General features: G+C 37.6%; 7 protein-coding genes and 3 long non-coding RNA genes across 11 annotated transcripts; 6 read left to right on the top strand and 4 right to left on the bottom strand.

Annotated features, from left to right (window-relative positions):
• Positions 1-13150: 13150 nt before the first annotated feature.
• Positions 13151-17085, bottom strand: LOC140948494 (kelch-like protein 7). The gene has a single exon (XM_073397736.1). It carries the CDS (start codon positions 16698-16700, stop codon positions 14895-14897), a length of 1806 nt encoding a protein of 601 aa, XP_073253837.1. The 5' UTR covers positions 16701-17085; the 3' UTR covers positions 13151-14894.
• A 3037-nt stretch (positions 17086-20122) lies between these two features.
• LOC140948182 (uncharacterized) lies at positions 20123-33867 on the bottom strand. Its single transcript, XM_073397405.1, has 15 exons — positions 33687-33867; positions 33348-33485; positions 32476-32598; positions 31897-32046; positions 29425-29619; positions 28308-28502; positions 27317-27565; positions 25996-26232; positions 24774-24956; positions 24330-24419; positions 23453-23605; positions 22917-23096; positions 22311-22442; positions 21257-21442; positions 20123-20282 (listed from the first exon to the last, which is right to left on the bottom strand). The coding sequence occupies exons 1-15, from the start codon at positions 33865-33867 to the stop codon at positions 20242-20244; spliced, it is 2433 nt and encodes an 810-aa protein (XP_073253506.1). The 3' UTR covers positions 20123-20241.
• An 8239-nt stretch (positions 33868-42106) lies between these two features.
• Positions 42107-49019, top strand: LOC140948202 (beta-2 adrenergic receptor-like). 2 transcript variants are annotated; one of them, XR_012167019.1, is made up of 2 exons: positions 42107-42188; positions 43699-44383. XR_012167019.1 is itself a non-coding variant. In XM_073397421.1 (2 exons), the coding sequence occupies exon 2, from the start codon at positions 46459-46461 to the stop codon at positions 47554-47556; it is 1098 nt and encodes a 365-aa protein (XP_073253522.1). In that variant the 5' UTR covers positions 42107-42188; positions 46130-46458; the 3' UTR covers positions 47557-49019. The 2 variants fall into 2 exon arrangements, 1 of the variants encoding a protein (XP_073253522.1); XM_073397421.1 differs by lacking the exon at positions 43699-44383 and adding an exon at positions 46130-49019.
• A 3862-nt stretch (positions 49020-52881) lies between these two features.
• LOC140947962 (uncharacterized) lies at positions 52882-59844 on the bottom strand. The gene is made up of 3 exons (XM_073397188.1): positions 59267-59844; positions 55844-55906; positions 52882-53285 (listed from the first exon to the last, which is right to left on the bottom strand). The coding sequence occupies exons 1-3, from the start codon at positions 59828-59830 to the stop codon at positions 53067-53069; spliced, it is 846 nt and encodes a 281-aa protein (XP_073253289.1). The 5' UTR covers positions 59831-59844; the 3' UTR covers positions 52882-53066.
• Positions 59845-62495: 2651 nt separating this feature from the next.
• Positions 62496-70896, top strand: LOC140948598 (uncharacterized). The gene is made up of 3 exons (XR_012167059.1): positions 62496-62639; positions 69732-70190; positions 70770-70896. It is a non-coding gene; the product is annotated as an uncharacterized lncRNA (long non-coding RNA).
• A 5916-nt stretch (positions 70897-76812) lies between these two features.
• Positions 76813-84245, top strand: LOC140947811 (LIM domain only protein 3-like). The gene is made up of 2 exons (XM_073397011.1): positions 76813-77331; positions 82874-84245. The coding sequence occupies exons 1-2, from the start codon at positions 77072-77074 to the stop codon at positions 83103-83105; spliced, it is 492 nt and encodes a 163-aa protein (XP_073253112.1). The 5' UTR covers positions 76813-77071; the 3' UTR covers positions 83106-84245.
• Positions 84246-85657: 1412 nt separating this feature from the next.
• Positions 85658-90263, top strand: LOC140948269 (LIM domain only protein 3-like). The gene is made up of 3 exons (XM_073397500.1): positions 85658-85857; positions 87544-87769; positions 89093-90263. The coding sequence occupies exons 1-3, from the start codon at positions 85851-85853 to the stop codon at positions 89322-89324; spliced, it is 465 nt and encodes a 154-aa protein (XP_073253601.1). The 5' UTR covers positions 85658-85850; the 3' UTR covers positions 89325-90263.
• A 3453-nt stretch (positions 90264-93716) lies between these two features.
• Positions 93717-97902, top strand: LOC140948535 (uncharacterized). The gene is made up of 3 exons (XR_012167052.1): positions 93717-93835; positions 96398-96624; positions 97268-97902. It is a non-coding gene; the product is annotated as an uncharacterized lncRNA (long non-coding RNA).
• An 8666-nt stretch (positions 97903-106568) lies between these two features.
• LOC140947557 (uncharacterized) lies at positions 106569-110157 on the top strand. Its single transcript, XR_012166984.1, has 3 exons — positions 106569-106727; positions 108664-109263; positions 109843-110157. It is a non-coding gene; the product is annotated as an uncharacterized lncRNA (long non-coding RNA).
• Positions 110158-120445: 10288 nt separating this feature from the next.
• On the bottom strand, positions 120446-131032 carry LOC140947324 (E3 ubiquitin-protein ligase MARCHF8-like). The gene is made up of 3 exons (XM_073396389.1): positions 130746-131032; positions 126335-126646; positions 120446-125464 (listed from the first exon to the last, which is right to left on the bottom strand). Exons 1-3 carry the CDS (start codon positions 130836-130838, stop codon positions 125144-125146), a joined length of 726 nt encoding a protein of 241 aa, XP_073252490.1. The 5' UTR covers positions 130839-131032; the 3' UTR covers positions 120446-125143.
• Between the last annotated feature and the right edge of the window lie 230 nt (positions 131033-131262).

Raw genomic sequence — 131262 nt, 5'->3', positions numbered from 1 at the left:
CAAGTTTTCGACTTTTTGGACTTCTCTTTTTTATAGCTTAGTAAGGCGTTTTATCGTTCTAGAATATCATAAAAAACATTTTCCTGGCCTCTATTGCCTAAAAAAAAAAAAATTGGAAAAATGGCCATTTTTGGACCAAAACCATGGGTTAACCCCTTTGGAAAAATGTTAATTTCTCGACTTTTTAAACTTCTTGTTTTTATAGCCTAGAAAGACGTTTCTTTGTTCTAGAATATTGAAAAAAAAATTTTTTCCTGGCCTATATTGCCTAAATAAAAAAGTTGGAAAAATGGCCATTTTTGGATCAAAACCATGGGTTAACCCCTTTGGAAAAATGTCAATTTTTCGACTTTTTGAACTTCTTGTTTTTATAGCCTAGAAAGGCGTTTTATTATTATAGTATATCATAAAAGACATTTTCCTGGCCTATATTGCCTAACAAAAAAAAGTTAGAAAAATGGCCATTTTTGGACCAAAACCATTTGTTAACCTTCTTGAAAAAATGTTAAATATTCGACTTTTTGAGCTTCTTGTTTTTATAGGTTAGAAAGGTGTTTTTTCGTTCTAGAATATCGTTAAAGACATTTTCTGGCCTATATTACCTAAAAAGAAAAGTTCAAAAAATCGCCATTTTCGGACCAAAACCATGGGTTATCCCCTTTGGAAAAATGGCGATTTTTTGACTGTTTAAAGTTCTTCTTTTTTTGGCTTAAACAGGCGTTTTATCGTTCTAGAATATCATAAAAGACATTTTTCTGGCCTATATAGCCTAAAAAAAAAAAAGGAAAAATGGCCATTTTTGGACCAAAACCATGGGTTAACCCCTTTGGAAAAATGTCAATTTTTTCGAATTTTTTAAGTTCTGGTTTTTATAGCCTAGAAAGGTGTTTTTTTTGTTCTAGAATATTGTAAAAGACTTTTTCCTGGCCTATATTGCCTAAAAATATAAAAACTTAAAAAAATGGTGATTCTTGGACCAGAACCATGGGTTAACCCCTTTGGGAAAATGTCAATTTTTCCACTTTTTGAACTTCTTGTTTTTATAGCTTAGAAAAGCGTTTTTCCGTTTTAGAATATCATAAAAGACATTTTCCTGGCCTGTATTGCCTAAAAAAAAAAAGTTGGAAAAATGGCCATTTTTGGACCAAAACCATGGGTTAACCCCTTTGGAAAAATGTCAATTTTTTCGAATTTTTGAACTTCTATTTTTTATAGCCTAGAAAGGCGTTTTTTTTTCTAAAATATTGTAAAAGACTTTTTCCTGTCCTATATTGCCTAAAAAGAAAACTTGGAAAAATGGCGATTTTTGGACCAAAACCATGGGTTAACCCCGTTGGAAAAAATTCAATTTTTCGACTTTTTGGACTTTTTGTTTTTATGGCTTAGGAAGGCGTTTTATCATTTTAGAATATCATAAAAGATATTTTGCTGGCCTATATGGCTTAAAAAAAAAATTTGGAAAAATGGCCATTTTTAGACCAAAACAATGGGTTAACCCCTTTGGAAAAATGTCAATTATTTGACTTTTTGACCTTCTTGTTTTTATAGCTTAGAAAGGTGTTTCTTCGTTCTAGAACATCATAAAAGACATTTTCCTGGCCTATATTGCCTAAATAAAAAAGGTGGATAAATGGCCATTTTTAGACCAAAACAATGGGTTAACCCCTTTGGAAAAAATGTCAATTATTTGACTTTTTGACCTTCTTGTTTTTATAGCTTAGAAAGGTGTTTCTTCGTTCTAGAACATCATAAAAGACATTTTCCTGGCCTATATTGCCTAAATAAAAAAGGTGGATAAATGGCCATTTTTAGACCAAAACAATGGGTTAACCCCTTTGGAAAAAATGTCAATTATTTGACTTTTTGACCTTCTTGTTTTTATAGCTTAGAAGGGTGTTTCTTCGTTCTAGAACATCATAAAAGACATTTTCCTGGCCTATATTGCCTAAATAAAAAAGGTGGATAAATGGCCATTTTTAGACCAAAACAATGGGTTAACCCCTTTGGAAAAATGTCAATTATTTGACTTTTTGACCTTCTTGTTTTTATAGCTTAGAAAGGTGTTTCTTCGTTCTAGAACATCATAAAAGACATTTTCCTGGCCTATATTGCCTAAATAAAAAAGGTGGATAAATGGCCATTTTTGGATCAAAACCATGGGTTAACCCCTTTGGAAAAATGTCAATTTTTTGACTTTTTGACCTTCTTGTTTTTATAGCCTAGATAGGCGTTTTTTTGTTCAAGAATATCGCAAAAGACATTTTCCTAGACTATAGTGCCTAAAAAAAAAAACTTGGAAAAATGGCGATTTTAGGACCAAAACCATGGGTTAACCCCTTTGGAAAAATGTCAATCATTCGACTTTTTGAACTTCTTTTTTTTATAGAATATCATAAAAGACATTTCCCTGGCCTATATTGCCTAAAAAAGAAAAGTTGAAAAAATGGCCATTTTTGGACCATGGGTTAACCTTCTTGAAAAAATTTTAATTATTTGACTTTTTGAGCTTTATGTTTTTATAGCTTAGAAAGGTGTCAATTTTTTCTAATTATTGGACTTCTCTTTTTTATAGCTTAGAAAGGCGTTTTATCGTTCTAGAATATCATAAAAAACATTTTTCTGGCCTATATTGCCTAAAAAAAAAAGTTGGAAAAATGGTCATTTTTGGACCAAAACCATGGGTTAACCCCTTTGGAAAAATGTCAATTTTTTCGAATTTTTGAACTTCTTGTTTTTATAGCCTAGAAAGGCGTTTTACCTAAAAATAAAACTTGCGAAAAATGGCGATTTTGGAGCAAAACTATGAGTTAACCCCTTTGGAAAAATGTCAATTTTTACGAATTTATAAACTTCTTGTTTTTTATAGCCTACAAAGGCGTTTTGTTTGAACTTCTTGTTTTTAAAGCTTAGAAAGGCGTTTTTTCGTTCTAGATTATCATAAAACACATTTCCTGGCCTATAGTGCCTAAAAAAAATAACTTAGAAAAATGGCCATTTTTGGACCAAAACCATGGGTTAACCCGTTTGGAAAAATGTCGATTTTTTCGAATTTTTGAACTTGTTGTTTTTATAGCCTAGAAAGGCGTTTTTTTTGTTTTAAAATATTGTAAAAGACTTTTTCCTGAGGGTCTCAATGGGGTTAACCGATAGGCGTAAAACGGCCAAAAATTTAGTCGATAGCCGTAAAAATTGAAACATTTTAACCGTTAGCCGTAAATAGGGTAAAAAAGGACCAACCGTAAAAGAAATTGTTCCCTAGTTTTGCTACTTTTAATGAAGGTACTAAACTCACTTATGGCTGCGTTTTTTATTTCCCGGCTAAAGTCACTCCGTACGCACGTTCGGTAACGCGCCTTTTAGGTGTTGGCTAGGCTCCATTTCCGCCGCTGTCTCGGGGAACTAATTTTTTTCCAGAGCGAGAGTGTGGCTTCTTGCTGGGGATTAATATTTGCGATTTTCAGGAGGTCATGCCCTCGAAAAAATAGTGAAATAACACGCAGAGATGTCACTGTTTGTAAAACACGATGCCGATAAACAACATTTCCCTGTTTTTCTCTGACGCTACGGTAGACGTTGCCATGCCTAGTCCCTGTACGGCGTCCTCCCACGCAATCTCTGTCAAGGAGTTTCTGTGGCGAACTCGCACGGACCACGTGACCCGAAACGTATTAGCCGCGCGATGATGAGGACTACGGACAATGCAACGGCTGACAGTCGTTCCGTACATTCCTTCGCTATCATTAAAAACACTGGACACGGGAATTTTGTTATCGGCCGTTTTCACACTAGAGCTAGAAATGGATTATCCGTCTGAGACTAGCCTGTGTACAATCGCCCCCTTCCCGACAGACACCCCTTCTCCGATTTTTTCTGAGGGGAGGGGGCGGCTGTACACAGGCTATCTGGAACGGATAATCCCGTCTTCAAACTGTCCGTCGAAATTGACGCGTCACGGATAAAGTCAGGCGGATTGTTCATTCAAAATTAAAACTATTCCATTTTCAAATTAAGACATTACCTATCTGACGCGAATCATCAAACGGATAACCCATCTCACACGAATAACCCGTCTCTAATGTGAAAACGGCCATTTCTGTTGTAATGAATGTCGGGCCCAGGCCTTGAGTTGGGCGTGCGCGTGTGTGCTTTGCTTTTTCACAAAGATTATTTTTAAATTGACTATTGACATTTATATGTGTAAAATAATATAAGAAGTGGAATACTTTATAAAAAGTATGATCCATCAAATGTTAAAATTTTTCAAAAGAATAGCTTATTTCAGCCCGAGATGATCCTAAGACCTCTTTATTTTGCTTTAAAGATACAAAAAATACAGGTTAATTAATATTTAACTTTTTGAAACAAAAGAAGTTAATTTTTTACTTTTTTGTTAACCGTAACTGAAAAAAATTAACCGATAGCCGTAAAAAAGCCAAAATTTTAGTCGATAACCGTAAAAGCCACCACCCCATTGAGACCCTCTTTCCTGTCCTATATTGCCTAAAAAAAAAACTTGGAAAAATGGCGATTTTTGGACCAAAACCATGGGTTAACACCGTTGGAAAAAATTCAATTTTTCGACTTTTTGACCTTCTTGTTTTTATTACTAGATAGGCGTTTTTTACTTCTAGAATATCGCAAAACACATTTTCCTAGCCTATATTGCTTAAAAAAAAAGCTGGAAAAATGGCCATTTATGGACCAAAAAAATGGGTTACCCCTTTGGAAAAATGTCAATTATTCGACATTTTGAACTTCTTGTTTTTATAGCTTAAAAAGGCGTTTTATCGTTCTAGAATATCATAAAAGATATTTTTCTGGCCTGTATTGCCTAAAAAAAAAAAGTTAGAAAAATGGCCATTTTTGGACTAAAACCATGGGTTAACCCCTTTGGAAAATATCAATTTTTTCAATGTTTGAACTTCTTGTTTTTATAGCCTAGAAAGGCGCTTTTTTTGTTCTAGAATATTGTAAAAGATTTTTTCTGGCCTATAATGCCTAAATAAAAAAGGTGGAAAAATGGCCATTTTTGGATCAAAACCATGGGTTAACCCCTTTGGAAAAATGTCAATTTTTCGACTTTTTGACCTTCTTGTTTTTATAGCCTAGATAGGCGTTTTTTTGTTCAAGAATAAAGCAAAAGATATTTTCCTAGACTATAGTGCCTAAAAAAAAAAAGTTGGAAAAATGGCGATTTTAGGACCAAAACCATGGGTTAACCGCTTTGGAAAAATGTCAATTATTCGACTTTTTGAACTTCTCGTTCTTACACCTTAGAAAGGCGTTTTTCCGTTTTACAATATCATAAAAGACATTTTCCTGGCCTATATTGCCTAAAAAAAAAAAGTTGGAAAAATGGCCATTTTTGGACGAAAACCATGGGTTAACCCCTTTGGAAAAAATGTGAGTATTTCGACTTTTTGAACTTCTTGTTTTTATAGCCTAGAAAGGCGTTTCTTTGTTCTAGAATACTGTAAAAGAATTTTTCCTTGCCTATATTGCCTAAATAAAAAAGTTGGAAAAATGGCCATTTTTGGATCAAAACCATGGGTTAACTCCTTTGGAAAAATGTCAAGTTTTCGACTTTTTGACCTTCTTGTCTTTATAGCCTAGAAAGGCGTTTTTTTTGTTATAGAATATTGTAAAAGACTTTTCCTGGCCTATAATGCCTAAAAATAAAACTTGGAAAAATGGATATTTTTGGACCAAAACCATGGGTTAACCCCTTTGGAAAAATGTCAATTATTCGACTTTTTGAACATCTTGTTTTTATAGCCTAGAAAGGCGTTTCTTTGTTCTAGAATATTGTAAAAGAATTTTTCCTTGCCTATATTGCCTAAATAAAAAAGTTGGAAAAATGGCCATTTTTGGATCAAAACCATGGGTTAACTCCTTTGGAAAAATGTCAAGTTTTCGACTTTTTGACCTTCTTGTCTTTATAGCCTAGAAAGGCGTTTTTTTGTTCAAGAATGTCGCAAAAGACATGTTGATAGCCTTTATTACCTAAAAAGAAAAAGTTGGAAAAATGGCCATTTTTGGACCAAAACCATGGGTTAACCCTTTTGGAAAAATGTCAATTTTTCGGCCTTTTGGACTTCTCTTTTTTATAGGTTAGAAAGGTGTTTTATCGTTCTAGAATATCATAAAAAAATATTTTCCTGGCCTCTATTGCCTAAAAAAAAAGTTTGAAAAATGGCTATTTTTTGGACCAAAACCATGGGTTAACCCCTTTGGAAAATTGTCAATTTTTTCGAATTTTTGAACTTTTTTTTTTATAGCCTAGAAAGGCGTTTTTTTGTTCTAGAATATTGTAAAAGACTTTTTCCTGGCCTATATTGCCTAAAAATAAAACTTGGAAAAATGGGGATTTTTGGACCAAAACAATGGGTTAACCCCTTTGGGAAAATGTCAATTTTTCGACTTTTTAAACTTCTTGTTTTTATAGTTTAGAAAGGCGTTTTATCATTCTAGGATATCATAAAAGACATTTTCCTGGCCATGATATTGCCTAACAAAAAAAAGTTGAAAAAATGGCCATTTTTGGACCAAAACCATGGGTTAACCTTCTTGAAAAAATTTTAATTATTCGACTTTTTGAGCTTCATGTTTTTATAGCTTAGAAAGGTGTTTTTTCGTTCTAGAATATCGTTAAAGACATTTTCTGGCCTATATTGCTTAAAAAAAAAAGTTCGAAAAATCGCCATTTTTGGACCAAAACCATGGGTTAACCTCTATAAAAAATTTCAATTATTCGACTTTCTGAGCTTTTTGTTTTTATAGCGTAGAAAGGCGTTTTTTCGTTCTACAATATCATAAAATATATTTTCCTGGCCTTAAAAAAAAAAACTTGGAAAAAAGGCCGTTTTTGGACCTACACAATGGGTTAACCCCTTTGGAAAAATGTCAATTATTCGACTTTTTGAACTTCTTGTTTTTATAGCTTAGAAAGGCGTTTTTTCGCCCCAGAATATCGTTAAAGATCTTTTCATGGCCTATATTTCCTAAAAAAAAAAAGTTGGAATAATGGCCATTTTCGGACCAAAACCATGGGTTAACCCCTTTGGAAAAATGTCAATTATTCGACTTTTTGAACTTCTTGTTTTTATAGCTTAGAAAGGCGTTCTTCCATTTTAGAATATCATAAAAGACATTTTCTTGGCCTATGTGGCCAAAAAAAAAAAGTTGGAAAAATGGCCATTTTGGGACCCAAACCATGGGTTAACCCCTTTGGAAAAATGTCAATTTTTTCTATTTTTTGGACTTCTCTTTTTTATAGCTTAGAAAGGCGTTTTATCGTTCTAGAATATCATAAAAAACATTTTCCTGCCCTCCATTGCTTAAAAAAAAAAGTTGGAAAAATGGCCATTTTTGGACCCAAACCATGGGTTAACCCCTTTGAAAAAATGTCAATTTTTCGAATTTTTGGACTTAGAAAGGTGTTTCTTCGTTCTAGAATATCATTAAAGACATTTTCCTTGCCTATATTGCCTAAAGAAAAAGCTTGGAAAAATGGCCATTTTTGGACCAAAACCATGGGTTAACCTTCTTGAAAAAATTTTAATTATTCGACTTTTTGAGCTTCATGTTTTTATAGCTTAGAAAGGTGTTTTTTCGTTCTAGAATATCGTTGAAGACATTTTCTGGCCTATATTGCTTAAAAAAAAAAAAGTTCGAAAAATCGCTATTTTTGGACCAAAACCATTGGTTAACCTCTATAAAAAATTTCAATTATTCGACTTTCTGAGCTTGTTGTTTTTATAGCTTAGAAAGGCGTTTTTTCGTTCTACAATATCATAAGATATATTTTCCTGGCCTATATTGCCTAAAAAAAAAAAGTTGGAAAAATGGCCATTTTCGGACCAAAACCATGGGTTAACCCCTTTAGAAAAATGTCAATTATTCGACTTTTTGAACTTCTAGTTTTTATAGCTTACAAAGACGTTTTTTCGTTCTAGAATATCGTTAAAAACCTTTTCCTGGCCTATATTGCCTAAAAAAAAAAAAATTGGAAAAATGGCCATTTTGGGACCCAAACCATGGGTTAACTCCTTTGGAAAAATGTCAGTTTTTCGAATTTTTGGACTTCTCTTTTTTATAGCTTAGAAAGGCGTTTTATCGTTCTAGAATATCATAAAAAACATTTTCCTGGCCTATATTGGGTAACAAAAAAAGTTGGAAAAATGGCCATTTTTGGACCAAAACCATGGGTTAACCTTCTTGAAAAAATGTTAATTATTCGACTTTTTGAACTTCTTGTTTTTATAGCTAAGAAAGGTGATTTTCGTTCTAGAATATCGTTAAAGACATATTCTGGCCTATATTGACTAGAAAAAAAAGTTGGAAAAATGGCCATTTTTGGACCAAAACCATGGGTTAACCCCTTGGGAAAAATGTCATTTTTTTTAAATTTTTGAACTTCTTGTGTTTATAGCCTAGAAAGGCGTTTTTTTGTTCTAGAATATTGTAAAAGACTTTTTCCTGGCCTATATTACCTAAAAAAAAAACTTGGAAAAATGGCGATTTTTGGACCAAAACTATGGGTTAACCCCTTTGGAAACATGTTAATTTTTTCGAATTTTTGAACTTCTTGTTTTTATAGCCTAGAAAGGCGTTTTTTTTGTTCTAGAATATTGTAAAAGACTTTTTCCTGGCCTATATTGCCTAAAAGTAAAACTTGGAAAAATGGGGATTTTGGACCAAAACCATGGGTTAACCCCTTTGGAAAAATGTCAATTTTTCGACTTTTTGAACTTCCCTTTTTTTATAGCCTAGAAAGGCGTTTCTTTGTTCTAGAATAATGTGAAAGATTTTTTTCCTGGCCTATATTGCGTAAATAAAAAAGTTGGAAAAAAGGCCATTTTTAGATGAAAACCATGGGTTAACCCCTTTGGAAAAATACCAAGTTTTCGACTTTTGGAACTTCTTGTTTTTATAGCTTAGAAAGGCGTTCTTCCGTTTTAGAATATCATAAAAGACACTTTCCTGGCCTATATTGCCTAAAAAAAAAAAGTTGGAAAAATGGCCCTTTTTTGGACCAAAACCATGGGTTAACCCCTTTAGAAAAATGTCAATTATTCGACTTTTTGAACTTCTTGTTTTTATAGCTTAGAAAGGCGTTTTTTCGTTCTAGAATATCGTTAAAGACATTTTCGTGGCCTATATTGTCTAAAAAAAAAAATTGTAAAAAATGGCCATTTTCTTACCAAAACCATGGGTTAACCCCTTTGAAAAAAATGTCAGTTATTCGACTTTTTGACCTTCTTGTTTTTATAGCATAGATAGCCGTTTTTTTTGTTCAAGAATATGGCAAAAGACATTTTCCTAGCCAATATTGCTTAAAAAAAAGTTGGAAAAATGGCTATTTTTTAATTTTAACCATGGGTTACCCCTTTAGAACAATGTCAATTATTCGACTTTTTGAACTTCTTGTTTTTAAAGCTTTGAAAGGCGTTTTTTCGTTCCAGAATATCATAAAACACATTTTCCTGGCCTATAGTGCCTAAAAAAAAAAACTTAGAAAAATGGCCATTTTTGGACCAAAACCATGGGTTAACCCCTTTGGAAAAATGTCAATTTTTTCGAATTTTTGAACTTGTTGTTTTTATAGCCTAGAAAGGCGTTTTTTTTGTTCTAGAATATTGTAAAAGACTTTTTCCTGTCCTATATTGCCTAAAAAAAAAACTTGGAAAAATGGCGATTTTTGGACCAAAACCATGGGTTAACCCCGTTGGAAAAAATTCAATTTTTCGACTTTTTGACCTTCTTGATTTTATAGCCTAGATAGGCGTTTGTTTTTTTGCTAGAATATCGCAAAAGACATTTTCCTAGCCTATATTGCCAGAAAAAAAAAAGTTGGAAAAATGGCCAGTTTTGGACCAAAACAATGGGTTACCCCTTTGGAAAAATGTCAATTATTCGACTTTTTGAGCTTCTTGTTTTTATAGCTTAGAAAGGTGTTTCTTCGTTCTAGAACATCATTAAAGACATTTTCCTGGTCTATATTGCCTAAAAAAAAATATTGGAAAAATGGCGATTTTTGGACCAAAACCATGGGTTAACTCCTTTGGAAAACTGGCGATTTTTCGACTTTTTGAAGTTCATGTTTTTTTAGCTTAAAAAGGCGTTTTGTCGTTCTAGAATATCATAAAAGACATTTTTCTGGCCTATATTGCCTAAAAGAAAAAGTTGGAAAAATGGCCATTTTTGGACCAAAACCATGGGTTAACCCCTTTGGAAAAATGGCAATTATTTGATATTTTGAAGTTCTTGTTTTTATAGCTTAGAAAGGCGTTTTTTCGTTCTAGAATGTCGTTAAAGACATTTTCGTGGCCTATATTGCCTAAAAAAAAAAGTTGAAAAAATGGCCATTTTTGGACCAAAACCATGGGTTAACCCCTTTGGAAAAAGTTCAATTATTCGACTTTTTGAACTTCTTGTTTTTATAGCTTAGAAAGGCGTTTTTTCGTTCTAGAATATCATAAAAGACATTTTCCTGGCCTATATTGCCTAAAAAAAAAACTTGGAAAAATGACCATTTTTGGATCAAAACTATGGGTTAACCCTTTTGGAAAAATGTCAATTTTTCGACTTTTGACCTTCTTGTTTTTATAGGCTAGATAGGCGTTTTTTTGTTCTAGAATATCTGAAGAGACATTTTCTTAGCCTATATTACCTAAAAAAAAAAGTTGGAAAAATGTCCATTTTTAGACCAAAACAAGACCAAAACCATGGGTTAACCCCTTTGCGAAAATGTCAATTTTTCGACTCTTTGAATTTCTTGTTTTTATGGCCTAGAAAGGCGTTTTTTCGTTCTAGAATCTCGGAAAAGACATTTTCCTGGGCTATATTGCCTTTAAAAAGAATGTTGGAAAAATGGCCAATTTCGGACCAAAACCATGGGTTAACCCCTTTGAAAAAATTGTCAGGTTTTCGACTTTTTGACCTTCTTTTTTTTATAGCCTAGAAAGTCGTTTTTGTTTTCTGGAATATCGTAAAAGACATTTTCGTGGCCTATATTGCCTAAAAAATAAATTTGGAAAAATGGGCATTTTTGGACCAAAACCATTGCAATTTTTTGATTTAGTAAAAATGTCATTTCTCTGGTCTATATAGGGTTGCATTCTATCTAAAACATTAGCACACTATTTTTCTTTCTCTTTTGAACAATAATAATAATAATAATAATAATAATAATAATAATAATAGTAAAAATTTTGAATTTTCAACCAAAAGTATGGACTAACCTCTTTAGACGATCGCGAATCCCATTTTTTTTTGATTTGTTGAAAAGGTCATTTTTCTGGTCTATATAGGGTGTCTTTCTATTCAGAATATTACCAAACTATTTTTTATTTTATTTTAAGCAGAGGCTGATTAGTAATCGGCTCCTGTTTTAAGCGAAAAAAAAAAAGAAAACCTTTTGAGTTTCCGACCAAATCCATGGACTAACTCCATCTAGAAGAGTGCCAATTTTTCGATTTAGTTAGAAGGTCATTTTTCTGGTCTATATAGGATTGCTCTCGATCTAGAACATTACCATCTATTTCTGTTTCTATTTTGAGCAAAAATAAAAACGAGAAAAAAATGTCGACTTTTCGACCATAAGCATGGACTCACCGCTTTAGAAGAATGCCAATTTTTTGATGTACTGAAAAGCTTATTTTTCTGGTCTATATAGAGTTGCTTTCTATCTAAAGCATTACCAAACTAGTTTTGTTTCTATTTTGATCGAAAATAAAAAAAAAAGACTTCAAGTTTTCGACCAAAACCATGAACTAACCTCGTTAGAAGAATGCCAATTTCTAGATTTAGTAAAAGAGAAAAACGTTTAAATTTTTTACCAAAACCATGGACTAATGGCTTCAGAAGAATGCCAATTTTTTGATCTAGTAAAAAGGTCATTTTCTGGTCTATATTGCGTTACTTTCTACGCATACATTACCACAGTATTTTTGTTTTTATTTTTAACAAAAATAAAAAAAAAGAAAAAATAACAAATTTTCGACCAAAACCATGGACTAACCCCTCTAGAAGAATGCAATTTTTTTCCATTTCTTATAAATATCATTTTTCTGGTCTATATAGGATTTCTTTCTATCTAGAACATCACTAAACTGTTGTTTTTTTCCTATTTTGAACAAAAATAAAAAAACTAAAAGAGTTTGACTTGTTCACTAAAACCATGGACTAATCCTTTTAGAAAAATACAAATTTTTCGACTTTCTAAAATTTCTTTTTTTTTATGGCCTATTATGGTCTATGGTTTTGGTCGGAAATTTGAATTTTTTTAATATTTTCTTTTCGTTCAAAATAGGAAGGAAAAATTTCTTTAAAGATGTTCTTGACAGGAAACTCGAAAAATTTGCATTTTTCTAAAGGTGTTGGTGGACGGTTTTAGTGGAAATTTGAAAGTTCTTTATTCTTTCGTTTTGTTCTAAAGAGGAGGAAAAAAAAGTTTTGTGATAGGTGGGGTTAGTTGAAATTTCTTCCAGTTCTTTCTTTTTGTTCAAAAGGGGAGGAGAAATAGTTTGGGGGTGTTGATTACAGAAAGTCGTAAAGTTTGCATTTTTCCAAGGGGTCAGTTCATGATTTTGGTCGAGAGTTTGAAATGTCTTTATTCTTTCTTTTTGCGCAAAATACGAAGATGAAAATAGTTCGGGGATGTTCTAGATAGATTACAACCCTTTGTAGACTGTAAAATCAACAGGTCGACAATTTTTACATTTCTTCATTCTTTCTGTTTGAGGATAATACGAAGAAAAAATACTTTGGTCATGTTTTAGATAGAAATCAATCGATTGATCGATCGATTTTAGGACGTCTCAGAATTTGCGTTTTTCCAACGGGGTTAATCCGTGATTTTTGTTTGAAAATTTGAAATTTCTTTTTTCCCCCTTTTTGGGCGAAATGGGAAGAAGAAAATTGTTCAGTGATGTTCTAGATAGAAGACAACCCTCTGTGGACTATAAAAAACAGCCGCTTTTCAAAATTAATATAGTTGCCAAATTTGTATTTTATCAAAGGGGTTTGTCCATGATTTTTGTTAGGACTTGCAATTTTTCCTTCTTATAATTGTTTTTTTTTTTGCAAATTGTGTTTTTGGGCTACCCTTTGAGTGAAAAGGGCGAAAAAAATTTGTCTGTAAATGATTATGTGTAAATCTATCTAAATTATATTTACTGGATCTTAAATTCTTCCTAGTGTACAAATGGTATCAATTGAAAATTAAAATCCACTAAAAAAAGACATCAAATGTTCTTGGGAGAAGTTCTCTTCGAACTCCTAGATAAATAAGTTAGCGTATTTGTAGTCTGTAAATGAAAAATCAATAAATCTCTCTAATTTTTATATACTTGGTTCTTATTCCTTTTTAGTTGATAGATGCCATCAATTAAATATTAAAATTATTACAAACGCTATCAAATGACCCTGGCTTGCCCCATGTTAATTAATACTATGGTCATGTGACCATTTAAATAAAACCTCTGGTTATGGAGACGTCTCCATGACAGCTCTCCAGTCCTTGTAAAAGAGATGTCAAACTGCATACAATCCCCTTCTCTATAACTTCATTTAGATTGCATCTTATTTGAGTGATTACTTAATTTTCATGGGATTTGCATATGTAATTGGACTACATGCTATCCAATTTGGAAATAATTGGATGAAAAAAATTCCGAGGACAGCCAAAATACGGCCTCGTCCAATTTGGCTGTCAGAGGAATTTTTTGAAACAAAACAAAACAAAAAAACAAAACAACATTCACAGCAACAAGAAGCCAAAAGTGTTCGTCGATGAACCGCCATCAGCCAACAAGACTTTTTTTTTAGTGCGTTGTCACAAGGACTTTGCACTGATTGGCTAGTTTGCACTGCCTATTGTATTTTCTAGCATTTGACTGGCTCAGACCAGCTGATAAAAGATGAGCAACGCTAAAAACGCCTGTGTGTGAGGCCAAAAAAACTAGTAGCCCAATTCATTTTCATGTTTGACTCTCTCTCAAAAACTGAAATAAAATAACTAAATCATGCTTAAGACCAAATTTAAAAGAAACAGCTCTCTAGCGTAACAATACATGATCTAAAATAGAAACATAAAAAATGCTAGCATGACCACCAAACGAGCGAGAAGAGGTATTTCGTATCTTCAAGCGGTTATTTAATACTCTTTTTGTTACATAAACACCAATGAAATACCAAACCATTTCATTTCGATTTTTTGCTGCAACAGTCAAAATCTATTATGCAACCATAGCAACGGTGATCTTTTAACTTGTGAATGTAATGTTTTTGTTACGTATAAAGATATGTTTTGTCACGAAAGCTCACCTGACTTCATTTACTATTTTCGAAACCCTCATAATAAACTCTGTTCTCCCCCCCCCCTCAAATTTTGCACAAGCTTTGCATATTCCCCAAAGTATTTGAAAAAAAACAACTTATGCAAACTTGAGGTGGTTGGGGAAGGGCAAACAGACAGTATTATGTAAAATATCAAGCATGAGAAGCAGTCTCATCACCAGATAAAACAATGAGAAGAGAGTTGAAATTACGACACTCAGCGAAGTACTTTTGATGAACTTCGAGATCTTTCATCTGGTAATGAAACACTGTGTCGAATGCTTGATATTACTTCTCAAACAAAATGATTTTAGAAGGAGAAATAAAGGATGCAAAAATTAGCAGTTTTTCATCTGATTTCCAAACACTCATTAAACATCAATTTCCTTTGCATTTTCTTTATGAATTATTAATGAGTTTGAGAAGAGGAATTCGAAAATAGAGAATTGTTGTTTATATATAATAAAAGGAGATCTGGCACAGAACTAAACTACGTAAATGTGCACTCTGAACCTATGTATTTGGTGTGAATGGGGATACACAGCATCCATTGATTACTGCCTAAAAACAGTGTTCTTGGGAAGACGAAGAAGCTCAGCTTGGATGTGAAAAGCGTTGAAAGGCATATGAGTTACTATGGACCACTGACGCTCTTGAACATCCAAGCACTCCACACTATCGAGTGCATCATCCTCACTTTCGCCACCGAACACAAACACTTTGTTGCCAACACCACAGATTCCTGCAGAGCAGCGAGCAGTGCAGAGACCATAGGGCTCAAGGCTCCATTGACCAGTTGCAGTATTAAATGTTTCACAGCAGTTGAGAATTCCAGAGTCTTGTGCATTCTCTCGACCTCCGATTACCAACACTTTACCGTTAATGACTGTTGCAGAGGCAAAAGCACGCCTTTTGACCATAGATCCTATCGACGCCCATTGATCCTGCTGTGGCTCGTATCTCTCCACGGTGGATAGGAAATTATCATCAATATCCCTTCCCCCTATGGCAAAGATGCTCCCTTCAAATACGACTGCGCACAAACCTTGACGAGCACAGTTCATTCCAGTAACAGCGTACCACCTTTCGACTGCTGGATTGTACCGACTTACTGCCGTGGAAACCGACTTGCGGTTGTCTTTGTGGAGGACTCCACCCAGGACGTACAATTGACCTTGGAGAGTGACCGCAGCTGCAAAGGAACGTCCAACAGGCATGGAGGCACAGGTTACCCATTTTCTATCTCCCGAAACGTAGCACTGTACGAGCCGGCTAGTTTCCTGGTTGAAAATGGAATGATGACCAGTGCTGTACAGTAGACCGTTGCACACCGCTGTTGCGTGACCAGTTTGTCCACAAAGCATATTTGGCAGTTCAAGCCATTTGTTACTCGAAGGAACAAAACAGGCGGTATGTTGAAAGTTTTGCGTTACATACTTACTACTGGTCCCTCCACACAAGACCACAGCATCAACACTCTCCAGATTTGATCTGATGTTCGTACTTGCGTGACTTACATCACCCACGTTCATCACCTCCAGTACGTGAGCCATGCACGTGTCGTTCTCTTGAACCAACGCTTCATGGACGACAGTAGATGAGAGAAACTCTTTTGGTATGTCTTGCAATCGAATACAAGAAAAAAGATCTTCAAAATGAGAGGCTCGGTTCTCGAAGCTATGATTGACCCAACGTACAACTGCGCAAAAGATGTCCTTTTCGCTCGCAAGCACCAGATCATTTCTTGAGATGAGCTCTTTCAGGAGTTTCATTGGTAAACAAAAAAACGCTTGCGATTTTGTGGCCTCAGCAAAGTTATTGCTGATGAAACGACTGCACGAAGATTTTAAAACGTGCAAGGAATAGTCATCAGCCAGAGATAAAACTGAACAGCAACTGAGAACATTCAAGTGTTCTTGTAGGAAGTCGACAACAACGTCTTGTAAACCTTCAACGACGAAATAATCTGAAGCGGTTAATATGACCTCGGCATTGTCTTCTGTTAAGTTTATTTTCCCGGTGTAAATGTAATCCAAAATGACTTCCATAACTTCAGAATACACCCAGAGTACCTGAACTTGAAAACGTGTCTCTGTATTGGAATTAAAAGCAAATAACTTTCGGAAATATTGGCTTGAAGCAGCGAGTACAGTAGAATGTGCTATATACTTGCGGCCCCCGCGGACAGTGATAATTACATCACACAGAATTCCTTGCCTCCTAAACTCGTTCATAGTGCGAAGAATCGTCCTCGAGTAGGAAATATCGCTGCTTGCAAATGGCTTGTCAAGATTACTCGCCATTTGGTCTTCAAAATCCAGCAGAGCAAAGGATCTTGCAAGGAAAAGGATTGATCGCATAATGATCAAAAGGTATATTCAAATTCCATGGTTCACTTATTAAAACATAATACATGAGCTATTGAAAATTACTAATTATTTTTATACTCACCATTCAGATTAAATGCATTGACCAAGTCGGTACATTGCACGCGACGGATTGCAAATCATGAAATGAACTTCACTTCAAGTGGTGTTTGTTTTCTGATGGATTATCAGATGACATTCAACTGACAGTTGGACAGTCTAACTCACGCAACGCTCCCCGTACACGGGTGGGAACGAGGAGCGTTGTGTGACTCTGGGCTAAGCGGCTGCTACGGAAACTACTGACAAGACATAATTTCATTCATTTTGCTTTCAAAAACCTACAATCATTGTACGTTACGGGCCTTACTTTGGTAATCCTGGGTAGCAAGCGTTTTCCGCGCGAGTTTGTCTAAACAGTATGACAGCCTCGCGGCTTGTCAGCTGACTGTCACTGGGGTGTCACTTCTTGGTTTTGTTTTTTCTTTGCCCGAACCGATTGGTTCCTTGCTTGGACTAATGTTTATATATATTCTATATACCCGCAAGAATGGAGAGCTTTATACTCCCAGGATAGGTTCAAATTAAAAAGTTAGGGACTTGTGTTTACCATTGAACACCTGTCTAATTTACCGAAAAAAAAAACGTTAAAACCTGCAGCTGCTGTTTAAAGAGGTGAGTTTGACTCTCCGTTACCCTTGGAAATTTTCCACTGGAAAGACCCAAAAATTCGTGTTATGTTCTACCTACTTCTAACCGAATTTTCTGGAAACTTTTTGTAAATGAAAAAACTAGCCAAATTGGAGTCTAATTGTATAAGCTGGCGCGGGATGACTCATCTTGTATAGTCATTTGGGTAGTTAAACTTAGAGTGAGGCGAAGGACCCCGGTCCCCAGCCAATCAATTAGAGGCTACTAGCCAATACAAATCTACTAAAAAATACGTTTCGGGTAACGAAAGCGTGTTCCAGTGACGAACCCTGACAAAACCACTTCGTTTGCCAGAAATGTTAAGTTTAGCCTCACGTCGTGACCGACACCTGACTGTTGGGCCCGGTTCAGACGCTGAACTTTCATGAGCCGAACCTAATTCGAATTAAGGTGACTCGACCCAGTTTTTTTGGGGGGGTACCATCCTACTTTGAAGCTCTCTGGTTTCCCCACCTTTACTTTTATCGTAAGTCTAACACATAGAATGGATAACATATAGATCAATCTACAATATAACATAAAATTTTTGGCGATCGGAGTAAATGTCACGTGGTTATAATGCCACGCCCCTTTAAGGTCTGAGTCGAAAATCTGCTGTTGCCAGCATTTTTTCGTGAAAATCTCTCGGCTACACATAGTGCGCATTAGTGCCTTGCGCTGAACAGAGTTTCACCAAGTTTTTTCACTCAAGTTTGGGCTTATAGAAGGTAATGTCACTGTTTTTCAATGACCATGAAATTCAGAGTCCGGGTAGTTAGTTAATCAATTGTGGCCCTGAAAAAATTTGAAGGAAAAAAAACTACGAATTTTTAAGAAAATGCTTTTTTCGTGAGATTGACTCTTAAACGCCGACAAACGTCAACAAATGGCGAAAACTATAATTTCTAAATGTTTGCTTTGCTCGAAATCGCGCGCATTTACAAGGCCCTAAATTGTTCTGCTGACTTGCAAGGACCCATCTGTTATAAGGATGCCCAAAATACAGAGATGAATCTCATAGTTTATTAGATATAATCCGTGTAAAGTTTGCTTGTCATTTTCCCATAAATTATGACCTAAATTTGGAAACCGCTGAATTTCTCGAATTGGGTCTTTGCGATTTTGGTGAAACTCTGTTCAGCGCAAGGCACTAATGCGCACTATGTGTAGCCTAGAGATTTTCAGGAAAAAATGCTGGCAACAGCAGATTTTCGACTCAGACCTTAAAGGGGCGTGGCATTATAACCACGTGACATTTACTCAGATCGCCAAAAATTTTATGTTATATTGTAGATTGAGCTATGTGTTATCTATTCTATGTGTTATACTTACGATAAAAGTAAAGGTGGGGATACCAGAGAGCTTCAAAGTAGGATGGTACCCCCTAAAAAAAACTGGGTCGAGTCACCTTGAGGCCTACCCAAATTATTTAGACCGGCTGAATTGCTTCAGACGCCGACCTTAATTGCAGATGAACTAAGACGAAATTCCCGGCCGGCCTAGGCGAAAAGAACGGCTAAGCCGTTCCAAATTGAAACAGGCGTTTCTTATTGTTTCAGACGCCGAATTTTTCATGCACTTAATTCAATGTAATAGGTTCGGCTCATGAAACGTTCGGGCCTTAGTAGCTAACCTGCGATCGCCCTCCCAAAATCTGTGGCGAAAGACAGTTAGTAACAGTGATCTCAAATACGTTCTTGTACGAGATCGAGTCTCGTGACTAAGTATAAGTCTTGACTTAAATTTACAAACCATTTATCCTTGGGCAATATCTTAAGGGTATAAGCTGGGAAGGGGATAGGGTGGGGATTTGACATTTTTCAAAAATTTGCCGTCAAATTCCCTGCCCATGGGCAAATCATTCCAGTCAATTGTAACCAAATTTCCCCACCCCGGGCTGCACATTGCTGTCCATCCCAAGGCTGGACCCAAGAAAGGCTCAATAAAAAAATCTCCAAATAAAACTCTACAATCTCTAGTTATAAACGTTACTGCATCACCAAAGATACATGTTCCTGTTAAAGCTGCAATTATACGTTTTAACCATTTAATCCGTGTTTTAATACACTGGATAGACTGCAGAAACATTTAGTAGAAACTCCACATTTTTTAAGTTTGAATATACCGTTCTCAGTAAAGGGTACAAAGAAAGTCAGTTTTATAAGATTTATACGGTGATTGTAGCGAATGTCAGCCATACGCTGATCAATTGCATCGACTTGGTTTCTCTTTACTTCCGTTTACTTTGATACCACAGTATCTTAAAAGGTTCAGTTGATTAATACAGTAAAATCCACTCACCTTTGGATAGTTCTCGTTGGCTTCCATGATCTCCAGATCTTTCCAGACCGTATGTCGCGTGCGTTAAGCGTGGAAGTGGGGAAACATATGTTCGGTCTCAGTCTCTTTCGTCCGAGTCGGCAGTCAAATCCATCCCCACGTCGGGCCCACGTCGGGCGAAGAGAGATTCAAATATCCTCTCCCCGGGAGAACAAGATTGGTCTAATGCCTTACCCCAGGGCCAACAAAGACAATCAAATCCCCACCCCATGCCCTGCCTCCCCCTCCGCCGGCTTTACATTGATAGGTGCATAAGAAGCTCTATCGATCTCGGGACGTGGAGAAGATTCGAAACTGGACAGTCACATGACCCGTTATAAGACGGCGTGAGGAACGAGACTCAAAGCGTATGCGCAGTAAAAAGGAGGCACCTTCGCAAGTGACATTTTTAAAATTTTTATTTCGGTTTCAAGGATAGGTTACATAATGTTACATGTTCTATAATACTTCATCTTTAAGTGTCCTTCCGCGATAAGTCATTTGAACTCCTCACTTAAACAAAGGTCTATGGCGATTGCGAACTTTGGCGGCGACGTCGACGCTTTCCTTATAAAATAAAAACATTTATAAAATAACTAAGATAGTACGCGCATTCTGCATTCTGATTGGTTAAAAACCTATGGGTTATTGTGCCGGTAAAGTCATAGAAAACATAAAAGTTATTTTATAAAAGCAATAGACCGCAATTTCTATGGATTTACTGGCGTGATAACCCTCTTGCGATGTTGGGAGAACACTCGAAAAGCTTGTAGATCACTCGCCTTAAGCCCGTTTCAAACGTCGTGCTACTGCCGTGCCGAACTAAATTGATCGAATTCGATGATGATGAATTCGACTTTAGCAGCTGTTCCATTCGACTGAATTACATTCGACGTCTGAAACCAAGTCGTGCTAGTGTCGTGCTGCAGTCGAGCTACAGTCGAGCCAGCTTAGCACGGCAGTTACTGTAGCACGACGTTTGAAACGGGCCTTAGGCTCGTGATTGACAAGCTTTTCTTGTGTTCTCCCAACATCCCGCGTGGGTTATCACGCCGGTAAACCCATAGAAAGTGTGGTCTATTGCTTAAATATTCATACGTCAGATGCAATTGGAAGATAGTTCCACGCTTCAAAGGTTATACATTGTTTTATTGCTACAGCTGTGTTTCGTATAGCCTAAGGGGGACCACACTCATCGGGCAATTTTAGCGAGTGACCGTTAATTTTGGGTGCTGACAATATAATTCTGCGTTCATGCCAAATTACCGGTGACTACCATATGTATACATCGCCAATTCAAAGTCAACGGTAATTTAGCAACGAAGTATATATTGTCAGCATGTAAAATTAACGGTCACTCGCTAAGATTGCCTGATGAGTGTAGTCAACTTTAGGCCATACGAGTTCTAGGAACTCAGAAATGGCCAATTCAAATTTCGCACTAACCCTGCGTTGTCTCAACCCAGCTTTGAGAAACCCCACCCTGTCTTAAGTTTTATTTATTTCGTTCGTTCATCTTTAAATAATCTTAACACACTAACCGTTGTTAAAGTCCAAAGCTACGTTGACATGAAGGTACTTGCGGTCAGTGCCAAAGTTATTCTCTACTTTGCATTCGTACGCACCCTTGTCGTACTGTGTGACTCTGGTGATGATAAAGCGGAGACCGATTCGTTTGCCTTCTGGTCCACTAATGTACTCTTGTTTTACAGGGCCGCCGAAACCCTCTGAAAACGAACACACAGTCAAAATAATTTCTACGAGGTCGGTGATTTTGTTACAAATAGTTATGGTGAGTCTTGTATTACAGGGCCGCCGAAACCCTCTAAAAAACGAACACACAGTCAAATTTATTTCTACAAGGTCGGTGATTTTGTTACAAATAGTTATGGTGAATCCTGGAACTCATCTTTTGAAAAATTATGAGTTCCAGTCTAGAACCGTTAAGTCCCAGTTCAAAAAACAGTGAGTTCCTGGGTCTTTTGTAACCACACAGTTAATGTGAAGACAGACACCAAAACTCTGTATTGCAGTTTACTGAAATAAAAATGTACTCCTCCTATTGTAAAGCACAACAAAGACTAAAAGAAATAAGCGTGTTTTTAACAACAGCCACAAGAACAGCCACAGAAATCACACAAACAGGATATTCTACAAAAAACAATCGATCTTTGCGTCCTACGGGACCCATGCCACAAATTATTTTGCGTCTTTTGGGATTTTTATGCGTCGGGTACGCAGGACGCAGAGGTAACAAAATCACTGCTAGGTAAGACCTAAATGGACTCAAGCAAATAATAGATAAACAGTAAGACACCGCTAGGTTAAACTGGATTGTATGGCAGTTGCCTGCGAAAACAGCCGTTCCTCCTCGCGAAACGTCCCCAGAGGCGAGGAGCGAGGAGAAACGGCTGTTTTCGCAGGCCAGTATAGCGGTTGCACCACAGAATTCTCCACTGCTGAGCCTCCATTCAGCCCAGAAGTCTCGCAACCTGAAACCACCGACCTTAACAACGACTACTAGCGACGGCAAAACAGTTCTAGGATCATTTGTGGTTGAAAAACCTAAAATACGGCTGTTTTGATCACACTAACCTTGCGCTGGCATCACCTTCCTGATGGTGAAAGTTGGAGGAGGCAAGCCATGACCGTAGCATTCAAACTGGGTGGCTTGATTTTCAGTGGCATTGCTTGGATTAGGTTCAAATCGAGAGACAACTGGTACTCCTAATTGTCCACAGAAATCGAAATATATTAGATTAAGTCAAGAGACTTTGAAAACAAGCAATGTTCTTCTGAAGAGCATGAATTATTCATGCTGACTTTGCTTTATCTTCTACACGACTAGGTATGTGATTCTCCATAAATATTCTTTGGGATCACATGAGGCAGTAAGAAACTGTAATTCTTCGCTAAAAGAGCTCTACCATCCTAATCTCTCGTCGACGAAGTGTGTCAAACTGGTAACACTCACTTCCACACAATCTAGGCAGTTGAAGTCTAAGTGGCTGATTTAAAATTAAATTTTCTTACTTGACCAGATCTCGCCTTGGCTTCGTTAACAAGAGATCTAGGTACGAGATTACTACCGTCCTCTACCCGTCGGCGCATAGTTAAGGACTTTTCCCTATCAGGAAGACCGGACAACCCGTCTTGGAGAGTCACTCCACCCCCTTCTACTTGATTGGACTCAATGCTTACCTCCACAGTCGACCAATGATGTCGATCCAGTCAAAGTTGTAGTGGTTCCATAAGGACATTTCTCACAACTCGTTTGGCCAACTTTATTTTGGAAAGTATTCTTCGGACATAGCTCACAGGGGTCAAGATTTGAGGGCAGATCAAACCCAGAGTTCGACAAGTGACCGGCCAAGCACTGAGCTATATTCATGGGACAAAGTCAAAGAGTTAATCCTACCAGACGCCGGACTCAAATACCAAATTATTCTGTAGCTGAAGATTTGCGTAAAAAAGATTAAACTGAGTCAACATAGTGTATCCCCAACCACTTTCATCCTTTATCCGACTAAAACGGTTACTTCCCCACACATTAGTGACTGTAAAAAGGAAAAATATTTGCCGGCCTGGCTTCATGAACGATAGCCTTTGTAATGATGGCACCACTGGCTGGAAGTACACTTTCGATGTTTAAAGGAGAGGAAGGTCTGCAGCTTAGATTGATAGAGACAAAATTGTAGGTTGAGGCTCTGACACCAAACACTTGGAGATAAACTTACCAGTGCACTTTTTAGATCCCTCCACCAGTGTCGAGCTGATTTCAGGGCATGCTTCACATTCCAGTGAACCCTCTTGTGAGCTTATGTATCCAGTCGCACAATTCTTACAAGTCTTTGTCGTAATGTTATAATACATCCCCTTGGGACACTTAACTGTAAATACATTCAAATAATTCACCTTGTAGGTTTTTTTTCCCCTGAACCTTTCATAATGGATAGGTAGATGGGTGGATGGAGGGATGGAGGGACCGAGGGACGGAGGCAGGGAGGGGGAAGGGAGGGAGAGCGTGAACGACGGAGGGAAGAAGGGATGGAAGAATGGAAGGAAAGAGGGAAGGACGGAAGAAAGGAGGGAAAGAAGGAAGGGTGAAAGGAAGGAAGGAAGGAAGGAAGGAAGGAAGGAAGGAAGGAAGGAAGGAAGGAAGGAAGGAAGGAAGGAAAGAAGGGAGGAAGGAAGGGAGGAGGGAAGGAGGGAGGAAATAGGAGGGAGGGAGGGAGGAAAGGAGGGAGGGTAGAAGGGAGAGATGGAGAGAAGGAGGAAATGAAGGAGAGAGGGAAGGAAGAAGGGAGTGAAGAAAAGAATGAAGGGAGGGAGGGAGGGAGGGATGGACAGAAGGACTGATGGATTGATGGAAAGCCCGATGGATATAGAGCGTTTTCACTTACTTGGGCAGCTTCTAAGTAAATTTTTTGGAAAAAAGAAAGCGTTTACATAAGAAAAGGATTCAACTCCCATAGGACTGGTTTGGATGGCTGACGTAATGTCATATGAAAACGCTCTATTGGTGGATAGAGAGTTATTGAATGGAATGATGGACGAATAAATTCCACCAAAATAACACGAGACAAGCAAATAAATAAACAAAATAACACTGACCACAAATGTCTTCCGCAAACGCCCCATTTAAGCTTCCTTGTTTCACATAACTGATTTCACAAGAACCATCAGCCTCTGGATTTAAATAATCTGCATTTGAAATGAAACAAACTATAAAAACGGGATTACAACATCACAACACAGTCAAGCTTGAAAGGTCGGCCCGTTGTTTTCAAGCTAGAATCTGCAGTAAAAGATACTTACGATACAAGTATAGCAACTTTTGTAAGATCTGGCAACTACTAGCAAATTACTTATCATTAATATAAACACTTCCTTTGGAGTTTCTTGTAGTAATTACACAAACCACCCGAGTGGAAATCTTGTGCACAAACATGAAACAATATAATTTGACGAGGTGGGAGAACGAAGCTGGACAGACAACAAGGACAGCATCAACTACAGCTGCAACTACATAAGGTTCGTTGCTGAAACGTTACTTACCAACACAATCAGGTATTTCGCTCCATTTTGGACTTGATCCTTTTTCGCAATGTATATAATAAACGTTCTTGAAGAGCTTTTTGTTCGCGTTACAGGAGAGTGTACAAAATGATGATCCACCATAATTGCTGCAGGTCAAAGCACCATTTTCTGGTGGCGAAGGAGAAAGGTCGCATCCTAATTCTGGTAAAATCAGAGGAAACAAATACAAAATAATTTTCAAAGAGGCATCCGTGGTTGGTTATCAACATTACCCCATGTACGGGAAATTTATGCTTGTGGAATCCGGAATCCGAGAAATTTTTTCTTGTGAAATCCGGAATTGCAGCTCAAGGAATCTGGAATCCCGCTAACGATTGGAACCCGGAATCCAAGTTCGGCTAACAAGGGATCTGGATTCCTGTACCTGAATCCACAGCGTGGAATCCAGAATTCACGACTGCCTTGAATTACCTTGCATGAAGACCGGTTTTGAAAAATATTGGCGAGTTTTGAAAATATGAGCAACGAGAACGCTGAAGCCCTGGAGGCCATGAATAGCAACCGGAAGATTGATATCTCGCTCGATGGAACACTTCTGTTTTACACAACGAATCTGAATGCCTTTGTTTTAACTCCCGCTGTACGAACTTGGCGAGTCAGAGCACTGAAAGAGATAAAATAACAACTTCCGGTTGCCATTAGTGACATCCGGGACATCAACATTCTTGTTACTTAAGGTCCCTATTACGTCTTAGGTTAACAGCAGACTCGTACCCAGTCGCTATTTAAGTGTTTTTTGGGATGAAAGAAGATTGGGGATTAGGTTGAGGCGCGCGCGGGGTCTCATTGGAAGGGAAGAAGGAAGCTTTTTTTTTCCTTCTTCCCTTCCCATGATACCCCGCACGCGCCTCAACCTAATCCCCAATCTTCTCTCATCCCAAAAAACACTTAAATAGCGACTGGGTATGAGTCTGGGTTAACAGTGAGATGAATTTGTTGTGACAAATACTTTAATTTGGGATACAATTTTTAACTTTGCAAGCTAATATGTTTCAGCAAAGGAAAACAATAAGAGAGGAACAAGAAGACGAAAGCAAGTCTAAGATTAGACATTGGTTTTTTAATAGATTACAGAGTGTAGAGGTACATGTACAAGCTTAAAGCGAAGTTAACATAAAATTGTACTATGACTTTTAACTAGAAAATGCTCTACAAAATGAAAAGAATCACACAAACTTAGTCTTGACATTAACGGTGAATGAACACGTTTCTGTATTTTTCGCCTGATCGTAGGCAGTGTAACTCACAATAGTTGAGAAAAGGTGGAATACATCGCCTGGATTTTTCCTGGACGTCACCCTAATCACTCTGACGTTATCAGTAAACGTGGGGGGTGTCCAGTGTACAACTTTGAAGTTCTCTGTAGTTGTTACGTAGATGTTTCTTGGGCAGGTAGAAAACGCTGGTTTCTCTTTGTCTGTTGCAAGTAAGAAAGGAAAAGGCATAAGTCAAAAAGAAATCTATAAATTGGAAGCGGCAGGATTAGCTCAGTCATTAGAGCGCTTGACTGCAGAGCGGGAGGTCGTGGATTCGATCGCTGGGCTCGGACAAATACTCGAAGGTACTGAGAGACCCTTTGCACTTCAATCGGCTAGACCTTCCCGTGGCTCGGATGACCACTTAAAATGGCAGTTACGTCTCCAGTAGGAGACGTAAAAGTAGTGTACCCAATTAGACCTTTCGTGCTAAATACAGTGACACTCATACAAACAAAGTGCATTTTTTAAACTCTGTCAATCCCTCTAGTTTGGAATTGAAAAAAAAGAATGAAACTAATATAAGAAATAAGGCAATAGTCCAACCAATGGGTCAAATCTCTTTGCAATTATATTAGGTGTTAAGTTCTATATCAACTCATTGGTGTAAGGTCAGAAAGTCCGAAACGGCAGGTGCATTTGAGGCTGGGAAAGCAAAGGCCCACCACCATAAACAAGTAGAGGTACGTTTTTACGGTTGGCAAATTGCTCTTAGAAATTTTCAAAACTGGAAACGTTTCCCCAATTGTTTTCAATTTCCTCGATTAAAGGAAAAACGAATCATTGAATATGTTCTATTCAACGCTCTGTAGAAAATGACGCTATAATTCAGTCAGTGACACAGGCGGAAAAAATCCGCGGTCTTCCAACAAAGTTGAACCTTAGACGTTCTGTTTACAAGTTCATCCTCTCTACCCCTGGGCTCTTGAATTAGTAGCAACTAGGGCCGTTATACTTTATGTAACAAACATTCTCTATACTGCTTAGACTGAAACGGCTTTTTTTTACTGAAACGATTGTCACTAAAAATTGACCATACTTTCAGTGCGATTTCATTTTACTCAAAAACACCACAATTCTCCAGGGAGGATTAAAGAAAAACAGCTCTCATTTGTGGAAATTCTTGTAACCTCGACCTAGGGGTTTTCCATCTACCCACCCCTCCCACGCATTTTCTAAAGGGTAGGTTGAAATTCTGACTGTCGTACAGTGATGCATGACAACAAGGATATGGTCATTGGATACCTTGAACGATAACAGCGACCTTGCATTTTGCTCTCTTTCCATTTTGGTTTTTAGCAGTGTAGGTCAAAGTCGTTGAACCCGCTGGGAAGATTTTACTATTTCTGTATTGCAATGGTTTGACTGTTATCCTCTCCGCTGGCTGATTGGATAGTGGGCTCTCTAATAAGGCGGAGACATCGGAGGTGTTTGCGCCGGGAGAGAGAGTCACCACCACGTTATCTGGGCACGTGATCCAAGGATCCAGGAAGACTGTACGCGAAAGAAATGCGTTAACCTCACAATATACTTTCTAGCGTGGATTTCCACCGTTACGTAGTCTTTACTTGCGTAAATAAAATAGAGGCAATGAATGTAAGGTCCCGCGTGCCTTCCATACATTTCGTTTATTTTCAATTACGCAGGTAAAAAAAGTACGCGAGAGTGGAAACCACGGTAAAGTGATTGTCGCACAGTATTATTATCATTACCAAGGTAAATTCATCCAAAAGGATCTTACTGATAAAAATGTGTGTTTATCAGCGCTTTCTCTTTTTTATATGGAAAAAGAAAAGAAATGGAAAAAAAAAACAACAACAACAACCACCCATGGTGAAAAATATGCCTCAATGGGGAAGATTAACTTCTTGCCAAAGAATTTATTTGGATAAAAGTATACTAGAAGTAACTTAATTGCCGTCTAATATAGAAATCACCCCCCACCTTTTTAAAATATATATAGATTTTGCTATGCTGTATGTACATGTATGGTCACCTGTATGGCCATGCCAATAGAGCTTGTTGTAGTTGGTGGTGGTGGTGGTGGTTCTTAGAATTCCGTTTTAACAAAATCTGTATCTAAAGGTAACCAGGGAGTCACCTATGTAAATGGGTAATTTTTGTTATGGCTTTTGTATTTATAGCCTGGTAGGAAATAGGGATAGAGAATAGACTCATGAAGCAACATTGGCAAGCTAAGATTCCCCCAATATACATCGATTCTGGCTTTTATTACCTTTCTGGCACGTAGGTCCCTCTTCTTCGTCCCATTGCCCGTCACTTTGGCACGTTGTCTTCGTTACCCCTGACAACTGATAGCCAGATGAACATGTGTAATGGCATGTCTCGTTGTAAATGTGCCCATCTGCCTTGCAAGTTTCTGGAACAACATCGCCATTAGAAGGGGGAGCCAGCCTCGGACAACTAATTCCTGGTTAAAGAAATCATAAAGCAAAACTTTTACAACGCTCTCATTAAAAGGTAAGTCACAAAACAGCTGCAAAAACAATCTTCACTACTACTTTGGCTACTTAACAATGTCATCAACAGCAATATCTAGCGAGCACTGACCAAAATCGAAAGACGTTGTGATATCAATAATACAGGATATCACCAAGAAAAGGGAGGGCAGCATACACGCCCTGGAGACGTGACGTTACGTTCGCTGAGCCATTTTGTAGAGCTGGGGAAAATGGCGGAAAACTATGTGCGTTTTGCTTGCGAAAAAGAAATAGTCGAAATACAGCCTACAAACATAGCAAAAACAGAAAAAATACAACTCGACGGATAACAACTGCTATTTGAAGAATATCTGCTAAACCACACATTCCTTTATGTCTTTTTCGAGGAAAAGACAAATGATCATCGAGGTAAAAAGTATGAAATTTTTAGAATGAATAATAACCTAATTATTAGATTCGGCTTTCGTACTATATGAAGAATTATGCAGATCTCGAAGGATGTTGGCCTTGGAGGATAACACTAGCCCCGATCTGCATAATTCTTCAAATCATACTCAGCCTCAACCAATAACTTTTTCAGGTCCTCGCGATCGAAACCGCAGTCGAGTCACAATGGAATCCGTAACCACCCAAAGAATTTCATAAATTGTTTCAACACCAGCTCGTTAAGGTCACCTGTCGTCAGACCTGCATCATAGGCTTCTAAGTTGTATTTGTTGTGGAGGAAAGTTTCTTGGTTTATGCTTCTAAAGCCAGCACAACACAGATGCATTTTTGGACGTGATGGTACTAAACTGAAAACTAGAACATTGCCATCCTTATTTCATAATTCATTTACAAAGTTCAATAGCTCATTGTGACTTTAATTTGCTTAGTTCAGGGGTTACTTACTTCTGCAGTTGACTACGGAGCCATTCCAACTTCCGGTCGAAAGGCAACTCAGAGTGTTCAGGCGACTGGGTAGTTCATAACCAGGTTTACAACTGAATGTGCACACATCACCAAAAAAGCTGCCTTCATCTTGCAAGCATGAGCTGGGAGAAACGCTGGTTCCTGGAACTTCAATCAGGGCTGGACAGGTCTTAGCTACAGTCAGATAACAATGACACTATATTAGATTCAGCCGTAAAGTTTATACAACAATTAGTTTCGCAAATCAATCAATCAGTCAATTAATAGACTTTATTTTAAGAGGGGAGCAAGTGACAGTAGTTAAACTGATTACCCTGTCACGGGACTTATCTCCTCGATTTATCAAAAAAATTATAAGCTAATGGAAGTCCTATATATCTTCCCAATGGTCTTTAAAGGGAAACCGATTTTTCACCCGATTTAGCCAAATGTATCCCTTACGGAATAAGTCAAACATAATACTAATAAACAACATTTAAAATATAAAAAAGTGAAGCATGAAAAGTGATCTTGATTGATTGCTGACAAATTTTATTTGATCAAGTTGAAATGAATATTGACATATATCGTTGTAGGAAGCTTTTTAGATTCCGGAACATTTTCACTGTTCATTAATAAGTATGAAATAAGATAAAAAGCAAATTTGCTAATAAACTCTTTATTTAGAAGAACAAATGTTAAAAAGTGTGCTTCCCTGCATCTCGCACGGAATCAGAACATGTGCGTCATTCTTTAGTTAGTTACTAACCAAGGGTAACTCCCATCTATACCCGCATGTACCTTAAAATCGCTCTTTCTGCATTCCATGACTTTAGGATTGTAACTAAGGCCCGTTTCAAACGTCGTGTTACCGCCGTGCCAAACTCAATTCATAAATTATACATACATTAGAATACATTTAAAAGTTTGCTAAACCGTTTCTACTTTTTTGTGTTTTGTTTTCGGCAACAGCCGTTCTATTCGACTGAATTAATCTGAAACCAAGTCGTACTAGTGTCGTGCTACAGTCGAGCCAGCTTGGTACGGCTGTAGCACGATGTTTGAAATGAGCTTAAGTTAAGACTTTCTCATTTCGTGTGTTCGTGAGTAAATAAGGTTTTTGAGAATGGGACATCATGTCTCCTGACTTGATGTCCCTCGGAAAATACTTATCTTTTAATGGACACTTTAAGTAATTTACGAAGAAACTTGAGTTTTAAGGCTAGTGTTTGTTGACAAAATCTTCCGTTTTTAGGTATTCATTAATTAAAGGTAGGAAGTTTTGTCCCATCTATTTATCTTGTTTCCACATTTATGAATATGGGAGTCGTCCTTTGTTTACCATTAACGAAGCTTGTATCTTTGAGTTTTACCTTTAAAAGGTCCAAACAACTTTAAAGTAACTGTGCAAAAGTGTGTTTCTTTTACTGAACTTTACTTAGTTAGTTTTCCTTAGTAGTTATCCTGCTCCAGAACTGAAGAAAAGCTTTTCAAAGAAATTTTAGGTTACGAATTAATCGTATGCTAATTAGAACGTAATTGTATCCTACGCATTATTATTAAACCGTATGGACAACCAAACAAATAAATAGAGAGCTGTTGAAAAGTAAGCTTTTAGAAGAAGGAGTAAGCAGTTATAGAAAAAGAGGAAGAAAGAGAACTACCAAGAAGAAGGTTAACTTGAGGAAGGACTTTGCTAAGTAAATGAAGAATTCTGAAGTGAAAGAGTAAGTCACTCAGAAATAAAGTATATTAACATAGTACTTATTTGGTTGTGAGAGTCACTGCCGCGCCTCTGGAATAACCCCCGTATCAACCCTGTGGCAAAGACAATCTTACCAAAACAAAGTGAAGCTTTTGCTCCCGTTTTGCTTAAGTAGCTTCATCCGCTGATAGTCTCATGGTATTTGTTTGGAAAGCGGAATGGATAACAGCGTTCCTACCGCTAAATATAAAACGCCCTCACTTTCACAATCGGATTTAGAAAGGGTATATTTGGTGGCTAGTTAACCCCTATTTTAGACCGCAGTAAGTAAACATCGCATTTGTTTTGCTGTGCTTTCCGGCTTCATCTTGGACATGGTATATAACTTCGTGCCAAGGACTCTTTCAAATGGTGGAGAATACATGGCAAATCGGGAAATAATTGAGTTGTTTATAAACTCCCAATTTTCCTCTTTCTTTTAAGGGATCTGTCTCTCGAAAAGCGTCACTGGAAAGCAAATTGCAATATTCCTTAGATAGAGAACATTTCAGTGGATAACACTATACACTTTCGAACAAGGCCTAAAAAACTTGGAAGTCAAATAGTCAAGGAGTATCTTTTTATGAAGATAAACCGCCATGTTGGATTATGCGGACGTTTCTGGGCAAGTGAAGTAAAAATAGACGGAACGACCAACGAGCAATGGAACGTCCAGTGTGATGGGATCTTGCCAACTGACAGAAAAAAGGTATTTTTTACCCCAGTACCTTTGCAGTTGTAGGCATCAGGAGTTGAGTCACTGTAGTACATCGTGGTATATCCGATCTTGCAAATACACTTATATGAGGGAACAAGGTTTACACAAATAGTGCTCTCTGGGTCACACATGGCTGAACCATCCTTGCATTCATCAATATCTTCAAATGGAAAAAAATATTTTTAATTTACTTTAAACCTGCAAATTCATATTCCACCATGATTTGAATGTCATAAATCGTACCTTAGCAACCACAAATCACTAAATTTCACCAATACGTATCTATTGATTAGCAAAAATTAATCTTTTCATACAAAGGGCGGGCCACTCGGTTAACCAACATCTCGTTTCAATGAACACTTTCTCTTAAAACACATTCAAGAAATAAAACAAAGTATGATTCAAAAACATAAACACGATAAAATGTGTATGGTTGTGAATAAAATAACTAAAACTGAATAGATAAAAAAGTCAAAGAAAAACTGACAAAGCCCCGAAAGCTTTAATTTAACAGAAGAATAGCACTGGTCTCATACTGAGATTCAAACTTTAAAACAGATTATGACGAGGGTGCGAGATTTCTGTTCACCTTCACAGGTTAAACCGTTAGCGTTCAGCTTAAATCCACTATTACACGAACAAGTGTAGCTTCCATCAGCATTTGAACAACTGTGTTCGCATCCTCCATTGGCGAGTGCGCACTCATCTCTGTCTGTTAAAATTAAATGGAAAAAAATCATTTTTCACTTCGCGTATTAGTCAGCGGTAAGGTTGGAAAAATAAAATCCTGCAGTTACCAAGTTTCCGTTTTTCTCTTTTTATGAAATAAGTTACGCAACCCATTCTTTCCTAGTCTCGGTTATTTTAGGAAGATCGAAGGAACCTTTAATCGCTAGATAAACCACTTGGTCCACAACAAAAGTCTCCGGCTGACAATTAAACAGTGCTCTAATTTGTTTAGAGCTTCCAATTTCATTCAAACAGCGTAGCAGAAGTTGAAACAAACAAGCGAACAAGAGATATTTAAGTTCTTATGACCTGTGATTAAAATGCAGCACTCTGCGGGCAGAGCCTTCTAGACTGGCATGAGGAATCGCGTCAAGCCTTTGAAGTCACCGCAGCCCAATTTCTGGACAAGTCAATCTTGTTTTCTCTCGTCAAACTGGTTTTCCGAGTGCAAGCATCCGTTTAATGGTAAACCGATGGTCATAACTGAGCCCGCTGTACCACGTGCACGGCTATATGAGGCCCGGGTTCGAGACTGTTTCCGAGCAAAATGCAGCGAATGTTCAACAAAGATCTTACTCGATTCATGCAAAACAATTCTCGGGTAAGCCAAAATCGAGCTAGAGGAAGAACAATCTGCTGGCAGGGTGGAAATACAGCAACTAGAACTGAAGAAGTAAACAAAGCGCGACCCAAAAATTGAAAATGAATTATTGAAACTTGTCATTTTGTTACCAATGCAATTCTTATCTGAAGAATCCACTTCATAACCAGCGGGGCAGGTACAGACATAGATAGAACCCCATTTCTTGCAGTAATGACTACATCCACCGTTATTGACCAGGCACTTGTTAATATCTGTTCCAAGATAAATGGAGTGCGCACGATAGGTTAGCGGCGTTTTGTTTAAAGTAACCGTAATTTTTTAACCTATAGTACATAATAAATATGTTATTTATAATGTAATCAAAACCTTTAATAATAATAATAATAATAATAATAATAATAATAATAATAATAATAATAATAATAATAACAATTATAATAACAATAAAGAACGTTGGTGCTGCAAACACAGTAAGAGTTCTAAGTTAAGTGATATAAAGTCAAATTCCATTGATCCTCTGCTGTTTGGTGAGCCTTTTCTTTCAAGTTTCGACAAAGTCCATCCTGACGGCATTATGCTTTCCAGACTGTTCTCAAGGTCTTGTATGGAAGTTCGTCCCTTTGTCTTCTTCATTCCTTTCATCCGCATATCGCAATTACCCATCACTTATGTTATGCCACTTGGGGTACCCAAAGTCCACTGCGCCAAACTGTTTTCTAAAATCTCTGCAGGTCGCAGTTGGTTCCTCCATGCAGCCACGTGAGTAGATCGTTTCTCCTTTTTAATTTTTTAATTTGTGCTATGTAGGTTGCAAAGACCATATCATGTCGGTGGGATGTCGTGTAATTCTGCGGGATTCCACTTCCGTCCGAACCTGCAAGAGTTGAACCAGTGCCAATTAATTCCCCTGGCTACGGATCGGGTCAATTCGGTTCAATATGAACAACGCAGATTATGCGCGTCTGGGCCGATGGAACGTATTCAAGGAGGATAGAACTTTGAAAAGATGCCTCAATTTGTAAACTCTGACCAATCCTGTTAGAGTTATACACAAAAACCCAGTAAAATGACTAAAATTTAGGGACAAAGTCCACTACCAATTTCGGTGATCACCTTCTAGTCTTTCCAAAAAATATTTTCCCCTATCCTAGAAGGTTAGCCAGTCACAATTCCATGGTAAAGAAAGACGATAAAATGGGCAACAAATCTAGAAATAGGGAAGGTAAGGAAAGGAAAGATAGAGACCAAGAAAGAAGGATCGAAATAGATTCGCAAAAAATTCCAAATTTTGCTTTATGCACAAGCGCCAAAAACAAAAGTGAAGCTTTATTACATCCATAGGCAACAAGAGTGGCAAATCTGATCTTTAGCTATTTAAATGATAATTGGCAAAAAACGGTTCCAGAAAGGAGGGATTGGTGAAAATGCGCTTTTTTTCTCAGAGATGGTTAATCAAATTCCTAGTTTTATTGATTTCTATTGGCTCACAGTAGCTTGCTTATTTCATTGGTTTATAAGTTGAAACAACTCATAAAGCTCTTTCATTCTTACCAAAGGCTAAACTTAATTAACTCCCAAAGGTACAGATAACGATCATGTCCACAGAAATACAAAAAATCCTCAAGCATGAAATATTAGATTCCATGAGAAATATGTCACCTTTGCCTGATCATTCATTCTTGGAATTATAGGTGAACTCATTTTCTATCTACCGAGAAGGTAGAACTTTTGGATTGTTTCCGAATGATTTCGATAACTGAATACGTACCCTATAAGTCGCCAATGCACCGGGCACCAGAGATGCTCCGCGTTATGTTCTTGATATCGAGTAAGAAGAGTCTTTTCTCGTTGGTGATCCCCTTCTTTCATCTTTGTCACTGAACTTTTTCACGACCAGAACTTTACTCGATCCAACTCGAGAACAATTACGTACAGTATAATGTATAGAGATGATGAAAATAAACAATCAGAGCATCGCTGACAAAATGTATGATTTTTTCAGCTGCTCGGGACTAACCAAGGATAAGAAATCAAAGGTGTTAAAAAATCTCCTAAGTATAGATTTTTAACTATACCAGAGAAATATTTACGAAGTTCAACTTACTAAGTGCGAAACTTTCACAGCCTTAAATAAACTGTTGATCTGAAAGAAAATAGCTTGTTTGTAGAACTGGGCAGCTAAACAAATTGGAGTTACTCCTAGTTAAATAGCCCAAACATCAGAAAGACAAAAACGTAAAGGGTAGTTAATACCTTCTATTAAAAAAATAAAATATAAAAAATAAAAAAGCTTCTTCAATGTGATTATTACGTTTGCAATACATTGAAAATATAAGGTTTGAAATATAGTTACGTTTTATTTGATTTAAACACAGAATCTTTTACTTCTCACGGAGTTTATTTGCTGAACACCAAACTTTACGTTTCTGGTGTCGGATTTTCAGTAGTAGGTCTAGATCTAGTTTTTTGTTAATTGCTGTCATGGTGATATCGATTTTACCTAGAAGCTCAATCCAAAATCAGTCAGTGGAGAAAATTTTATAGCGACCGGACAAGGATAAAAGCACCTCAAAAGCGTTTGAGGAAAATCGGTATGGTCTCCGAAAACTGTATCGAAACACCTTAACTAAAACGGCCATTAAACACGTTTAAGTTTTGGTGATCATGTCCGTAATTCTCATGACCACTCTGTTTTACAAAGCATTGATATTACAAGGAGAAACTTGATGTTGATCACTCTTAGGGATAAAGGGTTAAACAGATCAGTTTCGATGTATTTAAATTCATACTTGGCTCCGAGGCTTGGGGCAACAAAACAAAAGAAATGTATTATTCATTGCTAAGTCTCCAGACGATTTCTTTTGTTTTATTCCCGCAAGCCTTGCAGCCAAGTATGAATTTTATCATATCAAAACTGGTCTTTTACAGTGGAACCTCGATATAACGAAGGGCCAAGGAAGTGGCAAAATTTGTTCGCTTTACCGAGGTTTCGTTATACAGTGGAACCTCGATATAACGAACCTCTATATAACCAAGTCCTTGGTATAAGGAACGATTTTCTTTACCCCAGTAATAGTGAAATGTGTCAAAAAGAACCTAGATATAACCACGAAACCTCGGTATAGCGAACAAATTTTGCCAGTCCCTTAGCCCTTCGTTATATCGAGGTTCCGAGGTTCCACTGTATGTCCATGTGTCAAACATCATGCATACTTCTAAGAGGGGGATGGGGATGGCTAGGTGGCATATGCGAAACGGCACAAGCGATGCTGGATTTTAACCCAAAGAAGATATGGGAATGATGTTTATTCAGGCAGTGACACAGGCGACAAAAAGTATATCTCAGTTCGCCCAACATTTTGTGACCTAATCAATATGCCTTAGTTTGCTGAAAAATAATATTCCGCACTGATAACCACTTCTACTACCAATTATCGAGGGGGGCGTTGGGGTGTATAGAAAACCGAAAAACCGCTCTAAAAATTACTAGATGCCAAACGTTTTAGTTATATCTGGAACATAGGGACAAAACGGTAAATTTGAAGAACAGTTCCCCAAAAAGACTGTCGGCCGTCTGTCGGTAGACTCGGGGAGCTGTTCTTCAATTTTGCCGACTAAAAAATATCACATCATCATTCTAGATATTAATATCATCACAGTATTAGCACTATCTATGAATGTTATGGTAGTAAAACCGGCATATCTGCCCTACGATCGTCTAGGCGAATTTACAAAGATCTTCGATTGAATAGCAATAGAGGACAATGGGCGAAATTTTGCGTTTGTAAAAAGCTCTCCTATAGCTGTAAACCTCAATCAAAAATACAGAATCCCACATTGCAGTTTAACCTGGATTGACTGTAAAATAGAAACATATAAAATAGCCTAACATCTGACTGCATAGAGACCCACAGAGGAATCTAACCTGCTGTACTTTTGCCAAAAAAAACCGGAATCATTACGGACAACAAAAAGGTTTTCAGTGCAAAAACCGAAAAACCGACCTAAAAAATGGCCAAAACCGAAAATCCCAAGCCCCCCTTTCGTTATCTCTACCACTGTTATAGAAGACCGATCGCGACATAAGCAATGATAGCATAACTGAAATACTCAATACAAAATGCAAACTAAAAATACAGTTTCACAGTCGCCATGGTTCGAAAAACTTAGGGCGCTTATCACAGTGGGAATTGGCCGGCTAGACAAGCACATTTAATTCCAAAAGAGAATTCCACTATTAATCAGAACTATCCAGCAGAGTTGCTCTTTTTTTTAACCCTATGCACGGTGGTGCTGGGTCTTTTGCGAAAACTCTCCTAAAAGGATTTTATTTTCAAGATGATCGGTCTGGCCTGCTAGTTCTCGTCACGCAACGCTCCTCTTTGGGAAGAGCGTTGCGTGGCGAGACAAAAACGGTTGCGTGGGAAACTAGGCCAGTTCTGACCAGGGTGGACTATTAGTAAGCGTCCTTAAATATTGTTTAGCAATTACAGGCCGCTCTTAAGAGAATTTCTATTGATAAAAAGCACACTTCCGCTGGATTTTTAACAACCTCTAACGATCTCCATCTGAATGGAAAAAACAAACAAAACCGCTAACCCTTATGTGATTAATTTGACTTATTTTAATAGAATGTTCCGTGTTGCGGGTTATGAACACCAATTTAAGCGGCACGACCACTTCGTTTACGACTATGGAATCAGATTATTATTCTTGCTGAAAGCATCCTTTATACACGCATTGCGTGCCGTTAATGTACTTATCACTGGGCGTTTCACCACGCAAACAGACATCTCTCTATTCAATATAACAAAAAATTACGTTTAATTCACATCCGCTGAAATCTTAACTAAGCATTTTGTTCACATTTATAACTGAGTACAAATGGCTATATCTTATCAGAGATAAATTCAAAATAAAAGCGACAAGATTGAAATCTAAAAAGTTGCATGTAGTTGTCATTTACTATTTTATTGTCATTTTCATTAACATAATTAAAAATTATGATTACGATTCTAATTATGATGATGATAAGGAGGATAATCATTATTTCCTGATATGATGTAGCTTAAAATTAGGGTAATAAATTGTAATAAAAAGCAATTTGTCGCAATTGTTAGATTCTATAACATTCAGAATCGAAATGCCGTCATGGCTGATGCTGATGTTTATAATCTTTATGATAAAGCTACATTTAGGTTAATAAATGATGCATCTCATTGTTTACAATATGTTTACTTTTACTGCTAGATTGTGCTTTGAAATATTTTTATTAGAAGCTGCTTGCTGTGTCTTGTGCAAAAAAATACTGAACACTGGTTCAGTAGGCGGAGATAAAAATATGACGTACAAAAAACGAAATTATGCCTTTTTTTACAAAATTTGTTTATGGGAAGAATTATGCCTTAACCGCTTGATGTCACTCATTTTGAATTTATACTGAATGGCTTTGAAAGTCATTAAAATAAAATTTTCCTGGAAATCTGCACGGCGAAGCATATTTCCCACGCGCATTTAGATAAAGATATAAAATTGACCTCGTATGCTGTATTCGTGATTTTCTTCACAACTTTAGCTCTACGCACCCCGAACGCCTTTAAAGACGTCGTATAATTTCTGGCCTTTCACGTACATCTTATTCACCACTTTTGTATCAGCCCTATTCTGTGCAAATCTAGTTCCAGCGTAAAGGTTAGTGGCAGGTGGCCATTAAACATGATGTCAAAAATAAGACAAAATAATTTTAATGTGTTTTGCGTAACAATTGAGTCAATTAGACCCACAGGATTATTTCAGAAATGAGTGCGTCGTTAGTGGGCAAATACATTGTTAGCTTGTAAAGGTTTTTATGACATAGCAAAATAAAATCAAACAAGATTTGCTTTATTCTCAAGCTTTTTGACATGCATGCTCAGAGATTTAATTTACCACACGCATGGACGGGCAGAAGCCGATGAAAGCGACGCACTTGTATTGCTGTCTCAAATGGTCTTATGGTAACGTGAAAGTAAGACAGTGAAACTAGCCATCCTAACTCTTATTTAGGCCACTGATCCACGACTGCAGGTTTGAATATTATAGTGGAACTTATCAAAGCATGTTTAATCTTCTTTTAAAAGGAGGTTGCTCTTAAAATTTATTACATGTCGGAAAAAATCGGCGAGTCTTTTTCATAGTAAAATCAAGAGAACATTTTGTGTTATCACGGGATTAACAGAATCACCTAAGAAGAATAGAGCAGTTACACCGAAAGGATATATTTTTCCTTAATAAGTTTGGCACAAATTCAAAACATATAAAATGCATCTTACTTCCTTTCGTGCAGAGATATTCTTTTCTTCATTCTGGTAAAATCATTTGTCAATATATAGCTTAATGGCATTCAAGGGGCGACTTGAATATAATTTAGTTATGGCAAGCTAATGGTAGTTTTTATCTTCTCTATTAGACGTCACTGGTAATGTATTCTAACATTTATTACACCTTAAGGCAGGGCTTAAAAATTGTTGTATTTAAGATTGAAATCACAGCCCCGATTCACATCGACGCTTCGAGACGTCTTCCAGCCAACGGTTACTAGAAAGGTAAGGTCATGATCAGATGCTTGTGATTCTATTGCAATTTAAACTGTATTCAGGGGAACTCCTTCAAACACACATCAATTCCAAGGAAAACGATTTCCTTTGAATAGGAACATACAGTTTCTTTTGGCGAAAAGGTGCATTATAATATTTTTTCTGGGCTATCGAATAATTCACTGTTTATAAGTCGACTGAACTAAAACTTTTCCTTTCATTAGCCCACTTGTTTGAGGGACAACACATTTTCGTGTCATTTTAAAAACACCACTAGTAAAGGAAAAATGGTGGATACCGTGAATATATACAAACATGCAGGCTTCTAAACAAATTTGTAATATTTTCTATATTTGTTATTGAAAGTATTTCTTTTAAATTTCCTGAACGTTTCACGTTTATACTCTCAAAACTCCTCTGCTTACTAATATATTAAAGTGAGTTGATTCAAAGCACAAATTTCAAAACAACGACTATAACCACCTGAAAGGAAAATCGAAATTAAAAAGCAAGTAACGGATATTAAAAAAAGAGCGAGAAAAAAAAATTGTTTCGTGTTCAACCAACGAAAAATGCTCCAGGGAAAGCTTGATTCTGTGTTTGTTTACGATCAAAATAAACGATGTACTCAATTCTCGAAATTGTCGTGGTCCACGGTTATCAATAGAAACACTGATAACTATGATTAGACCTAATCTGCGCTTATGAATCGTAAAATAAAGATCCTACGCAAAGGAAAATTTGGGAAGAACTTTTTAAAATCGTAAATCTTTTCCTTAATTTTTCAAAACACTTGACAAAGCACTAGTTTTTCCGAGCCTTGCTGCTAATTCCAAATTATAGATTCACTAACAGAAAAGTCCTAATTTATTCATGAAATTCATTGACCCACACTTTTTTGTCAAGTTAGCGTTGTCCTATTGTTCATTTAAAGTAAAGAAAACACTTCAAATATTGTTCGAAGAGGAAAAATGGAAAAGGCTGCTATAATCTTTTTGTGCATATCGTCAACATACTGAAAAGTATAATGTTTACTTTTAACAAAGTGCAAATTGCCGACTTAAATTACTTTGATTTCGTTTTCCACGGTCATAAGCGTTGTCCTTTGACACCTCGTTGGGAATATCCCTGATAAATAGGGAAATGTCGAACTCTTTCATGGGTGAAAATACGAGCAAAGCTGTGCACAATACATATGGCAATATTCAATACAACTTAAAACAAGGTTATTGTAACTTGTGTAAGGTCACGGCCTCGAACTCCCTCTGAAGACTCAGATTTAGATCTTGATTCAATACGACACTTATATTTGGAAACACAGTTTTCATAACTTAAACAAATACAATCAAAACTTTACATTAACCAGCTTCTATTCAGAATGTCCTGTTCACAGCCTGGTTTTCTTCATAATAACATTTATTCCAAGGGTGACTGACTGCAAGTAGATACTTCTCCAGCGAAGATCTAAACGTGTTATGTCCATTCTTCAACTGATGTCTTTACCATGAAGCGTGTGTCAATTTCAGTCTGTTTCCAAGTTTGAGAAAGTGCAGATCGCAGTCTGCACCTTTTTATAGCTCATTTGTTATTCCGATTTTGAATACAAACAGAAAAATACATCGACGGTGAAATTTTGAGAAAAACAATGTACAGGTAAGTACGCCAAAAAAAAAAAAAAACCTCCGTGCGTAGACCGCAAAGTTTATGGAGTGCAATATTCATGAATGTTATGAATATATTTCATGAAGACAAAACTCAGTTTGTTGCCTTAACGCGATTGACGACATTCCGACGAGCCCCTGGTTGGTTTCTCAGGAAAATATTTGCTTTGTTTCAAGTAAAAAGGATTGCCTTTATCTTATTTTATTTTTTGCACGTTTGATGTGTCCAAACCTGTGCCGGCCACATTCGTAACTCCGGTTACTTTAACGGTGCCATTGTTCTCAGACTGGTAAACATCTTTTATGTGAACGTAATTTGCATTTGATGTTTGCCAAAAAGCTTCACTTACTCAAAGGAGATAAATTTCTGCCTTCAATAGACACCATTTGTTAGAAAAAAAACCGTAATACCATTCACTTGCAAATTCGTAAGCCGTATGAATAAAGCGACTTGGATGATGATCCGTTCTTTAATCTTTCTTTTTCCCCGTAGGATTAAAAACACTCGGCTGTAAACTGAAAAAGCTGAACATCAAATGAAAATATAATTTAAAATTTTTTTTTTAAGAAGTAGACAAATAAATCAAAAGATGCAGTAATTAATCATTTTGTTTTACTCTTTTTCACTGAGTTTTGTCTCTTATTTTGTACAGAGTGCATCAAACATGTCAGATATATTTTTGATAACGTCGAACAAAGAAGATGCTAGGATCAATAAACGAGGAATAATTATGTAAGTGCTTGGACCGGACGGTGTATAATTTTCCATATCCATTACTTATATAATCTTGCCACCTCATTTCTAGACAAAAGCTATTGCGAGTGACTGTAAATTTTCTAATAATTTTGCTGACAGCATTTTCAACAAGTAAATTCTTGCTAGCAATATCCTCTTTATATTTACCTCAAAGAAAAACGGAAAGAATTAAAAAAAAAAAAAACATTATGGCGAAGACGTTCATTAAAGGGTCAAGCCACAAGATTTATATCTATGAAATTAAACTTAGAACCGCCATCAATGCGTTTAATCACAGTTGACTACGTGAGTGAGCTGTTTAATTACCACCGAAGCAGCAACGAGGGATGGGCGCCTATCGAAAGAGTACAGTTTTTTCTTTGTGAAAGGACTGTGAAAGGTTTGAACCCAGGAGTTTTTTCTTTGTTTTTATGTTGATTTGTTTTGGTTTGTGTTTCCGAGAAGTAACATTGCTAGTATCATTCCGAGACTTTGAAATTCCTTCTCGTAGATTTAAAGAAATTGTCGGTGGAGAGTTGGTAAAAATTACTTCCTCCTTTGGTTTTAAAAACAACTAAAATGGTACGAATAGAAAAGCATTATATTAAAAAAGGTCCATTAGAGCTATTATTTATATGTAAGACCATTTTTTGACCCAGTCGACGCTGCTGTTTATTCCATAATACAAAGGAATTACACTCCTTCTCGTTCGTTCAATCATGAATCAATTTTCTGGCCTTCTTAAGTTATCGCATGGAGGTAGTTTCAGAAAAAAATCAAAACAAAACCAACCAACTCAAGGAGTTAATCACATCATATCAGCCTACAGAACATGTCAAATGTTGGTTTTCCACGTGACTGCAGACATGATTTCTATTGGTAAACATATGCGAGAGTTCTGAAAGACCGTCTGGACAAACATTTCGCCAAACAGAGTTGGCCTAAGCGGGAATCTTCGAAGAAAGCTTATTGACTTTGCACTACAAACCTCCTCTTAATTAAAACTAATTATACCAATTCGGCAACATTCTGGACTTCTTACACTGTGCTTTTACATTACCTAATCCCTTGTCCTTTGCGATTTAAGTCATAAATGTTGCCGGTCCATTTTTGCATCTCTTCTTTTTATTATAGGATCGGAGGCTAAGGAACAATATTTAGACAAATGTGTGAAACTCAGCAAACAATATGAATAAATGAAATGGTGTAACTGTCACTAGGGACAAAACAATCTCCAACGCAAACTAAAACCATCCGAATCGGGCATTGGTCAAATCCTTGCCTCGCGTTCCACCTGTGTTTGCCTTTCCTGTCTCTGTCTGGGAAAATAATATTTCTTGGCATACTCGGAATATAACAAGAAAATTCTGTCTACGGATTCCGGATACAGTAAACAAAAAAAAAGGCCCGTCTAAGAATTTTCTCCTCAACGAATCACTCTAGCACTAGCAAAACTCACTTTCACGATCACAGCGGTCGTCGAGAAATGAATTTCTTCTTTTAATAGTTGTTTCCAGTTGAAACGTTTATTCTTTACATCGGAGAAGGACAAATTCCTTGTGTGGTTAACAGTGATTCAATCGCGACGGACTACTGAAGCACCGGTTCGATTGAAGTAAGTATTAGTTTGCTACCAGAGCATAAGCATCTACATACATTTAGTATAAAAAGAAACACACCATACATAAATTATTCACAAGCTGACATTTAATTTATCACTGAAAATTATGTCATCAAAAAGAGTTAGACCCTTCGTTTTCGTACATGCGTGCATCTGTAAAACTATATCAGGTATATTCACACATTCCCTGAAAGCATTTGATGACAAAAGGCAACACCGTCTCAGAGAAAATCAGAAAAAAAGACTAAAATACATTGCTATTGGGTCAAGGGACAAAAAGGGACATGCCTGCATCTAATACATGTTCACGTATCGAAGCTCTCCTTTAGAACCGTCACGGGGGTGTGGAAGCCCCTGGCTATGAAAATTACATACCCACCAGTGACCCAAAGATAACCTTGGCAGACGGGCTTTGCGAGTGTCTTGGTACTCTGTTGCACTTTTCCAAAACCGCCAGACTTTTGTTTCCCCGCGTTTTTCCTTTGCACTCATCCACAGTCTCAAATATTACAAGTTTAAGGTACGTCACCATTATTGACGACTGGCGTCGAAGGGGTTAATATATTAGCCGGCATACAGATAGATTCCAGGGTTATAAAGAAACATGTCAGATAGCTGGACCTAGTTCAATGGCCTTACCCTTCATGTGTCTCTTGTAGCTCAGTGGTAGAGCATCTGGACTATAGTAACCACAGCTGAGTTGTTTAAAAATGGGTGTTAGTGCGAGATTTGCATTCAGATTTGAAAGCTTAAAAAGCATTTCAGTTTTAATTCTACAAGTTGATGATTGGAGGCTCTAAAAATAACAGAGAAAATTATCCGAGAAAAAGCTTTTGAACACAAGAAAAAGAAACCCGGGTTAAATTTAACCTTCGAACAACTGGGCCCAGAAGTTCATAGGGTCATTTCCCATTGGGAGTAATCGGATTTCTTCCCAGCCACGTGTGTCACCGATTGAAAAATCATCGTTCTCAGGAAACATGCAGTTCACAGTTAGCGGTCGAGATGCTCCACTAGTTCTTATTCTTTCGCAACCCGTTACTATTCCTTTTTATGTATAGATCGTAGATAACATATTCTTGGCAACGTTTGGTGTGGTCTGGTGCGAAGAGCATAACACCAATCTAAAAAGGGACATGAAACCATGAATGGTTAAATTCAAAACAGCCACAGGGCGCTAATGTTCTTTTTGAAATAGCTTTAATATGATTCCTGTGTTCACTTGTCAGCTGACTTGTGTTTAATGATATCGGCACAAGTGCACTTTTGTAATCAACGTCTTCATTCTCTTATAGAAACAGGATAAAATGATCAAAATAGCTTTTTTCAAGTCGTTTGTTTACTTCGTTTTTAGTAGTCTACGGCTTATCTTTTAGCGGTCTAATCGTTTAGTCTTCTGTGTCGACTAAACTACTGTAACCTGGATGAACTTGAGGTAAAACCGGTAAAGGGGATGCCTTGGTCCTTTTGAAACACCGACCTTTGGCGCGTTATGTTTTCTCAATTGTGCAGCAAGAATATTTTAGCGGAAGCCACTGTGTTTAAAATGAGAATTCTGGCGGTATAGATTAACAGGGAAAACCAAATATAAACATTAATAATAAAGATGAAAAAGACTTTGCACGAAATATGAGCATTGACTCCAATCGCTATTCTCTGTACATAAGTTCTTTCATGGAAACAGACATTTCGTACGATCTTCTGTAACCCGAGTTTCAGTATCCCTGAATCGTTTTTAAAGCCTTTTTTTCGTTTCAGCAGGTGTGTCTCGCAGTTATAATAACAATGGACAGGGCACCTAATGGCTTCTTGATAATACACGAAAAGCATAACAAAATAGGAGAAATCACTTTCGCCTGGAGGTCAACAATTTTCCCTGGCAGCAGGCAAAATTGGAGAATATTTAAAAACGGCAGCACTACATTTTTTGTTTATTCTTAATACAATTTTGCGACTATCATTTATTTTGTTAGCTTCATGTTAAACGATAGGGCGGCCGCTTGCTGTTTACGCACAAAGCCGCGAACTAAGAGATAATATTTCTTTAGGAAGTAATTTTCAAAAGCCGCAACAATACTTTAATTTCGAATGCAAATTTAATAAACATCAAATCCTTAAAAAACCCCATGGTTACCGGAAATGTGCGTAGCGCGATTGCGTTTGGGCCATCTAGTAATAGAAAAACGCCTATATAAATTGCGTATATAGTGCTATGCTAAGCATTTCAAAACTTCCTCAAAGAGAACTGATAGAGAATCGCCTTACAGAAAAAAACACCGACATTAATAACATTGTCCACATTCTTATTATTTTGCAGGCCCTTCTAAAGATAGCCATTCAAACAATCGTAAAAGTGACATCGATGCAATAGGCCTTTGAAGTCGACGAGAGCGTATTATCGCGAGGATTGTAGAGTCTAGGATCCACACTGCACCATCATCTGCAAGATTCATCGGTAAACCTGCACGAACACTACAGGATAGGCCGAGTGGTTTTCAAAATTTATTAAGCTCACTGGAACAACGGGTCAACGGTGGAACTGATATCGTTCCCAGTTTGTATCAGAATTCTCATTTGCGCATCGGTGTGATAGCAACACAGTCAGAGTCTCGAGTCTGTAGTCAACAAAAGGTGCGTTTGAAGACCATGGACTATTATAACGTAAGCGACAGATCAGCCGATGATGTTTACGGGCCAGAGTCAAACGACAGGATTCTCTTCTTAATTTTTGTCTCGTTGCTCATTGTCGCAACAATTGCTGGCAATAGCTTCGTGGTCGTGGCAGTCTGCACATTCCGCGAGTTGAGGACGGTGACAAACTACTTTGTCGTTTCATTGGCTTCAGCAGATTTAGCCGTTGCTCTACTGGCGATGCCCGCGTGGCTCATAATCGAGGTTGTGCCCATCGAGAATGTACTGCTGCTAGATTTAACGACCAAATGGATTGATCCATTCTGCTGTTCCGCTTCCATCGTTAACGCCACTTTGGTTTCCATTGACCGTTACTACGCCATCACCAGGCCGTTACGCTATAAAACGGTGGTGACACCGCGTCTGGCCAAGCGTTCCATAGCAGCTGTCTGGGGATTTTCTGTGTTCATAGCTGGGATTTCCTTTCTGATATTTCATGAGAACATAAAGGTTACACATGGTTACGTGATCTTTCTGTTCATATCACTATTCTGTTTCCCTCTGGGCATCATGTCGTTCGCTTACATGACCATCTGCAGGGCGGCCATCAACCAGCTTTCCAAGATGCAGTCCACGAGACCCGGCACAGCTTCAAACGACCAAGGGAAGAGGAGTTCCTATACGTTCGAGCGACGGAAACGCTTCTTCAGAGAACTGAAGATCACTAAAATGCTTGCAATTATTGTAAGTCTTTTCGTCATCTGCTGGAGTCCATTTCTAGTGGTGACCCTCATTGAGGCGTTCACCGACCATGAAATTCCAATGGAGGCTGCAGGGGTAATTGTGTTCCTTCCCTACGTTCTCTCTTGTGCGAACCCATGGATATACACTGGCATGAACAGGGACTTTCGCCTAGCTTTCAAGAAGCTCTTCTGTAGCTCAAAGATTTTATGCCGCAACATCTCTCGGGAGAGGGACATAAATGAGCGAAGATTACGACAAATACCCTCAATAACAGTTGATGACACTTTAATTTCAAACTGGTCGCGACATTCTCAGAGAAGGGTTTCTTCCGGTGGAGTAGAAATGAGCTTTAATACCACCAATGTTTAGTTGCGGTCATCTGGATTGTTTCAGTAAAAGGCGCACACGAGCCAAAGGCCCAAACGGTTGGAGCTTATCCCAGTTTCCTTAGCATGGAGAACGCCTAGGAGTATTGCTACTCCCCCCTTGGACGGAATGCTAGTCCATTGCAGGGTTAACCCCAGCAGTGTGTTGCCGTTACCCATTTATACACCTGGGTGAAGGGAGACAAAGTGGAGTAAAGTTCCTTGTCTAATGAAACAACGCGACGGGCGAGGCGAGATCCCCAGACCTTCAGATCCGGAGTTGGAGATGTTACCCTCCCGGCCACACACGCCTCCACAAAACTTGGCAAAAAGTAATAAAAACAACGTCTCTTTATCGACTTCCAAGGCGCTCAAATGGCTCCAAGAACAGGTCAAAAATAACACTGGAAAAATGGAGTGACCCAACGTCCAGACAAAACAACCTCAAAATAGGAAAGGGGCAGTCTTGAGTGGCTTTTAGACAAATGTGGACGGGCAACTTAGTTATTACCTGCTAATGGAAGTACTCGGAAAGAGACGACTTCAAGGTCGAAACATTAGATAAACTTATCTCCTTGACAAGCTTCTCAACCAGATGTAGAATGCCAAACAGGCAAGAAATAGGCTTGAAAAGTGTCCGTTTGTATCGATACCATGAAGATAACAGACTGTAGAACAACAGATTATGGGCTTAATATGGGAGCCACCACGTAAGGGAAACATAAAGAACTCTGAATTAGGAGTTAGACAGTGGGTCGGCATAAGTGCTATTGAATTTAAGTGCTATTGCGTCGGCGTAGACAAACTCAAAAACCCAATACATCTACTGTACAGATATTAAGAATATTTCCACGCAAAAAGTTGACGGTTAATTGTTTCGCACTGAGCAAAAGTTTAAAGGGGGCCTTTGTGTTTGTGGTATAAGCTGACTACAAGCGGACACTGTTATCTTTTCATTGAGGCAATTCCAACAGAGTTTCAATTCACGATTAGTTTCCGTTACCGACACAAGGAAAAACTAAATGAAAAAAAAAATTCAGCTCAGGAAATGTCGCATCTTCATTTAATTTCATATCCGAAATTCATACATAAATGATTTATTTCATATACATCATGGAAATGGGGAAACTACCTCAGTTAGGCAACAAATTATGATTTCCTCTCTTCACTGCAATAGATGCTTACAAGATGACTTGGACAGATATGTGAATAAACTTGACGAAAAATCTAGGTCTTGGTTCGCATTAAGAGTATTCCGTTGATATGTAATAGATAAAAGGTTATCTGTCGTTCATGCGTTGTAGAAGTTGATACATTTGAATGATAATATGGAAAATTGTTTGGGGAGAATAGAAAAAAAGATTTCGTTGACAAGGTCTAACTACTTTGTATCTCTTTCTTTTTGCGCGTAGAAAAATTGGAAAGTAAAAACAAATAAGTAAACAGCAAATAAAATAGAACGTATAAGTCGTAGCCACTGTAATTCTTTTTTGGAATCCTATTGCCTAAGGCAAGATACTACAGTTTTTGTTACAAGTGTAAATTCAGAAGTGTATCATTTATGTACTGAAACATACCTTAATCTACCCATGATCGTAGATGTTACAGGTCAAAATTGAATTCAGGCGAAAAATTTTTAATCCAGTTTGATTCTCAATTTTTTTTCCCTGCTAACCTTTATTCATGAAAAAATTAGGGCTAGGAGGCAAAGAAAATTGAGAACCAAACTAGGTCACAAAATTTTAACCTGAAATTAATCTTGACCTGTAACACAGACACTAATTCTTCGAGGAAAAAAAAAACTTTAACACATTACCCTTATTTTATTGTATTTACTTCCCATCATTTCTTTTTTTTCGTGATTTTTATTTCAAAATTTTAGAAATCACACAGTTATACTTGATCTGGCAACGAAGACAAAGTTTAATATCGTTATGAAAACATTTGTCGGCATCCATTTGAAAGAGCTTGTTTTCACAATTCGGCAACAGCTGAAAACAACTGGATACTCTTTCAATTGTTGTTTGTAAGCGAGAGGCCTTTGAGATTATCAAAAAGTTAAACCCCGGCGAGCCGATCATAACTCCGGTCTTTGTTTACCATCTCCAAATGTAAACTATTTCGCGCTTCAATAAGTCTGATCAGATTTAATAAAAATTGAGACCACAACGTACACGATACATGCTGAGCAATTATAATAGGTGTATAAAATGCATTGGCTTATACGAAGCGTCGTGATCTTCTGCGCAATTAAAAGGATAACTTTCTTTTAGGGGAAAAAATCGATCTCCAAACTCAACAAGGGCCGTTTCCAAGACTGGAGATATCGTAGTAAACTCGACTTTCAAGCTTAAGAGTCTAAAACTTATTCTCGTTTATTCACTTAAAATCAACCTTGGCTAAAATGACAGATTAACCTTTAACTTTAAAATCCTGTTTTATCATGTAAACATATTTTACGTTCTGAAATGAAGATGATTTTAGTTCGTCTGCCTCCCCTACATCAACCTGTCTTAGTTGTTAATACGCCGCCTTAACGGTACATGAATGCTTGAACAGTCCACCGGCTCATTTATATCATTCTGTATTTATACGACCACATCCTCTATAATTAAAATGACATCCATCACCCATACCGTTGATTTTTAACTCCATGTAATTTCTGCTAGTTCAAGCGAAACAGAGTTAACCTTTGGACAAACTCACGCCATGACTTATTCTGAATCTTATTCTGTAAAATTATGAAAACTTAATTGAAATCTTGGATGCATTCAAAAAGCCTGAAGGATGTTTCAAGTCAAGGCACTCTTACATTTTTTCACGTATCGCAATTTATCAAATACCGACTCTGTAGCAGACGGTTTTATCCAAAAACACGATGCTTCTGAAACAAAACATTTATTTGGATTTATTTACAAACAAAGCAACTAATATCAGTGAAAAAAACCCATTATGTTTCGTGTATAAAGGAGGCCCGCTTACAGGCAAATAAGTGAAACGTTTTTTTGAAAACTCTATAAGAGACGATTTTATGTCTAAACATAGCGTTCGAAAAAAATTATTTCTGAACTACCACTTTGAATTCTTCTATCAACTCGTGGCTTCTGGAAGGAAGACATTTATTTCCATTTATTATACTTCACAACCCAAGATATATTCAATATCATTAAAAGGACATGTACTCCGCAATGCATTTATGAGGCCTATTCATTTAAAAAAAGGCAAAAACCTCCAAGAAGGACTGCAAAAGCACAAAAACAAAATTGCCGAAATTCTTACCTCAATCATTCAGAATCTGACTCAAAGCATACCATGGGAAACTCGTCGATAAAAAAAATTCCAGCTACCTTAATGAGGCTCGCACTCATTTTTCAAGGTCTCACTCCTACGTGTTTGATGATTCATAAGTTTGGCTGTAATGCATGTACAAAAAAGACTTAAAGTGAAACAACATATCTAACATTGAACTTAATTTTAGCGTAAATTTTGTTCATTATTTTATGACACCGCCGCTTCCGTAGCGATAGAATAACGAACACATGAAATCTACATTTTGGGAACTTTCTCGAAGTCTAGCGGCAACAATCTGTTAAAATCATTTAGCGCGCTAATAGTCTAGACCGTTGTCTTACCTTGACTAAATTTGGAAAAAAAGCTAAGAGCGTTTTTGAAATATAATGTTATACAAATCTTGCATCCTAGAAAGTGTCTTTTGCACTTTTTGTTTTTTAAATCATTTAATGATGATTTACAGAGCCGCTAAATCTAAATGTATATACCTGGCTTAAACTGCGGTTCAGTTCTTTCAACAGTAAAGATTGGCAAGCAATCGCTCTTGCGAGCGCGAGCCTCCTTAAATTGAACTTTAATGCTTATTAACAATACCTGTCAAAGGAAGGAACAAAGCGAAACACTATTCGCGTATCCTCAAAAGAGTAAAAGGTATTTGCGTTCATGACATGACTTTGCTAATATTATGTTGCTGAAGACGTGACAGTTCTCAAACAAGTTTAAGTAGATTAATTTCTTTGCTATAACCAAGCGTTCATGCTTGTTCTGCGTGTCGAGTTCTGTTTGTAAGTATAGTTAGTAATGAATATTTTTTTGGAACCGTTGGTAGTTTAAATATTTGAATCAACTCTGTTGCAAAGGTAAGAAAATGCAAACACGAAATTATCATGAACGACAAGTTCATTGAACGGCTTTAATACCTAGATCCTTCCTCTAGATCTGTTTATTCTACCAATCATCTTGGAGCTTTTTGTTATTTTTCCCAAGAAAATCGAATTCAAAAACTCATCCCTGTTCACCAGGTTAAAAATGAAACACTCATTTATTGTTATTATTTTTAATTTATTCTGCATTTTCTTCCCAGCGATTTAGTTCACAGCTCTTTGTTGAGTACCAAGCAAATCGACTAGTACAGTGCCAAAAAATTACAATGCATTCTATGGATGCCTTGCAATGCGTGGTTTCGAAAGAATTAGGGTTTAATGTGTTTGTTAATTTAATTCTTATAGGGTTATCACTCTCACTAGTACCCAGTAGTTTGCATTGTCGCCCAAAAATACGGGCATAAACAAAAAATTGAAATAAAGATAACGAGTAAGAATCTCAGCTGACCGGAGGCAAACCGGATCGCTATTTACAAGCATGGCCAAGAAACTGAACGCGAGAAAACTATCAAAAACAAATCCAGTTAGCGTTGGGGGCGTAGCTTGAACTCTGGGCCTCTGGACTGCAAGGCCAGAGCCCTTGTATCACAGTTTAATTTTTAAGTGCCTATATGTACGTAGTCTCCTTAGCAACCGGACGGGTCGGCCGGGTCACGCAATGCGCTCCCCGCATCTACGGAGTGCATTGAGTGACTCTGTCCCGAGGGGCTGCGAAGGAGACTAACATGTACGTACCATGATTGCGCCTACTTGACGATAAAACTTTTAACCAAATACATATGGCTACAATGATCGGTTTCACTTTAAGTACTGTTTAAATGCATGTTGAAAATGATTATCTGTATGAACGTAATCCTTAACAAGACTTGAGTGACAGTTAATGACTTTATCGGCAAACTGTATGAAAGTCATAAATAGAGTGAAAATAACTTGTGTAATGATGTACAAAAAGTGCATTACGACAGTTTTTGTCACAGATAACTCTGATGCGAAGATAACGACTCGCTATCTAAAGCAGGAGAATTTACCATTTTTAAGGCCTGAGAGAAAGTACCAACTTAAAGGTTTTTGTCCGGTGCTTGTTGCTCTTTAAACAAGTCAACTGTCCCATAACTGGACACGTCTGTCAGACGGACCACTCCCTAATAAGGGACTCTGCAGTAAGTGACTACTACCGCTGTTCAGTCAGGCATTTTCCATGGCCATGTAAGGCGGACGCCTCCCGGAAATGGAAGTTTGTTTCGGCCCAATGGTGCTGTATGCAGTGCTGCATGTAGTAGCATTCTGCACTCAACACAGACAAAAGGATACAATTATACTTCCTGTACATGCCTCAGTATTACTCAAAGCTGTCCAAAGCTTGCCTCAGGAGTCCACTACTGACACCATATTCAACAACATGATGAAAGACAACACTTGAAAAGAGAAACACTACAAAGTCCTTGAGGGCAGCCAGAAGCGCTGTGAGAACAAAGTTGATCCTGTGTGTGACTTGCATAGGAATACCACATAGCTGTAGGGCTACTGTCAGCATAGAGATAAATGGAGAATGGTACGTCTGCAGAGAAAACAGAAAAACAAGAAAGTTGCACGAAGGACCGTGGCGCTATTTCTTTCCATTTATTTTTCATTCTGATTAATGACAAATTGAAATGTGAGTTTAAAATGACCTTAACTACCTCAAAGAGTAAGACGACCCTTTACTTCAATCACATTGGTTACACAGTCTGGGATAGTTATATATCGTTTATCCTCTATTAGGCCCCCGAGGACATTTCTTTATTTCAAGAACGTTGGTAGGGAGGGGGGAAGGGGGCTTAAGAGACAAGGGTGGGGGCTTATTAAATACAGCGAAGAAGCAAGATGGTATCAGTTCTAGATAAAAAAAACTAGAATGCAAACACTGGAAAAGCTCAGGTACATGAAGGTGGAGGCCACGCATCCGAAAATCAACAACAAATCCCGACTTCTAGGACTTGAATAAACTATATCGGATCGTTCCACCTGAAGTGATGGATGCAGTCTATCATATTTTAAGAATAAGTGGGAGGGGTTTGGGGGGCTCAATAACTTTCTTCAACTGAAAAGAGGGGCCTTACTAGAAGGGGCGGGGGGCTTAATAGAGGATTTATGATAAACCAATTCAATTTTCCACCACACTCAGTGTTTCATGCTATAGGTCTTCTTAAGCTGCAGTGTAAACTGTATTAAAGAGACCCCAAAACAGGTGGGCACCCTGTATTAAGTATACAAATGAGAGAGTCCCACGCACATGGGTTTCAATAATAATTGAAGTAGCCAGCAGGTTTGAATAGAGTAACCGACTGTATCAACAAGGGGCCGTTAGCCCCCTTCTTCTGGGGGAGTCTGGGGGCGTGCTCCCCAGAAAATTTTTGGAAAGTTTCAGAGCCCTAAAAAGCGATTTCCAGTGTTCCGGGGACTAAATTGAGAACAAAAGACTGTGTTTCTCATTCAAGAAAATATAACTTTCATTCACGTTTCAAAGCCACACAATCAATTCTTACAAGCAATGAACAAATGTCACTATTCTAAATTAAGTACATTTCCTCTTAAAAAAATTCTGCGTAGACAAAAAAGAAACGTGGAAAAATTGACCGAAATACAGCTTTTGTGTAACCAGAAGCGCTTCTGGTGTAAATAAAGCATAACATCAGGGGTTTCAATAACATTAGTTATAAGCGGCCACTGAGGGTTTAATAGGCGGCTGTGACCACTAAAGGGGCCGTAAGTTTTTTTTAAAAAAATCCTGCTTTGTGGTCAATAAAAATACGCATCAACAACACGCTTTTTGATGCCCAAAACGCTGGAAATCGCATTTCCGAGCTTCTAGATTTCAAATTTTTCTGGGGCATGCTCCCCCAGAAAAATTTGAAATCTAGAAGCTCGGAAATGCGATTTCCAGCGTTTTGGGCATCAAAAAGCGTGTTGTTGATGCGTATTTTTATTGACCACAAAGCAGGATTTTTTTAAAAAAAACTATTAAATTTTTGATACAAAAAGGTACATTTTGAATACCTTTCTAGGCAGATAGCAGATATCTCTTAGTGAGACTTGATATCCTCTTAGGCAGTAATTTCTTTGAAGTCCTTTCTTAAAACAAGTACAACTTTTCTGCTACTCATTCAAATGTACCAACATGCATGCAACAAACTGATTTTTAACTCTTCAGAATAAAATAAAATGATATAAACTTTACAACAAAATTCTTTCTACTAATATTCTTACACAATCAAACCTCATTTTCAAATTTTCATTCAAAATTTCAGTGGTCGTCGTTGTTGTTGTATTTGTTATTTTTAAATCACTTTTTATTTTCATTAATGAAATCCAAACAGACGGCGGTAAGAGGTCCTACAGGCGGCGGTAGACCGCCGGTAACCGGCTTTTATTGAAACCCCTGAACATATCAGTGGACCTTGAAAGCACATCATAATTAGGTTACGTTTTAATTCAAATTTAAAGATCTATTTTGTTTACGACATTTTTAAAACTAGCTGCTTCTTTTTCGGGAAGAAAAGTAGCCGACTGCTCTGATTAAAGTAGCCGACGCGTCAGTTTCGTAGGTTGTCGATGCTTATTAAAACCCCTGCACGTATGACCACCTTATACAGCTTTCACTAAATTTGTAGCATAGATACAATGTAGGCCCTTTGCAGCTGGGGACAAAAGACTTATCTCATGCCAAACTTATGGGATACAACCCTAAGATACCAGATTGAAACAGCACAGAAATATTGGGTCTGATAGTTTTTAGCTGTTAAACTCTTAATGATGCAATTTCATTATGGTGTGAATATTATATGAATATGTATGCAGCAATGCAAAAACGCGTCCCTCAACTGCATACCTTGCAGTGTAACATTTTTTCCATAAAAAAACCCTACTAACTGTAAAATACAGATATTCCATCACTTGTAATATCTTAGAGTCATGTGTTGATTACCTCAAAATTAGCTTCCTAGCTAATTCTCATGCTCTTTCCACCTCAGATTTTGTTGAAGTGGAATCTAGTTTTTGCATTAAACAGGTCACGTGACCTTGAGCTGCAAAGGGCCTATTCCTACTACACATTACACTATCATGACATACATATACCTGCCTAAATCTTGTGCCACAGACCAAAAATAATTGTAAAGCAAGAAATGGCCAGATTAAAGACTGCAAAAAAGAAAATCAACTTGTTAGCTGGACAATCATTTGTCTTCTGACATTGCTTAAATCTTATCATCTCCACGTGCTTACTGAGAAATAAGGAAGTTAATTTGTTACACACCAAATGAAACCATGTCATGCTGACTGAAACAGCAACAACCAGGGCTGTCACTATGCGCTGCAGGCTGGAATTTCAGCTGGCTATCATGAGCAAAGAACCAAAGGATAGAACCAAAGGAAAATCTTCCTGTCAATCTCAGAAAACCGTGAACAACTGAAAAATTTCAGGAATATTGATTGTGTACTGGCCAACCAAAATAAAGTTCAGGACACGTGAGCAAACCTCAAAACAACAAACTAATTACCGTTGCTGTTTGCGGTTTAGTTATCCCGTGGCTTATTGGCTTATTTCTCGCAACACAATAACATTCCATAAATATTTCTATTGTTAACGGTTTTTTGAGTTTCACAGTAACTGTTGAATTCCCACCAACTAATTGCCCAAACCCAGCAACATGAAATCTGAGTGACAGCCCTGACAACAATTGCAGTACAAAACTACTGCAAAACTATGAAAGGTTTCACAAGTAGGGGAACACAAAGTCATATCACAAGGGATATGTGTTTCCCAGGTAGTGGAACACATATCACTAGGGACATGTGTTACCCTGGTACGGGAACACGTATATCACTAGGAATATGTGATTTCCAGGTCGAGGAACACATATCACTAGGGGTATGTGTTTCCCAGCTAGGGGAACACATATCACTAGGGATATGTGTTTCCAAGCTAGGGGAACACATATCACTAGGAATACATGTTCCTGGGTGGGAGAACACATATCACTAGAAATATGTGTTTCCGATGTAGAAGAACACATATCAAAACGGATATGTGTTTCCCAGGTAGGGAAACACATTCCACCAGGGATACGTGTTCCCGGGTAGAGAAACACAAATCACTAGGAATATGTCTTTCCCAAGTAGGAGAACACATATCACCAGGGATATGTGTTTCCCAGGTGGGGGAACAAATTTCACTAGGAATATGTGTTCCAGGGTAGAGAACACATATCACTAGGGATATGTGTTTCCCAGGTGGGGGAACAAATTTAACTAGGAATATGTGTTCCAGGGTAGAGAACACATATCACTAGGGGTATGTGTTTCCCAGGTAGTAGAACACACATCACTAGGAATATGTGTTTCCCAGGTAGGGGAACACATATCACTGGGGATATGTGTTTCTCAGAGAGGGGAACACATATCACTAAGAATATGTGTTTGCCAGGTAGGGGAACACATATCACTAGGGATATCTGTTCCTGGGTAGGGGAACATATATCACTAGGATTATGTGTTTCTGAGGTAGGGGAACACATATCACCAGGGATATGTGTTTCCCAGGTAGGGGAACTCATTCCACTAGGGATACGTGTTCCCTGGTAGAGAAACACATATAACAGACTGGAAATATGTGTTGGCCACGTAGGGGAACACATATCACCAGGGATATGTGTTTCCCAGGTAGGGGAACACATTTCACTAGGAATACATGTTCCTGTGTAGAGGAAGACATATTTTTAGGGATATGTGTTTCCCAGGTAGGGGACCACATACAGGATAGGGGAACACATATCACTAGGGATATGTCTTTACCAGGTAGGAGAACACATGTCACTAGGGATACATGTTCTCGGGTAGAGGAAGACATATTTCTAGGGATATGTGTTTCCCAGGTGGGGGAACACATCTCACTAGGGATATGTGTTTGCCAGGTAGGGAAACACATATCACAAGGGATACGTGTTCCAGGGTAGAGGAACACTTATCTCTAGGGATATGTGTTTCCTAGGTGGGGGAACACATACCACTAGAGATATGTGTTTTGCAGGTAGGGGAACACATATCACAAGGAATATGTGTGTCCCAGGTAGGGGAACAGAAATCACTAGGGATATGTGTTTCTTAGATAGGGGAACACATATTAATAGGGATGTGTCTTTGCCAGGTAGGGGAACACATATCACTAGGGGTATGTGTTTCCCAGGTAGTCAAACACATATCATTAGGAATAAGTGCCTCTGGGTAGGGGAACAGATATCATTAGGAATACCTATTCTTGGGTAGGGGAACACATATCACCAGGGATATGTGTTTCCTAGGTAGGGGAAGACATTTCAGTAGGGATATGTGTTTCACAGGTAGGGGAACACATATCAGTAGGGATACGTGTTCCTTGGTAGGGGAACACATATCACTAGGGATATTTGTTTCCCAGGTGGGTGAACGCATATCACGAGGGATATGTGTTTCCCAGCTGAGAAACACAAATGACTAGGGATATGTGTTTTCGGCGCATTTTGACAACCGTTGACTTGATATAAAAAAGAATGCATTCTCTCCTGTTGGCACAAAGGTAAGGAATGAGATGCCAAATAGCCTTAAAAACATATCAAAGAAGACCTTCAGAAGAAAACTTAAAGGAGCTTAATTGTATACATTGAAAACCGAAGACAACTACATAGATAATAACAAAATCATGGCCAAACGTAAAAAAAAATTATAATTAACTCACAACTCTTTTCTCTATATATATTTAGTACCTATCATCATAACTGTTACTTTTTTTGTTGTTCAATTAGTTTTCCTTTTTCTGATTTAATGTGGAACCATTATTGCTTATACGTTTCTCTCTTTCTTTTTGAAAAACTGTTACTTTGTTAATCTCTTTTTTTTGAAATCTGTGATATTTAGAACTTGTGAGACTGACCTACTTCGATTAGTTTAGCTACCTGCAGGTCAGTCAGATTTGATTGTAAATAGTTTTTATATATAATAAATAAACTTGAAACTTGGAAAGAACGCCTTAAAATCAGTGTGAAGTTGCTGAGTTTCAAAGTGATTTGTCAACAGCTGACAAAGATGTTAGGTCTGCAAAGTTTCAGAATTTTATAGATGTTTGTATGATGGGGGGGGGGAGTTCGTACCCACCATCATACAAATGTCTGTAAAATTTCAAGACTTTTTGGAGCAACAACTTTGCTTGCTTTGGACGTGTCACCATTAAACTTCGTAAATTTGCTAATTTTACGATTTCTTCCCAGCAGTGTCACTGGACATTTTGTTACTGGTCTTCCTTGTATCCCTATTATTAAAGAATATAATGGGGGAGGGGAGGCGGCACTTATTCAAGGGAGGGGGTGTTTGATATTTTGGCCAAGAGGGCGGGCACTTATTCCGGGGAAGGGGATTATTAGAGCGTAGGTGCTTATTCAAGGAAATACAGTATATGGCATGGGTATGTAATCAGCCAAAGAACAAATGATAAAGGGGCACTCCACAGTCACCCCTGCATAATCTCACCTGTGATTGAACTGAATGCTTTACAGGAGAACTTTCAGTTTTTTGTTTACCACTGAGTGAAAGCAAAGCTTCCAAATTGACATAAAACCAATGGATCACTAACATAAACGCTAGAATCACATTCAAAACAACTCTCCAACTACCGGTATTTGATGCTGTCTTTGACAAACTGCCTTCATCTCTTTGTTCAGTATTTTGTGAAGTTGAGTCCCGATCTCTCATTGTGGATGGAGGTCTAACCTCTGTGTCCATAAATCGATTTCCCTCTAAATATTTCGATTCAAAAACGCCTTCCGATGGCTCCATTTCAGTAGTCTTATCCGTTAATGGTAACACTTTATCAGCTCTTTCACTTCCGTTAAGATCACTGTCAAGAACTTCCCTCTCAACGAAAACACCATCGCTTTCCACAGAATTGTTCTGTGAGACACTTTCATCTTTTTCGGTTTGGGGCTGGAACGTATTAGAATGACTTGAGCGGCTTCCTAGAATTCTCTTCAAGCGATTTTCCGAGTTCTGGAGCAATTTTCTTCTCCTTGCTTCTCTGCGCTCGGCGGTAGCCATTTTGAAAATCAGGGTAAATTTGACATGCGCATATGGACTTTGGTCCCAGTCCTTCATAAGGCATAAGAGCGGGGGTTGGTGCGAAACGCGGTAAAATGTTAATGTTCCAATTTTTCCAGAATTTTTCCTTCCTTCTCGTTCCTTGTGCTTTCCTTTTCTTTTCTTTTATTTTTTGGTAAACAAATTGGCCTCTCATTTCCGAAAACAACAGTGTACTTGTAGCGGGAAAACTTGTTATGAAATAAGACAGTATATATTAAAGTCACACGCTCCAGATTCGTTTCATCATCTTGACCGAACAAACTCCAAAGGAAATCGTTATTCCATTATTTCACAACCCCTATTTAATTATTCCAACTTCAAAATTTCCATTATTCATTTTCCACTATTTCTTTTCAGGAACTTTAACCAAATGAAATCATTTATTCACAAAGTTTTAAACCTTATTCATTACGGGGTGACTGGCATTTTTGATTAGAAATCATTAGCTGATAAATGTACCGGAAACAATCACTAGAACTTTCTTTTTCCTACGTGTTCATTACTTAACTTTTGACCTATCATTGATTTATGAGTGTAAAATTAGACAAGTTGACTTTAAACATTTTCCTCTTCCATGATGACTTTAAAAATTCCCCCTCCATGTTGACTTTAAACATTTCACCCTCCTTGGCCGCCATCTTGGACCTTAATGAAAATTTCAACTCAGGCAAATAGTTTAGGATCTAAGCACATTTGATTCATGCCTTAGGCCTAATGTTTTAATCTTTCTGTCTTTGATGCTGTTTTTGTTTTTTTGTTTTTTACATTTCACTTCCCAAAAAAGTGGAAAGACCTCGCATTTTTCCTCAAAATTGGTCGTCACCCTTACTTTAATATAAGTCGTCGTATCTCGTAATCATAGCAATTGACTGCCACAGAAAAGTTTACTATGATGTGTCTTAGAAGTTCTTTGACAGCTAGTGAAAAGAGGCAGTTCTGGCTGAATTTCTTTTTCAAAAAAGTCTGAGAAAAACGTTACCGGTAGTGGGGTCAAAAAATTAAACATTATCGGCCGGCCATAAATGAAAGACAGCAGCCTTTGATAGATTAGAGACTAACGTCTCAATGGGGTTGACCGTCAGCCGTCAAACGGCCTAAAATTTAACCGTCAACCGTCAAAAAAAGTTATATTTTACCGTCAACTGTCATAAACGCAGATTAATATTAACCGTCAAAAAGTCTTGAGGTATCTCAATTTTCACTATTTCAGCTGATCTTCATAGACTTTAGGCTCCTGAAGAATCTCTAAACTGGAAAACTCAGTTTCCATGTTGTCAAAAACACAGTCTCTAGACATTACAAGACTTTACAACTCGCTTATCTGAAAATATTTCGAAATCTTAAAAGCGAAGGCCAAGACAACCTCCAAGACCCAAAAGTTAATATTGATTTATACAGAAATTAATATTTGCTTTAATTCTTAGACTAAATTTCTACTTAATAACTGTCAACCGTCAAAAGCTGTAAAATTTAACCGTCAACCGTCAAAATTGGAAAAAATTAACCGTCAACCGTTAAAGCTACCTCCCCATTGATACCCTTATATCAGGTCCACCCAGCTATACATGGAAAGTAGTGCATCAGTGCAAAAGGACGGCATATGTATCGCGTGATTGTTAGTTCATATCAGTTTGACACTTGAGTGTTATAAGCTCCGTTTGTCTACCTACCACTTAAATTGGCGGGACATTGTAGTGCGGCATTTCCATATTTGCTTTGATGCTGCAACTGTTTACGGAAGAAATAAAGTCGCGATAAGTTAGAAACTTATCTTGATGACGTAACTGTCATGAAGAAGTTAAGAAGATTTCAGAAACAACCTATGGGTTCATTTCACGAGAAAGGATGGATAATTACTGACTTTTAAGATCTCCATCTTGATTTCACTTTCAAACTATTTGTCTCCTCCCTAGAAAACTTTTAAACACATTTGCAAGCAAAGAAGCTTAACTGAGCTTTAGAAATGCTACGACGGCATTTAATGCAGAAAAGCTTCGTTCTTTTAAATCATAAATAGACACTTTGACTGTTTTTCTCCCCTTAAAGTGTGCTAAGTTGTCTAAATATTACTTAATAATTGCTAACTTTAGGCAGTTTTGTCTCTGGCTTCTTGAAAACATCCGATTTCATATACACGAAAAGAAGCTTAACCGAGCTTTAGAAATATTGCAGCTGCCTGGTTTACAAAAGCATGGCCCCATTTTTGAAACAGAATTAACGGACCTTTCAATTTTCTCAGCTCTGAAAGAGTGCTAAGTTGACTTATAATGACCAAGTAATTGCCACATTTAGGCAGATTTTCTCGTCATAACAGACCACAACTGGAAATACCGACTTTTTCAAGTTGATTGCATTAGGTTCTTAATTGATGCGGTGATCACATATCCTATATTGTGAAGCCCAATATTCTTTACAATACGTTTTAAGACCTTGGATAATATATTTTCCGTGACATTAGTTATAATTACTTTATTATCTCTGATTATTTTCTCTTTTTAATATCAACGACACTTCGCAATCCAGTTAGCCTGATTTTCATAATTCACATCAGTTCCAGCCTTTACAAATTTTAATTTCGTGATTAAAAGGTTCTACTTCCGTTGCTAGTCTCTTCGTTGGTGTACTTTACGTAATTCTCTGGCGACAGAAGTATATATATAAAAAGTATTTTAACAGGCGAGGAAGCTACTTCAGTGTCTTTCAGATGGGCTTTAAACTGGTCTGCACTTCACTGTTAAACAAACTAAGCAGCAGATTTCACAACAAGGTAAAATTCAATTTATTGTGATTTAAAAAATTCAGAATCTCACATTCATCCATCCTCGGATACACGATTTACTGACGCACATCTAGTGACATATTTTGAACCTTATTGCTTAGAAGGTTTGGTAGTCTTTTATTTGCATTGTCGCACCAGAGGATATTCTCCAAGACTCCAAGTTATAAATTCAATACGGCTGGCGTTTTTGACTTTGTGACTGGGGAGGGTTTAGTAAAAAAGCATAAAACAACGTCGAATGATTGAAAAACTAACTTCACTTTGATAAAAGAAAATGATATTTCCTTACGAACACAATCTCTGTTAATATCGAGTCACAAAGCTCACATCGAACCGGAAAAAACGAAAAACAACAACAACGAAACAAAACCAAAATACAGAGTTATGAATAGCTACCGGCTGAAATTGATGAGATGAAAGTTTTTAATTATAAAGATCATGACAAGGCGCATCTATTTTACCACTGGGGGTCTGATAAAACTACCAAACTTTTTCTTTTCTGCATCGGCTTACCAGAAAACTACTATAAAAACGTCAAATGTACTTCAGTATAGTTAAAGTACTAAAACCTCATATGTTGAGTGGGTGTGAGATAGGTGACAAAAAATACAATGCAAACCATATGCACCCAAAAATGCGTGCGCATGAAATTCTAAATTTACAAGAAAAATTATCGCACTTGGAGAAAGAGTGTAGGCTAGTTTCTGTCCTTTCATATTTGACAGAGATTACGCATTTGACTAATTCTGAAGCCAGAAATCCTAGTATTCGTCCAATGACAAAATCAGCCGGGTGTGTTTTGGTTTCCTTCAGAGATTCAGTGATAAGACCTTGATCAACCACAAACAATTGATCCGAAGTTTCAGAGAAAACACATACTAGTATGAAATGACTCATAAAACATATTTGGTGTGGTTCTACATCTAACTAGTTCTCGTTTAAACAACGAAGCCGAAAGAAGGACGTGTTATACCACCATTTTGTCACCACTATGATAACCAATGGCGGGGAGAAAGGAATATAATTATCTTGTGACTGAATTTATCAGCTTGTGGTAACTTATAGGGTTACCATAACAACGACTCAAGCAGTTAAAGACCTGCGTTAGAGGTTCTATCTTCGAAACAGGATTACTCTCAACTTTGACTTTGGCAAAGAAGATGGTTAGACCAATGCAAAGTTAACTCTTGTCCTCGTTAAAGCTAGATATACCCTGACAATTATACTTTTATAATTAAATCAAATCAAATGTGGATTCAAATGCATTTTACTATACTGAAGCCCTGAAAGATGTACGGGGGCCGCCTCATACATGGAAGTAGAATAGGCTCCTGTGGGCGCCAAATGGAGATTAATACATGATACTGCAGTCACAAACCTGAAGGAATTGGATGAAAGATCGTTTGTATACAGTCAATTAAAGCGTTGGAAAGCTTTTGCATTCTACAGTACCCAACTGGTTCAGTCTCAGTTGCTGCCTGTCTAGGTTCGTCAATTGAACGGGGAGGGGGTCTTCTCAAAAATGGAATATAACCCGAAAATTTACTTACGTTCATTTTGCGTCTAAATAATGCCAAGGTTAATTCATTCTGCGTCGTCGTGCTGAGTGTAGTGGGATAAGAAGTTAGAGTTTCCCAGTGCTTTCTAAGGGTGCGTGTGTTTCTATTCGTGGTATAGAACTCAAAAGTATTGCATAACTATATATTTACATATACGTGAAATAAGTGATATTGACTGATTTATTACTACCGAACATGTCTCTGGAGGAAGCATGAGTGCTTTTCGGCAACGAAACCATATGTAGTCACAAGACCGAACTTGCTGCCACAAGTGTAGAATCAATACAATGTTGTAATGATTCAACATACTTAGCCGTGATCTTAAAATAGCGAATTAAAAACGTTAGACAAGGTCAATTAAACACTACAGGAAAACTTCACTTTCAATATTGTACTGAAACCTCTTTTAAATATTGCCGATTGTAAAGCATAATAATTAGGCAGACTACATCAGCCCCCCCCCCTCCCCCCCCCCAAAAAAAGAAAATTAATTAAATTGGTTTTAAACTTGAAACTCCAAACCAACTCGACTCTAAAGCCATTACCATGGTTCCCTGGCAACACACAAATACCCCTCTACTGTAAGCTTTGCCGGACCAATTTTAAATATGACAACCGGGTAAACCTCCTTAACTGGCCCTTAACGGGCCGTAAAATCCCATGCACTTTGGCTGTAAGGCGTGTCTTAGAATCGGATAAAGAACATTGCTCGCCTTGGTAACTAAAGCCAGTATGTTCATCACATAGTAATAGTGTTTTCAGAGATTGCATTAATTAGGTTTAGGTTGAAAAAAATCAGACAAATGGAACGAGAAAAGCATACTGGCGTGACAGCTGCTATTGATTAAAAATAATTCCCACTGCTGTTCACGAACTTGAACATATAAAACTCTGATGTTATTCCACAGTTTATTACTTCTGAAGATGTATGTTGGCGGAACATACAAAACGTCAAGTTAAAGTCTTTTTTTCTTTCCAGAAATGCGCTTATATTTCCTTGTTTTTATAACCGCAGTTTGCTTTTTGTTTCTTCTTGAACATATAAACAAATTAAAAAGTTTAAGACACTGTTATTCTCGGGAGAACAACTCGAACCGTCCTTTAGCTAATATTTATCTAAACATACATTTCTGCTACTGGCTATTCCTGCTCCCGGGGCTGTGAATTAACACTACCAACTCGTACCTCCTCCGGGTTGGGTCATACTACACTGTTAAAGTAACTGAGGTTTCGGTGAATTGGCCGTGACCAGTGACCATTGCTGATAATAAAGTCAGTTTTAAAAAAATATTGGTAGCATTTAGAAGAATTGAGCAACACGACACCTTAAAAGGTGCTTATTTTACTGCCTTACAATATATCAATAATCTTGAAACTAAAGGGTCATATTAAAGGAAGGTTAATCTCAAGAATCTTATTTTTTTTAAAAAATCTATCGAGCGGTTTAAAAATTATTCGCTAATTTGTTAAAGTAGACCAAAATGTTCAAAAACCGCTAACAAAAGCGCCTCGATACATACTTATCAAATCCTTCTTTCTAGCAATCGGCTGGAGCTATCTCCACGGTCTTTCACACATGTTTTTAAAAAGGTTGAAGCTACTATCGGGTGAAATTGCATGTCAAAAGCGCTTCATTTTCTACAGATAACAGCCGAACATCAAGATTATCCATTTCTTACCGTATTTCTAACCACACAATCTTGATCCCAAAATATCTCGATAACGCTCTTACAGATTTCTCTTAAACTTCACGAACATCGAGGCTGCTATTGGAGGAAAAAGCTCCCGTGAATAATTTTGGAAGAACAGTTCCCCGTGCCGAGAAATACTTCTGTAAGTAAAATAGGTAATAGCGTCATTTCGTTGCTATGACAACTCCAATGTCATTGCAACCCTGATCATAAAAGATTTTCATCTTTATCTAATACAACTGTGGGGCAATTTTTCCAAAACTTTATTTATGGCGACGTAGTTTATGCTCAAACTTGGGAGGTATTGGCCTTGAAAAACTGTATCGAGCCACCTTAAGATGTAACTTTTTTGACCATGTTAAAAAGGATCAGGAGAACAGTGCGATTATCTTTTACATTAAATTGGAATCCTAACATAATTGGTCTCAAAAGCGTTGGGGTGTAAAATTGCTCAAAAAAGGATTTTAAACAATAACGTTATAAAAACCTCTTTATCTCTATCTAGCAAGCTAATCAAAGCAGACTTACAACGCGTTCAAAGACCCTTTTCATTCCGTTTAGAACATTTTGATTTATTATTGTAACGAACGATCGTAATAGAACCCCGGAATTGTGCGGTCTAGTCGAAAATCGAAATGAGTAAGTTAATAGCATAGTTGGGATCATCATACTTTATCTCCCAAAATCTGATAAGAGTTTTGATTCTTAAGGTCAATGTTATGGTACTGCAACAATACAGGAAAAGCAAGTATCGTTTTCTTTCGACCCTGCACCGTAGTTTTTTTGTTCTTTTTGTTGTCTCTCTTGATAATAGCTGTTATTCAGTAGAGGACTCTAACAATTTAATTAATTTTACATATCATAGAGCGCAGAACAATACAAAAGCAAATATGATATTCTTTTCCCACCTTTATGCAACCTACACTTTCTCTCAAGCTAATTCTTTTTCTTTTACTGTAATAATAGCCACAATTATTTTTAATCTCATTGCTAATTTTAAAATAACGATGGCACTATTATTCTGGACATAGATGGTAATTAAGATCTGAATAAAGAAGTTTTGTAAAGGATTTACTTTATTTCCAGCAGCGTAACCATTTATCAGACATCTTGAAAATACACCATTATCTCTTATACATGATTTTTTTTTTCTAAGTCTAACGGTAAAAAAAGAGGACAAGCTAACAATTTAGTTTAAATTCTTTGGTAAAAGGGTTCCTTTCAGGCAAAAACAAAACTGAACAAATCTTAGTACAGTTACAATTGTTAAATATTTTTTTTTACTTTTTAAAAAGGCTATTAAGATTTAAATTAACATTTGAACAAAGCGGTATTACGTCAACGGATGCATGCTATTAATATGAGAACAATTCGGTATTGGCAAATTTCCTATCGAGATGTGCTCAAAAGGGAAACAACTTTTAATGGATACTCGTCCTAAATCCTGATTCGAAAAAATTCGTTAGGTGCGCCTTTCAAAAACAGCACAAAAGACCTGAAGTTTCATTAACACTGTTCGATTTCTCCTCATGCATTTCCCGCATTGTTGATTGGAGCAGGCGTCGAAATAAGAAACAAAAGCTCTGGAAATGAAAATCACTTATTAAAGAATTGTCCTTAATTTCCTGAAGCGTTACCTCATTATTATTTCTGAAGAAAGTCAATTTCCTGAGGACTTGGTCAGCGATTGATGTTAAGTGAATTTCGCATGTAGGAGGGTGCACATTGGAGCCGGTTTTCAGTCTTTGTGTATTATTAAAACAGGAGCTGAACCATAAAGAATTTTTTGTCAACAAACCCACCACCAGAGTAACAGGTACAAAATATAAGTCATTTCAGCAGCATGGAAAAGTCACTTTCTTGATAATCGTCTTCTTCGTCCACCTTTTCGAAATCTATTTTTAACCGTTCAATTGGGCTTTGTGACAGAGTTTAAAGGTAAGGTTTGAAGATGTTATGATTCAATGTGCGCTTTTCGGTGTATGATTTTAAGTAAAAATAAGTTCTGTTTTTTTCTTTCCAAAACTACCTGTAATGGCATATGGGCCTTTGATGTTTTCGCCTTAGATTTAAGAGCTAGCCGTAGTCATGCTAAAAAAATGACCACAAGGCTTCTTATCTTTTCCATTGACCGAACACTAAATATCTAATTTACTGGAGATAACAGCAATAATTTCCTTGATGTCAACTGCATTTTATGAATGCTGGTCATCTCAAAGTAAATGTACCTTATGCCATGCGGGTACAATTACATTATTATGATGACTACTCAAAAAGTTCACGAGGTTTTAGAGATTAGAAGCAATCCTGCAAATGCCTGTAAGTATACGAATGTGTTATCTTATTATAACTTCCCTCAACAAAATTCACATGATCGTTGGACTTCAAGATTTTATAGTCTTGAGGTAATTTGCAATGTGTCATCAAACAAATTTGGAGAAAATTTGGAAAAAGTCGTGCTATTAATTATGTAGGGTCGGCCTCGGCGCCGATAACACGCTCCGAGATCTGCATAATAATTCTTCATACATACGAAAGCCGAATCCAATAATTGTTTTATTATTCATTCAAAATCACTCTGATCTATGTTAGGTTCCCGTCTTCATTTGTCTGTTCGTCGGCAAATTCAGAATGTTGCGTCTAGCAGATATTCTTAAAGTTAGGTAGAAGTTGTGGTCAGTTGACTCGCGTTGTAGTTTGGCTGTCATGGCAAAAATGATTCTCGGCAAATAACATTCAGACTTGGCCCGCCCCAATTTTTTCTATTCGTGGTGTTTCAAATTTCATCTCAAATTAAAATTTAATTTTCAATTTCCATGAATAGGCTGGGTAGCACACCTTTTGGCCAAACGTTGGGACAACCAGTTACCATCCTTATGGTATATGACTTCATTTGAGGCAAAACAAAATGTTAGTTTTCTATTTTTGAAAATGAGCTTCTCAAGCGAGTAAATTATTAAACAAATTTTATAAGACAAGCATAAAAATGTAACTTTATTTGTCGCTGTTTTGAAATCTAATTTTTTTAGTAAATTTTAAAAATGAAAAGCCATCATGACTACTACTTTGGATGACTAGTATATGGCTTACCTTATTTTGGTAAAGTAAACATACTTTAGATAATTCTCCTTCTTTTCGGACGTTGTAACTCTTTCATTCAAAATTAATTCAAATGCATTTGCTATAACTCCTTACCTGAAAAGTGTTTAATTTTTTAGTCATGTAATTAAAGTCATAAAAATGAAGTGGTCTTTTAAGGAGTTGTCCTTTTTTTCATCGTAAACTGAATTTCTCTAATTATCTAATAAAAGGAAACTCTTTCTAAGGCCCGGTTTTTATGACGAAACTTGTCCTGAGTAGAATGGGCACCGTGTACATTTCCTTGGCGGACGGTTTTCACTCAATTCTATGCTTGAGTTGATTGGCTGGGAGCAAGGGCGACCTTCTTTCGAAGACAAAAGTAGGAACCTTAAGATCCGAGGACGGCGACAGCGACGGCAGAGAAAACGTGGCTTAAAAAGTGATTTCGCGTTCTTTCAATCTTCATCGCGATTACTCCAACTCGCTACCTTCTCAAATGTAATGGAACCAATCCAAATTCAGAAAGAAAAAGAAGACTTTCATCGTCGCCTGTTTACGTCCTCCACAAAACGTGAAATTAATACAGAAAAAGTGTACTGCTCGTAAATAGGTTGTTTTTTGCCCACCTCCCCCCCCCCTCCCTTTGCTTTTCTTGACGTCCTCGTTACCGAAGGCCTCGTCAGATCTTAGGTCCCTAACAGGTTCCTAAACAACTCCTTACAAGACAACGTTTTATTGTTATTTTACAGATGAAAGCGACAGTCAGCGTAATGCTTCTTTTTGCCGCTGCTGTCTTTACCGTGGCCAGTGGCGCGTCAGACAAAAACTCCACAGATGAGGATCAGCTCATATCCATCTTAAACCAAGACGAACCAAACCGTTTAGCTTGCTGGCCGCTTTGTTTCCCTACCGACATTGACATGACGGGCAAGCGGGAGTATGAAGAGAGAGCTGCAGAAGTAAATGAAGGCGAAAATTCAGCCAGAGCCTTTAACAAACTTCGTCGCTGGTTAGAGGTTAAAAATAATCCCTCATCTCCGTTGGCCAGTTCTAGTTTAGTCGCCAGAAAACTGGGATTAAAACCAAATTGGGAACGAAAGGCACGGGAATCGCAAAGTTTTCATAGACGTGAGACCGCAGACAGTAGAAGTGATAGGCAGCAAGCCTATCGAAGCAGTTTTGTATGACCATCGACGAAGGAAAAACAGGTAAGTTTTTAGCCTGCGAAAACAGCCGAGATTTCGCCATTCCACTACTGGTTTCGCCGCAAAATGACTTATGATGAACGACTCCAGAAATTCCATACTGATGACTTGTTACCCAGTGAGGAACGATTGCAGAAATCCCATACTGATGACGCGTCACTACCTAGATCTGGGTAGTGCTTCTGATTGGCCGTACTTTAACCAATCAGAAGCAATACCCAGGATCTGGGTAGTGACACGTCATCAGTATGGAATTTCTGCAATCGTTTATTAGATGTGTCTTCCAGGGAAGCCAGTGGTAGCATCGCAAAATGTCAGCTGTTTTCTCAGGCTAGTAAGTTTTGGGCAGTTTTTGCAATCGTACAAATTGTCAACCAAAACTAACAAACAAACAAGAATTGTTGTGAGTGTTATAAAAAATAACATCATGGGAGCATAACAGGGTGGATCCAAGATGGCGGCTTATAACAGTCGTGACAGAATTCCCACATTATATTACATCAACAAGGTTGCACAACTACTTTTTGCCATAAAAGAATGTGATAATCACTGTTGTGTGCGTCATTTTCTTTTTTTTTTCAGTATCGCTGTATAAAGGAACAACAACAACTTATTTCCAAGATGTACCGTCTTAAACGTTTTGACACTGATAAAACTGGGTAAAATATTATTAAGATTATTAGAGTAAATAAAATATTGAAGATTATCATTGCTCTCTTTCAGTGTAGTTTCTGCTATTATTGTTGCTATTTTCTTGCTTTCACTTTTTTCTTATTGCATTACGCTTTTCATATATTTCTGTCTTTAGCATCTGGTCTCCAATCAAGTGCATTTCAAACCTTGTCCTTCTAGCAACGCACATTTCCTAGTGCATTCTTAAGCGGAGCCCATTTGTAAAACTGATTTCAGTCTTAGTGCCACATCAAAATCCCTTTAAAAAATTTCAACTTCTAATTGTCCTATCCGTTTACCTCCATTGAAGCACCGGCTAAACGATCAAACATTTTCGTCCAACATCGAATTTGTTACGCACAACATGGGGGAGCTATTTAACCCTATTCAGAATGGTAGGACGATTTTGAGACACCCCTTACTAAAAAGTTGACAATAAAAACCGATCAAGCTGTGAACGCCAACTTAGCGATTTTTTCTAATATTTATCTGGAAACATTTTAAAGTCGCCGTGACGCGTACGATATCGTCCCAAGGGCTTTTCCCTAAAAAATGGGAAAGCGCTTGGGACGAGGTTGACCATGGCAATCGAGTTTTGACATCCGCGTTTAGCAAAATTTTGCAAAGTTTTGTTTCTATTTTTACTAATCAAATTATTAAATTACACTTAATTTTGCCTTATTTTATCAAATCATTTATGTAATCCAGGCTTTTTAGCGACAAATTTGAGGAGAAGCAGATTTTAAGTAAAATGGAATACATTTAATTAATTCAAAATGGAGGATCCAAGGTGGTGGATAGGTCCAGATAAATGCCGTCATCGTGATAACACATTATTAATGTGTTAACCAACTTCCTGGTTTTATAAGACACATTATTTAGTAGTTTTTCGCTTTATATCTACTTTGGAGGGAAATTGGATTCTATCATTAAATTCAACAATGTGACGTCATAATAACGTAAAATTACGTCATTGTGTCAATTAAGTTATGCCTAGGTGTTGAAAATGATGAGTATAATATTTTGTGTAATTTCTGGGACCGTATCATGAGCAGTTTTGAAGTTATAAAGTGGGGCCCTACAACCCTGCCCCCCCCCCCCCACCCCAACCCACTGGTCCACTCCCCTCTTGAAATAAACCCTACTGTACGTTACTCTCACCAGTCATGGAGTCATGGAGTAGTCGCGTAAATCAAGTTACCAGTTCGCTTCAACAATTTGCAATCACCGCTCCTCGCTATTTGCACATCTCCCATAATACACATTGTCTCCCCTAAAAATTTTGCACAAGCATTTAAGAGATGTAAAGTCATTTTTACAGCAAACTGCAAACGGCAAATGTAACTTGTACCACGTGACCAAGTTTTCCCTTCACAGTCAAACCCCGTTGATAGTCTTAGTACGGACACTGAGGGGGTCATAAAAAGTGTCAGTATCAACGCGGTGTCCGTATTAAGCGGTTTAAATTTAGAGAAAATGTAAGGGCTTGGGAAAAGAACAACTGTCCCTTGTAACAAGGTGTCCGTATATAATCAGGAGTCCGTAAAGCGGGATGCGCTGTACCTGCCGTTTTTTTTTCTTATATACCTACACTAATCAGTTAGTTTCACGTCAGTTTTATCCATAAGAATTGCTTTGGACTGTTTTTATCTGCCCATTTTCTATTTAAAGAATTCTGTAACACCAAGGAGAAATTAAAAACAAAGGTTATGCAAAATTTGGAAAGGAAGGGGCGGGGGGCGCAAACAGGGTGTATCATGGGAGATGTGCAAACGGGGAATTAACTTGCCAAGTTTGGAAGTTACAGTTTCGTTTCTTGATAAAGAGGCGTTATAAATCGTCCTCACACACTTTTTTACTGAAAAAGATTGAAACTACTAGGAACTGCAATAGCATTTCAAAGCACCTCGTTTTCTACAGATAACGGCGGAACATCAAGAGTGTCCAGTTTTCACTGTATTTCTGACCATACCATGCAGATCAATCACCTGTGAAATTTAAAAACCAAGTCGATTATACCACCAGAAGTCATTTTAGCTCTGTTTGTCTAGATGAAAGGACTTTTAGTTGACAATGAGAGTGAATAACCGTGAAAAAAACTAATAATAGTGAAACGAGGTCGGCAGCTCTCCTAATATACACAGCTGTAGGCACGTACTGTTTTTCACACTAGACGTGAACAGCTGTAGCCGATAGCGAGGCCATTACACCAATTTAGAAACGACAATAGAAATGCTGAAAGGAACGACCACCAGCCTTTAATGAATGCTATTTTTGGCTGTTAAAAAATGTCGGAGGTATAATGATTTTATTCGCAGCTCAATGAGACAAGGACCCGGCAAATGTATATACTTCGATTTTACCATAACTCATGCGGAGTATCTCTTGAAAATTTACAGGTGAGTGAATTATTCCTCCTGAAAATAAAATCTTCTATCAGGAGAAACGAAAAACGCAAAGCTTGTGCTTCCAGAGAAGCTATTTATCAGCGAACACGTAAGCATTCTTAAGCTGCTTATTTTGGTTTGTTAAGACAACCGGCAACGCGAAGCGGAAATAGGAACAGCTGAATTTAAAAACGGAAACACCTGGCCGAAAATACCTTCTTGTAATCCACCCCACTTAAAATGGAAAATAAATGCATCTCACCAACAGTGCAGATTAGGTATCGAAGCGTTTTGTGATGTTTTTTATTTAGGTTTAATTTTTGAGTCTCTGAGCTACTACGATATAGATTTAGCCCGCACGCGTACTCACGGGATGATCTCTTCTTAGATACGAATTAAACCACACGAGAGACCACTCTCACACAAGGTAATGAACAGCGTAATGATTCGGGAACATTAACAATCGAATTCCGTTTTTTGCAATGAAAATCTCGATAAAACTATCCCCTCAAAATAGAAGAATGTCACCTTTAAAGTTTAGGTCAGACATGCCAACAAGTTTATTGAAAGCATTTTTTTAATCCACCACAAGTTTGCTTTTATCGCCAACTAAGCAGGACGCCCCTCTTTTAAAGTTAATATTTATGTCTGAACATTGTAAACCAATAAAATGGATAAAAATATCTTTTTAAAACAATTTCCTCCAGAGGGGTAGTTCGATTCTTTGAAGGGAGTTTTCTGCCCTGCCCACTCTGTTTCATATTAAGCCCATTTTCGCTGTCTTAGTTCACTCCATACTTTGAAAAAATCGATAAAAATGCTCCTTTTCCTTTTAGTAGTTGGCCGGGCAAGAAATTTGCAAAATTTTCCAATCCTGCAACAGAATATTTTTCTCATCAAAAGGCGTCGAGAACTCGTTACCCACACATTGTTTTTTGTTGGATTATTCCTGTGTAATAGTGATCATCTTGTCGTAAAAACTACAGTGTCTTTCAACCGCAAATAATCGAGTTTTCAGGACTTTATTTCTCTATTTGCTCCTCCCCCTTCTCCTCCCCCTGCTCGACAACGTTTAGTACGGGTAAGCTCTGCCCCGAGGTCCAGCCCCTTCTGTTTTTATATGTACCATTTTTCGTGACTCAAGCTAGCGGAGTTCCTACCCTTTTATATACTGAATCCAGAAAAACTAGTACCCTCTTTCGGCCGGACGGAACTTCCCCCTTATAGGAAATCACAGGGAGTAGCGTAACCCCCCTCCCCGGGGGGGCTTCTTCATTACATGCAATTCTAAAATTTGACCAAGATTTTAAGCTTCGACTGGAATGCTAGTGGGTGGCAAGTGGCCAAATTGGGACTTGTCACTAATTATTCAAGGAAAGAAAGATAAAATAGACACTTGGGATTAACCTTGCTTTTTCAGGTTCGAGCTTCTATCTTTAACAATCTGGATACAAACAGAAAAAGTTCAATTATATTCTGGACGCCATTTAATGATTCTTCCCGCGCGTAACAAAATCACAGTAACTAGATGTCCTGCTTTCAAAGTTTTTTTTCCTTAGAAAAGAAAAGAAAAATTTAAACTTTATTTAGCTTTATTTCGAAAGCATTTTTGAACACTCGCCGGGTGTTGTTAAATTGAGAAAGTTTCTTCTAAACTGAATTTGATCTTACTAGGGAGTTATTTTAAGCTTGGTAGCTGACCGTACATAATTGATGATTACATGTTTCTGTCTCTCAAAGTGTCCTTTTCGGAAGCCAGGTTTTCTTCCATTGCTATTCTGTTCTATTTTCAAATAAGAATCCACCACATTATTTATTGTTATATATCAAGATAGGAATTTCCTTTTTCGCCTTTTCTTGATAATGATCCAGCAAAACACGTGACTCCAGATCTCATTAGCGCTCAGCGCGCCAAGTTCACAAAAACCTTCAGAAAATCTTCTTTGTCTTGTAACCCGGTTAAAATAGATATCCTTATCAGCTCAGAGCCAACCGTATTTTAGGATGGCTCATCTAAAAGTTTAAAAGGCCATGTTATAATTAATTACTAGTAACAAAATTCTTTAGTACGAAAGTTGTTGTTGTTTGTCAGTTTTTTTTTTTCAATAGGGAGCTGCCGAATTATCTGCTGCACTTCCACGTTAGCCGAACAAATGCGTTTTAGCGTACCCTGAACCGATCCACTGTCAAAGATGCGTGTGGTTGGTGTTAATGATAGGGAAGGGAAGACCAAGAAGTTGCCAAAAATACGTACAATTCATTTCCAGGCACTTGTTTTATGAGTACTTCAAGAGGTATTTTACAAAATCATTCCAGTCTACAGTAGCCCCGGACTCGAGATTTATCAGTGATCGAGACTCGCGCCCTTTGACCAAGAAAACCGGGCGAACCTTGAGTCTCTGAAAGTCAGACCATTTTTCCGGAGATGCAAATGCAAGTTTCCTTTCTATAAACTTTGCGTGAATTTTTAAGTCTGTGGTGGTTAACTTATTGGACCTTTAAAAAACAAATCTACCACAATGCAAGAACTAAACATGAATGCGGAAAAACTAAGCTTCGAATCCTCACTTCCAGTGCTTGTTATTCAATTTGAAAGCATACAATTGATTTTAGATCGAAGATTACTTAAATCCAAATATTTTGCTTTGGGAAATACGATCCTGAAATATTTTATTCAAGCCAATTTGTTAAGTCAGGCAACATTTTGTAACACTAGCTGCACTCAGTGTGTTGCAAATCATTGGGCCGATAATACAGAGAGATATGGGTGAGTTGACTGAGCTAAGTATTCAATATTTTTAACTCGTTATTTCTTTAGGGCCTATTAATAATTTTACGCTAAATTTTGAAATTAATGTTGAAGAATTTTGTAAACTATTTCCAACATTTACAAGAGAGTTGAGCGCACGGTTCGGAATACTGCACGGCTGATCATAACGACCACGTAACACGAAGGCATAAAAACGGAAGTGTCGACGCTCAGCTTTCAATATGCAATAACGATGAATAAATTTTTACTAATGGCTTTCCTCAATTGGTTAAAATCCGAAATCAGGTCTTTAACTTGAAAATTAGTATTAGAGGAATTAAGACAGAAATGCACGAGGATCGGAGTCGATAATCTGCATTCTCAAGTTATTTCGTTCTAAGACTACATGGCTTTTAAAGAGTTATATGTTAGACCGCTTAATTATGACACGCTTGATGGCTGCGTCACAAATTAAAATAATCATTCGCAGATTTATGAGAAAAAGGAAAATTCCACAGATGAATTTATTATAATTTCATTTATATATATTCTTATATATATTTGCTGAATGAACAAAAATGTTACCAACTGCATGATCTTATCCGTGGAATGCCCAACGATAAGGCATAGGGAAACAACATTTTAATATGGACGAAGGTAAAGTTTAAACTGCATAATTTTCATAAAGACGGAGAGGGTCAAGAGTTTTTCCGGTATTGTTCCGTGCAGGGATAAAAAAAAATCCTAGATTAGGAGCTTAACTGAAAGCTTTCATCAAATTTGAAACAAACGTAACGTGACCACCCCGCCGTTAGGCAATACCTTCCGAGATATAATAAGTTTAAGAAGTCTCATGAACTGGCTGGAATTTTTGTTCAAGAAATTCTCCAAAATCTCAACAAAAATTCCAGTTTTACAATCGGCGAACAATTAATCAATTACGCGATTAGCTCTGGTCAGTTTCAATTCGTACGATTTCTTTCGAAGAGAAGACTTTAGGCTAGTGCTGCAGCTCGAGCAGTAGGAGAGAAACTTTGAGGCGTGGTACATGTATTATTGCATGTACAGAAACAAACATGCTAATGAACGATCACATCTCACTGATAGGAGACAAAAACAACCTTCATGACAAGATGGAAAAGGGAAAGCCGAGAGAGCTAAAGGTCTGTGCACAGTGCAACAAGGAGATCGAGGGGAAGTTTATGCTGCGCGCTTTGGGTCAGTTTTGGCATGAGGAATGTCTAAAATGCTCCTATTGCAGCACCCAGCTGACAGATCTGAGCTTCAAGTTTTACCTCAAAGGAGATTTGATTCTTTGCAAACGAGACTACATCAGGTGAGAGCTCCGCTTTCTTTGCTGTTATGATTTAGACTACTATCAGGGCGTTTTAAGGTTGCTTCCTAGTCGGTCGAGAGCGTGAGCAATCACGGCGAAAACTAAAGGGGGGCCGAACGGATTTCCTTCATTTTCTCGTTTAAGAGCGCTCGTAATTTGCCCGTCGCAGGCGACCATGCTGAGGCAAGAGCGGATACAAAGGTCCTTCATCCACTCTTGCCTGATCGGGAGACCGGCCTTTCAGCATCCTCAAGGGCCTGCTTCCTTGATTCACAAACAAAGGAAGGAGAATATTATTTTCAGTTGATAGCGATCTGAGATCTTTAGTGAAAGTGTTGGGCAAAAATATTTACAAAACTTACAGTTGCGCGCGTCAAAGAGACAGATGTTTGAGCCGAGAAAATATTCGTCCAAGCTATAATATTCCCGTGTGTATGACATGCACAGATGCCAGTGAAACCTAATCGATGAAACTGTAAGTAAGCTGTTTATAAATAAGCCACTGCGGGTTCAAAACAAGTACTTTTTGAGCAACCAATTCATGAATAGTTGCTGTCCAATGTCTCTAGGCCTGACGAAAGTTCCCGTATATATCGTAAACGGCACATTATTATCATGTGACTGAAGGTACTTTTTGCGGAACTTATTCACAACTCAAACATGGGAAGAAGCACTCAAAATTGTTACAAATCTGGATTACTGCCGTGAGTTAACTCTTGATCACATCGTTACGTCATTTTAACGGGACGATCTTTCTTTTGTTTGACGCTACGTTTTGATTTTATTGTCATCGAAGGCAGTGAGAAAACAATAGGTATTTCTGCCTGTTGGTCCAGCTGCTACATTATTATCGTATTACTGATCAAAATTTAAAACTGATAAATTCAAAAACCCCGGATATCGTCGCAGGTGTGTCTCAAATTGAAGACGAGAAAAAGAGAAAAATAAAGTTTCCGAAGGGAATGACAAAAAAACGGCAACCGGATGTAGGTGTTCTAAATTTGTCAAAGAAATCTACTAGCCAAACCAAATAAACACGCTTAAGAGACGTTTTGTCGATCTACCATTTCTTAATTAGTCGGCGTTGTTCAAAAAATCTTGAACAGTGTTGAAGAAACGCCAATTTCAATGTTGAAATACGCTGCTTCATCGTGTTGAACGTTGCCGAGTGTTGTTGAAGGGACTTGAGAGATGGGCTATTTAATTCCGATCAACAAGATAGCTTCAACGTACGTTTGTTGATTATAAACTGCTGAATCCTCTGTCAATGCGTTTAAAGAAGCAAAGGCTATTTCCTAGTGAGGAGAAAAGCCCAGTTAGACGTTTATGCGCCGATGTAAAGATTAACTCAGGATACGACTTATTTACGAGGTTTTTATGACTGAGCTCATGCGCCGAACCCCGACTTCCTTCTTGTCAGGAGAGGGAAATGATCGCAAATCGTCCAAGTCATTCGGGGAATTACTAATAAGTTAGGAACGTAAATTTTTCAAGTTCTGTCATTATGACGTTTCGAAACAATGTTTGGCAGTTTCCTTCCCTCCAAGAGTTCACTTGAAATATATCTAGCATCTATCGGATTATGCTCGTGAAATCGAGTATCTCCCTTCCGGCATCACCCATAAAACCTACTGTGGCGGCACAATAATGTCAAATGCTCAAAATTATCCTGGCTGGAGGTGTTATGTAGCTCCGCAGTCTGCCGGACTAAACTAATCCCTTTCTTTCCCGAGCACTATCAAAAAGGCATCCTCAAACAGTTTAACGGATGGCAGGCCTGCGGATCGTTAATATATTCATTGCTACTTTTCAAAATTGATTTCAATGGAACAGAGCGTTATTCGCTTCATTACAGGTAAAATTTTCCTGAGAGAGTCGTAATTGTTTTTGGACTTCCTGTTTATTATTCAAAGGAACCGAAACTGCTGTTCTCATTATACTTGATTCTGTTGTCATGGAGGTGAATACTGATAAAGTTTGTCAAATTAGGTAACAAAAGAACTGCCCGTAGTAGAGAAATGTCTGTATCGTGCCAAGCGTAACAGAAGTTGGACTGTATTTTTGTCGTTGGGACTTAGGGTGGTTTGCTTTTCTCTTTTCATGAACAACCCCTAGAAGAGCACCGAGATGGGTATTCTCAAGACTCAAACCCACAACACACCATTAGGTCTGTCGAATTTTGCCGGCATAAACTTGAGCATAATTCTATGCCTGGAACATCAGGCATTAAAGGAAGGAATAATGTCGGAATAATACGCAATTTTTGTTGTTGTTAATTGTTGCTGTTGCTTTCAGCATAATGAAATGCTGCTTTTTTTGCTATTCTGAAAGCCTCATGCTTATTTTCCAGCCAATGCGAGCCAGAATGAACAAGGCTGGTAAACGCAAGGACATTTTGAAGCTAGCCATGAAGAACTTGTACTGTGACCTTTAATTAGCTATAGAGAAACGGGACTAGCTAGTACCCAGTGAATTTTGGCCTAGTCGAAGGCCTGGTTATCTCCTTATTCGAGCCCTTCAATGACATATTTCTTATCTTACAAAAGTTATAAGGGCAAAGACCATGAACGAACATGTAATCCGCATTTTATCTTTAAACTACAAAACTCATTTGGTGGAATTTGTCACTCCAACGTGCCTTGTTGGATCACTGGAAGTAAAAATCCCAGTTCTAATCAGACAAATGTGCTATTCCTTTAGTCAGCGTTTTTAAGGGGCTCACTTAATGCTATGGTGAGTAGTTCACCTTCACATTTTTGAAGCGAAGTTAGAAGGGGGAGAACTGAGCCCCTTTGTTATCGGATCAGTGGGATTAGTGGGATTCGCGATTCCTTGAGCAGTTTTTCGGATTCCAAAGCCAAGAATTCCGGACTCCACAAGCAAAATTGTCCCGGATTCCACTTCTCCGATGCAAAAAATTTACCGGATTCCGGAATCCAAATTCCCTTACTTGGGGAGAAACACGACAAAAGTTGAACTCAAAGAAGTTAGCCCACTTTTCTCAGGTGAACCATTTCCATCCTGGTTATTTCAAGTATAAAAAACATTGTGTTACTGTTTAGTGGAGGTAGCAGAGAGAAACGTGTCATAGCTTCTTCAAATCACCTCATCAGCCTAGTAAGTATTATGACAAACTCCTCTTCCTAAAGAACATCCCTACCAGATGCCATGTATGCATATCGAGAAGGCTATTAACCTTGATCTCCTGACATTGTTTTCATTTTTTTTTTTTCTTTTTTGATCACCAAGAAAGAACACCCATCCTAGCCGATTGTTATACAATGTCTCTGTGACCTTGGCATAGAAACAAAAGTAAAAGAAGTTACTAAAGGAAAAACAAGGGCTATCTCCAAGTGCACTTTGAAATAAAATATCCGGCTATCACGATCCTTAATTAATATATGACAATAGATGTACAGAATAAATCAACAAAATCCTTATTTTTATTTTCTAATTTTTCACTTATTTTTGCTTGGACGTTGTTTAAACGACGTTTGAATTGCTGGGGAGATTATGTAACGTTCATGAACTTGCTTTTATACTTTGGCACTCGAGGAGACAAAAAAGCAAAAGCATCAATCAAACTAACTGCTTTGTCAGGAACTAGCTAAAGCCGTGTATCATCGGTAATAATATCCACAAAAAAGAAAAAAAACAGCTTAATCATTTGTCATGAAATGAAACGGTAAATATTTATGGCTTCTGGCTGTATCAGTTTTCGGACAGAATTAAAAGATTGCTCAATCGATATTAACAACTTTAGCAAGAAAAAATATTATCATACACTGAACCTCTTACGGTCTCTTATCAGACCTTTTAAAAGTGCATTATTTTTACTTATCGAAAGTTTATTTTTCCATGAGATGTAGAACACTATTTTAGGTTCAACCACAGCTTATGGACCTCACAAGGAGGCTAAAGACTTGGCTACGTTTCCCTCAACGAAAAGATTAAGAAACAAAGTGTTCAATTATGATGTACTGACAGGCGTTCGAAAAGAGGGGCAAGAACCATTCAAGAGACCTTAATTCTTTCCCATAAGTCTTGAAATGTGGCTAATGCAGATGAATTAATAGATAGGAGAGCGCCTGCAGTGACTAAAGCTCATGAGGACTACTTGTTTAAGTAGCTGAACCGTAACGGCCTTAAATCCCAGTAGAAGAAAGAGAGAAGAGCCAGCCCACCCCGATTGTATTCCGCGGTACCTCGGTTATTCATAACATCCGGGATTGCCGGTTCTTTTGTTTTGCCCGACAGAAACGTGATTTCCTGCCACATGCTAAAATTATGTTTAAAAAAGTGCAGGTGGTGTGGCTCAATTCCTTTGGTAGCACGTAAAATATAGCCTTTCCGTGACTTTTTCCAGTCGCACCTGGCTTTCCGGATACCTTACTATTACGGGCAGTTCTCCCGCTGTGTGGTCACAGATATACCAAACTTCAAACAGACACCACCTCTATAATAAGGACACTTCTCTATCACGGACAGGTTCTCTTAGTCCCACAGGAGTCCCACAGATATACAAAACCGCGTACAATCGCCATATTTGTCATATGAACATATTATAATTACCTAATATGATACAATCACCACACCTATAATACGGACATCTCTCCATTTAAGACAGTTCTCTTGGTACACAGATATACAAAACTGCATTCAATGCCCAATAATATGGACACAATATATAATCACCTAATGTAATACAATCATCACATCTATAATACGGACACCACTTTATTACGGACAGCTCTTCGTGGCCCACAGACCCCAGCTGCGTGCATTTCCCGTATCTGTAATACGGACACAATACGATCACGTAACACTATAAAATCACCACATCTATAATACGGACAGTTCTTGACGATCCCAAAGATATAACCAACTGTATACATGCAATTCCCATCGCTGTAATGCGGACGCCTTTCTAATATCAACATTTCGTTGTCCTTACTAGCTAGGTTTAACCTTAGTAGCAGGAAGTGGTGCGAAGTCTTCTCGGATAAGGACGATAAACCGTAGGCCCCGTCTCACAAGCCCTTGCACATGTAATAAAAAAAAAAAAATCTGTGGGACGTTAAAGAACCCACACACTCTTCGTAAAGAGTAGGGCACGTAGTGCCCAGTGTAGTGGTCTATCTCACTTTCACACTCATGTATGGGGGCATCATTACTGATTCCTTCATTACTTGTAAACTGCACCTTAAGCAGTCTGGCAACAGCAGCAGTCTCCCCCAACCAGTGTTGTAAATTATCCCTGAAAAGCCCTGAGGGGAGTGGATAATATGATATTTACGTTTACACATTTATATTACACATTTTCAATGAAGTGGGGAACGTTCCTTCCCCTTTTTCAGCACTGCTTCCTATTTACAATTCTGTGAAAGTTCTTCTGTATTACTTCTGCGTAATACTTTTTGTTTTTTGCATCACTTTTTATTATTTTTGGTCTCTAGATTTTATTTCGGCTACTATTGGCAGTAAAAAAGGTTAGAAAAATGTGAGTGAAATATTCCTGTCATTACGCTTTGTTTTTTTGCAGATTGTTCGGGGCCACTGGAGTATGTTCATTATGTATGAAGACCATACCACCGCTGGAAATGGTAATGCGGGCTCGTGAGCATATCTACCATCTTGACTGCTTTGCTTGTCAAGTTTGCCGCTACAGATTTTGTGTGGGTGACAAGTTTTACCTCCATTTCAACACTGTTCTCTGTGAAGCGGACTATTATGACCTGTCGAGCTTTTTCAATCAATTGCATCATCACATCTAAAGTCAGCAAAACTTGAGCGGCACTTCGTCCCGAACTGTAGGAGCGCATTTAGCGTTGTCAAAGAAGACATAAAATTCGCACAATCCAATCAGGAAACGAATGAGCCCGTCAGGGCGAAGTTATCGTACTACTATGCAATTTCGCTGATTGGTGCATTTGTAGCAAGACATTTGTAAGTAGACAGGATACTTTGAATAACATTAGGAAGCTTCAGCAAGCACAACGACCAGTTTGGTATTAAAAAACATTGAAAATCAATTGGTTTTTTATGAAAACAACGACCCTGAAGAGCATCACACTGTTTTGTACATTTCTTTGACGTCATATGCACGACGGTGACTAACGCGGACATAAGACTCGCTAATACGGCGTCGTTATAATGGAGGATGAGAACACACGGCGACGAATTTTCCTTTCTCTTTTGAATTTGGATAGAAACTTTAACAGTTTCAAGCAAAATTGGTCTACATTAACAAATAAGAGTATAAGAGAACGCGCATTCATTTTTTAGTGAGGCGTTTCAGTGTCGTAGTCGTTGTCGTCGGCTGCATGCTATTCTGGGGCAAAGATGGTAAATGGCCACATTTGCCTAATAATTTATTACACGTCCTGTTTTTTGGTATTCAAATGTGGCATTTACCGTCTTTGCCCAAAACTTGCGATATATTTGCAAAGAGCAAATTTGTACAAATCCATTTTTTCGTCCAGTGGTCAGTGCCATGATGTGCAATAGAATTAAACTGATCCGTATTACTTTTGATAACTAGATAAACGAAAAGACATATATATAAACAGGAAATATCGATTAAAATGCAGGAATACATTTATTAGTATACAGGAAGGCTCTATTGTATAGGCGCAGTAGACAATTAGGTACTAGACTTGCCATAGCTCGAGCTGTGAATCATTATTAGGACAAGGGCGCAAAAGGGGCGGCAACAGCGAAGGACTTTTAGGAAGTCTAAGGGTTACTAAAACATACCTTCCTTAGGCCACTCGTAGACCAAGAGTCCTTAGGCCTCTGGATACGATAGTGTTGTTAGTATATAAGTAACAGATTCAGACCTCGGTCAACAAAAATAGGATTGCAAAAATAGGATTTAACAGTTTAGTAAATAATACAGTCATCAACTGATTTTACTTCGTCTTTTCCTCATTTCCCCTTGCATTGTGCGAGCCGGAGGGATTGTGTTGAGATTCCGGGTCAATTAATTTCTTTCAGCCTCAGAGTCAAGTATGAATTTTTGACAATTCGAAAGTAGCCTATTGACATCCCACCGGAGCCGGGAATGAAAACCAACCCGGGGTCCAGGGTTTATTTCACGAGGATAGCCGTCAGTTCGTAACTTGGCCCCTCAAAGAAGAGACGTATTTCAATGACCGCCCTAGGGGCATGACAGATAGGAATCTGATACAATTATGATATAATCTTGGTATCGTTTCCTTTGTATCAAGGATATGTTATATGCTATTATTCATCCTCATGGTGAAGGTCACTACGCATTGTCTTTGGTCCCTTCCCTGCTTTCCTGCCTAATTTCCGCAGATAGAGTTACAAGCCTTCATGGTTATTTGTAAAAACTGATGAAAACCCGTTTGTTCGTCAAGAACATCCAATTTTGTTTCGTAGTTGTATTGATTTTTCTGATATCAACCCTCGTTCTTTTGTTCCCTGTGACTGTCATCTCCTACTCCTGACCTGCTACCGCTTACCCTATTCTTTTACTCCACCCCCTCTAGCTTTCCATTAAGCTGAGCATACCTGTACCCCCAGCTGAATACCACTAAAAAAAGTCCCCTAGAGAGGTGAGGAGACAAGGAAAGGAAAAGGTGCTTGGCAGTTTTCCTCGAGGAAAGTTCCTAGGGGCTGCGAAAAATAGTCTATGTTCGTTATCACGAGGGTACGTTATATCGTCTGGACCTCATTCCTCCCCTCACATCTTACTATAACAAGAGAATACCACTCGATAAGGTAAGGTTTGCGTGAAAAAAGGGGCTCCTTAATTAGATTGCAGGAATCGAGTTTTCACCGACCGTAAATACCACCTTCAATTAACCAGAGGAGAGATACTCGCTGGCTCGTGACCCATACAGGACACCATTCCAAGAACCAAGAAATGAGAGGCCTTCTCACTCACTTCCAGACATTGTCAATCTTTATCGATAAAAAGTCTTGTATAAAGTTTGCAATAAGTTTGTGTTACAAACCAGATTAATTTTACCATTGTTTATTACAGTTATTACTAACTGCTTATTTTTTTCCTGAGAGCGCACTTTAAACACCGCCCTTAACCGGAAGAATTTGCCACTCTGGTGCCATTGAAGTTGGATTATGTTTCTCGAGGTTAAACTTCTAATTTTTGCTTTGAACTGGCCAAAACGCTTCCTGTTTTGATGTGATTTGAATGACATAAAGTTCATTAGCAATAAGTGTGGATTATTTTGTTCATCGAGCCACGTTTCAATCTCTTTATAGTTACCTCATTTTTTATGGCGGATGGTCCTGAATTAAACTGCTCGTTGCAAATGGCGAATGTGTGCATTACACATTGAAAGCACGCTGGAGTTTTCAGGTCTACAACGATTATGATCATCCAAACTTTCAGTATATGAGCATCGTGCATAGAAACACGATCTTCAACCACTTTGCAAAGTTGATTTATCGAGATTTCAGAATATTGGGTTGGGAAGCTCTCTGTCATAGACCAGCGAGGGTTTCAAGACCTTAGTCTACACCTGTCAAGAATGAGTAGTAAGTGTAATCATGCTATTTGTCACTTTTTACCGTGCTCAGTTTTATTTGTATATTTTCTCTTTATCATTGCATTTCACAAACTGATTGCAGCTCATCAATCCAGTCACACAGTGATTAATGATTCTTAACACAGTGAAGTTTTAAAGCAAATTTAAACGAGATATGTCTACTGAACGTCTGAAGCGTGTACTTTATTATGGTTAACTTGAAGTTTGTTTCTTCTAAACCGCAAACGCTCCATAAAAGGCTTCGCTGATTCAGTGATGGCGGAAGCAATCAATTCTCAATTTCCACTAATGAATGACTGATACACAACTGTCTTAAACGTTCTCTGAAAAATGTATACATTAATTTGGTGCAGGACAAAGGTCCGCCTCAAAAAATCTTATGTCTTAAAGAAACGCAGAGTGTTTTGTCTTCGTATAACTTCAATTTTGCCTAAGACAGTTTATATTCAATACGATGCAATACGTATACATTACCTTTTTACAGTATAAAATGCTTCTTAAACGATCAGAGGCCCTTAATGTAAATAATCTGTTTACATAAGGATGTTTCATTTAGCCACGAGCCATATTTTGGGGAAAATGGACGAAAAATGGACCAGTTGATTTTAAGACCACCTTTGAATAACTGCGCTTTGATTTTTTGTATAATTATATGCTAGTACATTGTATGAACTTTAATTTTAAGATTATTCAACCGTTTGTGATTAAGATCCGGCTAGGATTGACTTTTGCCAAAATAACCCAAAACCTAAGGGTTGTGGTTAACTAAGTACAAATAATCAGCTACAGTAACTGTATATATCATGCCCGCCATGTTTTAAACTTGATGAAACACTGTTGCTCTGATAGTGAACATTTCGAACTGTTTTAGCCCTTTTACTGGGATCATAAGTCACGGGAAAAAGTCAAAATTCGACAATATTTCCAAATCCCATTAAATTGTAAAATGCTAGAAAGCAAATAGCACTAATATGACAGTACTAACAAAGGGATCTTATTCGAATTCGTCCATCCACACATTTAAAAGTAAGATCTACGAATAAAAACAAACTGCACCACCTGAAACTACGAATAATTAAATTTTAGCTCTTTTCCTGTGGGAACCAATTAAAAGCATATCGTTATAAAGTACATAGGAATTTCACTCTGACAAACAGTTCGGTCAAAAAAGGAATTTTCAAAACCCTAAAAATCGTTCTAGTGACCTTGCTTTTTACAGCTGATTGTCTCTTTATAAAAGCATTTACAAAAAAATAGTACTTCACGTAATTTCTAATTTGAGCCCTCATAAAAGTTCTTTGGGCTTTGATATGGTGCTTTTTTCACCTTGATTTGCGTAAGTTATGTAAACAAATAAATAATTTATATAAAGGGAAAATGGTGACTGGTTTATAGTCGAATCTCTCCGTAATGATAACACCATTATGAGGCACTTCTCTATTGCAGACAGTTCTCTTGTTCTTAAAGATTATTACCAAACCTCATGCCATCCCTACCTCTTTAATACTGATAAATAATACTCTGTAAGGCGCGTTCTTTGGCGTCTGTAATTAAGAGGTTTAACTGTATATTTCGCCCGCCCTCTGACACGTGCTTAACACTACGGCACGCTCGAGACTAACCATGCAGGTGACTATATCTTTGTCTAAAATGAAAAGTGCTTCTTTACACTTAGGCGATGAAAACAAGAGAAAAGACAAAAAAGCAGGAGTAGAAAATCCGAGGAAGACTTGTGCACAGTGCTGCAAAAGCATCGAAGGAAAGTTTTTTCTGAGAGCGTTGGATCAGTTTTGGCATGAAGAATGTTTGAAATGCTCGTACTGCAGCACACAGCTTACAGAACTAAGCTTCAAGTTTTACTTCAAAGGAGACTTAATCCTGTGTAAACGAGATTATATCAGGTGAGGATTCTTCTCTATGTTAACGTACTATTTAACATTGGCAAGAAGCTATTGTAGGGTTATCGATGTTTCCACTCAATTGAGGTATGCAAGTACAGTTTGCTGCCCGGGCTGCCTCCAGACCAGAGGGTTTGACGTCATTTAACATTGGCATACTGAGCTAAGCCAACTAAGCAGAGAAGAAATTGTCAACTTAAAATTGTTACAATTACCAGGCTTCAGTAATCATTTTTACTTGTTGCAGCCCTTAAAAGAAAAACGAGCTACCTTAAGTTAAATGCTTCATTGTAAGCTTAACGCCCAGTGGTAAAAAAAAATGCATAGAATGAGGTATTAATCGAATATTTTCTCTTTTTTGCATACTTTTCGTGAAGTCTGGCTGAATCTTGTTAAAAAGCAAAATCGATATCTATTAGATTAGGAGATTTCTAAGACGGAAAACAGCTCTCAGCAGAATACGTCAACGGGCGGGATTAGGAGCTCAATGTCTGGACAATGATTTACACAGACAAAAAATACTGACATTGAGGTTTGTACTTCTCAGCTAAGGCATCTTGTTTTGTAGACGGGAGGAACTTCCATTTACAAGTAGAAGATAAAGAGCAAAAATTTCTTTAGTTTATTGTCTCTTAATTTTTTGCCAATTGTATATAGAGAATACCGCACGTTTGGATAAAACTGGAAGGCACTTTTTAAAACTTAATTTAAGACCGCGGAAACGTCTTTTTGCAATTTCTCCGCATCATCCTCGCACTAGATCTCTCACTACTAAAACATTTCTTTTTAAAATACGTTTTAATTTACCATATTTGCATTAACCGAAAGTTTTTATCGTGTCTTGTTCTTTAGTGGCCAGTCACTCCATAATTAGTTGTAACTTGTTTCTTTGTTGCCTGTTAATTTGCAAAATTAAAGCACTTACCTGAATTTTCAGATGTTGATCTAGTGCCATTCACATAACGCCAAAGGGTGTAGCAATGTTCATGAATGTTAATACTTTAAGAAGGCTGTTGTTGTTATAAATATAGTTAATTGAAGTGGAATGGTTGGGAAACTCTTTCTTATAGGTTTTTGTTAGCTTTTTTGGACCTGACCGTGCACAACGTTCAATAGCATTCCTATCATTTTGAACTTACTGACCAATAGAAACATTGCATTAATTTATTCAGTCACTTTGTGAACAAAACTAAAGGATTGTGCACAAACAGGGAACTTCCGAAATAACCTACAACACCATTGTTTTCAACTTTGATGTTTGCAGGGTTTCCTAACCAGTCTCCTCTGCTAACTATGTATTAAATAAGATTTTTGTCCTTCCTACAGGCTATTTGGTGCTACTGGGATTTGCTCTCAATGTTTTAAACAAATACCACCGCTGGACATGGTAATGCGGGCTCGTGAGCACATCTACCATCTGGACTGCTTTGCTTGTCAAGTTTGTCACTACAGGTTCTGCGTGGGTGACAAGTTTTACCTCCATTATAACTCGGTTCTCTGTGAAGATCATTACTACGACATCAATAATCATTTCTATCGAACACCTTTCTTCACGTGACTTCACGCTACTCTGACCGCAAGACCGGGCTTTGTTCGTTTGTCTCTCAATAACAAATGAGGCGGATCCAGGAGTCGTTCAGGTGGTTCGTTCGAACCCCCTAAATAAGCCTGGTTTTCACTAGCGCATAAGCGATAAGCACAAGTATATTAAGCATAAGGACACACGCACGCACAGAATTGCAGTGACTCAATTGTCGATCCCAGCTCCCCTCAACCCGATGATAAACAAGATGGCGGACGAAGACGATATCTTGTGATTATGCCGACCCTGTTCTCACTAGTCACAGCTACGTCATAAGCATAAGCACAAGACGAGCGAACATGTCCGTTCTTTATGTGCTTATGCTTACGTCGCCGGTGTTCGCACTTGCTTACACATGTGCTTGTGCTTATGCTTATGCTTATGTTTATGCGCCAGTGAAAATCAGGCTTAAGTTAAACCGAAATGAAAATTTTAAACACAAGCAGTTTCTGACGAAAAACTTTGGTGGACATACATCGCTAATAAGCACTATATGATCTTTTGGAAAATGACTGTGATGAAAAGAAAAAAACATTTATAGAGGTCTGGAGAATCCTTTCCTGGTGTTAAATGCCTTGTTGATTCCATTTTTAAAGAAACTCAAGAGTGATTTTTAGAGCACATCGCAAATACAAATTTATAACTGTTATTTCACATTTTTTTCGATATTGGTCTCGATTATTGAGCCTTCCCACGTGCCTTTGCGTTTTTGAAGCTTTCCCATGATCCGAATCCCTCTAAATAGTAAGGGCCAGTTAATTAAAAGTAGTTTAGCCAGTGTTTAACAAAACCGCGTTCTAAGCCATTTTCAATTTGCCCAACGGTTTTGTCTAAACACCATTAATTGTGAACAGTTTTATGAAAGCATATGGAGTAGACTAGAAAGCACTTATCCTCTTAAAATAAACCACTAAGGAAGAGGTTCAAACGTTTAATTTGTTAAACAGCGGCTTAAGATAGACTTCGTTTAAATAACCGACCCTAAACGTTTCCAGGACTCCTTGTGCCGTGACTATCGCTGATTAGTAAAATCCAACTAGTGGTCTATTATCAATGCTGCGTTCTGATTGGTTGAGCTACTACTAGGCTATATGTTATAGCCCACTATTAGCGAAAAACGCCGGCTCTGAAAACCATAACAATAGCGGCTAAATCGCGTTTTGCTAACTAAAGTTGTTTTGTCTCGGTATTTTTGACCAACTAGTTGGATTTTACTAATTAAAACAATTATTCCTCCCGCCCTCATGGCCTCTGAGTTAATAGCTCATTCGGCCTTCGGCCTCATGGGCTATTGACTCAGAGCCCAATCGGGCTCGAGGAATTATAGTTAAAAATCCCAAGAAGCGCCAAGGTTGCGAGGCAGCCCAAATCGCAGCCAGTATCCGTTAGTATGTGTACACGAAACAATGATGACGGTTTGTATGCTTTGTTCAACAAAAACTCTCCTTACAGATTATGCTCACGTGGTATTGTCACTCTACACAAAGCAATGACTGCAAATTAAATAACATCTGTAGATTTCGACAATGTGAATACTTAAATGGTACTTGCTCGTTGACCGTTTCCGATATAGTCCCCTTGAAAATTTTCGAGAATTCTATCATGTCGCTTTCTAAAGAATTGTCAAGAAATCCTGAGGACTCTTGCGATTTACAATGATTTACCCTGTTCCCGAGAATTCTTGGGAATGGTTTCGTACGGGACGTCAGATGCAAAGAATTTCTTTTTTAGAGCTCTGCAAAGCTGAGAAACAAAGAAATGATAGCCTACAGTGTATACATCCACCTTTAGGATTAAAAAATACTTTGCACTCCGTGCGGATAAAGGTTCAATTAACCAGGTAGGAAATATAGTTTTGTTTTAATGCACTTCACGACAATTTTTACTCAGTGTGGTATCCGTATTGCTTGTTAATAGATAGAGCCTTCTTTTATCCGTTAGGAGTTATAATTACAATAGTAAAAGAGATAGAAAAGAAAAAATACTAAAAACAACACCGCGGCTTTGACAAAACTTAAACATCAAAGAAATGGAACGACAGAAAGCCGTTAACTCTACTTGTTTGATAGCATTTATATTGCAAATAACTAGTTCAAGGAATTGGCAATTTTAAGTTTGCAACAGCTGCTCAATAATATGCTAAATGATTACTTCTGGAGTTACCTACGCTAAGACTTATTATCTAAAATTTTCAAACCATTTTTGGTAAAGTTCTATTTCATTTTTAGAGGCACCCCACTCGCTCAAATGCTTCACATTTAAATTTCTCAATGTGTTCCAGACCTGTGTTTTAGTTTCATGAAGCAACATCGGTTAACAGTCTACTTGGCGACAGGTACTCTGAGTCTTCGCTGAAGCTTGTCTTCGAAAAAAGGTAAACTTCTGATCTTTCATAACAGTACCGAGTTTCACTAATACCTTAGTGACACTCTATTGGTATCATTATCTATATATATAAAAAAAGGCAAAAAGTCAACTTTTTAGTAACATATGCACAGCATTCGAGGAGTTGACACCGGATCTTTTCTTGGCGAATGTAATGTTACACAGGTGATTCATCAATTCGAAAACATCATAGGTTAGTGTCGAAAATTGCGCGCGTCACATTCCGCGATATGGTTAATAACAATACAGTGAATTTTTTTTTTGATACCCACCATCCCGCTTATTGCTTGGCGAGTTAATCCAAAACTGAGGAGGAATTTGAAATATAAAATACAATAAACGATCAAGATTTTCAAGCTAAAAATATTTTCCTACTTCTTACTCATGACCAATTTGGACTTTATATGTGAAGATACATTGGAAGCAAGTTACATTTTCACCCCTGAAAAAAAGGAGGCCTTATTTTTAATAGAAAAAAATAGCGTACTACATCATCATTACATCTATATATTACGGCTGAAGTAAAGGTCATAACCCATTCATAAAAGTCTACTGAAGATTCCTCAGTCTTTTCTAAGTCCAAACAATATAAATAATATATGGAGGCTTTGGTCAATAGATAGACCAGGCCGTTTAATCCTTTATGGGTGTGCTTATATCCCGGGTCTATTAGTAAGTAACACGGAATAAATAAAGGTCTTAACAGGCTGGTCACTCCAAGAAGAGACTCAAACGTCAACTGCTACCGGATCATTAATAAAAAAAAGATTAATAAAGATACATATAGATGGAACCATGATATAACTGCAAGGGAGGGAGGGGGACTTAAAACCAGAATAACATTTCTATTTACAAATAAATAGGCTTATACCAAGATTTTATGATACCCGGGCCGATGGAATTCCTCCCGGCTTACATGAAATGGTTCTTCCATGAAGTTCACTGCCGGATGAAGCCTTGCTTGATTACCATCCTTCTCTAGATACTGTCGTCGCTGTTGCGTAGGATCCAACCTTCTGCATGTATCTTCAGACTACCCGCCCCCTTCCTATAGAAAAGGTGGCTTCATCGACTCTATCCAATTTCTAAGCCTGTAATTTTTGCGAGATTTGGAGAGGATACAATATAATACAGAGAATTCTACCATTAATTTGAAGGAAAGTGCGCCAAAAAGACGAATGAGAAACAAACTCTATAATCTTAGTTCGAGCCGCGATTTCAACATTGTTATCAACCCTTTCTTATTGACCACTAGCTTCTATTCAAGAAGTTTCATTTTGGTAAAAGACTCAGAATTGTTGTTTACAACGATGTTTCTTTGTTAACTTGTTCTCTTCTGAGAAAAGCCCAAATAAACTTACGCTTTGCATCCAGTTGTAATGAATGTTACAACTTTGTTTTCTAATGTTTATACCTTACAGAAATAGGAATTACTCTTCACAATAGCGGTTTGTAATAAATGTTGTAGTTGTTGTTTCCTTATGGAAATAGCTCTCACTGTTAGATTGGGATTCCTCCAATAGAACACACAGAATGTCTGAAGTATTATAATACAAGACACGAAGACTGGTATAATTTATTGAGTGTGTTATTTAAGCAAACTATAGATTATAGTTACACAGGCTAATTTCCTACCCCTATGAAACATATTACTAGACAATTCCTTCAATACGACAAAGAAGTCTTACCATGCCAGAAACATCTTTTTCCTAGCGGGTTGTCCAAGTTTCCGAAAATAATATCATCAAAGAACGTGCCCCTATTGTGTAACGGAATTAATTATGCACTATATTTGTTTTTAAAAAAAGTAAGCGATTTTCCGACGATTAAGCGTCTATTGTAATCTATTTTTACCATGGCCGATAATTCTAGTGGCGCCCGCGTAGACAATGATCAGGGAGATTGGCCTAATTATTGGCTTACTTTGTTTGTCCAAAAGAAACAATTATACTCTTTTTGTCAAGTTTCCTATAGCGACAGCTTGCCAATAACTGTGAAGTAAATTGTCGTCTGTTGCGATACATTTTTTACAGAAAACAAAGTCATTAGCAGAAGGATTATCAAAGACAGAAATCGTGTATCAACCAAGGTCTTACTCTAAGGTTTGTTTGACTCCCTTTTGTTTCACTTAATTTTTTTTGTTTTTGAGAATCTTCTTTACAAAACTCCTTACATCTTTCTTGCGTTTTAGCGTGGAGGTTTGTTGCTAAACGTTTTAAAATGAGGACCCTTACCGTTAAAAAGATTGGACGTGAGTCTTAAAAGGGAAAAATTAAAACCTCAAAGATTTCGCTTATATATAACCAAGAAAATCAGCGATTTTGCCTCTTTGAATCGGTTACGAAATATATAGCATAAATATACTTTTTGTACAGTAATTGATTGATTTAATATGTAATAAATTGTGTCTAATTTTTCAATAAGTACTGTATTCAAACTTTCCTTTTCTTCATACATAACTACAAGTGATTCGACTAACAATGTACAAGCTGTCAGAAATTTCAAAAAAATTAAGACTGAGGATTCGACTGAGGAGTCTCGTGTGATTTAAATCTTGTTTCAAGGAAAGGAACACACCCGACATTTCAGGACGAATTTATATATTTGCAAGATGTTACTTTTTTGTTTCGCTTAAAAAATAACAAAATGCTAGTAATGTCTTAATTAAACATGTTCGGTATGATAAAGCATTACTCGCAAAAAGAATGCGTATAAGATTTTCACTGTTGAAAAAAATTAATCTCGTCTACCGCGAGTTTTGAACCACTTGAAAACTACAGTTAAATTGGAATATTTTATTTCAAGCAGATTTCTTCTAGAAACTGATGCAATGAATGTCTGAACAAGTGATGATTCCTGGAATTAATTCCTTTCAAGCTCATTCTGGAATACGGGCGATTGAACAAACCTTCTAATTAAAAGTAGATAAATAAATACTTTCGGCCTGGAATTTATTTTCATGAAAGGACTCCGAGGTAAAGTTTCTCGCCTTTTGATTTGTGAAAATTTTCATATTTTATTTTTCTCTAGAATAAACTTTCACTTCATCGTTTTTCGTTGAAATTTTTAATTGTCAACTTAACGTAAAAGGAAATTTTTCCATAACATCCCTTACATATCTTGCTTTTAGGAAAGTCTTATTTCATTAATTTGTTTGAAATTCTTTTTCAATTCTTTAAATTTCTAGAAACCCATGCATGCAAGATTCATTGTAAAGCAGCTCAAACTGTTGTTCTGGAAAATTCTGTAACACGTATATGACCACATAGTTCGACAGCAGCGGTCGTTAACATTTTCTTCAATTATTAAGTGCTTAAAAACAAATAATTCATCTTTACAAACTGAGCAGAACTAAGCTCAGGTGAAGTCATGGCTATATTACGTCCGTAATATAGTGGTATTGAAATTTATAAATTGAGTCCAGTGTTTCAGATTTTGAGCGCATTTAACTGACGATTGTAGCCAAACATCAACAAAACAGGTGAAAAATATTTAAAAAGATATCTTGAAACAATATTTTAAAGCCTGTGGTTCATGTATGCTTTGATACGCGGCTGTTCAATTGGATGATCTGAAACTGTAAATAATACAAAAACATCTAAATTATGGTTTGTGTTCGCGCTTCTGTGATAGAAAACTTAGTAACACATGCTTCTGAAATGTTTCGCGGAAACTGATATCTACGATCAGTAAAGAGGTGTTATTCTTACTATACTGTGAATTGATTGCTAAGGTTTTGCTTAGTTTTAAACACAAAACCGTTGTAACTACCCTAAAAAAATGACCGATCAAAAGGGATATTAGTATAAGTAGTGATTACGATTTCCTACCACCTCACAATTGCTGTACTTTCACTTTGTCTTTCGAGTTACTTTCGGCTATTAAAAATACAATAATTTTATGATTTCAGCTGTAAAGATCTTTTTTGTGAGAAACCTGTTTTCGGATTGTGAAAAACACAAAAGTCACAAAAGATATCATAGAGACAGATGAAAATACGATAAATTAAAGCTACCACACGGAAGTTATAAGAAAAAGACGCGGTAGCTTAGAAAAAACACTATCTGCCGACGATACCGATGCAGTATATTTTACATGTAATGTTGTTTTTGCGTACTCAATAATTATGGGGGTAGAATTTAGAAGCGGCTACTATAAATGATATATTTTTTTCAATGTTATTATTGTTTAAAAAGTGATGATTTGCCTTGAGTAAAGGCGCACCTGGCGCATGAGTGACACATAGGAACAAACACGTCCTAGAATCCAAAAGCTTTTTGGACTCTGGGAAGTATTTTCGATTCTTGGATCGACGTGTTTTGGATTCTTGAAAGTGTTTTTGGATTCTGGGACGTGTTTTGGATTCTGGGAAGTGTTTTGTCCCTACGAGCCACTGTACATGAGGCCCACACTGCGGCCTAACCTCCCTAGGGATTCCCAACCTCCCTAGGGCTTCCCCCGTCCTGCCCGGCCCCTTTCATTTTTTTCAAAGAAAAGCCCTGTGAACGAGGTCGACGGCAGTCGGCGCTCATCTCCGTTTTCACCTTCCTGCTGCGTCAAATAAAAAGCGGAAAGCGGAAGAGGGTCTTCTCTCTTTAAACACCGGCTTATCTTCTAGAGGTAATACACACTAAGAAAACCTGTTTTCTTGCTTCTTTTTGCAGATGAATAAATATTTTCTGCTTAGTATCCTGGCCTGCCTTATATTCCTGGCCTCTTCTGCACCTGCGCGAGCGGACGGAGAACTGGTTCGAGAGCGTCGTTCTCCTTGTGGTGCTAGTTGTGGTATTTATAAGGCCGTAAGTTTCGGTGGCAGAAGTAGTAAAAAACCTTGGGGTTTCCGGAGAGCTGGCAACAAGTTCCATTACAACCGCTTCAGACATGCCAAAAGGTAGGGGGTAGTATTGCCATAAGTTAAGGAGAAATTACGTTGAAACTATCCTCTGAAAACCAGGGGCAGTGAGTGGGATAGGGAAAAAAGGAGTAACGAAAGTTTTCAAGAATTGAAACTTGTTCTTGGGCCAAATTTAGAATTTTTTTCTGTGACGTCATTCAAAATGGCCTCCATCCAGCTTAAATTTTACTGAAAAATAAAGATTCGTTATCTACCTAAACAATTTAGGAGTAATAACTATAAGCTTTTTTTATTCAAAACAAATTAGCGAACAACACCCATCAATGTTCGACATCACATTTCGTTTCTATAGGAACCCACTGTCACCAAAGTTTGCAGAAAATGGTTAGCCACTGAAAAGAAGAGGTTCTGTTACGCTAAGTTTTCCAATTTTTAAAGAGCTTCAATAATAGCAGTTTAAGCTTTCAATGAAAAAGAAAAGTATATTGTACGTAGCTGCTTTAAAGATGTGGAAAAGGGGGAAAACATAGTCACTCAGGAGCTCATTAGGGTAATAAGCTCCTGACACACTGTATGAAATGTAGTTTGAAGGTCATAATCAATGCATGGGCAAAAGACTAGATGCGGCTATATTAGTCAACGTCGACATAACTGAAATGCAGTCTTTTTTGCTTTTCAGACAAGAGGATCAAAGTTTATATGATAACTACATGTATAACGACTTGGATCTTCTCAAGGAGGAGCGATGAGAAAGTTCGAGCACGACAGAACGCACAGCTTTCATTTTGATATAGGAGCAATGTTTTCGAGCATTTTTCACGGGCAGTATCACGAGGAATTTCTTCCAGATTTCGTGTAAAAACTAAGCTAGATTTGGTCGCATTTGCCACTACCAAAACCCTTCAAGTTTTGCTTTCATCTGCAGATTAAAACTCGCCGGGATTACCATAAAAGGTAAAACGAAAAGGATTCTGGTCGTGGTTGTAAAATGACGTCATCGTATATAAAGGGATTTTTTTAAGACACACTAGCCGATACACAGTATGGCCTTTGAACAACCCCCCCCCCCACCCCCCCCAAAAAATTATAATAATAATAATAATTTTAACGTGCACGTATATAATAATCAATGGATTTTGAGAGATTTTTCCCAAATTACACAGTCAAAAGCATCTCCAGCCCAATCTCTTCAAGTCTTAGTCAGTTACTTTCCTACAAATTCTCTAAGCAAAGACAATTTTTAACACTCAATTTAACAAGACCTTATAGGATGGATTTTCAAGAAGTATTTAATGATTTTTGGTGATACTGCCCATTTAAAAACATGTTTAGGTGAGATACACCACGCATATATGGCACATTATAAACCGATTTACAGTCAAACCAGGTCAAGCGTTCCCGTCACTAGCAAACTAATGAATTCATTAATGGAAAAATGATTTCGTTTGTTGATTCAATAATCCATTCATAAAATGAATAATCCAACAGTCAAATTGGACCTCGATTCAATAATTAAATGTTGATTTGGTTTATGAACAAAATCTACCTGTTCTTTATTCTTGTCTGTTGAGTTCAATCGTATTTGCTTCCCTTTTCCTGCCGTTTACGATTGCGTTTGTAATTGCCTTTAATCAAAATAACAGCTAGAAGAGACAGACCGCAAACGTAAAGAAACTGACAAAGGCCGGGGATCGAAATCCACCAATCACCGCACATACACTGACCTTAGTTTCACTAACGTGATTCCCAAGAGGTCAGGTCCGTTGCAGTGATTACTGGAAACAAAATGACGTACATGTAACAGTTTGTTTGGGTTTGAAATTCAGAACTCGTCCGAACTCGACTCTTAGAAAAAAAGGAGAAAAAAAAAGTATAGTTTTTCAAAAAACAGTAATCGAATCAACATTCGATTATGGAATCGAGGCTAAATGTGAATATTGGATTGTTCATTTTATGAATGGATAACTGAATCAATAAACGAAATCATTTTTCCGTTAATGAATTTATTAGTTCGTTAGCGACGGGAACGCTTCACCTGGTTTGACTGTAATTCATTTTGAGCACGATTTTAGCTGTACAAAAGCGACAAATAAATATTATAAACTACTGATGCGTCCTGGTGTGCCCTTTTTTTCCTTGGCTGATCAAAAAGAAAATTTTAATGTACAAGAAACTTCACACAAAAGTTGCCTGGTGTCGTTAAATTTTTGATTATGCCGCTTCTCCATTTGGTTTTGTGACGTGATCTGCTTGCTGCGATCATGTTGCCGTTGAAAGAACGTTGATTCAAGGCAATAATGTCCACGAAATTATGTCAGAAATAATTCACAAGGGCAGTATGCGGTAATGCGAAGATAGCTGCATTTTATTTTTTTCAATTTTTTCAACACAGTTCAAATATTGAATATGGGAGAAATGAATGTGGGAGGCTTGTGTACATGAAATTACGGCACTCAGGCCGCAGACCAGTCAAAAATAAATCTACGTGGGTCGATTCAAAAATCTAAATATTTAAACTGTAAGATAGATTACTTTTTCCTTCTGTCATCTTTAATTTCCTCTTTCTATGCGTTGGTGTAGCAAAATGCCAATATCGCTTGTAAAGCTTCCCATACTGCACATTCTCACGCTTTCGCCCTCGACATGTGCAGATAAAAGAGAACTGAATAAGGTGGCGTTCTATTCCAGCCGGGATTTTAAATTATAGCATTCTGCTTTTAAAAAATGTGTAGAAATTTGCAATTGTCCAATGCTAAACGATGATATCGGCGAATCACGTGCAAGGCAAAGCGGACATCCACATTCTAGGACGGACCAAACATGGCCAAACAAAATATTATGTTCACTATGATTTTTTAACAACCGTTTAATAAACAGGAAAAACTTCCATGTTTTTTTCTTAAAAGAGGCTATGAACATGAACGCAGCTCAACACTGTGTACATAATGTTTTTGCTTTCCCTTCCAATAGAGAGCATCCAAAGATCGTTTCTCGATCGAGGATATCTTTCGAAAGACCCCAATCGATGCCAAATCTCGTCCAAGATCAATATGACCATGATCAAAAACTAATTAAAGGAAAGAATTCATCAATTTGCAGCTCTGTCCTCATATATTGGACCAGCGTGTTAACCTAACGTTTCCTGTCACTAAAATGTTCCGCTAAGTAATGCAAACAGATTCTGTTAATGGCCTTGGCTTACGGCTTTGACGCAATTCGTTCCTGTTCAGACACGAGTTAATAAATTTTGCCTTGCATTTGCTCAGTTACGGTGCACTTTTCCAGTCGAGATACGCACAATTTCCCAAATCAATCCTAACCCGTCTCCTAAGTCGTTTTTACGAGGGTGACTGTGTTACATTCCCTTTTTTTATCATCACTGTTTTATCGGTATGATGAAAACCCTGTTCTCCAGGCAGCAGCATTCGCGGCTAAGCGGGAAAACACAGCATTTATCGAAAACAATTATCTGAAAGAGGTTAGAGGGGAGCTGTAAATTAGGTAAATGGGTATTTTTATACGCCCCTGCAAATAACGTCAAAATGTGGTAAGAACTCGACAGAACCATCATATGGCACTGAACGAGTCGCACGCCAAACCTCAGGCGTATAGCTCACTGTTGTTATTTTCCCAAAAAGCAGTCGTACCACAATTTGAAAGTCTGTGATCTCTAATTTGATTTGACAGACCCACAGGGAAAAAGTACTGTTTTATGCAAAAATTAATAGAAAAGAAAGTTTAAACTATGACCCTAACTTTGTAGCCCTCAACGGTTCGAAGAGTGACTTAAACTACATTTCGTCTGGTTCTCTTCTTTATCTTCCTTGAAAACAGCTGTCTGTTAAACGTTATTTGAAGCCTTTCAAAAGTATGAGTCACTGTTGTTAGATAACACACGGAAATATTTTTCTATGACATCAGCCGTACATTCTAGACAGCTCATAAATTAATACAGTCAGACATAAAAAGCGGATCACCCTATTAAAGCATTTCTTTTCCAACAATTCTCGTTTAGCACTTCGTTAATCTAACATGTATGAAAGTTTCTACGAGTTGGAACTCCAGTGCTTTAAACTTTTTGTTAGTGCTGATTTAGCTAGATGTTCAACAAAATTACCACATGTTTTGATGCTAATGCACAGCGCCTACTTATTTAACTGTTAATTAATAAGTTCCTGCCTTTACGATCTGTATTCGTGCCTTCAAGCTTATTGAAACAGCTGAGAGCTTTTTTCGTAAGGTGTGTTTACATTTTGTTGAGTCTCTTAGAGACCTTTGTCTGATATGTCGATTACACTGTAACAAAGTTTTCACATGTTCTCGAGTGAAGAACCAGTTCAGTCTGACTCCTGGATGTTAAATGGTATGTGATTATTTACTCCTAATTTACCATTTTAGTGACGCATAGTTTTGTGTTTTATGTATGATAAGAGTCTTTCTTGGCTCGGGTACTTTAATAGGCCCAAATTTTCAGAGCTTTGTAGTTGCATAAATCTAAAACAAAAGAAAACTAATACTTGCAGTGGGTTTTATAACGAGCCATGCTAAACTTGAGTTTCTGTAAGTCCAGTCAGACTGGAATATTTCTTTCTTCGATCGTCAAATTGTTAAGCGCAATTGAGTAACGGACAACCAGACAACCGAAGGTAATAGTGCGGGCCCATGCTTGACTTGCCAATTTAAGAAAAAAGGCCGAAAGTGAAAGCTGTAGAGAGCACGTTCATACGACTTAAGCTCGTCTCGCCATGTCGTCAAAAGTATACTTGTCTCGGTGTCCCGATGTTAATCGATAGCTTGTCGGGCCAGGCACCAATGACAGCTCCCTTGAAAACTCTTTCATATGGACAGTTTACAAGAGCAAAACGAGATGAATCAATTTTTCATGAAAAAACGTTTCCCTGTCTCCATAGGATAGCATTCGAGCTGTTAGTAATAAGAGTTTCAGAATCCGAAGAGGACTGCAAATCATGAATGTTGTTCTGTCTTCTCACTGGCTGAGACGCTACAGTTAATTTTGAAAACAGCGCAGCCTACAGATTATTCAGTTCGGCTGTTACCAGATAACTCATAGTAATCCACGATAGTTTGCGCACTAGACCGCGAGCGATCGTCCCTCTTTCCTCAGAGCCACGCGTAGTCACCCTAGGGAATTTAAGCAACGACTTTTCTTGAGCGACGCACGTCGGTTGTTAACCGGAAATGGACTTTTTGCAATTTTGGGGCGGTGATTTCGAACAAATTCTTCAGCCAATTTTCTCTATGAAACTAAAAACAATTAGCAATTCAAATCTGGTATATAGCGTCAAGGCATGTGGAGAGGGAAAAGGACTGATATCTGGTTGACAGGCGTCGGTCAAAAAACGTCGTTGCTTAAACTCATAAGAGACTGCTAGCAGTCTGGTTGCGCTCCCAATGCATAATTTGCAAGAGCAATGTCAAACTTTGTTTCATGTGACGGTGAGTTTGTCCTTAATTTCAGCTTCAAAATTAGATAATAATAACCTTTATTTATTACCTTTGGCGATAAGAATTACGGTAATATTACAATAAAAATTCAAAACACTACATATTATATATACATATCAAATTAAGTTAAGATTAGCACCTCTAGGAATAAATGATTGTTTGTGCCTAACAGTGCGTGATACAGGTATTCTGAGGTGCGCTGGGTTAGTCTTACAAGATCTTAGATTATGGCCATGATCCACTGGCTTTTCTAAAAAACGTTTACAAGGATGTGCTTCAGATTCTAGGATACGTTTAAATTCTTTCCTCGTCAAATTCCGACGCCTAGTTACATGTGACTCAACAGTATCCCTAGGGAGACCAATGACATTTAGACATCTATTCTGCACTCTCTGTAGATCTTCTTCGAGGTAAATGGGCAGCCCTCCCCAGACAGGCGAGGCATATTCTAAAACAGGTCTAATCTTAGTGATGTAAGTTGTAAGACCAATGTCCCTAGGGAGATGGGCTGTTCTACAGACCCTAAGATAGTGGATCCGTTTACACGCTTTGCTGACAATACTTGAGACGACAAGATCTTACCGACATTCTCCAAATATGTGGTATGCGCGAAATAAAGTCAGAACGGAAAAATATTTTGAATGAATAGTAATTCTTGTCGTTGTTGGAAATCTCTGAATAATAATAATAATAATGATAATAATAATAATAATAATAATAAACTTTATTCAAGTGTCGTGTAAGTTTAGCATGGTGTTGCTTATTGGGAACACCGTAACACAAGTAACAAAAAACAACTAACATATAGATACTATAAGTAATAGAAATATAGAGTTATGTGTATATGCACAATGCTAAAAAATTGTAGGATTATAGTTTAAGAATGACATAGAAAAAACAGTTGGACATTTCTCGAGCAAAAAACTGTTTCCAGGTCCATTTTATTAATTTGTTTTTCAAAACTGTTCAAGTCACCTTGTGTCCGTACATTTCCGGGAATTTTCGCCATAATATAAGGCCTATCTGACAGAATGTTTTCCATAGGTTACTGTATTATATCTCGGTATAACAAAGTCTGACGTACGTAAATTATAGTTAGTTTCCATTGTTTGGAATAATTCAGAATGTCCCCACTCGGTTCATCAGGGGGATGTCTAAAAAATGTGTGTAATTCCGGATCAGTATAAGACTCTGGTATACTTCCCACCCACTAACCCTCCCTTAACCCAACTACGACATTTTCGCTAAAACCAGTAGTAGATCGAATAACGAGGGCTATCACCTTTTCCCGCCAAAATGACGCTTGTTCACTGGCGCGCACTACTTAGTGTTGCAATGGAGAAACTCTCGTCAGAGTAGTTCTCGTAGTCGACCTCGTCTTAAAATCTAAAGATCTCTATGAGTAAACGAATTAGAGCCATTTGAAAATACTGGGGTTTTTTTATAACTACAGTCGCTAATAAGACCAATGTCTATCCTATGCCCTTGATATAATACGTTCTGGGCAAGAAAAGAAAAAGAGAAATTTGGCAAAGTGGGGGCCGAACAGTGCCGTAGCAAAAACCAGGGAAGACCTTGGTCACCATGTTAGAGCTGTCATAGAAAACAGCAGCAGTAGGATGAACGTGTACTGACAACTTCAGCGGTGACAAGTGTGAAAGTGTAAAGTGTGAAGGGTGCAAAGTGTGAAGCGTGCAAAGTGTGAAGCGTGCAAAGTGTAAATCCTAGTTTGAACTGTACAAATCGAGCGTTATCGTTTACTGAGTGTTTATAACCAGAACTTATTAAATATGCGGTTACTGAACCAGGCTCGTCAAATTTTATTTACGATCACATCGGAATATTGGTTTTCAACCAAAACTGTTTGAGTATACTAAAATTTTAAAACGTGGCTTGCCATTAAACTGGCTAGACATGACACGCCTCTCCGGGAAGCGTTTTCAGTATTGCTACTCTAAAAGGGTCTAAAAGGAAGGCCACCTCAAATTACGTCCATAAAGATACTAATAGTATCATTGCATTTCCGAAGTACACGGTTTATATTAAACAATTTTTAATGTTGCCTCAGGTACTTGTCGTAAATTGAATGCTTGTAAATCAATCTCACATCGCCTTCCAGTCCACAGGAAATAGATAACACAGATGGTTCCTTGGATAAAATTATATGAGACTTAATGGAGTCGCGACGTGACATGTCAGAGTCCTGCCTCACGACCAATTCATCATCAGTGACCATGTTATTTCGTAAAAAAAAACGTATTAAACTTAGTCAGTTATCTTCGTATTCAAAACCTCGTTAGTACAAGGTCGGTGGTTTATAATTTGCCGCATAAACAGCCCACCCGCCTCGCATGCGTGGTGATCTTGTTTCAGTTTCGCTTTCAATCTATCTGCCAGAAAAACTCTCAAATTATTATTCAGTTGTCAAAATTAACAGGAAAGTACATCTAATGTCCCTTTCACTTCAAAGGAACATTAATTAAACTCGAGGTTTCACAAAATGACATTCAACGTCAGAAAACTGAATGAATGACTTTAGTTCAAGTGAGCTTTAACTTGTTGCTGGATTTGCACAAGATGTTTGGTGGGCAAAACTCGGAAAGCAACTATATAAAAAAGTTTCAAACCGCATCTAACTAAATAATCAGACTTTTAAAGCTTTGATGTAAATAGAACGTAATTAGTTTTAAGCTTCAGAAGTTAAAAAAAAAAAGGAAAGAAAATGCTTACAAAACGGAATTCGTGCTCTTCACATTTCTATAGCCTTTCGACCCACTGAGCACGTGTTTCTAACTCTCTATCCTTAGATTCAGTTCAAATCTTACTCCTCATCTGGTTTTACTACAGCGTGGAGCGCATGTATTGCAAGTTAATCAAAAGTATATCAAGGAAATAAAGATTGTTATACTCGCTGAATGTACTTACTTATTTTAAACAAACCTGTATTAAGCAAGCGGTGAGCAAGTACGTAAACAAGGAAACTATTTTTAGGCCTCGTGCTTGGAGGTTTCACTTGTACTGCCGTTCGAATAACGCGAAGGCCTGGCCGTTTGTAAGGTAAAGGTAGTACCTTCTTCCCCCGAGTACTGGCTGGGCCCGGGGATCGAGTCTGCGACCTCCAGCGCTGCAGATAAGAGCTCTAGCGACTGAGCTAATCCCGCCGCAGCGGAAAACGACACGAGAATACCCCAGCAGAAAGGGACAAAAACTATATTATGAAAATAATTTGGAAGTTTTTTACTAACTTTTGTCTTTCATATTTTAAGTATTGTCTTTAAATCTCATTCAATTTTAGCCTGCTTCAAAGTTGTTTTGAAAGGCGCATCAGAATCGTCACAGAATATTCATGTTCACCTGGACTGCCAAAATTTTTTTTAAAAAAAATTAAAAAAGGGAAAAACAGTGACTTAGAATTTTTTTTAAAGCAGTTTCTTAAACAATCCTTTTGTTTCTATCTTTATTTACTATCCCTCAACCAAAAACAAGGTATAGCTGAGTTATTTTGTGAGCATCTTATTTGTTTAGACTACACATTAAATGGATGCAATTATTAGATAAAATTACCCAACAACTTTACACTGGGTTATTTAAAATTCATACAAGGATCCCAGTTTCCCCTTAGATTAGACTGCTAACATGGTATAGTCCTTGTTGTTTGGGTTGATTCATTTAACTCTTCGTCAATGTTCAAAAATGTCTTCCATTTCTTTTTACTTGATCCTAGCTGTAAAATAAGTTGCTTTTCTCCCCGGCTTCTGGTGAAATCCACTGAAATCTTAATTAATAGCCCAAAAAAGCCGAGAAGTAAATATTTAACTGTTTCATTTTAAAGAAGTATAGAAAGGAAGGCTTGAGAACCACGTCAACAAAGAACAAAACTGAATATGTGTCATTGTTGAGTGGGAAAACTATTAATTATTAAGATTATTTATTAAAAGAAGTAATTGTGTAGAAACGTTTATTTTGGCCCCTTGAATAGTTCGAGCCATGGGCTTTGATAAAAAGAAGCAAAGTTCCTTTAAAGTTCTTATGCAACGTGTGTTCTATGAATTTACTGTACGGTGTCAAATTCGTCATTTTCATAGAGTCGATAGTGATTATAATTATTTGTAGTTTGGGAAATGTTCACTCTAGTTTTCCAAAGCAGAGTGTATAATATGGCTTCCGAACATTTTCCAAGCCTACAAAACACTTATCGCCAGTACAATAGAATCAACAATTCATTTCCTAACCAGTTCGTGTTTTCTTCAATTTATGCCCTGCCTTAGGCATTTTAGGAACCAACACACTTAAACAATTCGAAGAGAATTATTACAACACATCTAATAAAAAAAGGCTGACAAATATTTTCCGTCTTAAACACCTTTCTTGATATGTCATTAAGTCAGCAACCCCCGTATTGGCTGGCTAATTAATTTTTTGATCCAATAGCAACGAGTGTTTTAATTTTTTCCCACTTAGTTTACCGGTAAAAAGCGACTCATCCATTCTGTTTCGTCTCCTAAGGCAATAACCTAATTAGCGCCTTTTCAGAGAAACAGCTTTACAGGTGGATTCATTTCCGTTCTCGGTTATCTGAAAAGGGTGTTCAATGAACGGTAATTTCATTGATGAACTCATAACTAAGAGTCTAGTTTCTGAGGAGCTGAATTTATCATAGACCTCATAATAACGTAAGTATGCAGCTTTATTTACGAAAATTTAATAACAGTAAATTACCCACGGAGATTCAGAGGCTCTGAACGCCATAATTTGCTTAACTTATACATTGGCCCGTAAGGAAAATCGTTAAAACTCAACTTTCATTTGTTCGTTTAAACACACATCATCCGCCACTAATTAATTGAGGTTAAGATAGGTATAAGTGGGAGGAGATGATAAATTAGATAATTGAAGTAACTGCTCCATCTTTAACTCAGATTGGGAACCGTTTAATGCCATTTAGAAACTGAATCCTGAAACGGGCTATAACTTGTGCAAGTTACTAAAAAGAAACGAGAGCATCATGCACGTTAAATTGTGAATCTTCCACGACGCCACACGATATGACTAGGAGGCAGGTGATTTACAGTCGGGGGAACAAAGTTTAATCTCTTCACGAAAAACTCTTGATTGTACGTTCATGTCGCTCCTTACACTGTAAAGATTACTGTTCCTGTCTTCAAACAAAACGCAGCGCTTTAGAGTGCTTGGCGTCCCGAAATGAAGTATTCTGCGTTTAAAGGAAAGAAATTATGTTTTTAACAATATAACAACAAGGTTTGAGTACATCTAGCATGTTTTGGCTGTCACCAAGGGAGTGAGAATGACCTGCTGAGAGTTTGCTCAACCTTAGAAAACTTTCACTCGCTTTTGGGTCCTTAAAACTGGTAACGGAATGAAAGGTGAACAGATGCGCCTGTTTAGTTCCAATTACACTTGAGTTAAGTTACAGATGTCCAGTGAAAAACCTTCTCCAAATCATATCTTGATCTGTTGTATACAACTTGATTCAGCGTGCTTAGACAAGAATCATGTGATTGAGGTGGGGGTTCGCTTCTTCGTTCACAAGGTTGAAAAAAGAGCCAAGTTTGTTGTCTTGGCTTTTTCTGAGTATTAGGGGCTGTCTAGTTTTCCCCCTTTTTCTAGAACCAACATATATTTGAAACATACCTAGTTTCGATTTGTCAAGCAAGATTATAGTATGATCACTATGATGATGATGATGATGATGATAGCTCGTGATGATGTACTATCAGAATTATTCTTCATTAATATTATAACATTATCAATAATCATATGAAAGCCGAATACCATTCAAAATATTTCCAAGTTTAAAACATCCTTTGCTTTCTGTAAAGTTCCCTCCTCCAATTCGCCTGTTTCTCGACAGTTTCAGGATAAGAAGGGATGTTTATTCTAGTATAGATATACTTCATAAGCAGTTGTCATCCGTTGACTGGTATTTTTGTATGTTCTTGTTAATATGTTTTTGAGGCATTAGTTGGCTCTTTTTCTACTTCGTATAACTTGTGAAACCTTTTCCCACTTCTCCAGCTCTTCGAAAATTTCTTTGCGTGAAGTGTGCACGTCCCTTTTTCTGTCGATATCATTACGATCGACGTCAATCCTATCGATACCGGCAAATATCTTCCTAATTTGGTCAACGCCAGCTGGTTATGAAGAAATTGCAGGGGGATTTGAGCCAACCAGAAACGGAGAAACATTTCAAATGAATAATAATTATGTTTATGATTGTGATTATGATAATAATTATCATACTAGTTTTGACTTTGATAATAATCATAATGATGAAGTTGAATGACTAATTGATTGATTGATTGATTGATTGATAGATTAAACGACTGAGTGATTGATTACTGATTGATTGATTGATTGATTGATTGATTGACTGATTGAACAACTGAGTGATTGATTACTGACTGGTTGATTGATTGATTGATTGATTGATTGATTGACTGATTGAAAGACTCTGTGATTGATTACTGACTGGTTGATTGATTGATTGATTGATTGATTGATTGATTGATTGATTGATTGATTGACTGACTGACTGACTGATAGATAAATTAACAAGATACTGACAAATTCAGCTATATACATTTTCAGGTAAAAATGGGTACAGGCTCAGTCATTCTCCTAACTCTAATGCTTGTAGTAGTGGTAACAGCGGGCAAGCCTGAGTCATTAGAAAGCACAAAAGAAGAATCTTGTATATCATGGAGCTGCGCTAGAAAGCGAGTCCTTCAACTCAGCAAAGAGGAAAGCTCAGAAGAAAACGAAGACCGGTCTTTAGATTCTGATAAGTCCTGCATCAGCTGGAGTTGTAGGCGAGAAATGATGCTTCGAAACAGGTTCCTAGATGCACAAAGGGCGGCAGCCCATGCTGAACCAGCAGTAAAAAAGTCTAGTGAAGTCGACGCAGACGAAACACCGTGCATTTCAGGACCGTGCGGACGCAAAAAACGAGAGACCCAACGTTTATCCAAACTACAGCCACAAGTTGTTAAAGACCCGGCGTGTCTCACAAAAGACTGTCGAACTGGGAAGCGATCGCTCAAGAAACGTAGCGACAAAGAAAATACCGCTCTTATGGAAAAACTCCGGTTCGTTGCCAGCTCTAAGGAAAAGCTTGACGACCCTGGCTGTATAGCATGGCATTGTAACGCTGGGAAACGACGATAACTTGTGGCAGCAGTTGAATGACAGGTACTTTAAGAACACATCATTATTGTTTTTATTATTATTATTAACACGTTATTTTCTGTCATTGTCACACGACTCAAAGGAGACGTAAGACGTCGGACGTAAGCAGACGTAATTTTACCCCGCTAAGTAACGTCCGCGAAGCAGCTCCCATATCCTCGTTCTGGGCCCCAAGCGGGCTCACCGGAATGCATTTCAAATTTTCCTTCAACATGATTGGCAAATCGACAATGGCATTTTTGACAGACCAATCATGGCGCGCACTCAAATCCGGGTACACAGCTGGGGCCCAGAACAAGGCAGACAAACTTAACCAGAAGTTTAGTTCCGTCTGTGTCGCAGGCTACCTATTTTGTCGCCTACGGAAGACGGTCTGTTTATGCATACGTGCTCATGCGCACTAGTTTAAACCATGCCCTTGGGGGACATCGACGGTTCCACTACATCTCACCACCCCATCCCCCTTACCTATGTATTTGGTATGAAAAAGTCATTGAACTGCCCGCCGCTAACAGACAACGATATTTTGCTCGGACCTGTTCACTAACTGTTTAATACTTTTTTATTTATTTCTTTTTTCAGAACCAAGATCACTCTTGATTTCCTGTTGTTATTATGCTTCTCCAGGAATGTTAACTTTTGGTTTTCGGAAATGCAGTTTGAAGAACTAATGTTAAACGACGTGTGATGCACCAAACGATTTCTACAAAATGTTGTTCAAGACACTCGGCTTAATTTCATTCTAAAATGCAGCTAAAATAGGCAAGGACGATAGACCTGAAGGAAATATATTGTATCACAAGGAAAAAATAACACTTAGGAAACTGAATATTAAGAGTTTTAAGTTATTTTACCGCAGAGCACGTAAGGTAAATAAAAAAACAAACTGAGAAACTATGTTATTGTTGTTGTTGCTGCTGCTGTTGTTGTTATTGTAGCTAGTCTCCCACTCTAAACCCAGCCCTTCTCTTGACCATTCCCCTCAGGTAAGGAAAAAGGAAATGCTACTTTAGGCATTTTCCCTTAATATAGGGCACTAAGATTACATTATTTTTATTGATCCATTCTTTTACTGCTTGTTAGATCTATAAAAGCACTTCTTTCAAAGCGATAATAATTTTCTTTGCGAGGGTCTTTTGCGAGGGTCAAATTTCTAGTTTTGGATGAAAGTTTAAGTGCAGATCAAATGTTGCGTTCACATGTGCCGAAATATGATTCCTATTTCAGTCGGCTAAAATAATGAAATGCAGTATTTGACTTAATGGTGACACATATTAGGATGCGCATGCGCGGAATTAAAGGATAAATTTTGAAAAAGCTGGCCCAACTTTTCAGTTCTCGACTAAAGTAAACTTAAGTCTTGTTTCGTCTTACAGTATGGACGTTCTCTTGTGACCTTCTCTTCTAATTTTACTTCAGTTCTCCTTCTCTACAAAGAGCAGCTCTTATATTCAAGCAAATAGAAGCGAGATAAATGGATAGGGCAAGGTTTTCTACTCATAATATGTTAGGGAGTTCCAGCTAAAGGTGATGTTACAGGGGACAATTCGCAACGACGATTTTTAGTGCAACACAGGGTTGCAATGTTGGAACAATGTTGTAACAATTCTGAACAATGTCGCAACAATATTGCGAATCGTCTCGTGTAACATCGCCTTAAGGTGGCGCCCTAGAGTAAATTGACCGTGCGCAGCCTGAGCACTAGTATGTTTTTCCACTTTAAAATGTTTAGCAATAACGTTAATATATAGTGGCAAAGTTTAAAGACACTTCACCTAGGGAAATAAGAAATATTAAGAAAAAATGATCAAAAATGACAAAATTACTGCCCGTCTAAGGATGCGATGTTTCCATGGCAACGGCCTTTATCCAGAAAATGAAACTTGATAAAGGAGCCTTCATATATTGGTAACCTTAGCGGTGAATCTCGTGAACAAAATCGGAAAGACAAAGTAACTAGATTTCGTTCTGTAACGTATGCTAGATAGCTAGGGTTATTGGTAAATACTCTAGGGAGCCACCTTAAAAACGGAAAGCTTAAGCCGAATCAATATAAAGTGGATAGGAAACCTTGAGTTTCCTAAGTTTGATTAAATGAGAGGTAAAACTGATCATTACAATGGAAAAGTCGAGTTTGGAGACGAGATGTCCCACTCTCAAAAACCCTCATCAAAAAATGTAACGTCACGCGAAAGGAGAAATCAGCCAACTCTCCATCACGTGGTCCTAGATTTAAAAAATGTACAAGAAATATTATGAGAATGTACACAGTTCATATGGAGAAGGGTCCTTTGTTAATAACCAGCTAAAAGACTAATTCGTGACTCTGTACGTGATGCAGGAAAACCACACTTTTGATTTTATTAGTAAAAGCTTATTAGTAAATTAGTTGTTTTTCATGTTCCTTTCTTAGTAGTTACCACTTAGAAAGATCCAAAACCCTAATAGCTTCCTTCAAAAACGAGTAAGTGATTTATGTCGGTTAGTTTTTCAGCACAGTACCGTCGGCAAAAGTACCAATCCCCGCGCACACTTCACGTTTTATGTTTTAAATATTTTATCTTTACTAGTTCCGCAATGATACATTAAGCTAAATCAGGTTAAATAATGGCTTCATTTTCTAAATCGTTATAAGGATTTATCGAACTTTCATTAATTATCATATAATTCTTACCCATGACAATTTCGAATTAAATTTCGAATTAAATTCGGAACAAGTGAAATATAAATGTGACGTTTGAACCGGGCCTTAAGAGAGGACAGCCTCTTAAAACAAGGATCCCGTAAAAAATGGAAGCAGGAGTGACGGTTAGGATAATGTGTTTTAAGACTGACCCGATTTTTGTCTTTTTTTTTTTTTTTTTTTAAGCGGGTAGAGCTTGTAGAGCAGAGCTTGATCGTTTTCCTTTAAATATCACAATCAATCAAAAATTCTCAAATACATTTTGTATATAAAGTCTAAAGACGAGAAATCTCTCGTCAAAACAGCTTCTTTAATGTCATTCGACTTACACTGTAATGGCAGACATGGCTTCCACTCTTATTTATTGAATATGTCCCAATACTTTAAGCTTCCTGACTTTAACCCTGATTTATTAGATATAGCTATGGTAAAAAGCTATGTAAGTTCAATGAAACAGGAATATATCTCATATTGGCAAAACACCCTTCAACATTCTCAAAAACTTGAATTTTATAGATCTTTTAAAACCGATCATAACTCCTCTAGTTACTTAGACTTAACAAGAGGAACAGCTGGGAGAAGGGCTTTAGTAAAACTACGAATAAGCAGTCACAAACTAATGATAGAAATAGGCAGAGACAATTAAACTACGAAGGATAATAGGCATTGCCCTTTTTGTGGATGCAATGTGATAGAAGACGAAGTTCACTTTCTTTTTCAGTGTCCTAGTGATAGTCAAGACTCTGATTCCAAATATTATCCAGTTACCTATAAACAGTTTGATCAATAAACTGATGAACTCTTCTAATTACTTTATCAATATACAATTTATAAAATACATTTCAGCTTGTTTTGATGTTCGTGACAAATTAATATCAAAGTACTTACGTAATAGGCCACTTGCACTAAGAGGTCACGTAGCCAACGCTTCCTTTAAACAATGAGTTGGAATCTTGCTGATGCCAAAACTTGATAGAGCACATAAAAATTATCTTATACCCGAAATTTGAGAGGAAACGCATTTAAGGGAGAGACTTTATGGCACTTTGATTTTTCAACAAAGTAGTATGATTTGCATTGGCCGCCATGTTGGAGGGCATACTCTTGCCCTCCAACATGGCGGCGAAAGCTACTTTTTGCGTAGATCTTGTTAAATGTTTGATAGTTACGCTCAGATGTGCTGTGCTGTAAACGTTCCCAAATCAACTTTTCAACATTTTCCTTGAAGTTTAAGTGCAACGGTAGAAAGACTGAGGTAATTCATAATTTTAAAAATCACATTTTGGTCACGTGACCAGCTACGAACTTACTCATTTTAAGAAAATGGTGCGGGTTTGAAAAACCAAATTACTATTATTTTATTAAAGATATGACCCACTAATCGTTTTTTGAAGAAAAAATCATATAACTTTCATTTTCATAAAAACGATGTCACATGAACTCTTGTCATTCTGATTCCTAAACATAGCTTTTGCAATACTGTACGTGTTTGTATGGTCATGCAAATAAAGCTCGTGGTTGGTTGTGTTTTGGGGGAAATGATGTTGATTTGGAAAGAAACTAAATTAGGCTACAAGAGGTATAAACCGCATAAACCAATTAGTCTTAAAGGCACCTTGACGTGGTAATGGACTATCTGATATACTAGGCCGGCACTTCATATTTTAATTTTTAACAACCCAAATCTAATATTTTTAATTTTCCATCCCTTCAAACCCAATCTTCAGTTATATTTACATTAAAAACATTCCAAAAATTCGGCAAAAATTATTCAACCGGAGGAGTCTTCTTCGTCATTTTTTGATTGAATAAAATCTTGGCTAGGTAATGTATTTCGATTTAGTAGTAAGAAAAAGGGCGAAAATAAACGAAAAGCAATGCTTTTAACCGGAGCGCATCAGAGTCATGGTTGAAGCCATGAGGAAAAACAACAGATCATTGATATTTATGACGTAGTACATATTTGATCTTGGATTAATCAAAAACAAAGAATTAAATACTGTACAAAGTTGCGCCCAGTTGTTCAGTTTAAGGACAAGAATAGTTGTTGTTCTTTCTATCTCCCTTTTCAGGCAAAATGGGTAGATTGTCATTTGCTTTCCTAACTTTAATGTTTGTAAAATTAATGGCGGAGGCAGACGTCTTTCAATCAAAAGAAAACAATTATAGAGAAGAATCGCCGTGTCTAGGGAGGAGATGCGGTGGAAAGCGAGCCGTTCAACTTGATCAGGAGGAAAGTAAAAGGATGAACAAGATTCAACCTTCAGACGCCAAGACGAATTGCCTCAGCTGGGATTGTAAGAGAGAAATGTTGTTGCGAAGTAGGTTCCTGAATTCAGACAGGGCAGCCCTTGCGGCTGCGGCCAAAATAAAACCACTTAGCGCAGCTGAAGGAGACGAAGCAGCACAAGTAAGAAAGCTACAGCCACAAATGACAGTCGACGGAGAGCCCTGTCTCAGAAATGATTGTCGAACCAGGAAACGATCGATGAAGGAACGATTGAACGCAAGGAATACAGCTCTAAAGGAGAAACTGAAACTCCCGCTCGGGAACTGACGACGCTAACCTATAGTGTAAGTTTATGTTTTATTTGTTTCTTAATGCTTGTTAGTAGTAATTCGTCTTTTTTTTGATTCCTAGATTAATTTTTACCAAAAGCTCATTAGCCCATGTCAATACAATGTTATCAATCTTAAAATTTTTACTTAACCAAGGGCGTCTAAAACCAAACAACCAAACTCAAACATCAGAACTGACCGCCCGGGCGGCTCCTTTTAACAATGAAAGAGCCTTTTTGGCAGGGGTCAGTTAACCTTTACGCCCATAACTTCCGTACAGAATATTTTGGAATAGACTTATCTAATTGAACAGTCCTGATAAAAAGTGAAATTCTCTTTACGACTACTGCTCTGGCAAGCGCCTAGAGCTTCAACATTCAAGGACACTTTAATTTCATCGCAAAAATTCTGGTACTTTCCCGAAGATTGTCAAAAATTGCTGTGTGGACACTCTACAATCAATGCAAAAAAAAGAAATCGAGAGGAAATTGATTTTATATCCTTAAGTGTGATCTTAGTACTTTTTGTACTTTTTTACATGAAAGACACTCAGACCGCATTTTGGACCAATTTTCAGGAAACTATCCGAGGATATCACAAAAACAGCTTTTTACTCAGCGTAGTCCCCAGGCTTTTTCGGCTCGGTCATTCCTGGACTCTACCATGAGCTGTGACGTCACCGAGAGATACTCGCCCGCTCTCTCCCAGACGTCGCGCGGACAACGGATCAAAAGAGAACGCCTAGGAACTAGGCTGCTTTTCACTGGTTATCGCTTCTACACTCAGCTTCAAACTCAGATTTTCAACCGCAGAATTGCGACACTTTTTCTGTGATCATGGATCCTTCTTTCCTTCTTCTCCCCTTAAAAGCGAAGGCAAATATGAGCGTTTAATTTGTGGGTTTAGTTTATGTAGTTATTCTAAGTTAGCTGTAAATATTTATGCAATGTTTTTTTATCTACAGACTTCCGTCAGCGCGACCACGGGTTTTTATTGAGTTCAAATGACAGAGACAGAGAAGAAATGAAGCATACCACTGCAAAGCGAGATGAACCTGGGGTTGAGATCGAGTAGCTTGTTTGAAATTAATTATTTTCATCGTTAAAATCCGGCAGCTAAAACAGGAAATAAAATTAAAACAAATAACGCTTAAAGATATAAGTAACAACGTTTAAGACAGTTTTACACACTGTACATCAGAAAGATCTGTTTTAGCGCTAAAAATGGGGCCGTTTCGGTGAGAAAATTACAGTCCTATTTTTGAGTCTAATTTGGCTCCCTTAAATCAGGTCCAATACAGTCCAATTACCTATAGCTAATTTGGTCCCAAAGGCTGAAATGGGGCCTAGCGTGGGCTGGAATAGCCTTTTGATTGAGCTTTTTGGCCTAAATTGTGCACAAATAGCTCAAGCAAGGGCTGAATCAGACTTTGGCCTGCAGGGCTGATTTGAAACTTTGGAGCTGAAACAGATCTTTTTAATTTTCAGTGTAACGTAGATCGCTCTTTTTTTTTTAATAAATAAATAAATAAATAGCTAAGAAAACCTATTTTGGCTGGTTTGTTTTTGTTTTTTTATTTTATTTTATTTCAGCGAGAACATAATACTGTCGGTTACTTCTTCGGAAGCCGAAGGCATTAAATTTTTTAACGGCTCTTCGTTGTTGTGGGTCCCTTTTCGTGTTCTCTCCATTTTCTGTCCTGAGACGGGCGATAAAGTAATGTATTCCCACTGATTTTGTGGCTGTGCACAAATAAATTTTATCAAGTAACCATACCAATGAAACCTTTACCTTAGCCGGTGAATTTCAGTACTACAAGTTGTATTCTTATGCCAAGATCTTACAAAAAATTACCCGGAAAAGTCAAAGTCATCTGAGGAATCTAACGGGAATATTCCACTCCGGCTTCTACCCGGCTCGTTATCAAAATTCCTGTTTGAAATACTTTTTTTTTGCTAACTTGCAAGGTGTAATTTCAGAAATTAACAAAGGAAAACTCCCTTGAAGCTGCTTAATCAGAGGAAATAACAAACCGATTGGGAAAGTAATAACGGATGCCTTGAGCCTACGCTTGGATATTTTTTTTCTTTTTTTTTTTTTTTGGCATCTCTTTCCAGCCACGTTTCTCGGGAATAGCGATAAAATAGTATGAGATAAAACCAGTTAAACCACAACAGTTTTTTTCTTAGCTGCATCTTACATAACATCTTTGGCACTAAGTCGCCTAAAAAAGCTCTTCCACAACCCAAAAAAGGACAGGTTCTACCTGTAAATACAATCAGAGAATTAAACATTTTAATTGATTTCTTAAAGACCGTAAAATATTAGATTATACAACGCGTTTACTAAAGGATACGAAGGCGTTTGAGTAAAAAGGTTTCGAACGACTCTTTTTTTGAGCTCATGGTTGTGAATAACATAAAATGCATATATTAACATCATCTTTAAGATATTTTTTGTAAAAATAAACGTGTTGTTATAGACAGGATATTATTTCGGAAAAGATTTTATTTTAATTCTCGTACTTTTTAATTGTTAATGGCTAGAGAGACGCGCTCGTTAGTGGTAATTACTTTTCGTAAACTACGTCCAATTTTGACAAATTTATTAGCATCTACGCCATAGTTTTATTCGTCAAACTTGATTACGCAGATTGTGAAAGCTCAAGAACGTGAAGAAGTGGTATTGTTGATATCCCAGGCCAAGAGTTCGATTCTGATAGAAAGTCAAGTATATTTACTGTACAAACAGTAACAGTTCTCTGGTGGTAGAAAATCACCTGTTATATAATCACTGTATAATCACCTGTTTAGAGGTTAATAGTGATATAAAATGAAACTCTCATAACTAGCGAAAAAATAAGCGCGTAACTACTATTAGAGAGAACTGATATTTTCAGCTTACCACAAATAGCTACAAATCGCGTTTACCCACGGCAACAGGGCCGATAGTGAACTTACGCAAAAGGACGGGACAGGAAGAAGATGGCAAACCTTGTGTGACAGGTGTGAAAATAATTTTGTTTGAAATAACTTTTCGCCGCACTTCACTTTCCTTTAAACAGATCTTTTTGTAAAAGACCAGAAAACATTAATGTTAAGTGAAGATCACGACAAAACACGTATTAAGGAATCGCCCTGTCACGTTTGTCACACACGAGCGTCTTCCTGCCGTCCTGTGGCGTAAAGTTAGCATGACACAGCGATGGTCAAATTGATTTCCGTTGTGTTAATGTATCTCATCACGATAAAAAGCGAAAGGAAGAAAAAATATTGCTCATAATCCGACATCTGCGGCGAAAAAATAAGTTAGCTGTAGACCAAGCATAGAGAAGGCAATTTGTTAACGTTGTGACAAGGTGAGCGGAGAATGTTTAGTTTTTTTCAAGGCTTTCTTTTCATCTTTGAATTTCTATTGTTTCTCTTCAAACCGCCGAGGGGGCAAATGCTGACTGCGATATTCACTCACAAACAAAATGAATCTTTCTGAAAGCTCACAAAAGGCTATTTGTCACATTTTCTTGGCAATTTGACTCGACGAAGGTTTTTGGCACCCTTATAGTTCAATTTTTCTTTTTGTTCTGTTTTTCTTTGAAAACCACGTTTAATGTGCTTCAGTTCAAATTTTCTTTCCCGAGTTCACGCCAACGTGTTTAAAGCCTGACCAAATAAATCTTTCCACATTCAGCTGAGAAGGAGAAACCCAAAGAACTCGCGTATTTCAATCTGCTATTTCATGGTGACTACTCACAAACTTGGCCTGCGCGGAAGAGGGCATCTCACCATGAGAAATATTGAAAAACTGCGTGTGACAGTTTCTTTCTAGTAAGATAAATTTCACGTGGGACACAAGCATTGAAACGTCACGAAAGCGGCCATGATAGTTATAGGGGGTTTCGGAATCCCACGTTCAAACGATTTATTAGTAGACTGGTTCTGAAATTTCCCGCGTAACAAAGGTACTGCGGAAAACTAAATCGATACGTTGACATCGCTATGTAACTTCACGATCGAATAGTATATTCAGCTTAACAGAACAATGTTCCAAGAGCAAGCGTGGAGCAGGAAAAACCAGAAACAATTGAAACTGTCTTTTCGAAAATTAAGCTATGAAGGAACTAATCGGCTTTATTCCGGCCGATTAACTTTTCAGATAAATTTTGATGGCTTGGAAAATCGATTGAATTAAAGCATTTGGTTTAAGTATAGTAATTACAATTATTTATATGTCCCTTCTTAATGTTGACATACACAATCTGCAGATGTTGCATGGCGAAGGTCAAATTATATTTACAGTCATCATAGTGCTGGTGATGGTATCGACTTCAACGTCGCTTCCCGCCAGCTACCAACCAGGATATGACGGCTATCAACCAGCGGGATATCGCGGAAGAATTAAGAAGGAGCCGCCATTCTACTACCCTCAGCTGCAGTATGTACCAATGATCAGAAAAGGCAGGGACTACAATAAGCCCGCTTATAACTATGCCGCGGACAAAGGGCCAAGGAGCTACTATGAACCAATTAGCGAGTAGCATCATTACCAAGAAAACATAGGATCTGCAGAAACAGTCAAATTTTATTATTTGAAACAACGTTCTACTGAAGCGTCACTTGTCTTTTAAGAACGACGAAATAAAATATATCAAGGTTCAATTAAATTTAACATTACTAACGTTGCTTCCTCTTCGAGTTCTCAACCCCGGGGGGAGGGACAAAAAAAATTTCTTTGATGAGGGCGTGTGTGACAGGGAAATAACCAAAAACACCACCCGTTGGGCGCATGAACACATGGCGGATCATAAACTCTAGTGTTATTGCAGACATACTCGGGTTTATTCGTCTGAGGCGGTGGCAGATGAACATAAAATTTGAAATGACACAGAGTAAGGAAAGATTTCTTTACAAACATTTACATAATTTAAATGTTCTACGCCCTAAAGGGGTACCTTTCTTAAGCTTCAAGTATATGATGAAAGCGGGTAGGGATTTCACTAGTTGAAGTATATGAAAGGGTAGAAAATTCTATCACTTTGGTCTGTAAAAAGGCGCAAAAAAACTAACAGAGACATTTTATGGCTGTAAAAAAATTGAGAAACGTTCTGGTTTGAGATTTATTCATATCTTTAAGAGGGTCTCAACCGTCGCCATCAAACGGCCTAAAAATTAGGCGTCAACCGTCAAAAAACGTTATTTTTTTCCCCGTCAACCGTCGAAAATAGAGATTAAGATTAACCGTCAAAATGTTTCAAGGTATTTCAAATCTCACTATTTCAGCGTATCTACCCGGGTCCTAGCTCCTAGGTTCATGTTCTCAAAAACACTCTTTCTAGACATTGCAAGACCTTAAAAAAACCTACTTGTATCTCAACATACTTCGAAATTCATACAGAAGTTAATATTTACTGTAAGTTTTGGACTAAATTTCCACCTAATAACCGTCAACTGTAAGCTACGAAATTTGACCGTCAGTCGTCAAAATTGAAAAAAAATTAAACCGTCAACCGTCAAAGCTACCACCCCATTACAGCAGTTAAAAGAGATACAAAGTTCTAAACAAGGTATGTGAAGGGGGTACCATTGGTCAATAGAACGTATTTAAAAGGTTTAGGGGTTGGACCAGGGAGCGAAGCATTCCCGCATAAAATTTTGTTGAGTCCAACACGCGCAAATTTGTTCTTTTACGCCTAGGCTAAACGTGGAAACTCTAATTTGGGTCGACCTAAATTAAGTTAAGACCGTCTGTTGGGTCAAAAAACGACGAACTTAGCACGCCGACGTCTGAAGCAGACGGATAGAACGTGTTGGACGATCCAATCTCGTTCAGATGAACTTAACTGAACCAGACGTCCAACTTTTCATGAAGTTTACTCACTAACTTTGGTTCGTCTCATGAAAAGTTCGACGTTAAGAAAAGTTAGGAAGTTAAGAATGGTGGACGTCATCAGAAGCAACAGCTGATATATTTCTTCATGATTTTATATTACATCCGTCTTACTGACCTTCAGTCTATTTAGTTAACTACGACTGGAATAAATTTTACCACAAAATACAAAAATAACTTGCACAAATGTAATATTTACAACCTGGACTAGTACGTTAACGAAACATTTTATCGGACTTTAAACACAATACAATATAACTATTTTCAAAATACCGTATACCAAGTTTAATTTTATGGGCACGTCAAGTTTCACCCCTTCAGGGACACGTCGAAGGGAGGAAAAAAACCAAGACTGCCCCCAGCTGGTATAGTACACTAATTGTTAATTCTTTCTTAGTGAATACGTCGCTAAAACAGACACCTAGAGTTGGTCCCTGCCCGCTTTCGTTACTGGATTTCTTTTAATGGAATCTCTTCAAGATATCCATCTCCCTAAGATGGACACAAGGTCCAAAAGCTGTCCATCTCAGAGAGAGTCGACTGTAGTACTACGACAATAAAACCACGATTAGGCTTCGAACAGTCCCTCATCAGTCACTCGGGTTTCGACTTTGGCAGATCCGAGAGAGAGAGCAGGGGCAAACGAACCGAAAAAGGAATTTCCCCCCACAACAATCACTATGGTCTCCTAGCAAAAGTCTGTTTGATATTTGGTGTCTATATTCGTTTCGAGCTCGACAGAGTCAAGATAGGGATACATCAGGGGCACCCAACGATTGTTTGCTGTAAAATATCTGTTTGGAAAAGCAAATAGAATTTTCTATGGCTTGAGGACAGCTAAAAATGTATGTATGACCATTCCACTCATGTACAATTTTCGAAGCTTATCTAATAAATAAATTCCCTACGATTTCTGAAGTTTAATTTTCCTCATTTCATACCCCAGGTTAGGCTATTTTTCGTAGGAAAAAGAAAACCTAAAATGGTTGGAATCAAAAATGTGATGGAGAGAGGAATAAAAAAAATTCACTTTCGTAAAGCGCCAAATTGCATCTAAAATTTTCGGGAAAATAATACTGACACTTAAGTTCCAATTTCCCCTAACAGTGATACTGCCTGATAAAATACGACAGGTCAGGAGAATGTTTGAAATGATCACCAGACATGAAATGTCTTGATGATAGAACAAATTCTCTTAAGCAGTACCAGAAAAAATGTATGAAGAACAGTGTGGAGAAATGCATGTTGATATTGGGGTTTAAAGGATAAATAATTCACAAAGTTCCTTGAAAACGTCATGTAGGAAATTTCCTTGAAAGTCAATCTTCGTATTTTACCGTTATAATTTTTTTCAGGAATAATTGTATTTATCTGACTTGAGAGGCAAAGAACTGTCCCACAAGCTCCTAACAATGTCACAAGGATCAATTGTAGTAAAATCTAAATTGTACCATTAACTTACGACACGTTGAACTTTGCTCACATTAAACTTGGAGTGCATAGACCTACCCCTTAGAACCTGCTTAGCCTGATTTAAATGCAATCATTGTAGTGATCGCCTGAGTCAGTCATTTCACAAAATGTTTGCCCTATGTTAGGGAATCCGGATTCCTTTCCGGATTCCAGAATTTGAAAAATTTTTGCTTGTAAAATCCGTAATCCTGGGCCTTGGAATTCGGAATACAACTATAGGAATCTGGATATCTGGAATCCCACAAGAGTGGAATCAGGAATTCGACTTCCACTGACAAAGAATTCAGAATCCAGTAGCTGGAATCTGAAATCCGCAACATGGAATCCAGAATTCAAAACTATCCTGGATTCCCTAACAAGGGGCAAAGAAGACAACATACTGTAAGTCCTCTATTAAGCTCCCGGGGGAAGGGGGGAGGGGGCTTATTTATTTCAAGCCTATTGAGGGGGGGCTTATTTGAGAGGGGGGGGCACATATTTAATTTAGAAAAGAGCGTGGTATCAGTTGTCCATAAAAACCAAGAATACAAAGTGGAAAAACTCAAGTACAAGAAGGTTGGAGGTCTTGCAGCCGAGGATCAGAAACAAATCTGAACTACCATTTGGTAAATAAACCATCCTGGATCAGTCCACACAAAGTTTAACGGCGGTGAGTTTATCAAAGTTTATCAGCGAAGAATAGCGAGGGGAGGGGGTAAGGGACCTTAATAGAGAGGAGAGGCTAGTTAACCTTCTTCTCCTGAAAAGGTGGGCCTATTAGACGAAGGGGGCTTAATAGAGGATTTACCGTATGCTAGCAACAACAAGAGCTCAGAATACTTTCAGGCCTTCCTTAGGGGTTAGGAGAGAGGAGAGGGGGTGAGGAGAAGAGAGTGACCATCTCCCCTTTTCCCTTCTCTCTTCTCCTTTTCTTCCTAGAAACACTTGATACTCAGGCTAACAAGAGGCATGCCAGTAAAGTTGAACTTGAATATGTCTAACCTGCGACCAAGCTCTCCAAGCGCTCTGCCTGCAGGGCAGGAAAAGGAAGGAGAGATTGCAACTACATCTCTGAAATTTGATGCTCCACCACCAATTTCCCTGTGGCTCCCCGTCGACTGAGTTGTCAGATTTCCGCCAATCAGCGCAAATGTAAACAAACACTGGAAAACACGGGCCAAGGGTAATGACATCATTAGTAATGTCGTCTTTGCCAAGCAGCATTTTGCATCAACTTTTTTTGGATACAGATATTCAAATTCCAGAGATGCAGTTGCAAGCTCTCCTTCCTTTTTCCCGTCCCACCACCAGAGCGCTCAGGAGAGCTTGTTCTTAGGCCAGAATATGTTTAGGGGGGCGAGTGTTTTATCAAAGGTTCTAAACACCAAGAAACAGATGAAAATAAGAAGCCCTATAATTATCATCAACATCTGTTGCAACGAGTAGAAGTGTATGTAATGTTAGGCCTATCCAGCAGGCAAGGCTACATGTGCTACAATAATTATTATTTTGATCCATTTGATTATTATTTTTCAACATTCACACCTTTCTCAACTATGTGTACATAACCAACTATACTTGACCGGTTCCTGGAAATATGTATGGCAGTTGCAATTATTACCCTTGAGGTGGTTAGACACACATGCAACATGGTTCTCAAGTACTTGTATTTCAGTCAAAAACTGTTTTCTAGTTGATGTTAATTGTTACCCTGTAAAATTTTTTTTACGTAATATATTTGAAATAAAGTATTTGTAAAACGCCAAAAAATGCTTCTCAAAAACAAAGTTCTTTCATTGCCTAACTCCAGCAGTCAATTTTGACTGTTCATGAGACTGTTCATGACCTCAAAAGCAAAAGTACAACTTCTCATCATACTAGATATTCTTTCAATATTTCCTTTAATAATTATGGTTTTGATAACCTTATTCCTACCCGGAAGTTCACACTTTCTGGTAGCCTACAAAATAATTTGTCAATAACTTCCCTCTACAACCACTTGACACTGCCAAGAATTGAATGCTATCATTATTTTAAAAAACTATGCCGTGTTCACACTTAGGCATTTGTAAACAAAGTTTTGATTTACTGAAGTGCTGTTTCTTTACCATGACTTATTAGCACTGTGTTTTTTTACTGGATCTAACAACCTACATGTACGTTATCTGTCAATATTCTCCACCAAAATTAAACAGAAAAATATTAGAGAAAAAGCAGCAAAATCTGTTTTGGTATTATGGGCAAGAATTATTCTAGTCCTAGAGGTAGAAATACTAGCCGTCTTGGTTAACATGGATATCCAGTTCACAAATAAGGATCATTCTGGACTGATTTCAAGATAAGTGCAACAAAGAATGAATTTAGTAAAATGTAAAGAGGAAAACATCATTAACTCAACGAGGAAAACATTTTTTGCCTTAACCATTAGGTTTAGTGCACTGCAAGGATTGTAGGATTTCAGTGTTGCAGTTCACTTCAAGGGCAATTAAAAACATTAAATGTGATTTAATAAATCAATCAGAAAACCATTGGACATGATTGTCTGTAATTCTCACTTCAGTAACCAAGCAACACATATGGTGTACATGTAAACCCTGCCTCATCATTGCCTAGATAAAAACCATTACTATACATGTACCTTGGTAAAAACTGTTGTCACTGATACATTTACTGAGATAACAGTTGATGTTTATACTCACAAAACGTTTACCTAGATAAACTTTGTTAGCACTGTAAAATGCTCAAGTGTAAACACGGTATAAGCTACTTAAATGCAGCATTTCACACCAGTGTAAGTAGCCATGATAGGCATCCACTTATTCAACCAATGCTCCTTACTGAAGATTCAAACCAAGTGAGTCCAATCACACAGATAGATAGACACAGTATGGAGCGACATTGTAGAAATGACAACACGAATGAATGAAATAATGTGATATTACTGCACATACATGTATTTTAATCGAAACCTCTCTGGCTCTGTATATGGTTTGCATGGCACTAAAAGTCATTTTTCTGTATTTTACAAACTGAAATTTAACAGTTACTTTTTACTTTGATCTTTATGGGTAAACTAAGGACTTTGAAAGTTAAAATGAGGGGATACTGTGTTCTTCATACACACTAATACATTAGAGTTCTATGAACAAGCTTCTTGAAGCAGCTTTCATCATTTGTACTTAAAAAGGTGAAATTGAGGACCCCTTCTTCACCAAAGTGGTGCTGAGAAAAAGCACAGAGAGCTTCAGCTCTGAGCTAGATTTTCCCAGTACTCAAATGTCTACTTACAGTGATGAGGGGACATGATCAGATATACTCAGCACCTTCTTGCGGCGGAGGCACATCTTTTACTAAGATAATACGGTTAAATGCCTTGAGACGTTTCCACAGCTGCACATAAACTTTACACTGCACATACATGAACACCAAGCCACCTGTGAATCCAATAGCTACGACCACTAGTTTGGTCCAGAAAGGCCAATTTAGCTGGCCTTGCTTAATTTCCTCTGCAGTACGCTCAATCAGTACCCACAATGACCACACAACACATGTGATGGCAATCACATGGAATGACACTGAACACAGGATCTTGCGCCTTTCACTTCTTGTCATGTCCAAAGCCTTCCACTGAAAAAAGAAAAAAAAAACATTAGATTTTGGTGATAAGTATGAAGAGTTTATGGAAAATGCAAAAGAATATGCCTGTCCAAAAAGTCTACGCTCCACTGGTGTTTGCTCCCATAAGGGTGAACAAAAATCCTGAAACATTGGTCGCGTGTTATCCGAAACAGCTGTCAATCAACTTTTGTAGGCCTTCAAATACTCTTGTGCCCATTAATTTTCCCATCTTTCAAATCATACTTTCTTTGGGGGGGGGGGGTAATGGTAACAGGACTGAGTGGAGTCCAATTCGGTCTGTAATTATATGAGTGATAACAAAATGGGACGACAGCGTAGCGGGAGTCCGATTTGTTTAATCACGAGTATGATTACAGACCAAATTGGACGATACGAAGTCCTGTTACCAATTAATCATAACTTTAACAAAATTTGTGATATATAAGGCGCTTTTTAAAATCAAAACACAAGAAATTCCAAGATTTTTGTGCTAGCAATGAAAAAAAAAGAAGCCATTTAAGAGCGCGCGTGATGGCGCGTACTGTCCAATTACTTAGGCATGACGCCTACTGTCCTATTAAACTGTCCTATTAAGGCTGAAATCAGGGCAGTTGATAACCAATCAGATTTGAGAATTTTGTTATAGTTATGATTATAACTGTGCAATAATAGTAATAATAACATACAGAATGTTTTTACAATGATGATATCTTTTTACATGTATAGCCTTTGAGGAAAACAATATGACCTAGCGTTTCTAGCTAGGCCAAAAAAATATATATCTCTCAAATTTTTTGGAATTTACTGACTTTTCCCTGCCATTAAAAACCATTTTTTCTCCTACTCCCATGGTAAACATTTAGAAAAGATCTTACTTACTTTTGTGATAGGCTTCATCTTAGATTCCATGATAAACTCATATTTACACAGTTCACATTTTTTTGTGTCTGAACTTTTAATCCACCTCTGTAGACAACTCTGATGAACATACTGCAAAGAGCCTGAGCATAAGCAAGGAGAAATAAGAGGCTGGTCAGGCTCTGCCTCACAATGACATATCCTACAGATTTCCATGGATGACGCCACAGAGGTCATTGACACACTTTTCTTGGCTAGTGACTTGGGTTTATCGTTGCTGCTCTCCGTTATTGGTATTACGGCTGGCCCGTCTGATAGCTTTGGTTTGGAATTCTGGAAGTAGTGCAATGTACATGGGATATTATATTGACAGTCTGAGAGTATTTATTTGTTGGGCTAATCGACATTCAATTTATCCTCCCATGTATTTGTTTGTTTTGCTTATTTTTTATTTTTTTTTTAATTCATATTCAAATTCAAATTAAGTGAAGAAGGTCTCTACTCTTCCCAGATTTTGTAAATAAAATCAATCTCAGATACCAAACAGAATCCAGACCATAAATAAGCAAGAGAAATCCCTCCTGTGCTTTCTGTTCCTTCAATAAACATAGTTTTATATTAATTTATCTAGATTATGTAATCATTTACCCCTTTCCCTTTTTCCTTCTTTTGTATTTTTTTTAATCACTTCAATGTAAATGTGCATTTAGGCCTGGTTTAGATGCCAGACTTGATTCAGATTTAGGCCAATCCAACAAAAGTACAGCTGTTGGATTACAAGGCATGACATTTTATTACCAAAACTAAATGCTGCTTTTAAATCAAGCTGTCACTAGTCAGCCAGCACAGCAGTATTATATGACAATATGTGATGGCCAGTTTCACACAATATTGTTCTTAAAATCGTATATTTGGGCATAATCCAAGCTTAATATGGACAATTTGTTATCAAACTGAAATGCTGATTAGCATTAAAACTCACAGCAAATATGCAGCAAAAACTGAACTGAAAATTGGCAAACTTCACTAGTTTTTTTTCCAAAATCAATTTAGAAAGTTGGGGATGTGGCTTATCCACATATGTTAACAGTAAACTTTGTTTTAGTTTTTTAAAAGGCAAAAAAATGTAATTTTACTCTGACGATTGAGAGACATGGGAATGAATAAGGCGCGGGATTTGTGGCATTCTACCACAGCTCAGTCATCATGTTTGCTTTGCAAAGTTCCTTTTCTGATAGTTTATATCCTTAAGTGTTAAGTTTTTGGAATCACCTTATTTCACTATATAGCTTAATATGTATTTAGCTATTTGGACCTGCATTCTTTTGAATTTATTGCCTCTTTTTGGATTGGTCTAAGTAATCACCATTCTATGCCTTGCGCTTAAACCCTTTCCCTGCGTTTTCATACCACTGCATTAGTAGGGGAACATGTTTCCACACATTTTTTGGCCCCTTCTCAAGGGTGGTTTTTAAGTGCTTTTTCATATCTGGCGTGGCAAACGTTCATGCCTAGAACATGTAATAGTTTTTATGCTGGAAGCATAACATTGATGTAACTTAACTAGGATACAGTACATCAGCCTCAGATGACCAACTGACGTATCCTGATCAAACCTTCAACATTGAATGTCTTGTATAAGTGGAGTCAGAATCACCTATGATAACAACTATTAAGAGAGATTTAGCCAAGGCTAAAAGCAAAGCTTATTTGCTCAAACAAAATACAAAATCGTGTAATAGTAGTAACGTGGCAACAGCAATGAAAAGGGCCAAAAAAAATCAGTGAGTCTAATTAGCAAAAAACAACTTTGCACATGCACCACACTTTTTTTTATACATTTCTTTTCCATTGCTATGCACAACTACAACCTGAAACTTTCAGAAACTTCCTTGTTACACGTTTTATGGAGGAAATGTTGTATGTGTCCCTGTTCACTTTTTTTCACTGCCGCTCATTTTCACCTTGGTGGCGGCTAGCATTTCTCATTTTCTCACCACAGCTATAAAATTTTCAGGTTTTTCTTCCAACAAAATTGGTCTCCTTTGTTTTGTATCTCTTGCTCTAGCTCTTTCTCTGTTATCCACGTCAATGTAGAGATTAAAATTAAGTCCAAAGAAAAAAGTTGGCTTTGTTGTTGTTGTTTTTTATCTCTAAAAGTTCAGGAGGTTATGCGATTTACCAACGAAAAGCACTGGTGCTTGAGATGCAAAGTTTCACCCTGGCTTACGTGAAGGGGTGGACACACATACGGCCAATTTTGTCCGAACCAAAATTTCTTGAATCCATACATAACCAAATTTTCTTACACATGGTGCTCCGCTGCGCGTGCTTTGTGCACGCAAGAGCTCCGCTATGACAAATAAAAAATATATATAAAAGTTATCCAAAGTTGAGACCAAGCCTCTTATGGTGCTTGACATAGAAATGCCAACAAACTTTGCTTGGTCATCAAGCGAAATGGGATGAAAACACAACGGCCCAATGAGTCATTCCACTCACCACCTCTGGGTTATCAACAAAACCCTTGAAAATAGTACCTAAATAGTATTCCGCAGGGTTGTCAGAAAGTTTTGAAGTAGACGGCTGAGTTGTCAAAGTAAGCGGCCAGTCCAGAGGTATTTTATTTAAAAAACGCCATCTGTAAAGAAATGCCAAGCAGAGTAGCCGGCCAATACTAACCAAGTAGGTGGCGATTTTCGCCGGCAGCCGGCTACTTTTGACAACCCTGCTTTATCAAAAGTTGATTGCTTTGAGTTAGCACTTTCAAGGGACATTATGTAATCACAGTGAAAAATCTTTCATGTTTCGCCCTTCAGGTTATCATTTTTCAGTTTTAATGACGAAAAAAAAGAAAAATTGTCATGCCTCACATTAAAGTTAAGTTTTGTTCAACAAATTATTATAGTTTAAAGTTATTATTGCAGCCATTTAAGTCTACCAACAAAATCATACATTGTGCTATTGTCACTCACCACTATAGCACCTTTAAAGATATTCAGAAGCATTATTGTAACCATGCTCATGTTACAGGTTTCTGCCCAATCACAACCTGTTTCAAGCAAAAATTTCTGCATAATTTTCACAAATGAATTTGCCCCAGACAGACATTCCCATCTATTTTTAAAATTTGACTCAGAGAAATGAAGTGCAGTGTCAAATTTACATTTAAAAAAAGAACAGAATTTTCAGTGCATGCATCTTGACTTTCTGCATAGAGTCAAGACAATATTGTGCATTCATAAATGAACAGAAACCAAAAATAACTTGAACTTTATACTTTGAGCAATGGATCAAAAGATGTTACGACTGCAGACAGAAACCAAAACAGTCTAAAAGCATTTAATTGCTACCAGTCAAACTAATTAATTTAGAACCTGACATATTTTTTATATTTTCTTCAACAAGCATATTGTAATAACAGAGTGCACTACAAATCAGAAACAAAAATTATGTGTTTTGTGTGGAAGTTTATTTAAAATGTGTGACCTCCATAAAATTAAAAACACCATCACTGTGAACCACACAGAGATAACCTTAGACACCTCTCTGAACACTTTCATACTGTACATTTCCGCGTGGTTTACAGAATATAAAACTAAAAACTGAACATTTTGCAACAACTTCCTGTCTCTGGGGTTAATAACGATACCCTACATCAGAAACAGGAATTATTAAGAAGTAAACGCGTAAAACATGACCATGACAAAGTGATGTATACTTAAGTTACAAGTTGAGCACGGGAAGCTTAGACGGCAAGCTACGAGAGACAATTTTACGCCGCTTGTAATATTAGCTTGAGAGTTAAATTTTTGTTATGTAATTTAAAGCTTCAAAAATGAATTTTGCTGGTCAATAAGCCCCTCTCTGAGATTTCCAACGTATAAAAATAAAATCGCCTAGAGTTCTCAATTGGCGCCCGGAAACTGCTAAAATTCAGTGAAGAATCCGAGGCGGTCGAATCAAGAACCAGACTGAGCGCCTCCTTTAAAAAAATAACAGAACAACGCGGCCAAAGTAAAGAGACTACAATCATCTCTATTCACCCAGATTTGCCACATAAAAAAAAGCAAGGTAAGTGCGTTTCAAAAAAGGCGAAGCGAAGCAAGAAACGCTAGTTAACCTCAATCAATTTACGCTACAAAGCTTGCTGTTAGAGTAATAACCAAGTTCGAAGAGAGACCGTCCGCAAATACGGAAGAAATCCAGTGATCGTTACAGATTTCTTGTTTTTAGAACATAAGGCGGGATGCCTTCTGCTGTATACTTCGCAGACGCCATGTTTCGAAAATTCGATCGTTCCATCAAAGATAAACAAATCGAAAAGGTGCGAGAAGTCCGCTGCGAGTTTCACGGGCCGAATGTAGGTGAGGTGAGCTAAATTATGATATCAAAGAGTGCTTAAGAAAGCAATCCTTAAAGAAAAACTCACCTTTCTTTCCTTGTTGTTAGTCTGTTGTAAAGTGACTGGGTTTACGACAATTTGCTGTACGGGCATCGTTTTCACCTCTATAAACGTGAACATTGAATGTCCAGTTCGGTCAGTCCTTCATCCAAAATACACTAAAATCCTCGGTATGTCCTCCATTTGAATTTTCACAGCCTTTTTATTTCGAAATTGGGAGCAGAGAGAGAATTAAGCGAAGATAAACGGTAGTAGCTTTTGGGCAAGCGAGTTAAAAAGATGGCGGAAGATTATAAACCCCTCTGAGGCTGTCACTGGACCTGAAAAAACATTCTGACGTATCATGATATCGGCCCTGTGATTGGCCAATCGGATGATTTATTTAGCAGAATATGCGTATGTTCGTCCGCAACGAACAGACAGGGAAAAAAACATCCATTGAACATCCTGTGTCAGGATCTCACGGAAGATCACGACAAAAAGCTTTCCTCCCCTTCTTTCGCTTTGAATATTCCTGGTATATATATAACGATTTTCGTTGGCT

This window comes from Porites lutea, chromosome 9, assembly GCF_958299795.1.
Source record: "Porites lutea chromosome 9, jaPorLute2.1, whole genome shotgun sequence".
NCBI lineage: Eukaryota > Metazoa > Cnidaria > Anthozoa > Scleractinia > Poritidae > Porites > Porites lutea.
The sequence above is the reverse complement of the archived record's forward strand: the minus strand, read 5'-3'. Positions and strand labels throughout refer to the sequence as shown.

Excerpts from the sequence above, each read along its gene's own strand:
- LOC140947324 (XM_073396389.1), bottom strand. The coding sequence starts at position 130,838 with ATGTTCACGTTTATAGAGGTGAAAACGATGCCCGTACAGCAAATTGTC. Across the intron at positions 126,647-130,745 it reads CTAACAACAAGGAAAGAAAG|AATTCCAAACCAAAGCTATC; the intron begins GTGAGTTTTTCT and ends CACTACTTCCAG. Across the intron at positions 125,465-126,334 it reads AGATGAAGCCTATCACAAAA|TGGAAGGCTTTGGACATGAC; the intron begins GTAAGTAAGATC and ends TTCTTTTTTCAG.
- LOC140947811 (XM_073397011.1), top strand. The coding sequence starts at position 77,072 with ATGCTAATGAACGATCACATCTCACTGATAGGAGACAAAAACAACCTT. Across the intron at positions 77,332-82,873 it reads TGCAAACGAGACTACATCAG|ATTGTTCGGGGCCACTGGAG; the intron begins GTGAGAGCTCCG and ends GTTTTTTTGCAG.
- LOC140948182 (XM_073397405.1), bottom strand. The coding sequence starts at position 33,867 with ATGCGGATGAAAGGAATGAAGAAGACAAAGGGACGAACTTCCATACAA. Across the intron at positions 28,503-29,424 it reads CTCCGTAGTCAACTGCAGAA|GAATTAGTTGTCCGAGGCTG; the intron begins GTAAGTAACCCC and ends TTCTTTAACCAG. Across the intron at positions 27,566-28,307 it reads GGGACCTACGTGCCAGAAAG|TCTTCCTGGATCCTTGGATC; the intron begins GTAATAAAAGCC and ends TTTCGCGTACAG.
- LOC140948494 (XM_073397736.1), bottom strand. The coding sequence starts at position 16,700 with ATGCGATCAATCCTTTTCCTTGCAAGATCCTTTGCTCTGCTGGATTTT.
- LOC140948202 (XM_073397421.1), top strand. The coding sequence starts at position 46,459 with ATGGACTATTATAACGTAAGCGACAGATCAGCCGATGATGTTTACGGG.
- LOC140948269 (XM_073397500.1), top strand. Across the intron at positions 87,770-89,092 it reads TGTAAACGAGATTATATCAG|GCTATTTGGTGCTACTGGGA; the intron begins GTGAGGATTCTT and ends TCCTTCCTACAG.
- LOC140947962 (XM_073397188.1), bottom strand. The coding sequence starts at position 59,830 with ATGGCTACCGCCGAGCGCAGAGAAGCAAGGAGAAGAAAATTGCTCCAG. Across the intron at positions 55,907-59,266 it reads AGCATTCAGTTCAATCACAG|TCTTTAATCTGGCCATTTCT; the intron begins GTGAGATTATGC and ends TCTTTTTTGCAG. Across the intron at positions 53,286-55,843 it reads GTGGCACAAGATTTAGGCAG|ACGTACCATTCTCCATTTAT; the intron begins GTATATGTATGT and ends TTTTCTCTGCAG.